This window comes from Hemibagrus wyckioides, linkage group LG23 (genome assembly GCF_019097595.1).
Source record: "Hemibagrus wyckioides isolate EC202008001 linkage group LG23, SWU_Hwy_1.0, whole genome shotgun sequence".
Taxonomy (NCBI): Eukaryota; Metazoa; Chordata; class Actinopteri; order Siluriformes; family Bagridae; genus Hemibagrus; species Hemibagrus wyckioides.
This window is the reverse complement of record NC_080732.1, coordinates 16,944,931-17,089,109: the sequence shown is the minus strand read 5'-3', so window position 1 is coordinate 17,089,109 and position 144,179 is coordinate 16,944,931. Positions and strand designations below refer to the sequence as shown.

At 39.8% G+C, this 144,179-nt stretch overlaps 3 protein-coding genes and 2 non-coding genes across 7 annotated transcripts in view; 2 read left to right on the top strand and 3 right to left on the bottom strand.

Annotated features, from left to right (window-relative positions):
• Positions 1–17,513, bottom strand: part of LOC131344287 (raftlin-like) — a 91,938-nt gene extending 74,425 nt beyond the window's left edge. Inside the window, exons 1-2 of one of the 3 annotated variants that reach the window (XM_058376443.1) lie at positions 16,865–17,513; positions 4,174–4,344 (exon numbers count right to left, since the gene is read on the bottom strand). In XM_058376443.1, coding sequence (XP_058232426.1) covers positions 4,174–4,318 — 145 coding nt within the window. In that variant the 5' untranslated portion in view covers positions 4,319–4,344; positions 16,865–17,513. Of the gene's footprint in view, positions 1–4,173; positions 4,345–16,864 lie in introns of those variants that run through there. The other 2 variants (XM_058376442.1, XM_058376444.1) reach the window with 2 other exon arrangements.
• On the bottom strand, positions 11,558–11,629 carry trnaq-uug (transfer RNA glutamine (anticodon UUG)). The gene has a single exon. It is a non-coding gene; the product is annotated as a tRNA-Gln (tRNA).
• Positions 17,514–34,985: 17,472 nt separating the features above from the next.
• LOC131344069 (cysteine-rich venom protein) lies at positions 34,986–39,988 on the top strand. Its single transcript, XM_058376021.1, has 7 exons — positions 34,986–35,655; positions 35,931–36,034; positions 36,207–36,297; positions 37,615–37,757; positions 39,433–39,518; positions 39,632–39,714; positions 39,849–39,988. Exons 2-7 carry the CDS (start codon positions 36,023–36,025, stop codon positions 39,980–39,982), a joined length of 549 nt encoding a protein of 182 aa, XP_058232004.1. The 5' UTR covers positions 34,986–35,655; positions 35,931–36,022; the 3' UTR covers positions 39,983–39,988.
• A 3,216-nt stretch (positions 39,989–43,204) lies between these two features.
• Positions 43,205–87,267, top strand: LOC131344307 (inactive phospholipase C-like protein 2). Its single transcript, XM_058376489.1, has 7 exons — positions 43,205–43,347; positions 43,995–44,536; positions 64,417–66,903; positions 68,096–68,299; positions 74,936–75,011; positions 84,322–84,431; positions 85,817–87,267. Exons 2-7 carry the CDS (start codon positions 44,339–44,341, stop codon positions 85,991–85,993), a joined length of 3,252 nt encoding a protein of 1,083 aa, XP_058232472.1. The 5' UTR covers positions 43,205–43,347; positions 43,995–44,338; the 3' UTR covers positions 85,994–87,267.
• A 26,715-nt stretch (positions 87,268–113,982) lies between these two features.
• LOC131344671 (U1 spliceosomal RNA) lies at positions 113,983–114,146 on the bottom strand. The gene has a single exon (XR_009203357.1). It is a non-coding gene; the product is annotated as a U1 spliceosomal RNA (small nuclear RNA).
• Between the last annotated feature and the right edge of the window lie 30,033 nt (positions 114,147–144,179).

Here is a 144,179-nt window from a genome sequence, read left to right as displayed (position 1 = left end):
AACTTCCTGCAAATGAAAGTCTAGACGATTACCGAAGGTTTTTATCCTCAGTTTTTTACTGACAGCAAGATATATAAGGAAATAATCTGTGATTCGAAATGGCCTGACTGTATGACTGGGTTTATGTAATCTAAATATATTTCCATGTAAGTGTTTCATTTCCTCATTCGTGTGAAATATAATCTAGAATTAATAGCAGCCATCAACAGAAATGGTCGAAAATGAACAGCACTCATTTATCAACGTTTTTCGAAAGTAGTCTGTGAATATACTCGTAGGTCAAACTGAAAACAAACTTCCTGATCTCCAGATTTACTTTGTGTGTAAATGCAATTGACCAAAAGTTCCCAAGCTCCATTCAAAGAAATGCTGATTTGCATTAAGCCACACCCACAAAACTCCATAAAAGGCTGAAAGAGTGAAACAGTGAAAGAGCTTCTCTTAAACACAGTGTGTGATCAATTTTCCAATAATGCAGCTCAGGCACTGCAGCTGTATCTTTAGGATATTTGATGGGATGCCATTACTTTTGTTCTAATTGAATGTTTCATGTCTTGATTTAGAGATTTTACTTCCAATGCTGTGTTGCAGCCATGTCGATTTAACTTCGCAAAACTGGAAGAAAACTCATGCTCAAGTAGCACAAAAAAAAAAAAAAAATCTTCCAAAAATGCAGCTCAGCCACTGCAGCTGTATCTTTGAGATCTTTTATTGCAAACTTTTCTCCGCAAACTTGGAAGGAAACTCATGCTCAAGTAGGATATCAATTGGAATTAATTTGCTTTCTGTTTTTTATTTATTATAATAATAATAATAATAATAATAATAATAATAATAATAATAATAATAATTATTCTTATTATTATTATTATTATTATTATTATTATTAGCAGCAGCAGCATCATTATTTATTTATTTTTTTTATTTAAAAAAAACTACTAATTACTAACTACTAGTTACTAACTACTAATTCTTCAGATTCAAGATGTCCATTTAAAAAATGTAAAAAATCTTCCAAAAACGCAGCTCAGCCACTGCAGCTCTATCTTTGGGATCTCTTATGGGATGCCATTACTTTTGTCCTAAATGAATGTTTAATGTTGTCTTCATTTAGACATTGGTTCTGTTAAATTTGTTTACTTCCGATGCCGTGTTGCAGCCATGTCGATTTGACGTCGCTTCACAAACCTGGAAGGAAACTTGTGGTCAAGTAGGAATTTCAAGCGGAATTAATTTGCTTTTTGTTTTGTTTTTTCTTTTATTATTTTCTGTTCTTTTATTTTATTTTATTAATTTTTAAAATAAAAATTCTCAAATTTCTAAGCACAATTATCAGTGAATTATCACGTGTATCATGTATCTTTTATAGGATGCCACTACTTTTGTCCTAATTGAATGTTTCGTGTTGTCTTGATTTAGTAATTAGTTTTAGCTTTGTTTACTTCCAATGCTGTGGTGCAGCCACGTCAATTCACCATCACTCTGCGAACCTAGAAGAAAACTTGAGCTCAAGTAGGAATTTTAAGTTTTCTTTGTCTTTTCCCAGCAGGAGGTTGGAAATTTGATTTGTGACCCAGTGTAACAATATAAAGAGTAACAATATAAGGAGTAGAGCCCAAATCCTGTTTAGGTGACTACAATCTTGTGAAATGTTATGGAAAAGATTCTAAAAGTTATTCAGGGTGTATTCCCAAGATAATCTCTGAATCTCTCTTGTCCTGTCAATAATTCTGGGATTGACAGCTACACATGAATGACTTTGAGGAACCCGGCTGCTTATCAGTGTATATACAAAAAAAAACCTTAATGTAGGTAGCTCATTTCTACTCATCAGAGAATATCTCATTGAGCCAAATAGTCATCTTCCTCTCATTTATTTTTGATTTGCATCAATCCGAACAATATTTATGAAAAAATGGAGCCCTTGAGAGTTTCGAGGATCCTCCTGATGGCAGGTGTACACACAGGTGGGAGTGTAAATAATGGCACTGGAGGTGAAGAGCAATAACGAGATGGAGGGAATGTGACAGATCACGGCATGACTGCAGTGTTAATTCAATCTTAACAGATATTCAAAGTGATCTGTGCTTCATCGTCTTGATGAGTGGCGGCCCCTTTACAAGCAAAACAGAGTCTGAAAGAGCTAATTAAGCCGAGTAAACGGGTGCTCTGTAATTAATCTCACTCTGATTTTATTGTTGTTCTGCTTAACTGGATCACACATTTCAACCAGACGTTTTATTCCCCCTACTGAAAACTCGCAAACCTTTCCAAAAAGAGTTGGCAGGTTTTTCGTCCAGCCGAGCAGGAGTCACACCTGATTCCTCCAGTCTGACCAGCTGGTCTTGGAATATTGGGAGTGGTGAAGAATTATGGACCCTGTATAGAACATTACTGGTTCCCAGTTCTGGTTCTGGATGCACATTTTAGTGCTGATTTATGCAATCAGATAATCACTAGTGGGTGTGTGATATATTGCCTTGACAATCAAGTGCAAGCATGGAAGTTGAGTTTTTCCAGAACATTGACTTCTCCGAGCTGTGCATTATGTAAAAATGGTAGGGCTTGTAGTGGAAAGTGTGACCAAAAAATACAATACAAAAATAAATAAATAAAAAAATCACTAAATTGTGGATGACGCTTTAAAAAAGGGGTTTTATTATTATTATTTTTTTATTATTATTTTTATTATTATTTATATTAATTATTTATTATTTATTTATATAAATTTGCTTTTATAATAATAATAATTATTATTATTATTATTATATTTGTTTAATTTAATTTTTTAAATAAAACTGCTAGTTCTTCAGATTTTTTTGGCACAATTATCGGTGAATTATCATGTCCATTTTTAAATTGAATTAAAACCAACATTTTATTTATTTATTTATTTATTTACTTATTTATGTAAACAATGATGGACAATGATCATTTTTGAGTATTTTCTTTCCACTCTAAGTACCGCTCAAGATTACAATTTGGGGAAATTTCCAAAATCCCAATTAATCATGAACGCAGCATAAAGAGAGAACGAACACGTCAATGCGCAGGACACCAGATTCTTTAATAAGTGTTATTTTATTTATCATAAACACTTCACTTATCATATAACTATCAGTGCCGGCTCATCGTCAGTGTTTTCGGTTTGAGTGTTCGTATCTGGAAAAAACAGTTGTCACGGAAATCCCTTCACATGGTGACATTTCGTTTTCTGAAAATATTTTGTATAACTAACACTACAACCTTTTCTGAACTTAAAATCTATTTTTGAAGCATTTCACTTCAAACATTTTATCTGATACCAAACCAACTCATCAGACTAAAGTCTGTTTCTCAGCTTGATCAAAATGAGCAAGGTTTCAGACGTCTTTAGACAGACTGTCTCTGGTTTTTTTTTTAACCATGGTGTATGTTAACATGTTAAACTGCCTTTTTTACACGGTATGATATTTGCAGACAGATTAAAAAGTAAATGCAACATTTCCACATCAGCGGTTCAGCCACAGCAGCATGTGATGGGGTTTCTAGAGCGACGCACAGGTGTTCGTGTAGATATCGATCATTGAGCATGACTCTATTTGCTTTCAGTTCAATTTAATTCTTTTTTTTTTTTGACATCTTGCATATTCCCACACTACTTTCGTAGCTTGTGCCTTGTCTACATAGTTTACATTTACATTTCTGGCTTTTGGCAGATGATCCTGCGTGACTTACATTTCATCTTATATTTTGTACAACTGAGCAATTGAGGGTTAAGGGCCATGCTCAGGGGCCCAGCAGGTGGATCAGGGATTTGAACTCACAACCTTCCGATCAGTAGCCCAACACCTTAACCACTAATGTTGCATTTACTTTTTAATCTGTTTCCAAATATAAAAAAAATTAAATAAAAATAAGCTAAATAAAAAATTATAATAAATAATACATTTTTTAAAAAAAGAAGAAGAAAAAGTGAGGGCAGTGGTAGCTCAAGTGGTTAAGACTCTGGTTTGTTGACCAGAAGATTGGGATTCAAGCCCCAGCACTAGCAAGTTGCTACCAACCCATCCTGCTCCAGGGCTGCATCATGGCTGACCCTGTGCTCTGACCCCAACCCCCCAAATGTGAAGATGTGTAGTAATGTATATGTGACAAATAGACAACACATCCCCTGCTAGAAGATAAACTTACCTTCTTTTCCAACCAGGAAATCCACATTACAGTAAGTATAAGCCACTCCTATCTTGGTCTCCACTTGCGGTCTCTTCAGGGTTGAGTAGATCTTCCCTGGACTGCTGTCGTCCGTCTGACGGATCTTCCTCAGCCCACAACCCATCTCTGCTGTCGGAGTGCACGATGAACCTGAAATGAGAAAAGAAGAGGAAAAAAGAGAGAAAAGCTTTATGGAGCATGTACACAGGTGTTAAGTCAGGTTTTGTGCTTTTTTTGTTTTGTGTTTCTATCTATTTTCAGACCTGCTGGTTAAGGGAAGTGAGACCTGAACCAACCATTCTTTAGAAATCTATAAATACTTGTAGATGTAGAGATAAACATCTCCATGGTAACGAATCAAACGTCATTTTCCTGCAGGTTCAGCCTCAAAGCAGATGTTTGTTTATTGGGGTTTTCTTAACAAATCTATGAATACTCAGAAAGCTTAAAACCTCCTATTATACCAGAACATCTATTTTTACACTTTACTGCTAAATAGCTTAAACGTTGTTAGCTTTGTGCTCGGCGTACATTGTCTTACATCGTCCTCTTGGCTTTGTTTTTGCACCTTAACCCTGCATTGTCTGGATATTGTCTTGGATGTTGTATTAAGGTTGTGGAGATTGGATACTTCCCTCTATTGTACATCTTGTATAGATGATAGCATACAATTTGCGTTACTTGACATGGAAAAAAAACCCTCTTCCCCACCCTTGGACTCGATCCAAATTACAGTGTAGAAATAGCTAGCCATCTATTGAGGCATCGTTTCTGTTTAATAGTGGCTTATTTTGTAGCTTAAACACAGCTTAGACAAGGTTTCTTGCAATGCTAGTCAGCTAGCTCTGTTTAGGGAAAGATAAGCAATTCAGCTAATAGCATGAACACAGCTAAGTATTTAGAAATCTGCGTCTAGCTGCTTCAATGACAACTGTTCATATTTATGACATGATAAGCTAGCTGGCTAATAGCTTGAACACTGCTAGGTATTTAGAAATCTATCTGCTTACTCCATTTACAATCTTTCAGTGTAATGCTAGTCAGCTAGCTCTGTTTACGGAAAGATTGGGAATCCAGCTAATATCTTAAACATGGCTAAGTGTTTAGAAACCTAGGTCCAGCTGCTTTAATGACAAACTTTCAGTACTATGCTAGTCAGCTAGTTCTATTTATCAAAAATGTGCTAGTCAAGCAATGGTTCACACAGCTAGTTATTTAGTAGAAATGTCTACTTCAGTCTCAAAATTTCAGTATAATGCTAGCCGGTTTGCTATGTGTATTTTAAAAAAAAAAAAAACTTAGCTAGCTGGCTAACAGAAATCTATTTAGAAATCTATATCTTGCTTGCAAATCTATATAGCTAGCAGGCTAATATCTTACACACAGCTTGATATGTAGGAATTTCCAAACACATGCTAGTCAGCTTGTTCTGTTCAGGAAAAGATTAGCAATCGAGCTAATAGCTCTAACTTGGCTAAAATTCAATGGCAAGCTTTCAGTGTAACGCTAATCAGCTAGCACTGTTAAAGAAAAAGATTAGCAATCAAGCTCATACCTCAAACACAGCTAAGTATGTAGCTACTACAACACAACAAGCTTATAGTGTAATGCTAATTAGCTAATTTAAAAAACAAACAAACCATTGCCTGCATAATACCTAATATTTATAAAAACATTAGCAAGCTGGCTAATAGCTTAAAAACTCCTGACAACATTTCAGTGCTTTAATGCGTTCATTTGCTAAAATGGAAAAATAAAAACTAGCCTCCTTTCATGTTTATCTAAAGTACTGCAATGACAGAAGCATGCAAGCTTTTTACTAGCAAGCCTTAGCAAATGGTTTCTGGAAGCTAATGAAACAAAGGACAGAATCATTCGATTTTATTTTGTTGCTACAGTAGCTAGCGACATTACTGATAAGCACTCTAGCTAAAGATTTAGCATCTGTGAAGAAAAAGTGCACTGGAGCGGCGACGGCGATTTTACGTATGCGTATTTGTGCTAAGAGAAATCCAGTAGAAGTTCAGCTAATGGTTTCTGACGGTCGTTAAATAAATAATGAAATGAAGTAAATAAGCTACGGGTTTCTGTAACAGGTGAGAAAGCTGGACCTTCACTTCCTCCTCGTCACACAAACCCGTCCTGACAGCAGCGTGACGGCTGATTAAACGGCGAGGGAGCGACGACGCCAAGTGCACTTTATTATATTCCCTTCTAATTACGTCGTGCGGTTTTACAGTGGCCGGCTAATCCGAGAGGCTGGCGAGGGAGGAGAAAAGCCGTGCAGAACCAGGTGAACGGCGCGAACGCAGAGGTGAGAATCAATCACGGCAAATCAGGGACCCGCGTCGTTCTTCAGGGGGTCGAGGGAACGCGAGACGAGGCCAGGCGCTGAGTTTAATTAGGGCCTCGGCGAGGAGCTTGGCTCGATCACCAGCTCCGCCATGAGAAATGATGCTTTCGGCGAAGCGCGGTCGAATAGATGCGTTTCATTAGGCGTGGGGATAATGATGTTTTGCGTTCAGCGATCATGTTTGAACTATGGGCCGCCACCCGAACGAACGAAATGAGGCGCGAATCTGCACGAGTAGGACGTTAAGGAAATTTCCAGTCGTGCATCTCCCGCGTGAATAATCAACCGTGTTTCACCCTGAAGTGTAATTTCTTTCTCTTTTTTTCCGTTCATTGTTTTATTTTTATTATTCTGTTTGCTCTGTCACATCCCTCTGAGGAAGATTTCAGTTTTTGGGTTTCAGGAGGCAAGAAGCAGATAGAGAGAGAGAGACAGAGAGAGACAGAGAGAGACAGAGAGAAAGAGAGAGAGAGAAAGATATATAGAGAGAGACATCGAGAAAGACAGAGAAAGCCAGAGAGGCGGAGAGAGAGAACCAGAGAGAGAGAGAGAGAGAGAGAGAGAGAGAGAGAGAGAGAGACTGATAAATAATGAGAGAAGGACAGTGATGGAGAGTGTGTGTGAGAGAGAGAAAGACAGAGAAAGAGAGACATATAGAGTCATAGAGAGACACAGAGAGAGAGACAGACAGACAGACTGACAGAGAGAGAGAGAGAGACAGAGTGAGAGAGAGAGATAGAGAGATAGAGAGAGACTGAGACAGTGAGAGAGAGAAAAATAAACAGATAGAGAGACAGAGAGAAAGAGAGACAGATAGAGTCACAGAGAGACACAGAGAGAAATAGAGAGCGAGAGAGAGAGAAAGATTGAGATAGTGAAGGGAGAAACATAAATATAGCAAGGGAGTCAGTGAGAGACAGAGATGGAGTGAGAGAGACAGATGGAGTGAGAGAGAGAGAGAGAGAGAGAGAGAGAAAGAGAGAATGAAATGAAATGAAATGAAAGAGACCTCCCTCTACAGTAATATCTCTTAAAGTGGCACAGAGGACCTGCAGCACTCAGAGCCTCCTCTGTGAGAGAAAACAGATGGAGGCATCACAGACAGATTAAGAGAAAAAGCCTGAGAAAAACTCAGGGTTCTGACGCGAGGAGAGATGATGTCCAGCGCGACTCTCTGAAGGACGCTCAGAGTCGACCGGACCCGAATGAAGCCAAGCGAGGGAAAGTGGAGTGAGGGGAAGGGGCGGAGCTGAGGGATGGATGGGGTATGAGTCGGAGGGTATTTTTAGAGATGAGGGTGGGATTGGGAGATGTTTATAATTTCAGAGTGACTGCTGGATCCCCTGGAATCCTCTGCAGCACCATGTTTTATCCTCCAGAGCGAAGCTCCTCATGCACGCCGGAGACTGACAGCGGAACTGAAGAGCGCGCTCTCAGTAAGCAGTCCACTCCCTCGACACCCGAGGAAGAAGAAGAGGAAGAAGGAGAAGAAGAAGAAAGAAGGAGAATGCCCTTCGGATTTTACCACTTTACTACATGCTCACTTCTGACAGAGAGAGAGCGAGAGAGAGACAGAGAGAGAGAGTGAGAGAGAGAGAGACATATAGAAAGATAGAGACAGAGAGAGAAACAGATAGAAAGAGAGAGAGAGAGAGACAGTGAGAGGCAGATAGAAAGAGAAAGAAAGAGTGAGAGAGAGACAGACAGACAGAGACAAAAACATATAGAAAGATATAGAGACAGGGAGAGAGACAGAGACAGGTAGAGAGATAGAGAAGGATAAATAGAGAGAGAGAGAGACAGAGAGAGATATAAAGAGAGAGAGAGAGAGAGATAGTTAGAGACAGAAAGAGAATGAGATAGAGAAAGAGGGAGAGACAGAGAGAGGGAGATAGATACAGGTAGAGAGACAGATAGAGAGAGGGAGATAGAGACAGGTAGAGAGACAGAGAGAGGGAGAAAGAGACAGAGAAAGAGGGAGAGAGAGAGAGCGAGAGGAAGAGAGAGACAGATAGAGAGATAGAAAGATAAATAGATAGATAGAGATAGTGAAAGAGAGAGAGAGAGAGTATGACATGCTGCTCTGGTGTGATGTATCTGAGCGCTTGATGTTTCTCCTCCTCTCAAAAAAAATTTCATCTAAAATAATCATTTGGATTCTCTCCCTCCCTCTCCCTCCCTCTTACTTGATCTCCTTCTCTCTCCTTCTCTCTATCTGTCTCTCTCTGACTCTCTCTCTATCTATTTCTCTCTCTCGCTCTCTCTCTCTCTTTATCCTTTTCTATCTCTCTATCTGTCTCTGTCTGTCTGTCTCTCTATCTTTCTATCTGTCTTTGTCTCTGTCTGTCTGTCTGTCTGTCTGTCTCTCTCTTTCTCTCATTCACTGTCTCTCTCTCTGTCTCACTATCTATCAAACCCAGGATGCTGAAAAGTCACAGTGTTAGGAGAAGATGTACTGAGTCAGTGATGGTGTAAAGGACAGCATTCAGACTGTCCACCCCTTTTATCTTTGTCTTTATCTTTCTTTTTCAAGTGCAAGGTAACTGATATATATAACAGAAATAAAAATAAAAAAACACTCAAAAATTCCATTATAAAAATAAACCCTGTCATGCGTTGGTTCTGTGGTGTGATACAGCAGTGAGGAAAACATTATGGTGAAATAACAGAGCGTTTATAAAGGTGTAGTGTAGCGTGATTAATGACACACTGCTGATTTCACTCAGTACACTATCACTGATCAGTCTGTTATTCTGGACTCTAATTACCACTATAATTGTCTATCATAGAAATAAATCAAATAAATAAATAAATGTTAAAAAAAGATGGTGTCTGAGAGCAATTCATTTTTATGCATGTATGAGCGTCCAAATTAATGTGTGTGTGTGTGTCTGTGTATGAGTGCGTGTGTATGAGAGTGTATGGGAGTGTGTGTGAGACAGGGAGAGCGCAAGAGAGAGAGTGTGTTTGTGTGTGTGTATGAGTGCGTGTGTGAGAGAGAGTGTGTGTGTGTGTGTGTGTGTGTGTTAGGTCTCGGTGCTGCCGTGTTTCACTGCTCCTAACAGTCTGAGGCGGTGAGAAAAATAAGAGGCTTTATGTTTAGAACAGGTGTTACAGCTGAGGATACAACTCTATGAACTCTATAATTCTATAAACTGTATAACTCTAAACTTTATAACCCTATAAACTCTGTAAAATATATAAACTCTAGAACTCTATAAGCTTTATTAACTGTATTAACTCTATAAGTCTATCAACTCTATAAACTCTATAAGCTTTATTAACTGTATAAACTCCATATCTCTATAAACTCCATAACTAGAAACTCTAAAACTCTAAATTGTAGACCTCTATAAATTCTATAACTATGACACTATAAACTCTAACTCTATAGCTATGTAACTCTGTAACTAACTCTATAGCTATGTAACTCTATAACTCTAAAAACTAAGAGATAAGCATACAGAAATATATATATATATATATATATATATATATATATATATATATATATATATATATATATATATATATATATATATATATATATGTATTATACAGCAGAGCAGCTAAAGGTCATGCTCAAAGGCCCGGTGGTGGTGGTAATGGTCCTGGGACTTAAACTCGCAACCTCCTGATCAGTAGCCCACCATCTTTACCACTATACTACAACTTCCCTGTGTGTTTTTTCTCATTGTTATAAGGATGTAATTGTTATAAGCGTGTATTTAGACAAAACAAGCAGAGTATAAATGCACAGATCACAGACTGCACCAGTAACATCTATTTCTACTCCGATTGAAGTCGCTTCCTCAGCCGCCTCTGATCGCTCGCTTCTCGCTGTTTATTCAGGCTTCCACGTTTCTGCTCAACAAGAGTGTGATGGTGTTTAATTACACAGAGCTCAATTAGCAGCTCGCAGATTAGACGTGATACACGGGAGAAGAGTCGGACGAACAATGACCTTTATTCTTTTTAAGTGACAAATAACTCCAAGGCGCAGCTTCCTGCTCTGTATTTTTGTCCGATCAGCAGGGAAGCCTCTCTCTCTGTCTCTCCGTGATGCCCTGTTTGGACTTCTTGCTTCCTTCCTGCACTTCCTGCATCACCCTCCTCACCTGGGTGGGAGCATTGTGTGTGTGTGTGTGTGATGAGAAAAACAGGACTCTCTGATACAATCTGAACTAAAGGAAAGCCCAGCCAGTCACTTATAAGCTAAAACGTTTGTGTCCTGAAATAAACATGTTTATATTGCTCTGTGTTTAAATGTCACTTCCTATTGTTTTGTTTCTAAAAAGTCATGTGATCGCTACAGACTGTGAGGTGATGAGCCAGTGGAGGTGATGAGACGCTTCGCAAGTCAATATAAGGTCGAAAGTCACATCCACATACTGAGAAGAGCGAATAAGGAGGTGAGAGAGTAACTAGGAGAGGAGAAGCTGCAGTGTAGATATCACTGGCTGATGGGGTTGAACTGGTGGAACTGGGAGGCTGATTGGTACAGCTCACATTTGACTGGTTACTTGAATTAAATGACCTCAAAAACATGACTTTTTTATCCCAGGGGCTAAAAAATGGAACCAGGTCCTGTTTTGGTTTCCTAGCTGTGATGTCATGTTACCAGTTCTTTAAACCACACTTATACTCCTCTATACTTTTATCTTTTACCATTCTCTTATTGTCATCAACTTTTTTTTTTTTTTTTACATTTCTGGCATTTAGCAGACGCCCTTATCTCATAATTTATCAAATTATTTTATACTACTGAGCATTAAGAGCCTTACTCAGGGGCCCAGCAAAGGCAGCTCAGCAGACCTGGAATTCAGACTAACAATCTTCTGAGCCATTGTCCAACACCTTAACCACTAAAATACCACATCCCCTGGAAGCTTAGCCTAGCAGAGGCACACTCATACACAAATCTTTGATTCTGTAGTGCAAGCTGTACCAAAACAGATCATAAACAAAACTGAACACACCAAGTCCACTTGACCTTGAGTAAGGTAGCACAGGTTCCACCGAGACTTGAACTCGGATCGCTGGATTCAAAGTCCAGAGTGCTAACCGTTACACCATGGAACCACACAAGTTTGTCAAGACAAAATGACATAACAGTATTTTGATATTTTGATAGCGAGAGTAAATAAAATCAAATAAAAATGAATACAATGAATCTGTTCAGTACCCTGTAGCTAGTCTCAGGCTTGATGAGCTGATTTTAGCTAACATCTGATTGTAGGGGATCTGCTACAGAAGCTGCAATGGTTCATGGTTAAAAAAAATGTTTATTTATTTTTTATTTTTTATTTTTTTTACATTTTCTTGTTTCTGCTCCAGTATACAGTTCAGGAAGGCACGTAGCCGGTGGTGTTATATACACGTCTCGTATCAGTGTATTTTTTTTTTCTTCTATCTATATAACACTTAGAATGCATGCAAATTTTCAACCCACACAGTGAAATACCACTGTGAGGATCCTGTAAAGAGTCATTAAAAAAAACACCACGATTTCTCCATCAGTGTGTCTGATGCTGCTCTTTCGCCAGAAACAAAATTGCCATTTTCTTTAGGAGAATGCAGACATTTCTATGTCTTTAACCAGCATTCAAAGGGACAAGAAACAAAAATCCATCTGCTCAGCATCTCCAGACCTGGCCATGACCACGCTGGGAGCCCGGCCCCGGCCGATGGGATTGCCATGGGAACCGGCCCCTTGACAACCATTTCATACAAGGCAGAATAAAAGACGACAATCTCTCTCTCTCTCGCCTTTCTGTCTTTATCCCTCCCTCACCCCCCCTATCTTTTTTCTCCCCTTTTCTAATTTAGATTTAGCCGGACAAATCATTTCCTTCGTTTTCTTGCTTCCTTCGCCTCCGCTGCCATGTTCTGGGGCACAGACGGGTTTTATAGGCACAAGAAGAAGTCTATAAAAGTGAGTAAATAACTCAATAAATAATAAAGACCACACAGAGACAGCCAGTCTTTTTTCCTAGGCAGGGTGTGAACGCTCCGATAATGTGGAATAATCGTGGCGTGATCTAAATTTGCTCCCAGTCAGTTCTTTATTAGGGCGCACGGAGGCCAAGTTCGTTTTCCAGCCTCGAACAGGATATTGACATCTCCTCCTTGAACGTTACCGGATCGATACGGCCGCAATTACCTTGACCACCCATTAACAAAGAGAGTCGTCTTTGAGAAATATCCGAGGTGCTTCTTTACCTTCTTCTTGTCAGTGGCCCGCTAAGCGACTGCAGGCCCACGGCTTCCTGACACCTTTTTGCTCAGATTGCCTTTTAATATTCTGTCTCATGACAAAGTGGCGAGGTTTGTGCCCAGGGCCTCCGTCAGCACGTCGGGAAAGAGAGGAAGCTAATCTTTGCTTGAACCAAGAGAGCGTAATTCATTCAAAGTGGCAGGGCGTAGCGGCAAGGGGCAGAAATTGCCATTCATCTTCCGTCAAAGCGCCCGGCTAAGCCGACTCGTTTTTCTTTCTTTCTTTTTTTTGTGAGCAAGGCATCTGATTTGAAGTCCGCCTCGTAAGAAGAGAGTCAACTTCATTTTTTGTTGGAGTGCGAGCCTCGAGTGAGGAGGAACGCTGCGGGAGAACCGCTGCCCTAATTACGCGGGCCGCGAGAGCTCCTTGCCGAGGCGGGGGTGGAGAAAGAATGAAATATGGTATGTACTTGAGGAAAAGGTGTCAGTCATTTCAAAGTCACTTCCGCGCGGTATGGCGTGATCCGTTTCGGATGCGCCAAGCCGTCCTAATTAGCTCAATTAGGCTTAATTGGGTGCAAGAGGATTCTCGGTTCTAATCGGGTTATCAAAATATTGAAGCTTTCGTGTGATCCATTAATCACGCACCTTCACAAGCAAGGACATCTGCCAGCTCGTAGGTACTGACGACTGGATTTAATTAGCGAAATGCTCAGACTTCTAATGAACGCAGGCGCTCGTGACTCATCAAAACGAAGCAGAAACCATGCTGTTAGCTAGAGACGGACGGACGGACAGACTGACAGACGGTTAATGGGTTTTTATTGCCTTTAGGAATGTCAGAAGAGTTGGTCTTACCCATTATGGCAAACAGTCAAACTGGTATTCAAGCTGATTCATCAAAACTAAATCTACTAGAACTTTAATCATGGGAAAATCGATGTACGGCTCGCACACGAGGCAGTGCGGGGAATCCGAGCTGCCGTCGCCAAACACCAACACCAACACATATATGAGAAACATTGGTTCTGGTTATAGATTATGTTTAAATTATTTTCTTTCTAATTTAACAGCAGCTCTGACAGGTTTATATTGTCACCTATAGGTTGATTTGTTCTGATCAAGCAAAAATCAAAAAAAGGTCATTAATTGATTTCTTTTCAATATCCAATGTAGACCATGGCCTTCTGATTTAAACTTTACTTAATTCAAATGTGTACAAGGATTCCCTGGGATTGAACGGAGTAACATTAAGACAATTAGTTTGTGTAAATCCGACATGATTTGATCAGGTCCAAATTCACACATGAGCTGAGACTTGAACCCATGATGCTAGTGTTTTGCAACCACCATGAAATTCTACACAAATACACCACGTTCATGATACATCAAAAATGCAGATACCTAATGTATTTATTAAATCTAAATATATACACCGATCAGCCATAACATTCTGAGCAGTGAGAGGTGAAGTGAATAACACTGATGATCTCCTCATCATGGCACCTGTTAGTGGGTGGGATATATTAGGCAGCAAGTGAAAATTTTGTTCTCAAAGTTGATGCGTTGGAAGCGGGAAAAATGGGCAAGCGTAAGGATTTGACAAGGGCCAAATTGTGATGGCTAGACCACTGGACCAGAGCATCTTCAAAACTGCAGCTCTTGTGGGGTGTTCCCAGTCTGCAGTGGTCAGTATCTATCAAAAGTGGTCCAACGAAGGGACAGTGCTCAAAAGTATCCTTTAAGTCCTGCAAGTTGCAAGGTGGGGCCTTAAGAACTTAAAGGCCCATGTAATTTTAGCTACAGTATAGCTAATTAACAAATTTGAACAGACTGTATGCAGCTCTAAACAATGAAACATTTCCAATATACACTAAAGGTACTGCAGATTAACCATAAAAGGAATGCAGTACTGTAGTTCTCTGCCCTCCACCACATCCCTTCACTCCCTCCAGCACTGCTCAACTGATCTCTCTGTCTCTCAGTGTACAAGGAAGGCATGTATCAAGCCTCTTCTCTGTTCTGGCAGCTGCGGGTGGAACCAACTTCCCCAAGATGTCCAAACTGATGAGTCACTGACCGTCTTCAAACCACATCCAGAGACCTACCTCTTCCTGAGGAACTTAAACTAGCACTTAAAATTGTATTTAAAAAAATATTTCCTCCTAACGGAGTTTTGTCAGACTAATTGTATTGTTAATCTGTGACCCAGTGAACCAGTTTCAGGATGTACATTAGGATGTTCATTGATAGAGACTTTAAAGCAGTTCTGGATAAGGATGTCTGCCAGAGGAATGTAGATAATGTAAATAAAGCTTCTTTGAGTAACTAAAGATATAGGTTGGCACTGGTGCTAGCCTTATTTTCTTGTATTGTGTAAAGCTGTAAAAACTAGGATTTGCCTCACAGCTCCAGGGTTCGAGCCTGTAAGTTTTCTGTAATGTATTTGTATTTGTTTTCTTTCTGGTTCACTGGTTTCCTTCCAACTCGCATCCCAATGCACTAATGTACCCCTAGGTGAGAAGGTGTGTGTACAGGATATCCTGTGATGGACTCAGGTTGTATTCAGTGTTTGCAGATCTACCAAGATAAATCCAGCTACTGAAGATGAATGAATGAATGAATGAATGAATGAATGAATGAATGAATGAATGAATGAATGAATGAATGAATGGGTGGGTGGGTGGGTTGGATGGATGGATGGATGGATGGGCTGGATGGATGGGTGAGTGGGTAGGTGGATGGGTGGATGGATGGATGAGTGGGTGGGTGCTTGGATGGATGGATATATTAATGAATGAAATGGTGGATTGATGGATATATGGATGTATAGATGAAATAATGGATGGATGGATGGATGGATGGATGGAAAAATTAACGGATGGATGGATGGATGGATGGATGGACGGGTAGATAAACAAAAGGATGAAAGAATGGATGGATGAAAGAATGAGTGGATGGATGGATAGATAGACAGATGAATAAATGAATAGATGGATGGATGTCTTGCCATATTGCCATAACTTTCATCTGTTAGAGGAAAAGTTTCTCAGCTATTTTTTATATAACTCTATTTTAGATCACCGATATTTCAATGTCTATGAAACAGATTTTAAAGCCTTCACGATGCAGCAACAAGAACAACGCTCTCTTAGCAACATCACAGAGACAGTAAAGATGTGACAGCAGCTCTCATGACGTTCCAGCCACAACGAGCTCCTCTGTGCGTGTGTTCCTGAGACCCAGCACGACCCAACACAGCCTCGCAGGCAGCCGCTGGAACTGATTAATGACAGTTTGCCCTCTTCTGCCCTTTTTTTCCTCATTCCTTCCACTTGCCCACGTTTCTCTCTCTCTCTCTCTCTCTTGCACCTCTCTTCTATTCTCTATCCCTCACTTCTTTTCTGAAATACCCTTGACCTCCATTCTCTTAGTAGTAACAAGGGCAAATTCGAGACGAAGGGCTTGTTAAAGGAGTGATAAAAAGAAGACGAGTCGAGCAGCCGAGTCTCAGAGCGAGCTGCTGTCCTGGATCACGCTTTCCTCATGTGACTCACAGAGCACCAAATCGCTGATCTGTGCGAGGGTTAAGGAGGGGTGTGAGTGTGTGTCTGTGTGTGTGTTGGTGAGCGTGTGAAGCAAGTTATGAGGCTTGTGGCTTGCCAAGGCTGATCATCACCACTGATATGCCCTTTATCAGCTGTCTTATTAATCGTCTTGAACAATTTAAAATAAAATTGGATTAAAATGATTTCAAATTTGCCCGTGCGCAGATTGGTACGTTTTTGAAAATGATATTAAAGACGTCCTTTACCCCGTGGAAGTTCTGTTATAAACACACTTGCACTTGTGCACACACCTGCCTTAAGCCTGAAAAGAATTTTTTGAGCCTAATCTCTATTTCTGTTATTTTTGCTCAGACCTCATACATGGTACTAACCATTTAATCTGAATCCCAATGGTTTTGCTGTATTAAATCTGTACAATGTTCTTTGTTAAGCAGTAAGCATGATGATTTAACACATATATGAAGCATCTAAACTTTAACTGAGTCTCTGCGAAGTCTGAGCAACATCTGGATTATGTATGTGGAGATCTTACCTGCTTGGCCGTCGTGGATCCACAGGTGCGTGAAGTCTCAGCGATCGCAGAACGTCTTCTCTGCCAAGTTCACCAACGGCATGAAGCGAGCGAAGGATGGGAAGTGTGCTTAAAAATATCCCCAAATTCCCGGGTGAAGTCCTTAAAGCTCCAGAGTCTGTGATGCGTTCTTCCCGTGAGCACTTTTGGCTCTGTTTTGTCTGAACCCTCACGGCTTATGGTCCTGCGGAGTGCTAAGCGGAGCACGGAGATCTCACTTTGCGTGCCTGCGTTGAGGTCATGCTCAAACTATGCCTGCGCTTGTGTTCTGCAAGCTCAGGAAAACCACATCCTCTGACATCTCTACCTCCTCGCTCCTGCTGCGCTCCCTCTCTCTCTCTCTGTCTCTCTCTCTCTCTCACACACACACACACTCACGCATGCACATGCATACAAACACACACTCTCTCTCTCTCTCTCTCCTACACACACACATACACACACGCTCTCATTCGCTTGCTCGCGCTTAGATTGTCTGAGATGACAGACCACGCTGACCCAGACGCTGCTCGGCCCCTCCACCCTCTCTCTTTCCACTCTCTCTCTCGCTCTCTCTTTCTCACTCTGGCCTCCTCCAGCAGCCGCTGCAGTTCCAGCCCACTGACTGAAGAATACATCTGAGGAGGAGGCACCGGGTGAGAGAGTGCGAGAGAGAGAGAGAGAGAGAGAAGGAGGGAGGAGATGGAGAAGAGGGGAGACAGGAGGGAAATGACTGAGAGAGGAGGGGAGAGAGAAAAGAGAGGTGGGGATTTTAATGAGGAATTTTGGGAATCGCTTGAAACAAGAGTCCGAACCGACAGAAAAAAAAATACACAAAAAAAGGAGACCCAGAACAGACAAACACGGGGCGCCTTCGTTAAGATACGTCCAGCCTTCGGTGATTGTTCACACTTCATGCTACAGGAAGTTCTTGAGGTGAAAGGCATGCATGTGAGCACATATACTTTAACAGTAGAAATCTGCACACATCACAGAGACAGGTTTGCAGAATGTCCGGGGCACTCTGTCGGGTGGGCGTGGGGTGGTTTAGAGTGGCGTTCTTTTCAAAAATGCATTTTTTATAAGCCCCACATGAGACCCTCTGTATCTATTATTCAGACTGATCGCTGACAGAAGGAGGTCGTTACCGATGGCTAAATGGTGTATTGGACTCGTGTTGGTGGTTTAGCCTTGAAATGACGAGTCTCTGAAAATCTCCATCCAGTTCATGCAGATTCAGATGGAACATCTACTCAACTAACATCTCCTCAGCTTTTGAGAATTTATAGAGAGTTTGAAAGCATTGTAAAGCAAGAAATCTGGATTCTGGATGTCTACTTTCAGACACAATTTGTCCAAAGTTGAATGAAGACTGTTATGGATGGAGAAATCAGCATGACTCCAGTGTTCCCAGTTCAATCCAGATCACACACTACTGGACTGGATTTTCTCTGAGTTCCCTGGTTTCTTCTCCGCTGTCCAAAAACATGCAGATGATCAGATATTTTACCCAAGTTCCTTCTAGCTATAAAGAAGCAGAAGACTTTATTTGTTACATATACATTACAGCACAGTAAAATTCATCCCAGCTTGATAAGAAGCTATGATATAGTGCCCCTGGAGTGAAGAAAGGGTTAAGGGCCTTGCTCAAGGGCCCAATATTGTCAGTTTGGTGGTTCTAAGGCTTGAACCAAGTCTTGACCCTTTGAGTCACCACTGCCCTGATAAATAAATGTACATGGTCTCTTTCAATGCATTCATCCAGTATATCCTTACCTGATGCCCAGTGATCCCAGGATATCTTGCATCTGGATCTGGAGCATGTGGAAAAGAGAGCTAATTCTGATCATATACGTAAATTTGTGATGTCATAGTCTTAAAATCTAGCAGAATTAATAAATCGTTTAAAAAATGCTGAAAAAGCTGGAGATCTGTAGTATTCACACATTCTTATATCTGTTTACATAGTGTACATAACAAAAGAGAAGAAATCCTATCATTTCTAAGGATAACTTAGATAATGTTCACTGTCAGTATTTATCCCGTGGTTGTTACAAACATCCTAAGATCATCAGCAAATGTAGCTCATGTAACATGTTTCAAAGCAGTAGCGTCTCAAGCAGACAAAGGGTTTTCAGTGTTTGTCCCTTCACCAAGAACCCGAGGTTGCTTTAATATGATTGTAGAGCCATTCCAGTGGGAGGGGATGGGGCAAAATTTTAGAGCAATCGCAGCTGGACACAAAAGGGATGAGAATCACCAGAGAAGGGAACTTGATTAGGTCCCAAAAAAAGACAGTAATTGAGTAATGGAAGGAAGTGCTAAATGAAAAAAACAAAACAAAAAAAAATCCAATGAAGCAACCATCAAGTGTTGAACAATAACTAATAATGAACTGTACCAACCCTAATTCACAGAATATCTCATTTCCTTCCTGGTAAATATACCGAGACACGGCAGAGTTTGAGATCCTAATAAGCAAACAATTTGATTGAAACACCTACAATCGCTACGGTTACCTTCCACCGTCAGTAAATGAGACAAAAATGATGCCGTGATGATTATCTGGCACTAGCACGTGTCCTTTACCGGAGCCTGAGGATAACGAGAGGATGATGATCTCCCAGAGAGTAATTAGAGCTAATCATGCCACAATCCATCACCTAGCAAAGAGCACGGCTTGTTTCGCTAATTAAGAGTGAAAGCATGCTAGCATGTTATGTTAGTGTGCACGAGTCTCTCTGTTATCTAGCCGTTTTGCTAATCACACGAAATGCTATTCACAGTGCTAACAGAGACGGGAGAACGTGTGTAACCAAAGGAAAATTTATAGAAAAATAACAAGCTACATTTACAATAAGTTGAGTGCATACAAGTACGCTGCTGAATTCTCGAATCTGATTGGTCAAAAGGTGAGTTAATTCAAATTATGTGCTCTAATATGTTATCGTTTCTATGGTAACTAACTCATAGACACTGGTATGGCAGATAATCCACATAATCTAATCCAATCTATGATAATTTTTTTCACCTGTATATTTGATATGATGAAACCTGGAGACATTTCTTGAAGATTTCTGGAAGGAGTCTCCAGTGTCAATGCTTCATTACCATTTCTCCATCACACCAGCCTGCGTTTATTTTTAGATTTTCCTCAGGGTAGCTTTCTTGGAGGTCCCTCAGAACTGCATTAAAAGAGAAACATAACACCAAACCTGGATGAGAAGATGTGATATGTTAGTGAAGATGACTGGATACCATTTTTGGCGGGGAATAAATGAATTATAAAGGGTTTCGATGGGAAAAAAAAAGATTTGGACTGATTCGTGAAAATAGCATGATTGTCCTTATAAGTACAGGTTTTTATGGTGTATGTGCAAGAAAGCCTGATGCCACACTGCCCCCTAGTGTTAGAAGATTCGAACAGCAGGTCATTGGAGTCTGCCGTCATAAAAGTGATTCAAGGCTGCAGGCTGATGAACTGCTTGAATAGGTATAAAACATCAAGGCTAACGTGCTTTCAAATAAAACTGGAGGATGTACAGCACTAAAAAGGATTCTTTCTTTTGCTTTTTATTTAAAAGAAAAATTTAATTGAAGGCTGCATTCTTTTATGAATTCACTTCAGGGAGCACTTTATAGTTTTGTCTGGTCAGGTTTACAGCAAATCTGAAGCCCAACCAAATCCCTTCATGAGACACCACCTTCAGACAAGTTTCTGGAAAGCTGGAGGAAACTGAAGAATCTACAGGAAAACCATACGGGTGTGGGGAGAACATGCAAAACTCCACCCAAGCTCATGATTGAACCAATGTACACTATATTGCCAAAAAATTTTGGGACATATGCCTTTACATGCACATGAATGTAATATGGAGTTGGCCCGCCCTTTGCCACTACAACAGCTTCAACTCTTCTGGGAAGTCTTTCCACAAGGTTTAGGAGAGTGTTTATAGAAAATTTTGACCATTCCTCTAGAAGCACATTTCTGAGGTCAGGCACTGATGTTGGACGAGAAGGCCTCGCAGTCTCTGCTCTAATTCATCCCAAAGGTGTGCTATCGGGTTGAGGTCAGGACTCTGTGCAGGCCAGTCCACACCAAACTCGCTCACCCATGTCTTTATGGACCTTGCTTTGTGCACTGGTGTGCAGTCATGTTGGAACAGGAAGGGACCATCCCCAAACTGCTCTCACAAAGTTGGGGGTATGAAATTGTCCAAAATGTCTTGATATGGTGAAGCATCATGAGTTCCTTTCACTGGAACTAAGGGGCCCAGCCCAAACCCTGAAAAATCTTCTGAATTCAATGATTTAGAGGGGTGTCCCAAAACGTTTGGCAATATAGTGTATATACCTGGAGCTACCAGCTTTACCGCCCTTCCTTCTATGTTGCAATGCTGAGACAACAAAAAAGTTTGACACTGATCAAGAATTTCAGTTAATTGGATTGAGTTAGTCCAGAATCCTTTTTGTCCAGTCTACTTCCAGTGCCTTGTACAGTATTCCAGTTCTAAGCTAACTGGAGTGGATTCTGATGAGAAAAAATCGCTTCTGCTCTGGTAGTCCATCCACTATCCTAAAAAATCCCCCCCAAGGTTTCCTCCAGGTACTCCAGTTTCCTCCCCCAGTCCATAGACATGCATTATAGGTTGTTTGGCATCTAAATTTTCTATAGTGTGTAAATATGTGTGTTCTGAGAGACTGTGCTGAGAGACTGGCATCCTGTCCAGGATTTCTTGGGAGAGGCTCCAGGTTAACCGTGAAGCAGTAGGATAAGCAGTGGGATGAATGGATGGATAGATGGATGGATGGATGGACTGATGGATAAATGGAGGAATGGATTAATTGATGGATGCATGGATGGATGGATGGGTGGATGGATAAATGGATGAATGGCTGGCTGTATGAATAGATAAACATATTGATAGATGGATGGATGGATGGATGGATGGATGGATGGATGAATGGCTGGCTAAATGGATGAAAAAATGGATTGATAAACAGATTGATAAATGGATGGATGGATTGATGGATGAATGGCTGGCTAAATGGATGGATAAACAGACTGATAGATGGATTGATGGATGGATAAATGAATGAATGGACATTCTCTCAACAATGCTTCCTGTAGGTCTGAATCAGTAAAACTGAGCTTTGATGCCAGTCACTAAGGTAACCATGACGATGCAATAAATGTATTTCATGGCATGTCGGGTGAAAATTCAGTAAAAAGGAAAAGCATGGTATGTCCTCGCTCTTGTACTTAGAAGTTTGATGTAAAAGGACACGGCTCAGGCGTTTAATCTATTGCTCATTTCTGTGCAAATGAACAATTGTGATTATCTTGTGAAGTGAAAGTTTTAAGCTTTACAATATTAAACGAGGTTAAAGCACGCTGCTGGGCTGAAAGGACGTATGCATCAAGGACGAGGACGTTTTCTATAAGATCACCTTATTCCAACAGAGGATTTAAAGCAAGGATTAACTGTTGACCTTGAAAAGCAAACATAAACCTTCACCAATACCAAAAAGACAGAACGTCCATTTATATGATAATGGAAGAAGAGAGGGAGCGGTTGCTGTCGGTGGTATTAGTTAATCTGCGTACAAGCAAATGCTCTTTCTTCTCGTTTGATTCCTGAATTGATTTCTTTTTGACACCAAAACTCAGTGACAGAACATGTAATCAACTGTAAAATTGCCACTGTGCCTTTTGTCAGATGATGCATGGAGTTTAAACACAGACTCAGAGGTTTTGGCAAATAGAAAATGAATAGCGTGTTATTACAAGATAAATCCTTCAAAAGACCAGAGGATTTTAAACCATTTGCTAAATATACAGCGGGAAATATAAGTATTGAATACATCACCATTCTCAGTAAATATATTTGATGCTACTGACGTAATTTTCACTAGATGTTGGTAACAACCCATGCAATCCACACATGCAAATAAATTAAACCATAGATGCCCAGAAATTGTGCAGTAATGTGAAATGACACAGGGAAAGGGAGGTGCAAAAAGGCATGGAAAGACAAGACACCAACTGAAATCAATCAGTAAGTAGCAAGTCAATGCCAATTAATATCAGCTGCTTCAGTCCCCATCTGATGGCCTAGAAAAAGGTCTCATTACCAAGGTGTCACACAAGAATCTCTCTCTTTTTTGTGTTTTTCTGAGCTCCGTCAAGCTGACCTACAATTTCGGCTAAGTTTCCTAGTTTGCTATCCTAGATCATAACTTTTTATAACATCTTCACTAGCTGATAGTGCCACATAACATTCTCATCCCAAACGCTTTTTATATCACTAGTTTTATTTGTTTTCGTGAACACCCGCTTACAGCTGGTTAGCCCAATAGCACGCTAACCTGTTAGCCCTGCTATTGGCATGCTAACCCACTAGCCCAGCTATCTCGAGTCTGTTTAGATTTGACATTTTCACCAATTATCTCTGTTATTCTACTTCATTTTAACACTATGTCGGTTGTGGGTTTGCCTTTGAGTGCAGGTGAGGATTCCTTCGAGCTGCACTCGGTGGATGTGGAGCTGGAGGCCGTGGAAAAGCAGATCCGGGACCTTCAGGTGAAGCTAGCCCATCTGCGACAGCGGAGAGCTGCACTGGAATCATCCCGGGCTGACGCTCACCTGTCCCAGGTAAATCCGCAGCGTGATACGGTTACTCCCACAACCTCAACACCACGTGTTTCTCTGCCCAGGCCCAGCACAGCTAGGAGGCAGCCCGCCCAGGTTTCGTTCCCTCCGGCGCCGGGGTACCACGGAGCCTGGATGCAGCAGCAGCGGAAGACACGCGCCTTGCCCCGGCCGAGGACCTCTCCCCCTCCGCCACCACCCATCTTCGAGATCTCGACCCGCAACCGCTTCACTCCCCTTCATGAGATGGCGTGCAATGTGGTGATCATCGGAGATCGTCCGGCACGTCTGTGCTACCGCGGCTAAAGGTAAGGTGCGCACTCGTTGTTTTCCTGCTGCTCGTGTTGTTGATGTTGCTGCACAGGTACCCGCAATCCTCACCAAAAACATTGGAGCTGTGGTCCTCCATGCTGGCACGAATGACATCAGGCTGAGGCAGACGGAGATCCTGAAGAAGGACTTCAAGAACCTGGTGGAGAAGGTTCACACCACATCGCCCCCGATGAGGATCATTGTGTCAGGACCACTTCCCACGTTCCAGCGAGGAATCGAACAGTTCAGTAGGCTTTTCACATTTAATGAATGGTTACAGTCTTGGTGTCAAGAACAGAATATACCATTTGTTGATAATTGGAATGTTTTCTGGGAGCGTCCTAGGCTCTACCGTTACGATGGCCTGCACCCAAGCAGAGCTGGAGCAGCAGTCCTCTCGGACAACATATCCAGGACACTGCACACCATCTGACTGGCAAGTCATTCCTCAGATTATATCTATAATAGCTACTGTTCAATTCACCAGACTAATACAAGTTCACACATAGCTCGTCCTATAGAAACTGTGTCTGTTCCCCGATTAGTGAGATTAAAAGATAAATTTGTTAATAACTCTCAAAATAATCTTATCACAATTAATCCTGAAAAAGACCAAATAGGTAAAGAAAAACAATTTCTTAAGTTTGGGCTTCTGAACATTTTATCCCTTGCACCAAAAGCACTTATTATTAATGAAATGATCTCAGATTATAGTTTCGACGCACTCTGTCTTACTGAAACCTGGCTTAGACCAAATGAATATATTGGCCTAAATTGGCCTACTCTGTCAGGATATTCCTATAAGCATGAGCCCTGTCAGACAGGTCGTGGTGGAGGTGTTGCAACGATCTATAATAATTCTCTTACCGTTACTCAGAAAACAGGATCCAGATTTAACTCATTTGAAGTGCTTGTCCTTAATGTTGCACTCTCAGACAGGCATAAAAAATCCCTACTATATCTTGCTCTGGCCACCGTGTATAGACCCCCGGGGCCCTACGGTGTTTTTCTTAATGAGTTTTCACATTTACTTTCAGATCTTTTGATCAGTTTTGACAAAGTGTTAATCGTAGGAGACTTTAACATTCATGTAGACGATGCTAACAATGGGTTAGGACTCGCATTTATAGATTTACAAAATTCCTTTGGGGTTAAACAAAACATTAATAGACCAACTCATCGTTTTAATCATACACTAGACTTAGTTATATCACATGGGACTGATGTTGTAACCGTTCTACCTCAAAGCAATGACATCACAGACCATCACCTCTTAATGTACACTCTACCTGTAGAACATATTAGACACGTCTCTCCACGTTATAAACTTGGTAGAACTATAACTCCGACCACTAAAGACAGATTTACAAACAATCTGCCAGATCTGTCTCAACTTCTTATTAGACCCCGAAATGCAGATGCACTAGATGAAGTAACCAACAGCATAGGCAATGTTTTTACCAGCACACTAGACACTGTTGCCCCCATCCGACTAAAAAAGGTCAGAGATAAAACACCTGCACCATGGTACAATAGTCATACTCACGCCCTCAAGAGAGCAACCCGTAACCTCGAGTGAAAGTGGAGAAAAAACAAATTAGAAGTTTTTAGAATTGTGTATAAAGACAGTCTGGCCAACTATAGACTATAGAAAACTATAGAAAAGCTGCTAGGGCTGAGCATCTGAGCAATCTGATTGAAATAAACCAGAACAATCCCAGATTCTTATTTAGTACAGTGGCTAGACTAACAAAACATCAGATTTCTGGAGAGAGTATTTCAGCACAGTTTAGTAGTGAGGACTTTATGAATTTCTTCACTAAAAAAAATTGATAGTATCAGGAACAAAATATTGGATATTCAACCACTGATGGCATCCGGTGATCCAGACCAGCCTATAGCTCCACACTTAAAGCTACAATGCTTTACCAGCATAGGGCAGGAAGAGCTAGTTAAACTTATCACCATGGCTAAATCAACAACGTGTTTGTTAGATCCAATTCCAACCAGATTGCTGAAAGAAGTGATACATGCAGCTGGAGAGCCTCTTCTTAATATTATTAACTCTTCGTTATTTCTAGGTCATGTCCCAAAATCTCTTAAGTTAGCAGTTATTAAGCCCCTTCTTAAGAAACCGAAACTAGACCCTGATGTAATATCAAATTACAGACCGATTTCAAACCTTCCGTTTATATCTAAAATATTAGAAAAGGTGGTGTCAGCTCAATTATGCTCCTTCCTACAGGAAAACAATATCCTTGAAGAATTTCAGTCAGGTTTTAGGCCCCATCATAGTACAGAAATTGCACTAGTTAAAATCACAAATGACCTGCTTTTAGCTTCGGACCAAGGCTGCATCTCCATTTTAGTCCTGCTTGATCTTAGTGCTGCATTCGACACTATAGATCATAACATTCTCATAGATCGCTTACAAAATCACATAGGTATGCAGGGACAGGCATTAAAATGGTTTAGATCCTACCTGTCTGATCGATACCACTTTGCAGATTTAAATGGAGAACTGTCCAGTATAGTGCCAGTGAAATACGGGGTCCCACAAGGGTCAGTTTTAGGACCTCTGCTTTTCTCAGTATACATGCTTCCATTGGGTGACATCATTAGAAGGCATGGGATTAGTTTCCATTGTTATGCCGAAGATACCCAGTTATGTATTTCATCAAAATCAGATGAAATATCTAATTTGTATAGACTGAGTGTGTCAAAGATATTAGAGATTGGATGATCGATAATTTCCTATTATTAATTTCTGACAAGACAGAGATATTACGTATTGGCCCAAAAACTAGTACACAGAAGCTCTCGCAATTCAGCTTGCATCTAGAAGGATGCACTGTTACCACTAGCTCAACAGTGAAAGACCTGGGCGTAATATTAGACAGTAACTTATCCTTTGAAAATCATATTCCCATATAACAAAAACAGCCTTCTTCCATCTTAGAAATATTGCCAAGCTTAGGAACATTTTATCTGATGCAGAAAAGCTAGTTCACACATTCATGACCTCCAGACTGGACTACTGTAATGCATTACTAGGTGGTTGTCCTGCATCTTCAATAAACAAGCTACAGTTAGTCCAGAATGCAGCCGCCAGAGTTCTTACCAGATCAAGAAAATTTGATCATATAACCCCAATATCATCATCCCTGCACTGGCTACCTGTGAAGTTTAGAATTGACTATAAATTAGCTCTACTCACATACAAGGCTCTAATTGGTTTAGCTCCCACCTATCTCTCCAGTCTTCTAACACGTTACAATCCACCACGCTCTTATCGCAAAATTCCGGACTGCTAGTAGTTCCCAGAATATCAAAGTCCACAAAAGGGGGTAGAGTGTTTTCGTATTTAGCTCCAAAACTTTGGAATAGTCTTCCTGACTGTGTTCGGGGCTCAGACACAGTCTCCCAGTTTAAATGTAGACTAAAGACTTATCTCTTCAGCCTGGCATACATCTAACACTTCCCATAACCTTGTACTCCAGTACATCTGATTAAATGCACATTCATCTAGTACTGCTAATATTATGAACAGCAGCTACGCTAATGCTGTTCCATTGTTTCCCTTCTTCTACCCATCCCGAGGCATACAGAGACTGTGTCGGCTCCACTGGCATCCGGAGATGGACCAGCTCCAGCCGAGTTCTGCTTGTGAGGATTGGGATATTCAAGCAGCGCCATGGACAACAACCTCCTTATTGATTTACAAATGAGGATGGGTTCCCTTTTGAGTCTGGTTCCTCTCAAGGTTTCTTCCTCATACCATCTAAGGGAGTTTTGCCTTGCCACGGTCGCCTCAGTCACCTCAGGCTTGCTCACTTGGGATAACACCTAGGACTGTCTGTCTGTCTGTCTGTTTATATGTTTGTTGTTTTCTTATGTCGTTTCTCATGTAAAGCTGCTTTGAGACAATTCTCTTTGTTAAAAGCGCTATACAAATAAAATTGAATTGAATTGAATAATTTCATAATGGGTAAAAGCAAAGAGCTCTCTCAAGACCTTCACAACCTTATTATTGCAGAACATACTAATGACATTGGTTACAGAAGGATTTCAAAACCTCTGAATGTTCCTCTGGACTTCCTCCAGTCCAAGTGGCAAGGACTATTTGGACAGCTTGAAAAACACCTGGAATTAGCAGGTACAATTGTTTCAAAGAAAACAATAAATAATGCATTCAATGCCATGGCCTGTATATATGCCCACCATGCAAGACTCCATTGCTGAGAATAAAGCATGTTGAAGCTGGTATAAAGTTTGGACAAGCCTGTGAAATACTGGGTGAATAGTCTGGTCAGATGAGACCAAAATTGAACTCTTTGGGTACCAGAATGCACACCATGTTTGGAGGACAAACGGCACTGCACATCACCCCTAAAATACTACACCAACAGTGAAGTTTGGAGGTGGGAACATCATGGTGTGGAGCTGTTTTTCAGCATACGGTACAACTCATATAATAAAATTAATCTACCAGGATGATGAAGATGAAACAAGGGTGGACATTTCAGCAAGACAATGATCCCAAACACACAGCCAAGGAAATCAGTTGGTTTCAGAGAAAGAAAATAAAGCTGCTAGAATGGCCTAGCCAATCACCTGACTTGAATCCAATTGAAAATCTATGGAAAGAACTAAAGATCAGAGTTTATAGAAGAAGCCCATGGGACCTTCAAGATTTGAAGAGTGTTTGTGTGGAACAATGGGCCAAAATCACACATGAGCAATGCATGCAACTAGTTTTTCCATACAGGATGTGTCTTGAAGCTGTCAATATCAACATTATTTACATTTCTAGCACTTATCCAGAGCAACTTATCTCATTTTTATATAACGGAGCAATTGAGGGTTAAGGGCCTTGCTCAGGGGCCCAGCAGTGGCAACTTGTTGGACTTAGGATTTGAACTCATGACCTTCCCTTTAGTAGGCCAACACCTTAACCACTAAGCCACCATATCCCTTCAACTAAGGCTTTTGTTAGAAGTATTAAATAAATTTCAGTAAGCCTGTTTAAAACTTTTTCCCTGTGTCATTTCATATTATTCTTTGATTTCTTTGCGTGTGTTGTTACCAACATCTGTTGAAAATTTCACGTCAATAGCACCTTCACTGAGGAAAACAGTGACGTGTTCAATAATAATTTTACCCCCTGTATATAATAAATATTTGCATGACAATCAGAATGTTGACTTTGGGACACGTCCAAAGGTCTAGAGGTAGGTTCACAAACAGGACAACAAAGGGAATGTTTAGACAAAATCCATTAACTGTACAAAAGACAAGACAGGGAGTAAATAAGAAATAAATCACAGGGTATGCATTATTTGTTTGATTAACATAGCCCAGAATTCTTCTTCTAAACTCCTGCCAGTGAATTCAAAGTCAATATTCAAATGTCTATATACATATGAAAGAGAGAGAGAGAGAGAGAGAGAGAGAGAATTTTTTCTTTTTTGTCCTTAGTCTTTGCATGAGAAACAAGCTCACATTATCTACAATTTCACTCTTTATCGTCGCCTGGACCATTATCTACGTTACATTATCCAATCTCCTTTTCCTTTGTCCAATCTATCTTACAACAAAAAGGTACAGTATCTGTACATAATAGATCTGCAATTTGTATGCCAAAAATGATTAGATATAATTAAGGTTATTTGCTTTAAAATAAGATCTTGGTGAGATCTTTAAACCAAGAACATGCTTTGTTTACCTGAAACCTTGTTCCAAATCCAGCCCTAGGACACTAGGCCATTAGAGGAAAATACTGAGGTGGGTTTTAAAATGCAGTCAAAATACAACAGAATAGACGTAACAACCAAACATAGACAGATTCCAAAAACAACATTACCAGAGATAAATTTAATGCAGGTGTAAACAATAATAAGATCAGGGAATGTAGCCAGAGATGAGGCAGGAGCCAGCGCAAGACAAAGACAAAGAAGGGTGTAACATCCCCACGATCTTCATATCATCATGTGAAGGCGTTCATATTAAAGCCTGTAAAATTACTAAACATATTTTCATTGGATTAGTTTTGGATCTCAGTCATGCTCAATTACATCTGCAAACATCTGTGCGCTCTAATGATCCTACACCAGTGTCAATATATCCTGACTGACATCTCAGACTGAGAACATACATTAAAAAAAAAAATTATATCTTGGATTATAGATTTTTTTTTTTAGTCTATTAAGTGCACTTTTAATGTTGTATCGCACTGAGATACAGATGTTTGCTTAGTGTGATTTAGCTGTATGGGTTTTACCTCATACTCTGAATATGAAAATGAAAACCCACATTCAGCCAAAACGCCAGCGCCGATCGCTTCCTTATCGTATTGTATAAATCTCCACTTGTACTTGCTTTTCTTCAGATAAAATTACAAACACATGGAGGGACCCTGATTACGTGCTAATCTTGATCGTGCCTAATTTATTTGCAAACATGCAATTACATTACAATAAAGGGAATGGATTACTTTTCACTAAAAAGGTGAAAGGGTAAAGAAATTTGTTTCTATGGTTTTGCACTAAAAAGAACCCTGTAAGGAGTCTTTGATTCTTTGGGTAGTTTAGGGATCGTGGCTTCTCAAAGTCTTCTACTGGACCGTTCTGTTAAAGAAATACAGTGGAACCTTGGCATAGGAGTTTAATTCGTTCTGGGGAGAGTTCTTAAAGTGAAAATATAATTTTTTTCATTTCATTGTCTGTACCGCTTATCCGATCTATACTCAGGTCACAGGGAGACTGTGCCTATCTCAGGCATCATTGGGCATCAAGGCAGGATACACCCTGGACAGAGTGCCATCCCATCGCAGGGCATCTCATTCACTCACTACAGGCAATTTAGAGACTCCAATCACCCTAGAAGCATATCTTTGAACTGTGGGAGGAAACTGGAGCACCCAAAGGAAACCCACCGAACACAGGGAGAACATGCAAACTCCACACACACAGTGAGCAGGAGTGTGACGCGAACCCAGGACGCTGGAGGTGTGAAGTGAACATGCTAACCACTAAGCCACCACGCAAGGTGAAAAACTGTATTGCAAAACAAATTTTCCCATAAGAAATAATGTCACCCAAAAACATGACCAATATGACCAATACGAAATGAATGTAAACTGTATGGCTGCTTACAAAGAACTGACCCAAGCCAAGCATTCCATGTCAAGGCTCCTCACAGGAAGTCATGCCACAAAGCTTGGACTAAAAATAGAACAGACCACCCACGCCACCAATCTGTCGACAAAAAAACGCTCAAAAAGTCACCTAGCTTTTGAACGCATTCCGAAGGCAATGTGGGTTGACTCTTTCAAAGCAGCTTTCACTGACTGTAAATAAATTATTAAAATTTGTAAACTCGCTTTAGTTGGCTTCACTTGGCTTCACTTGGCTTTCCACCGATGCTAACAAGTTTTGAACAGTACCTGGACGTACACGCAACTTAGCCGTCGTTTGGTTTAGTTCGGTTCGTTAATATGCTGAAAATGCTTCGTATGCTGATGCAAATTTCTTGTAAAATTTAATTTCTTAAGGTGAAAATTTGAAAGGGAGGGCCTTCCACTGTAGTAAAGTCCTAACTTTTTTCTAAACAGCTACAAATACAGACATAAACAAGAAGTGTACTATTTGTGTTTTTAGAAGGCTTGCCAGAAAGGTTTACAGAGCAATTACACTCTAAGTAACTGCCTGATCAGGTTCATAGTGGTGTTAATTAGTCCTGTGTTTTGGAAATCCCAGGGTTCTGTGAATATATACTGGATGGAGAGGGCAGTCTATCATGGGGCACCTCGCACACACTTACAGGCAGCTTATACACCAAGCTTTTAGGAGGAGGAAGAAAACTGGAGAACCCTGAGGAAAACCTATGCAAAGTGCACAGGAAGCACACACAGAGCTTAAGAACATACCTGACTAATAAATTCAGATGAATTTACATCTTATTCTAAGCAGTCTTGTAAAGCTGCTCAGTTATTTAGATTTTGTCAAAGTGGAAGCTATTGTAATTGTAATGTAAGCATTAATGCTTTTTTCTAAAATAGGGTCTAAAATTGAGCATAAAAAGTGCTTCTGGTTGTCCAAAACTTTATTTATGTTTTGATGTTACGGTACGTTTCGTTCTCTCCTAAATCATACAAAAGGTCTTCTTAAGAAACCTCTTAAGAACCCCTTTGTTCAAATGTTCCTTTAAAGCTGACTTAAAGACATGCATAACCATAAAAACGTCACCTCTCCTAACATTTAATAAGTTAGCTATCTACACTGTTTTAAGTAGTGTATATCTCATTATCTAAATGTAACTGCGATAGCGCTGAGTCACATGTGTTTGCTCAGTACATTAAACAGATATGAAAGGGCTAGCATTTTTCACACAGTTGTTTTCATGAAGGTGGAATTAACACCAAAGGATATCCGTATAGAGAAAAATGTATACATGGAAATGACGCAAGACGATGCATGAATGCCAAATCCATCCGAGTGTTGCTTGTGAGCGATGGTGGGATTAACACCAAAAGTTAAACACGCATTATATGGCAGGTAGGTTTACTGACCCGTGCAGAAATAGGTACAGTTTATGCAAAGCATGAACGTGTAGTTCATCATTAATCATCTTTGGGTGTAACTCGCCGCCATACAGTCTAGTGCATTTGTTACTTCTTTATCAACATAATCCACTGACTTTAAGTGGGTTAATACATAGGGTTGGTTTCATAAATTATTTGCTAGAATTCTTGCCCGTTGTTTGCAGACTAGAGCCACATCCCTTTGTGCTGCTCAGGGTGGGTCAACTGAATGTCATTTATGTATGTCAAGTAAGCATGTCTTGTGAATGACACTTTGCTTATAAAAAGCAGCACAGAGAGCAGAAACGACATCTAGCATTGTTCATCTAGCATCAGCAGGTATACATCTTACTTACACCTCCACTGACTATTAATATTAATGCAAGCTGTAATTTTAACATTATTAACAGTATCTATAGTGTTATTCTTTCAATATAGAGTTTATAGTGAGATATATTTTGCTGTTCTACTAGGATATAAGTATATTATCATAGGATAATGATTGATTTCCGGTAAACGTACAACATATTGAAAAGGAACTTTTGAATGTTTACTTATTTCCATAGGGTTTCATGTTAAGATATGGATTTTGAAGTTGTTACTGTGAGTCTAAGACTTTAAAAACATGTCGAAGATGTTAAATCATGCAATTTTACATTTTACAATTGTAAAGTGTACAATCTAAAACCATTACAGTTTTTTTTTTGCAGTTTCACATTTTAAAATTCACATTTGAAATTCTACATCGGAGCTGTTCACTTGTGTCTTTGGAAGTTCATACAACTTAAAATTTGATTCTAAATTATTTAAATTAAATTTTTTTTTTTTTTAAATTATACAACAAAATAAACTTTTTATTTTCACACACTTTACCACAGTAAAGTATTATTTTATTATGCAAAAGTATATACCATAATTTACTTTATTGCTTACATAAATATTACCTTATATACTTTGTAATTACCTAATATTTTTTTAACATGTAAAATACTTGCAGCCACAAAATACATACAGCCATACCTATTATTGTTTCACAATTTATACAATTTGTTCTGTATATTTACTTATAAAGATTTAGAAGATTTAGAAACCAAAACCGGTGACTTGTAATAATTTCCAGGTTGAATGTTTAAGTTAAGTTCAAAATGATGTAATAATCAATATAAAACTTTGTGTACGTAAATTATTAACAATAGTCATGAATTTGGACATTCAATCTGTATACCTGCAGTATTCAGATTAGTTATGATGTATTTGTAATTCTATTCGCATAAGCTAAGTCTATTCTATAAGCTAAGTACAAAATTTAGGAGTAAAAGTGATTTCTTAAGTATATAGTAAGTCGTGTTTTACACTTTTACCTATTAAATTTCGATTCAGAACATGTACAGCTGAACATTTTGAATGTAATTTGAATTTAGTAATGAATAGAGTTAAAGTTGTTTATTCTAGTTTATTCTAATATATTTATTTAGCAAGATGTTGAACTTACAAGTAACACTAGACATAATAACAATTTGCATGTTGAATGTATTAGTAAGTAACAACTAAAGTAAAATTTACTTCAGAGCTTAATATAAATCAGTAAGATTTTACAGTTAAGTTCTAACTTACTCGCCTGTAAGAACATAATTACCTCACCTACCTTTACAACATGTTCGAATAATGATCTTAGCATAAAGTCTGAAAGTATATCTGTTTTTTTCCAGTATAGTTATTGTACATATTCAGCCTACATGTCAATACAACGTATTATCTGTACACTACATTATTATCTATAAATGTAAAAAAAAACTATTTTAGTTTCTACAAAAGTTACTTGAATATCAATCATGTACAGTAGCTGTACTAGATATTATCAATAATTACTGATTTATTTAATATTAACACCAGGTAAACACCTGTACTACTATACTAAAGTGCTACTATAATAATATTATATTATACTGTATTGTATACGTAATGTAATGTAGTATGTAATACAGTAGATGAGGATGAAATTTCAGGACAATGTTGAGTATATTATACATCCAGCAAAAGTTATATATATATATATTTTTTTTAAATATATATATATATTGTTCTCAGCTATTTTTGGAAATAGAACTAAGACCTTTGGCACAATGCTTCTCTGGAGTGTGTTTGTGCTCGCTCTGCTTCATATGAGCTCCACCTGCAGTGTGGTAAGTGGCTATGAACACAATAACACCATGAATTCACTCATAAATCACTTGAAAATGACAGTTGAGCAAGACATTGTATAGCAAGGTCTCATAAACGGCATAATGCACTTGCCACGTTCAAGTCCTACTGGGAAGCGCGTATTTACGAGTCGCGAAGTGGTAATTACTCTTGTCGAAGTAAAAACAAACCTTCTCTTAATTCCCTACAAAAAATCCAGCAAGATGTTTTAAGTCGACTTTGTTGTTTTTAAACTGAAATCAGCTTCTGAGACGAGTAAACATCTGTTGTCAACAAATTTAGCTGCATATACAGACGTTGCTTCACCCTGTTGCTTCCACCATTATTTTTTATTTATTATTTTTATTATTTATTTTCTTACTGACACGCCCCAGCTCAGAAACTCGGAGATTCCTACTCGTAATTCTGACTTTTTGATGCCATTCATGTGCATTGAATGCGCATAAATATGATCTTTCTGTGCATTTAACTCATAAATACGATCTGTCTGACATGCCTTGAAAGCACTGTTATTGTAAATGCGGACTATTTCACACACTTAAATGCAGATATACAGCTGAATTTGTGATTTAGTCACAATGATGTTTTATCTACTGCAGTTACCATCCTATACTACTGTACTACATAAATCTTATGTAATTAGAGTATAGCAATACATTAACAATAGATTCCACATCAGAAATGAAAAGTTATAGACCAAAACACAATACGTACTTTGGGCATCTTAGAGATCAGAAATAGGTTTGATATCAGGGTTTAGATTGAAACAATAAAGGAAATAATAATACAGCATGTTATTAGAAGGAAGGAAGGAAGGAAGGAAGCAAGGAAGGAAGGATAGTCTGAGAACTAACATGAAATAACACAAATAATCTGCTCTAAATATCACAAAAATTCAATTTCACAGAAATAAAATTGAAGATGTTTTTTTATAATAATAACAATAATAATATGTTGAAAATAATAGTGTTTTTTTTTTCCTCAATCTTGTCCTGTAACTCATTGTCTTATGGCCTCAACAGTCAGGTAAGCCCTAATCCTATTACAATTAACCTCTTACAAAACATGACCTTGTATATCATTGACTGAATCAGTCATTTATTTATGTCATAATGTTCCCCAAATAATTAAATTTTCAATCATAAAATTGGCAGAATTTGTTGATTTTTCCATTTCTAGACATTAGCCTTGTATAGAAAGAACAATAAATAAAGTGGAACACATATGAAGTTTATAGATTTGTGTCATTTGAGAAGTTCTAGCAGCTGAACCCAGTCCTCTGATACCTTTGTGTCCGACAGATGAGATCTGTACCAACTTCACCGCAGTGCAGGAAGAAATCGTCAACATTCACAATACGTTTCGGAGAGAAGTCATTCCGACCGCTACCAACATGCTTAAGATGGTAAAGAGTCGGTTTTAACGCGCTAACTTTTTTTTTTTAAGTGAAGTGAATCTCTGGCCAATATATTAGGAACTACTAATCTGGGGTAGAACGTGTTTGCTTGTAGAACTGCTTTGATTTTTTATAGCTCCACATCAGGCCACTAAAACCATTGTCATTTTCTTTCCTGCAGAGCTGGAGCGACGAAGTGGCCGCTTCGGCTCAGCGGTGGGTGGATACCTGCGCGATGGCTCACGGCCCGCCCAGCAGCCGCATGCTCGGAGGTAGGCCGCAAGTCTTTAGTTCGTTTGTTTACAGATTCTAAATTTAAACCACTTAAACTGATTAAAATAATGTCCTTTTGATTGTGCAGGTCTGTGTAAACATTTTTCTTAGCTCAGATAAGGGTTACTTAGAGGTTAATCTCGAGCGTTTTGGTTTCAATGAGCTCACGTTACAGCTCGAGACGTGATGGATTGTGAATATATTTAAAGTTGACACTTTTTCCAGTGGTCCATTGGGACAAATTACTTTAAGTTGGCCATGGAGAAGGGATGTAATTGAAAGCTGATGGGAGGGAAAACTGGTTCCTGGCTAAGAATGAATAGACTGAGTCCACTTCACAAACAACTTAAAATCTACACTAAGCAGCGCTAACAAATTTGGGGAAAAATAGGAAATGAATTGTTTGAACCTGGTCATAATCACTGCTGGTTATATGAACACATCTTGCACTACTGACTTTTCTGGATTCTGAATTGATCCGAAGATGTTTTGTTTTCTATAACAGCTTTGATTAATACATTATCGTTTCTATAGCAACTAACTTACAAGGACTTGTATGACAGATGATTCGTATGATCTAATCCATGTTATTAAAAACTGCTCTAAGGTGAAGTTTTCTGTAAGAAGATAATTACACAACATCTTTTGGAAGGAGTCTCCAGTTTCATTACTTTGTCAGACAGTCAGAAGAAGAGTGGAACCTCGGAATATGAATTCCCTCCCTTACAAATTTACACCTTAATAATTTTGCATCGGCGCATGTACCATTTTTAGCATACAAACAAACCGAACCGAACCAAATGCCAGCTAAGTTGCAAATATGCCCAGGAGCCGTTCAAAACTTGTTAGCGTCAGTGGAAAGCCAAGCAATGCCAACCGAAGCGAGTTGACGATTTTTTTTTCAGTTAGCAAAAGCTGCTTCGAAAGAGTCAACCCACGATACCAACGTTGCCTTCGGAATGCGTTCAAAAGCTAGGTGATTTTTCGGCCGTTTTTCTTGTTGACAAATTGGTGGCATGGGCGGTCTGTTCTATTTTTAGCCCAAGCGTGGTGGCATGACATGACATGAAATGCATGTCACTTTTAAATTAATTACAAATATAATTAATTGCTATGAAAGGAAAATAAGAGGAATAAAACACTTTGAGACTGTTTGTTATAGGTCTGTTATACAAGAATATATTGAACTCTGGCACAGTTACGTGACTCACCACAGCACTGTTGACTATTTTCCCTATCCTTGAGTGTACATACTGATCGGTACAATCAATTTCTCTGAGTTAAGCACATTTGTTTCTTGTGTTTCGTCTGTGCAGACTATCAAATGGGGGAAAACCTGTTACAAAGCTCCAATATATTGTCGTGGACGGATGTCGTGACAGCATGGCATAACGAAGTGGCCAATTACAATTATCCCAAAGGGTCCACCAATGGGAAATCCATCGGCCACTACACACAGGTAAGTTAATTTAGCGTGAAAACGGGGGAGAAACAGCAATTTGCACTTTATAATAATTATATGTATATTTGACAGCACTTTCCTGAAGCAGAATTGAATTTGGTTGAAGGAATGAACTTAAATTTGAGTAGAAATAACTTCATAAATATAATGATTTTCTATAAATAAAATCAGTGAATCATAAATTATTACAGGATTCTTGATAAAAATTTCTTTTGGTTTAGAATTAAGATTTTGTATCTTTGACAAGAATCATAGGTATATCTATCCGATTTATTCGATCATGTAAATTCTTTACTAATTGGGAATTTAATATTCAGTACAATACTATGACTACTATTTCTTTGGGACCATTTTATTCTTAGTGCAAGCGAGCATTTTAAAATGAACTCACAGCTTTCCAGTCTTCTTCCTCCTTTTTTTCTTCAAGTGTGTGTGATCGAGTGTGTGGATTTTAACATGATGTTTTTGGGACTTCTGACTTAGAACCCAAGCAGGCCCAAAAAAGTACAGAATTCAAAAAAGACCTCTAAAGGGTCCAGACTTAAAAAACTCAAATAGCATCTTATTACTTTCACTGTTACAAGAATATCCTGGGTTCGAATCCTGGGTTTGAACAGGCAGGGGCCTTTCTGTGTGGAGTTTGCATGTTTTCCCCATCCCCATTACTCTGGGTACTCCGGTTTCCTCCCACAGTCCAAAAACATGTACATTAGGTTGATTGGTAATCCTAAATTGCCCACAGGAGTGAGTGTGAGTGGTTGTCTGTGTATATACTGTATGTGGCCCTCTGATTGACTGCTGACCTGTCCAAGGTGTATCCCTGCCTTTCGCCCAATGTGTGCTAGGATAGGCTCCAGCAGATCCCCTTGAACCTAATTAGGAATAAAGTGGGTATAGACAATGGATGGATAGATAGTTTCACTGTTACTAAATAAATCATAGCACACAATAACACTATGTAACAAATTTTTACTTTTTTCTTGTTCCTGAGAAATAAGTGTTATTTCCCCATTCTTTGTAACCCAAATAAAGAGAAAAAACCCATCTTAGCCATGAAAGTTTGTGTTAGTTTTGGGCAGTTTTTTTTTGTAAAAAGGGCTAATTTTGAGGTTTTCGGGCTTAATGGCTATTTTTTTATCATTTTCCATCAAGAGTAGTTGGAAAATGTCATTCACTACCCATGTAACAAAAATCGTGTTACATAGTGTAATCTACTTTGGTCATTCCCTACATGATTCGTGATTACTTGAAATTTTTCAAAATGACCGCAGATTTGGTTCGAGAGGCGTCATGTGACATCATCAGACAAATCCCTCCTCCTTCACGTGCATCAAAACATGAGTACACCTCTGATAGAAAGTCATATAGAAGACGTATGTGACTTCACTGGTCGGAGTTTAAAAGAAAATTCCTGTCTGTGATTTCGCCAAGTAGCTTTCAAAAAAAAAAAAAAAAGGAACAAATTTAGAAAAATACACAGCAAAATCAAGCATTTATGGCTGCAACGATGACAAAAAATTTCAGAGACTGACTCATAATAAAGGCTAACAATAGAAGAAAACCATTGTGTTTGATATTTAAACCACACACATAATGTTCGATGTTGGAAATCTTGTTTTATGCTCGATTATTAAACTTAAAATAACAGCTGTACTCGTCTTTCGGATTAAAGGTGATCTGGTTCGGCTCGTATGAGGTCGGCTGTGGTGTGGCTAAGTGCGGGGGCTTATATTTCTACGACTGTCAGTACTACCGAGCGTAAGTTCCTCTTTTCCTGAGAGGATTTACACACACAGATGGGTCTGATGGAGCGTTCTAGGCTTAGTTTAAACTTACAGAACATAATCAGCTCGTTTGTCTTTTGCAAACAGAGGGAACTACAAAAGAGTGCCTCCCTACACTCTGGGGGAACCCTGTGCTGCCTGTCCGGATAACTGTGAAGACAAACTGTGCAGTGAGTAACCTGTTGTCATCTGGCTGTAGCATTACGGAGATGATTACAGAGCACTTTAAACCTATGCTTTTTATGTATAGACGAATAAATTTGTTGAGATGACTTCAAACCTTTTCTTGATATTTTTTCCCTAGCCAATCCTTGCCCTTACGTCAACAAGTTCGCCAATTGCCCGCAGTTGATGTCGAATGTCCCATGCAACAACTACATGGAAGTTTGGTGCTCAGCTCAGTGCAACTGTCACACCAAGATCATTGCTACTAACTAGGAAAAGAAGACAGGGGCTGCAAGCGTCTAAGGCTGCACTGTTTTCACCTCCCAGACTCGTCATCCCTTTGTCATTTCCTCTCAAGCAATCAAGATATTTTTATACTTCATTCACTGTAGTGAATGAAGTGAATAGAACTGGACATTCAGTGGATTATCACTTCTCACCCTGGATGAAATGATCAGTAAACACTTGCACACCAAAGGAACAATCCACTTGCATGTTAGTCTTAAAATGTTTTCTCTTAGCAGTGTCCATGATTTGTTTTGAAATGATTTAGAAATTTTGAAATTTTAGTCTTTGCTCAAGGGTTTCTTATGTTACATCCTATGATACTTGTCGGAATGATGCAGCGGGGCTTTAGTCTTTTAGTCTGATTCTCTTTTGTCCTTTTTTCTACACTATCAGCTTCCAAAGCTTTGGCTTTCTTCTCAATCCTTTTCGTAGCAATGTCACTGCATTCGTCGTCCCAGGGGAGTTTTCCTCAAAGCAGTGGATTCCTAGGAAGTTGATGTAATCGATGTAATGCTTTAATAAAAATAAACAATCATACAATCGTTTCTTTCAGATATGTGGATTCTTGTGAGCAGTTAGATATGCAGGAACATTTTGTTCCCAGTGAGGTTTGTTATTACCTTGTAATTAGGGTATAGAAATAAATTGCAGTACACAAGCCAGCCAGCAGATGTCACTGTTGCACAATAATAGGATTCCGTAGCTGATTATCGCATACATACTACTTCTTTCATTTTTAATATTATATCGTGATTCTGTACTGACAAAATGCATGAAATATGACCGTTTCATTTTGACTGGACCTGGAATATAAGTGCACTCGCACTGGGACTTTGACGTATATTGATGTATATCGAATCAATATTTACCCCACAATTTAAAGGCCATCCTAAATATTCTTTAGGAGGTTCGCAAACTATCTGCAGCCCCTTTTGTCTAAACAAATGACCCAATCCACCTTCCTGAATAGTTTATAAATCTAATTAAACTATTAAAAAAATATGTACATTAGGCACATATGTAGTATCCTACTTATTTATAGCAAGCCAGTTACACCATGTTAGAAATGTGTGTAAACGTCACAAACATCATTCGAGTATTATTTATGCTTATTATAATTTTATTATAATCCATTTAACTAGGATTTAACCTCTAAAATACGAAATCTTACGTAACAGCGAATGGCGATCTGAAGGGTCCAGGCACTCTTCGTAAATAGCGTCTCAATTAGTCAGTTCTAGTCAAGTTACAAAAAAAAACATAAAGAGACAAACATATTGTTTATATTTTCTCTTTACAGCTAGTGGTTTTCAGGATATATGGCAAAATGCGTATGTTTTGTGCTATAGTGCCACCCTCAGACCAATCAGGAAGAAGAAGAACAACAACAACATCAAGAAAGATTTGGATAAAGCAGTTACTAAAGATGAATGAATGAAGTGGTAGCAGTAGCAGTAGTGGTAGAAGTAGTAGGACTAGTATTAGGAGTAGTAATAGGAATAATAGTAGTAGTAGTAGTAGTAGTAGTAGTAGTAGTAGTAGTAGGAGTGGTAGTAGGAGTTTTGGGAGTAGTAGTAGTGGTGGTGGTAGTAGTAGTATTAATATTAGTAGTAGTAGTAGGAATTGTAGTAGTAGTAGGAATTGTAGTAGTAGTGGTGGTAGTAGTAGTAGTAGTGTTAGTAGAAGTAGTGGTAGTGGTGGTAGTAGTAGTAGGAGGAGCAGGAGGAGGAGTGGCAGTAGTAGTAGTGGTAGAAGTAGTAGGACTAGTATTAGGAGTAGTAGTAGGAATAGTATTATTATTATTAGTAGTAGTAGGAGGAGTTTTAGGAGTAGTAGTAGTAGTAGTAGTGGTGGTGGTAGTATTAGTATTAGTAGTAGTGGTGGTAGTAGTAGTAGAAAGAATTGTAGTAGTAGTAGTGGTGGTAGTAGTAGTAGTAGTAGTGGTGGTAGTATTAGAAGTAGTGGTAGTGATGGTAGTATTAGTATTAGTAGTAGTGGTGGTAGTAGTAGTAGAAAGAATTGTAGTAGTAGTAGTGGTGGTAGTAGTAGTAGTAGTAGTAGTGGTGGTAGTATTAGTAGAAGTAGTGGTAGTGGTGGTATTAGTAGTAGTGGTGGTAGTAGTAGTAGAAAGAATTGTAGTAGTAGTAGTGGTGGTAGTATTAGTAGAAGTAGTGGTAGTGGTGGTAGTATTAGTATTAGTAGTAGTGGTGGTAGTATTAGTAGAAAGAATTGTAGTAGTAGTAGTGGTGGTAGTAGTAGTAGTAGTAGTGGTGGTAGTATTAGTAGAAAGAATTGTAGTAGTAGTAGTGGTGGTAGTAGTAGTAGTAGTAGTGGTGGTAGTATTAGTAGAAAGAATTGTAGTAGTAGTAGTGGTGGTAGTATTAGTAGAAGTAGTGGTGGTAGTATTAGTATTAGTAGTAGTGGTGGTAGTAGTAGTAGAAAGAATTGTAGTAGTAGTAGTAGTATTAGTAGAAGTAGTGGTGGTAGTATTAGTATTAGTAGTAGTGGTGGTAGTAGTAGTAGAAAGAATTGTAGTAGTAGTAGTAGTAGTGGTGGTAGTAGTAGTAGGAGGAGGAGTGGCAGTAGTAGTAGGAGGAGGAGGAGGAAGACTGGTAGTGAAAGTAGTAGTGGTAGTAGTAGTAGGAATAGTGGTAGTAGTAGAAGGAGTGGTAGTAGGAGTAGTAGTAGTAGTAGTAGTAGGAGTGGTAGTGATAGTAGTAGTAGTAGAAGACATATTAACAAAAACAAACATTTTCCCAGCAACAGCGCGTGCGCCCCTAATAAAAGACGACACTGACTGATTGTAACACTGATTAAATCTTTGAAAGCCGAAGTGCTATGCATGATCCGCATTGCATTGTGGGATATCATGTGTACGCACAGGAAATCAAAAATCTAAAATAGTCCACTGTCCACACTTTCTTCAGAACTAGGTTCACAAACCCGGATAGCGAACGACCCCCTTCTCAAATTCTGATTGGCTAACCCTGATTCGGGGAGCCTATCCGCGTGCTTCAAAGGCGGGCTCAAAGTCGCACACTTACATACTACACAGTACGTCTAAATAGAACGCTGCTAACTGGTGCGTTTACGCCAGTCGCCATGACAACGCCCGATCTCGCGTGCTAGCCTACTAAAGAGTATGGTATAAGCACAACGCTGCTACTCGTAGAACAGTTTTTGGTCATGGTTTTTTCAGTGAATGCGGTAGAATGACATGTCCAAACTTACCATGTTGACACACTGAATGCGTCGTGTGTGTGTGTGTGCGCGCGCGCGCGTGTGTGTGTGTGTTATAAGCAAAATGAAAAGGAAAGAAGAGAAATTCGGATCCTTCACACACTATCAAGGTGGGCAACGTTTCGAGTTAGGAAGTGCACGAGCTACAAGAATGTCAGAAATAACCCTGTAGGCTTGCGAGATTTTTTTTTAAGTCAAAGTATGTAGTAGTGTGCTAAAAAAACAGCTGGATTCAACTTTGATTTGGATGTAAAGTTGTTCTAGACGCTTAAACTTCACGAGCTTGTAACAGCGTGCGCACGAGACTTTTTTTTGAGGGGTTTATTTCCTGGTGAGATTTATTGTTTTTTTTTGCTAACCGGCTGGCGTGAACGAAAACTTCTCGGAGTGTTTAAAAAATATATAAAACCGAGTGTATTTTATACATTATTATGACTTAATTGAAGTGCTAGCTAGCTAACATGCTGGTCTAGGCGACTAAAGGCTAGCTGTCGTTGTCTGGTCTGTCAAAACGTCGTGTTGTTTAGGTTTTGCTAGCTAACTAGGCTAATTAACGGAATCACCTAAGGCTAACCCCCCCAGTTCCCTCCCCATATGAAGTGCAGAATGTTAATGTTGTTTAGATATTTAAATAAACAAATAGACAGTGTAACAAACGAAAACGTTAATCAAATTTTGATTCTGTTAAATAGTTAATTAGCGTTATTTGTTTTTCTCCAAACACTGTCTCCCCGTCCTCGTGCGCGTGGACTTGAAGCGGGATGTTTATGATGCACTAATTCAGCAGATGGCAGTAGCACGGAGGGCTGTCCTCACCCTGGATGTGATGCTGAAACAATAAGGCTCACAGCACCACCACTACCACCACCACCACCAGCAGCAGCAGCGCAAGCAGCGGTGTAGTAAAACAAAACGTCGTGTGCATGGAGTCCAGATGCGGCCGCACGCGCCCAGAGGTTGCTCCCGTTGTCGCCGATGTGAGTGAGCGCGAGCGCCTTGAACGCGCCTCGGTAGTAGTAGTGAACCTGGTTCTTGTGTAAACCAAGCAGCACGGACTCGGAGACTCATCCCGCACAGCCGTGTCAGCGTCAACCCGCGCTCATGGCGGAGTTCACGGAGAAACCAGGAAGCGGCGGCGGCGGCGCAGACGCGGACACACAGCGCGAGCTCACGGGCTCGGGCTCGGTTTCGGTATCGAACGGCGATTGTGGACTTGCACCAGAGCTGGCTGGATCAACTGGAGCGGATAACGTATCAGACGGCAAACCTGGAATACCCCGAAAGGCCAGCATCATCAAGGTGGGTACATAACGTGCCATTTTGCCTTTCCTCTTCTTGTAATAATGATAATAATTGTTATTATTATTATTTGCATTCATTCGTAATCTTCTAATAAAGGGCTTATGGAGCTACACAAGAGTGTGTGAATGATTTCTATAGCAGAATGTTCCTCCATGTTCTCCATGTCTACACTAAAAAAAAAAGAGCTGGAGTTAAGTAAAGCGTGCTGTTGGAGGAAAATAATCAACGACGTTGTGGCGCAAGGAGTTCATGTTCCACCAAGAAAAGTTTATTATACATCTATAAGCGCATTATAACCGCACTTCAGCTTGTCGGCAATTTTGCAATCTGTGCTCCTGAGCCGTTTATAGTTAGGCTTAATGTCCTAGAACAACTTCCTGTCATCACTTACGTTGCGGCGGCTGTTAAAAAAAGTCGTTTCCTCTCGTATTACTCACTCGAGGTTAATGCATAGAGTGCAACATCCTGAAGACGTTGTTGCCATGGCGGCAGAGAAAACGTACCGACCGCCGACACTGGAGACTCCTTCCCATGGACCAGCTGTTACTGTAGACATGCTGATGTATTCGAATGAAAGCAAGTGCATTGATATAAACATTAAATTATTATAAACAGCAGGGAGAATTCCAGCAATCATCGTGATCCGGGAGCATGAACATCTTTTAAGGATCCGTCCAGTTTTGTTTACACTTTGAAAAATCATCCCGTGATTGATTTCTTCTGCGTTCCTATTGGTCCTGAGGTCCTGAGTGTCGTAGCAGCCCTCTGATTTTTGAGATTGTAATAAAAAATTTCCAACATTGGCATCCTCGGCTTGTGGCTAAATTGGACATGTGACCTCATGTTCTAACGTTCATGAACCAATAACTACAAATGTGAGGTTTTGGTCATCTGTCTAGGATCATCATCATCGTCATTCTTTTAGAAAAATAGCACTCATTGCAGTACAGTGCTTTGTGTTTTTGTGTTTTTTCCTCCTCGTATTATCAGTATTCGTGTTTACTTAAGCGTCTTTGCAGAAAATTCAGGAATGGTTCACAGCACTAAATGTCACGAGCTGCACAGATGCATGCGTCTGACTGACCAGACCGGGAGAGTCCATACTGTGTGTGTTTAGATGATGATGATGATGATGATGATGTAGATGAAGAGGTGGCAATAATTGCATTACAGAAATGAACACACTGGATCATATGAACTGCATCTCTCATAGGCTTGTGCAGTTTAACCCTTTTCTGTACAACACACACACACAGAGACACACACACACACACACACACAGACACACACACACACACAAACACACACACTGAACTGTTTATTTAAGGCTGTAAATCTCCCCTGAACCACTCCAGTGTTATACAGACCATCTAGATTTTTTATTTTTTTATTTTATTAGCCCGTTAAGTCTTGCCCCCAGTCCAATATGGCTGACAGTGACGAATGTTTAGACACAAAAAGTAATCAAGTCTGCAAAGAAAGAAAATAAAATCTAAACCAATGAAGTAAGACGTCAAGCTGCATAATTACTGCAGGTCTAAATATACTTTTAAGCATGGAAATAAATTGTAATTTAACAGACTTTATTGATTTAAAATGATTTTAATCATTTTGTGATTGTAAACGTCGATTTTTAGTAACGAGATTTGTTCTGTGAGTGAATTGAGCAATAATACCAGATAAAATTAAAAAAATAATAATTTATGCATGAATGAGTTAAAGGTGATGGCTCATGTGAACGAGTTAATTATGCAGTATTTTATAAACCCTTCAGTCAGGACGTGATGGAGTGTTAAACGTCGGGGGAACGCCAGCGCCTCTTTAGAGAAATCTGGGAGAAGCTCTTCTTCTTGATCAGCTCCCGATTTCGAGTGACGTTCGGTATGTCCGCTATGCAGACAGGAACCATGAAGGTCAACGCAGGCCATGAGCAGAATGTCACAAGGAAGTGGTGAAACAATGAGGACAGGAAATACAGAAGCACCGGAAAACAACTGCAGTTTGTTTTGTTATTTCTTTTCTTGTTTAAACCATACGGGAAAGTACGCCTCCGAACATCACGGCATAGAAATTGTTTAGTTGTTACGTGAGACAGCGTGTATTAAAATGAGGGATTTTTTTTAGATTTTTTTTTTTCCCCTCACGCTTTTCGAGTCACAGCTCAGTTGCCAAAGATTGCGTGGCATGAACCGTCAGGTTTCTCACGTTTTTGCTCATCAGCTAAAAGTTTCCACCGAGGCAAAGCCCGATTCCTGCCACACCGTACGTCTCTGAGACACTTTCTCTGCAGTAATAGTTTAGACAGGAAACTCTGCTTCACTTCCTCATAATGACAAACACAGCAGTTCCACGTGTCGGCCTTGAAATGGCGAACTTCACTGCAAGGTGTATGTTATGCTCTGATCTGTGATAGGTCTGGATTTGGAGTAACAGGTTTATCGGTGTTGAATATACACAGATCGGGTATAACATAATGAGCAGTGAGAGGTGAAGTGAATAAGACTGATGATCTTCTCATCATGGCACCTGTTAGTGGGTGGGATATATTAGGCAGCAAGTGAACATTTTGTCCTCAAAGTTGATGTGTTAGAAGCAGGAAAAATGGACAAGAGTAAGGATTTGACGAAGAGCCAAATTGTGATGGCTAGACGACTGGATCAGAGCATCTCCAAAACTGCAGCTCTTGTGGGGTGTTCCCGGTCTGCAGTGGTCAGTATCTATCAAAAGTATCCTTTAAGTCCTGTAAGTCCTTTATGTCCTGCAAGTATTCTTGCCATGCCCCAAAGCAAAAATGGTTCAGGAATGGTTTGATGAGCACAACAACCAGTTCGAGGTGCTCCAAATTCCCCAGATCTCAATCCAATACAGCATCTGTCGGATGTGCTGGACAAACAAGTCCGATCTATGGGGGTCCCACCTCGCAATTTAGAGGACTTAAAGGATCTGCTGCTAACATGTACACTACTATTTTTACATTACTAACATGTACATTACTACATTAGTAGCCTGATACCACAGCACACCTTCAGGTGGAGTCCATGCCTCGATGGGTCAGGGCTGTTTTGGCAGCAAAAGAGGGACCGACACAATATTAGGCAGGTGGTCATAATTTTATGCCTGATCGGTGTAACCAATAATGTGGCTGAAATTCACAAACATCTATGTAGTGTATCATCATCATCACTGCACGCACCATAATAAAGCCTACGAGCTTGCAATACGGAGGTGCAAGACATCATTTTACCCAACAGCACAATCAGATATAAGATTCTTGCAGCAGAGCCAGGAGTGATGAAAAGGATGTTATGCCACAACAAGGTCACGCGTCCGATTGGTCAGATTGGTTTCGTATAACAGCACCATGTCGTTACACCTAGGAGAGGTTCATAACGTATTACTGCGCTCGGCCTGATACCTTGTTGTTTCCATAGTAACAGTTCATACACAGGGAATACACTTGAAGTGAAACACTGATGTGGCGCAGGAAGGAGTCTCCGCTTTAAGAGCAGCAGATTTCTGTTATAAGGAAGAGGAGTTTATGCTTTCTGCTTTGAGAGTCTGTATTATAAGGAAGTGATGTTTTCCAAAATGGGAATGAGGAGTTTTTTTAGAGACAGAGAAAAGATGATGAGATAATGCTTGATCATTTATAACTTAGATGAGAACTTGTGACTTTTACTAACATTAAATCCAACTGTGACGCATTCAATTGTTCCATTCATCGATAAATCGAACGAAATCACTGCGGTATAAGCAGAATTAAAATAACACACTCCATGCTGTGCTGTTATGCAAAAATAATGCATAAAGTCTGTCATGTGTTATTCCTTCCTTACAGAACACACACAGTCCTGGCCACGATGTTGCGTATTCCTGTCCCATCGTTTTTTCCTCTGGGAAAAGATTATTAATGTCATTTTGTTACATATAATAATAAAAAAGTGGAGTGGGTGCGTTTGTGAGGAAGACTATCATTTCCGACAGTTAAAAATGAAGGTGGTTGATTAACTGCAGAGTCTGACTCGCGTAAACCAGGAAGAGGAAATGCTTTCGTGGTGCCCGATACGTTGTAGTAACACTACTCTCGGTTCTTGGTAGAGATACACAGGGTTTCCTGTGGAAAGTGTTCATGTGAGCAACTGAAATGTCACACAAGTAGAGGGATCTGAACAGAAACACACATTTTTCTGTAATTAGGTTATTGATTAGGTTTACATAAGGCCACAGACTTGGTGTTCAACATATATCACACGTTATATACTCATTATTTATTTTACCTCTTCTTTCGTCTCAAAGACCTTTTCGAAATGTCATCTCTCATGGCCTAAAATATATTTACGCTTAAAATAACCGATGAGAAAAATCACCACATCGCTATTTCCCTTCACGGTTAATTGAATCAGCATGTATATTTCTAACCGAAGAATAAGGGAATAAAGGGGCTCCGCCCACTCTCAGCGGTAGAGCATTGTAACTTAATGATTTGCGAATGTGAAAGTAATGATGAGATCGAGTAAAGCCGCAGAGCCACGATGTCTTCTTGGCTGGTCTCGGCTGTTGCACGTTGAAACTCTGCCAGCGCTCAGACAGATGCGGAGTATCATTATCACCCATGTCATGTAAAGGGCTGGAAAGCTTGAACTGATCTTTCCCGTCAGTAGAAGGGGTTGTCTTGATGAAAGCTGTTTTGCTTTAAAGGCAAGTTTCAGTGGTTTTAACTCACTGAGTCGCGCATGGATTTACTGATTCATTTGAGTCACTTAACCTCTCACTCTCTCACCCTGTCTGTCACATTCTGACACCTTTACCCTCACAGTCACTCATCACTTCACTCACTGTGTTACTAAATCAGCAGTTCATTCATTTATTCTCTTATGTAACTTTTCACTCACTCACACAAAGATTCACTCACGCTCTCACACAAAGATTCACTTACTGACGTACTCATGCAAAGATTCAATGACTCACACAAAGATTCACTTACTCGCTCACACAAAGATGCACTTACTCGCTCACACAAAGATTTGTTCTCTTTCACTCAAAGATTCACTCACTCATTCACAGAAAGATTCACTCACTCGCTCACTCACACAAAGATTCACTGACTGACTCACACAAAGATTCACTCACTCTCTCACTCACACAAAGATTCACTCGCTAAGTCACTGATTCAATCACTGACTGACTCACTAACGGATTCACTCGCTCACTCACACACACATACACACACACACACACCATGACTCACTAATGGATTCACTCACTCACACACACACACACACACACACCCTGACTCACTTACTTCTGTGCATAAATGGGAAATGTATATTCAGCTCTTCTATCGTATTGGTAACGGAAGCACCGTTAAAAGCACTGAATAAAATTACTAAACTATATTTAAAGCTGTTGAGCGGTCATGTGGTCAGGAAACGTGTAACAAGTAAAGGAAATAAATGTAGCAAAACAAAATGCCATGCAGAGCTAAGAGCTCAAGGCAAAGTGTATTTATTTTAAAATCTGTTGTGAGTTTTCGACCCTTACAGCTCCCCATAGCTTACTGACGCAACAGATAATTAATTTAATTGGGATTTTTGTAAACGGTTGTTTACTAGTGGATATTCTGTTTCATGGGAACATTTGTTTGTTTGTAGTTTAAACAAAATATCGTATCTAGGCCTACGGCTTGTAGCACTCATCAATCATGTTTCAGACGAGTGTTTTACAGCTAAAAATAGTCTCAGGTTTAAATCAGGATGTCCTCCAAGTCAGCATTTTCAAATAAAAACAGGTCTCGGTAATCGGGACGTTCGGATCCCGCTGTAGCTCGAGGGTCTGGAGATCAGCGCGATTAAGCTTGACGTACGCCTCTCTGAACTTTCGACGCAGATCTGCCTTGAAGGGCAATTTCTGCAAATGGAGCAGATTGACGCTCTGGTGCCTTTCACCACATTTGGAGCAACAGCCGGTCACGTTAACCCAGCGCCACATCATGATTATGGATTTACTCAGTGACGTCTCCGAGTAAAAAACTAGGACACCGATTTGCATAAATTCTGGCGATCAGGGAGTTAATACAGAGCAGAGCGTGCACCTCGGCGGTCGATACGGATTAGCATCAAGTAGTGTTAGGCTCTGATAGTCAGACATTTGGCAGTGGAAAGACTTCTGAGAATCTACGGAAATGGTAGCCAAGCGATTTCTTTTCTTATTTGTATCAAGAAGGCTTTGTTTTCTTGATATTTTACTGTTTAAGAGAGGACCAGGTTTCCAGTAGGGGTGCACTGGTGTGAAAAAAGTGTGGCCTATGTGTGTGGATCACTATTTAGCATGATTATATAGTGATATCTGTGTGAGAGTGTTTTAAACAGCTAGGGTAATTGTTATTAAAAAGCTTGTTAGAAAGAAATGACTGATTACTACAACTCTGACTCCAGAGCAAAAACATCATTCTCTATATGTGTATATACACTGATCAGCCAGAACATTATGAGCACTGAGATGTAAAGTGAATAACACTGAGTACCTCCTCATCATGACACCTGTTAGTGGGTGGGATATATTAGGCAGCGAGTGAACATTTTGTCCTCAAAGTTGATGTGTTAGAAGCAGGAAAAATGGACAAGTGTAAGGATTTGAGCGAGTTTGACCAAGGGCCAAATTGTGATGGCTAGACCACTGGATCAGAGCATCTCCAAAACTGCAGCTCTTGTGGGGTGTTCCCGGTCTGCAGTGGTCAGTATCTATCAAAAGTGGTCCAAAGAAGGAACAGTGGTGAACCGGCGACAGGGTCATGGGCGGCCAAGGCTCATTGATGCACGTGGGGAGAGAAGGCTGACCCGTGTGATCCGATCCAACAGACGAGCTACTGTTGCTCAAACTGCTGAAGAAGTTAATGCTGGTTCTGATAGAAAGGTGTCAGAATACACAATGCATCACAGTTTGTTGCATATGGGGTTACATAGACCAGTCAGGGTGCCCAGGTGGTCATAATGTTATGCCTGGTCGGTGTATTTAAATATCATAGTTAACCACCATCTTGATACATCACCAAGTCGCTTGCATCAGGGATGATTTTCACACTTGTCTCTCTTCCTTCTTTTTGTTCAAGTCATTAAAGACAGAAAGAAATGGAAAGATAACACTACACCTGACCTTATTGCGAAGTCGGGGATCTGAGGCGCAGAGCGAGTTAGATTCCTAATTAGAATAGCAGACACCGCCATTTTTTTTTCTTTCTCCCGGCTCAGAGCACTCATCATCCTTATCAATTTTCGGTGAGAGGACGTGGTCAGAGCGCCTCGCAGTCTTCACGTCTTCTTACCAGACACCTTTTTCAGAATTGCAGCCTATTTTTAGATTAGCCTAGATGCAGGTTGAAGACACATTTAATTGGAAACTCAAGCCACAACACGTTTTACCTGACTTGCTCATTTTTTTCCACTCGATTTAGTTCCTCAAATGCCGATAAGATGGTATATCGATCTGAGGAGATCAGTGTGTGAGAAGGTTTAGAAGCTATATCGTAAGTTAAAATTCTTTCAACAGTGAATCATCTGAATTTCTTTTCTTCTGTGGAAATAGACTTCGGCTTGCATCAGCGCATTGCTTAACACAGCTCACCAGAGGGGTTTGTCTTCAGCCGTGACTATGCCGTAATCTCGCAATGCCATGTTTCTAACTGCTGGAAGCTGAATTGCAGGGTGTGTGTGTCTGTATGTGTGTGTGTTTAACAGTAACGCTGCACTGCAAAAACCCCAGCTTTACCCTTAAAAGTAGCCTTGCACTCAAGACCGTAATTACTAAACGGTTAACTCTGATTATATTGACTGGTATTTGGAACATATTTGTTTGCCCACAGGATTTTTTTTCCACTGAGAACCAGAAGAACTGGCAATTATTCTCCGTAAGGATGATATGTACTCGGTCTTGTCAATCATCTGTCAGTCAGCGTGTTGAAGGCGTCTCAGCAACAGCAGTTTAGTCTCCAGGTTTATTCGGAATCTTAGGCACTTCCTGCAAAGTCGCTCAGAGTTTTTGTTTTGGCCAGTGCAAATGGTTTTTAAGGCTTTTTGGAGCTCTTTTGTGATTTGTTTGGATCTGACTTTATTATATTTGCAGTGGTTATTATGGGGAAATCTGCCAATACGATGACTCACATGATCGGTACAGATTTATCAGTTACATGCAGGCAGCCATGTCGCCGATCTCCTGTTCTACCACATTCCATCAATCCATTTGATTCATATCTGATGACTGAGGAGGCTGCTGACGACATGCACTGAACTCATTGTCATGATCCATTAGATGACTTAAATAGGCTGGGGCATTCAAATGATGCTAAGGGGAATAATTATAGCACCCATTCTACCACCACTACCAGGCTGAATCATTGATGGTTAGGCTGGGTCCATAGATTCGTGCCACGGTCTAAAAAGATCTACGGAAACACCAAACACTTTTCAACCTCAGCCTGTTGCCTTAGATTCCTGTTCTAGGCTGAAAGGAGTGTAGCCCATTTAGTGTAAGGGTGGACCTGTTCTTCTTGAGATGCTTTTCTGTTTGTCATGGCTGTTGTTGCTATAAAGTTCTAGAGTGGAATCAACAAGGTGGAGTGGATAAGGTGTTGGACTGATCGGAAGGAATTAAAATCCGAGGTCCTCCAAGCTGCCACTTCTGGGCCCCTGACCAAGGCCCCTAACCCTCAATTGTATGAAATGAGATAAATTGTAAGTCACTCTGGATTGTAAGGACATCTGTCATGTTGATGTAATGTTCCAGTCCATAGCAATGCTGCTTGGTGTAGGTAGGTAGGTAGGTAGGTAGGTAGGTAGGTAGGTAGGTAGGTAGATAGATAGATAGATAGATAGATAGATATTTTATTCATCCCAATGGGAAATTTACAATTTATCAGCAATTTCTCAAATACTAAAACTAGACCCAACACATTGCCATGTTTAAAGCCACTAAGATCACTTGTTTGAGGCAGCCATTACTGTTTAAACATTTCATTAAGATCATTTATTTTATAAATATTTTACAAGACACTGAGCTTGAGTCTGGAAAGTGAAATATTTTTTCATGATGGAATTAATCAGGAATTAATGTCCAGTGAAGTCACTGTGCAAGGCCAGGCATCACTGGAGCTCTTAAAAGGAGAGCTTCGCGATGGCTGTGGATTAACAGGGACAAACCGTGGTCGAATTCTGCTTGGACACAGGCCAGGAATTGATCACTCCTGGTCGGGTCGCCAGTATGAGAGGGTCTGATGTTGAAAGACCTGAAACCCTTAATGACCCCTGGTATGATCACTGATGATGTGTCCAATCCAAGTGCATCAGTAGCTGTACCTTACAACCAATCTCTGTATGTGCAGTAAGGGTAAACATTTAATCCTTCCTTCTCTTCAGTGATCTAAATCTAACAGAAAGTGCTGTGTATACATCTCACAGATCAATCATTTGCTTGTCTTTTCCACACGATTTTATCCATTAAGCCTGAACGCCACATGTGCCACAGATGCCTCAGCCATATTTAGCCTGTTATTCCCTACAGCTCAGTAGCAGTACCAATTTCATCTAGATTTTGAATCGTGAGCACCCTCGTAATAACCTGGCCGTATTTGGAATCCTCATGAAGCATCATGATGGTAATTTAATTTCTTGCTGCCACTTAGCACATGAAACCCTGCGGTTAAACCACTTCAGTGGCTGTCACATAAAACCCAACCATAGTAGGAATGATCCTGGACTGAGCTTTTCTTTCCTTTTCTTAAAAAGAAAAATATCCAAAACACCATTTTCCATTCGCTGTTGTTTGTCAGACGGAAGGTATTTAAGATAGAAAACTAGAGTAATTTGGGGAAATTGTGTACCGTGGTTATGTTGACACAACGTCCCCTTGTGTTTCCTTCCTTTACCAAATAAATACGATGGTGAAATTTCAGTTGATTCGATGCAGGAAGGCAAACCGACATTAAAACACCATGCTCGTCTCATTTCGACTAAACTTTTCCTGTTTGCTTGTTGGTAATTGACCTAATCGTATTTTTTCCCCTGGGTACCACCCAGGAGTTTCAGCCTCCTTTCTATTTGGATGTAGAGTCTAGTTTGCATGGGGACGCAAGAACCTGATTAAATCCCTGGACCACACGTTATTTTATTTCATTATGATCTCATTGCCCCAGGACCCTGGGTTTAATGAAAACCTGCGATGTTCAGGTCTATCGGAGATTTAATTTTCAGCCTTGACTCACTCACCACTCATAATAAACTCAGCCATGCGGCGATTTTAGGTTAATGAAACATCGTGTTCTTTGTCTCTCCGGCAACAAAAAAGAGAGACTGTTGCTAAAACCCTGATAACTAGATGATGTTCTGAAACATCGAGCAGTTTTTATTTTCTGGTATTACAATGTCATATCAAAGCATTGTGATGTAACAGTTGGTCCATCCTAATAACACCAAACTAACCACGCATGTACATGAGGTGTTATATAGACCACACAAATGCACTAGCTTCACGTGTCTTAGAGGACGCTCGTGTCAGCTTTCGCCCTCTCCAGTTTGTAGCCCTCACTAGCTGGTGGGTGGGAATTGGCCGAGACGAAATTATGGAGAAAACAGTGGAAAAAAATAAACCCCACACTTTTATGTCCAACGAACGAAACACAAGTTCCCTGAACAACACCAGGTGTGTTTGCATTAATCATGAACGTCATGGAAATTCATTAAATCTGCACAGCACTCCGAAGGTGATGCATTTACAAAGATTCTGGAGTGCAGGAAAGCTTATGCAAGCTGTGCTGTTAAATTTCGAGCTACTCAGCGGGAGAGAGAGAGAAGCTGCCATGCTTACTGCCGGACCAGTCATAGTAACGGTCATGAGTGAACTGGCCGGCGCTGTCAGCTCTACACTTGCTCTCCATCCTGATTTAATGAGCTATTCCTGACCAGAGCAGTACCCAATTTCCAAGGGATACTAGTGGGCTTGAGGCGCTTTACAAGCCTCCAGAGAAACACCCTCCGGATCAGGCAGCTGGACATGTTCATCAGTAACCAGGTTAACGTTCCTCTTGGGAGCGAGCAAATTGTTTAGCAGCAATGTTCAGCACTACAGTCCATATGGGGTCTCAGTAGCCGCCGTTTGCACTCCTACAACCCAACGGGATTTTTACGAGACGCTGAAGACACCCGAATGCACTCGATCTCCCAAACATTTTCCCGTTCATGTCTTATGTATTTCCTTTAAAAATAAAGAAGCAGCTAATATATACGAGCGCACAATGTTGTGCTGCTTTAATTGACGGCTTTATTTTGTAAGCCTCGTGTTCCAGGCACACATTCGATGCACTTTAGTGTGATTACCGAAGCCCAGTGGACATTAGAGGTAGATTGACATGAGTCCCATGTGAATACCTCAATGGACTCGATGCAGCGAGCCAGAAAAAGCCTCTCGATCCATTAGGGGATTTAGAAATAGTCGCTCATCAGGGAAACACAGGGTTTTTTTTTGTCTCTCAGTGTTCGTCTGTTGATGAGTTTTGATGACACAACACTCCAGGCTGTGTGTGCTAAACTAAACAAAATCCTTTCAATATGGCTTCTTATATCGGTGGGAAATTCTGTGCTGCTTTTGTTTTCATTTCTAAGAGGAAGCCAGAACAACGCTATTGAAATGAAAATGTAAATGTATGTTCTTTTGTCCAGAACGAATCAGATCACCTTCATTGCCGTGTTACTGTATATATGTGCAGGCTTAAATGAATCAGTTAAGCGTAAAGATATAAAGTGCTGGGATTTAAACTCTCAACCCCAGCCATTAAGTCACCACTGCACTATTTTTGTTCAGCACGTCTCAGATCCCAGACTACATGCATCGTCAGCATGTGTTATCACTTCCCGATGTGCCATCCATGTGACACTTGTTGACAAGCTGTTCTTACTTTTTTCTCATCGTGTTTGTTATTCAGAGCTCAAATCGTTCCTTCTATCTCGAATCAAGCCCCAGCTCAATAGCATAATGCTGCCACTACCATGTTTCACTGTGGATATGGTGCGACTGTCATGTTTTGGATCAATCCCTGGGACTGATTAAGACATCAGATACAGATTGTTGCTGTAGGTCTCCTCATATGATTTCTTGCCGTCCAGTTTTTGGTAATGTGACCATGTTGGTGCATTTAATGCTTTGGAAATTCATTAACCTCACTCCATACCTTTTAATAATGTGATCCCATATTTGCTTTGCTGGAAGCTGTTTGGGATTTAAACTCCTCAACCTCAACCACTTAGCCACTACTGCTCATTTTATTTCAGTTAAACCTCGTGGTGTATATCTCACACCCAGGTCTTGCTTCATTGTCAGCATGTATCATCCCTTCCTGTTACATTATCCATGTGACCTTTATTTACGACACAGTGTTTGCCACTCTGATGTTTTATATAAGGAATAATCAGCACACTTATTGTTACCGTCCTGGAGTTACGCTGAAACTGGAGACTCCTTCCAAATGTGCCATATTCTTTGTTAAAATTGACTTATATGGAGAATTTAGTATTCATATACTCTTACACACCGACTTTAAATGAGCTCATAGTGTTTATCTGTATATATTGTTCATTTCATTATTTGTTTTCTCTGAGATATATTTAATTAGAAAAAAACAACCTTTTATCCAAACAACTGAAAAACACACATTTAGTAAAGAGCCTTGTGGCAACCTTTACGTTACGGTAAGAAGCTGTTTCACTCGAAATCCTCTGCGTAAGCCGTTCCCAAAAGCAGTGCTTGCATAAAAGGCACAAAAATAGACTTTTGAATAATAATGAAATTGCTGTGCGAGCCACAGGGTGGTTTCGCAGCATTGTTTCTCAAGCCCAAAGACGTGAGGGTTTTCCATTAGACGCCATTGGAGGAAATCCTATGGAGGATGTCTATTGAGGAAGTAACGCTGTTTCCAAATACACGACCACACCTGAAGGTCTCTAGAGAATCAGAAAAAACAGAGATATTATTAAAAAATATTCAAAACCTTTGGCATAATATTATTTTTTTGCTGAATTAAGGCTGATATTAAAGAAAGTCTGTAGGAATAACTGATAAAGCGTACACAGATCAGGCATAACATTATGATCACCTGCCTAATATTAGTTTTAGTTGACAAAACAGCCTTGACCCATTGTGCATTGTGTATTCTATCAGAACCAGCATTAACTTCTTCAGCAATTTGAGCAACGGTAGCTCGTCTCAGATCACACGGGCCAGCCTTCACTCCCCACGTGCATCAACGAGCCTTGACTGCCCATGACCCTGTCGCCAGATCACCACTGTTCCTTCCTTGGACCACTTTTGATAGATACTGACCACTGCAGACCAGGAACACCTCCACAAGAGCTGCAGTTTTGGAGATGCTCTGATCAAGTCGTTTAGCCATCATTTTTTTATTTAACATGAATGAAGAAGGAGTCTCCAGTGTTAGAGATTTCTAACAGTAAGTTCTCTGCCACGGAAAGCGTAAGGACAGAGGAGTTTGCGGTTTCTGGTTTCTTGTTTCCATGACTTTTTTGTTAAACTGTTGTGGTAGAAGATGTGGGAACACTGTGGGATGTGCATTCAGAGGAAAATAATCACACATTATCTCTACATAATGTCATTGATTGTTTTCTCACACCAGCAAACAAAAAGTATGTTGTAGAAATGTCTTGCGTTTAAAAGAAATCCTTTTTCGTTCATATCTCAGTATTCGGGCACATGTCCAGCCAGAGGTTTTGAGGTATTTCTGTAGTATTTCTGTCAGTATCTGTAACCTCTTGACTTTAAAGCCTTCGTATTTATTTTTTTTTTCCCCTCTGTCATTAGTTAGCTGCTTGTCTTGTGGTTTGTTTGACACACTCCACATCTAAATAGAGGATTTTAACACACTCTTTAACTTCAATCAAAAATCCTCTGAAGAAAACTAGGCCAGATGTTGGCCTTGTGCTATTTCCATGTGTTTTATGACAGACTGCAGAAGCCCAGGCCGCAGATGACAGTTCGGTTTTCGGTGATTGATTTTGATCGAGAGCCTTCTCTGCCTTCAGTGGCGCAGTCGCTGGAATTCTTTCCACACCTTCTGCCTGGATTGTTATCGCATTGATTTGTGAAGTGCAGGATGTGAAACGTGTATCACGCTGACCCTGACGTTATTTAAGACTCCAGTTAAAGAAGAAAAAATAAACACAAAAAGCAACAGTTCCTTCTAACTTGAGTTCTGGGTGTTATTGACAGAGGTTTGTTACCGAAACTCAGCTTATCTTCATAGATCTGTCGTGTCGCGGTCTCTCAGTGACGTGCAGAGGTTTGACACTTTTGCCAAGCTATGCACTTTTGTTTTATAAATCCCAGTATAAAAACAGATTCTTCTGTAAGCATTTGGATTCCAGCATTCAAATCGCATAAAAACGTGGGTCTCCTCGATCCCGAGTTCATCAGATGATGTCATCTTTCAAATTCAAATTCAAATTTTATTTGTCACATACATCTTTCAAACATCTGAGAAATTCTGCAAGCTACTATTCAAGAAATATGCAATTTTAAATATTGTAATATACAACGATCAGGCATAACGTTATGATCACCTGCCTAATATTGTGTTGGTCCTCCTTTTGCTGCCAAAACAGCCCTGACTCATCGAGACATGGACTCCACTAGATCCCTGAAGGTGTGCTGTGGTATCTGACACTAAGATGTTAGCAGCAGATCCTTTAAGTCCTCTAAGATGTGAGGTGAGGCCTCTATGGATCAGATTAGTTTGTCCAGAATGTGGATCTCCACAGATGCTTGATTGGATGGAATTTGGAGGCAACACTCTTTGTTGTGGTCATCAAACCATTCCTGAACCATTTTTGCTTTGTGGCCATCAGAGAATACTGTTACCTTGAAAGGGTGTACATTTGTCTGCAACAATGCTTAGGTAGGTGGGACGTGTCAAAGTAACCTCCACATGGATGGGAGGACCCACGGTTTGCCTAAAGCATGACACTGCCTCCGCCGGCCTGCCTTCTTTCCATAGTGCATCCTGGTGCCATGTGTTCCCAAAGTAAGCGACGCACATGCACCCATCCACGTGATGTAAAAGAAAACGTGATTCCTCAGACCAGGCCACCTTCTTCCATTGCACCGTGGTCCAGTTCTGATGCTTATGTTCTTATTGTTGGTGCTTTTGCCAGTGCACAGGGGTCTTTCACTTTTATCATGCAGAGATTAAAGTAAAAAAGATAGAAAAGCAACGATAAAAACACTTTAGATATTGACAGAGAGAAAACAGGTATAAATGCATTCTGTATCATCACCATCAGGCTTGAAGAAACTTCCAGAATAATTTGGTAGCACAAGAAACCTGAGGAAGAAAAATCCACTCTTGCAAGAGAAGAAGTTATAGTGGAATAATCTCTGGCTTCTTCTACTAAGTGGGATATGAATGGATTTATTCACAGGACGTTCAAGAAGATTGTGTCATTTCTGAAAGAAACGTTGCTCCTGAGTGTGTGTAATCGTATGGATAAGAAAACTAGTTAATGTAAACCTCTACTTTATGCACTTCAGATCGTACAATGTGCATGGATTACCGCACTTTTATATCGGGACTATACCGTCAAGTTGCTTCTTTTTTTATTATGTTCACAGCATTAACACCTCCATAAATCAAGCCAACACAAACCCATAAATCAAAACGAATCATTCAATTACGACAAAAGAAATGGCGGCGTGTAAACAGAGGATGGGCCGACCTGTCTGTGCAGGCCTCAGCCGAGGAAAGATTTTGTGCTTGCTTACTGTTATTATTAATATTATATATTATTAAACATTTTTATTGGCATAGAAGCGAGTCAAAATCATTTGATTTCTGATTATCTGTCATTGTTTATTTTGCACTCACAGTCGTCCTTGTTGTGTGGCTGAATCAGTGTTTACGAAATCTGGTGGAAAATCTTTAGTACGGTTTGCTTTGCGTAAACATTTACAACTTCTGCCTCATCTTATCTCATCTCCTTTTCAACCCCAATACTGCATCCCCAACTACCTATATGCCCCACCTCCTTCTTCATCCCTGCATCATACCCTATTCTCATGTGCACCCTCTCTTTAAATCCCATCAAAACAAAGCACACAACCAGAGAGACTAGAGATCTGTTATTAATATCCAGATGCATACCAACAAAAACAACTTTTTGTGCAGACTGCACATCCCGAGTCTGCTGCACACCTGTGCAAAAAGCTCTGGGGTCACGGGGCAACCTGAGTCAGCCGTATCCGTGACACAAAGCTCTAGACACCTGCGGATAAAGATACATTATGCTGCCAAGCTCCTTTTGCCGAGATGATGTCACTAGAGGTGGGCTGACCGTTAGTCTAAAAGCCAGTAATGGATGAGCTGATTCACTGGCTGCTGTCAGACTGTGACAATGATGAAACACACACATCATAGATAAGATATTCATCCACACAAATGAAAGAATCCGTGGTATTTTCTTCTCTATAAAGGACATCAGCTGCTTTCAGATTATGCTCCTAATCCCCCCAGAAACCGTGCGCTAATCACAGACCATCAGTGATTTCCAACAGGAAGTTAAGATTTCCTTTCGACCCAGCCGAGTGGGCTGGAACACACACTTCTTTGTTGTGGGCTATTATTCTCAAGCCTATCACATGGACAGCCCAAGGCTTGGATGGTGACTCGGTCCCACGGGGGGCTTTCGCTCACAAAGCCGAGCTTGTTTTTTTTTTTTTGCTCAAGGTCGATATACAGCTGCCGGGTTGATGAATGTTTACCTGAGTAAATGTGTAGAAACCCTGGACTTAGCAAATGCCACAGCTGGAGCTGCATGAATGCAGATGAAATTGGAATTTCATGGATTTAGACTGGAGCTCATGATTCAGTACAAGCAACAAAATGCATATTTATTCAGCTCGGCGCTACATTACTGCAGCCTGGCAGCTCATGCACATTTAGAAGGACTTGATTTGCTGCGTGTTTTCTGCAAATCCTGAGTTTTAGTAAAATGCGGTAATCATATTAGGATGCACTTGAATTTATGTTAACAGCTAGTTAAAGCATTTTTATATTACTTCAGTTTGTTAACAAATTACACCAGTGTCACACATGAGAGACGAACGATGCTGAGAGTTTATTATTGTTAAACGCAACACAAACACCCAATAAACTATGAATACAAAGCAAAAAAATACGCCACACAGCAATGAAAGCCTGACAACGAACCACACAGAGATTAAATGAGGAGCGCTAATGAGGAGTAACACGAAACAGGCATGAGAGATCAGTGATACGTGACGCAATCATGTGCCTCGCGGGTTCTGATGGGTAATGTAGTACTTGAGCATAACCATGACTAGTAGCGTCGCATTTTTTTAAAATGCTCAGAAAGCCTGAGTTTAAGCATACGTCTATGTTTATATGACAATTAATGGACCCTTTTTACCATTATTATGAAATAATTAATCTTCATCCAAATGTCATCTTTTTCATCTGCAGAGCCTCTGTGACGTAACCTTTGTACGAATAAACATAAACATCAGCACTCGGTTTTATGTAACGATAGCCGGAGCACAAATCCTGAATAATCAATGTTGTATCGAATCAAGAAATTAACCGAGATGCTGATTTAGTGGGGTTTTTTTATGTGAAGCCCTAACCACATAGCACTTTTGGCTTTGTCTGGATGAATGGGCTTTATGCTCTGGACGGAGACTCATCATGCTTTAGTCATAACTCACAGTGACAGGGACACTAAGTCAAGGCTAAGCTATTTCTCTTAGGAGAGCATCTCTTAACATGACTGCATGAGAGAGAGAGAGAGAGAGAGAGAGAGAGAGAGAAACAGAAGATTTTACAGTGGAAGGTTTAGGAACTTCCTTCCAGATTAGGAAAGCATCGTCATAGGACGATAGGACGATTAGGAAAGCATTCTCGTGTATATATGATATATATAGGACGTATTTATGCTAGCATCACCTAATGTAATTGTTTGAACAGAAGAAGGAAATTTTTCCCTGATTCCTTGATTTTACACTATCCTGTATTGAGTCCTGGCCTTAATGTTGGCTTTTCAAACATGTGTAGCTGTCCAATATGCTAAAATGTCACGCATCCTTGACTCTAGACCCTCGTCAGACCTTTTTCCACTTAAACAAGACTATTTGATTTAAAGCTAAATGTTAACCCAGTTCCGAGTCTCCTTATGTCCGTCTCCCGGGAGATATTCTTTTCGGTCACCGAGGATTAAGGTGCTTGCATCTCTGAAGCCATTTTGAATAGAGTAGTGCAGATCGTTATTAAAATATCCATACTTTGACCTTAGAACCTGCCTTTTTTATCTTCCTAGTATCCTAATAGTGATACCAGCTGAAATGTTAAAATTGTAGGCAGTACTGCCGTCTGTCTTCACTCAGCTTTTCTGCTGAACACACACAGAAACAAACTGAAGAGAAATATTAAATGCGTATTGATTTCTTGTCATGTCCCGGACACTTTAATGTATTCAGCTTTAATTTATTTTGCTCAGGATGGTTTATGATGTTTATTATATATTCCTTCATTAAGCAGGACAAGATTGACAGATTTATTGAGAACTGTATTTTAGGGATGGAATTAATTGCGCTCTCAGCCAAATATTTTTTTTTTTTAGTGATATTCTGGCCGAGTTCAAGAGGACTGTAACTCCTAACACTTGAATTTATTGCAGATAAATGTGACCCTTTTAGATGATGAAATTTTAAAGAGATTCATTTTAACTGATTAGTTATATACAAAAGTAATGTATTTGTTTTTATATATTTGTTTGAGTGTATTGCAGTGTTTCTGACTGGACTTATTTTGTATGCATTTGAATCTGTGGTACATGATTAGGATTGCAGAGACATTACTTGATTGGACAAATCACTCGGTCTTACTTTCTAGCCATGCACACAGTAGTGTGTATATACTATATTTGCATTTATAATGGTAATTCATTCATATACACCAATTGCTGCATCCTGGAAAGGGTCACGGTGGCTTAAATAGCTTATTTGTTCATATTTTTGGAAACAGAATCAACAAAGTTTCTTAGAAAACATTGCAGGCAAGTGGCAAAAGAAATAATAACTGTAGTAACAGAGGGGATTGGTCACACATTCTGCAAGAGTGGGTGGGATTGGTCAAACTTTGTGCAAGAGTGAGTGGGATTGGTCAAACTTTGTGCCAGAGTGGATAGGATTGGTCAAGCTTTGTGCAAGAGTGGGTGGGATTAGTCTAACTTTGTGTAGATTTGGGTGGCATTGGTCTAACTTTGTGCTGAAGTGGGTGTGATTGGTTAAATTTTGTGCAGGAGTGTGTGGGATTGGTCAAATTTTGTGCAGGAGTAGGTGTGAGTGGTCTAACTTCATGCTGAAGTGAGTGGGACTAGTCGAATTTTGTGCAGGAGTGGGTGGGATTGGTCAAACTTTGTGCTGGAATGGGCGGGATTGGTCAAACTGTAATGGGTGGGTGCAATTTATCAAAATTTATGCAGCATTGTACAGGTTTGGTCAAAGTTTCTGTGAGAGTTGGAAGGTTAGGTCAAAGACTGGAAACTGGGAAAGATTGGTCAGAATTCTACATATACAGGAACTACCCCTGTTTGGTTGGAATGAAAACTAAGCTAAACTGGATCTTTGTATATAAGAGTGAATATCCTGGTCTGATGATGCTGGTATTGTCAGTGTCACTGTACAGCTTGGAAAGAGTTTTTGCTGGTAAAGTTATACATCATGGTCTTTGCATAGATTATTGCCATGTGTATTAATATGAAGGAAAGGTCTTTTAAATAGGTTTATTGAATATTTATTCTCTCCTGTTACAGGATGGCTCAAGGCAGCGCAAGGAGAGAAAGAAGACCGTCTCCTTCAGCAGCATGCCCACGGAAAAGAAAATCAGCAGTGCTAGCGACTGCATTAATGCCATGGTGGACGGTTCAGAGTTGAGGAAAGTCCGGTCCAATTCCAGAGTTTACTATCGCTACTTTCTGCTCGATGCAGACATGCAGTCTCTCAGGTGGGAGCCATCGAAAAAGGAGTCAGATAAAGCCAAAATTGATGTGAAGTCCATTAAGGAAGTGCGGACCGGTAAGAATACGGACACTTTCAGGACCAACGGTGTTTATGATCAGATTTCAGAAGACTGTGCATTCTCAGTTATTTATGGAGAGAACTACGAGTCTCTGGATTTAGTTGCAAACACGGCCGATGTAGCTAACATTTGGGTGACGGGACTCAGGTACCTGATATCGTATGGAAAACATACCCTGAACATGATTGAAAGTAGTCAGAACAACCTGCGGTCTTCTTGGCTCGGAGATCTCTTTGATGAGGCAGATGTCAGCGGGACCAAAAGCATAAGTCTTTGTAACGCTGTACAGATGATCAAAAAATTGAATTCTGGACTGAAAAATGTTAAAATAGAACTCAAAATCAAAGAGCTGCATAAAGCAAAGGACAAAATAGGGTGTGATGTTACGAAGGAGGAATTTGTTGAGATCTATCATGATCTTTGCACGAGACCGGAAATATATTTCTTGCTTGTTCAGTTTTCTAGCAACAAAGAATTTCTGGATACCAAGGACTTGATGATCTTTTTAGAGGCCGAACAAGGTATGGCCCAGGTTAGTGAAGACACGAGCTTAGAGGTTATTCGGAGGTATGAACCATCCAAAGATGGGCAGCTCAAGGGTTGTCTGTCATTAGACGGATTTACAAACTACCTTATGTCCAACGACTGCCACATTTTTGATCCGGAACAAAAAACTGTATGCCAAGACATGAACCAGCCTTTGTCTCACTATTACATTAACGCGTCTCACAATACCTACCTAATTGAGGACCAGTTCAGGGGGCCCTCGGACATCACAGGGTACATCCGTGCTTTGAAAATGGGATGTCGAAGCGTAGAGCTTGACGTTTGGGATGGGCCTGACAATGAGCCAGTAATTTACACAGGTCATACCATGACATCTCAGATTGTCTTCCGCAGTGTTATTGACATTATAAACAAATACGCCTTTGTAGCATCAGAATTTCCTCTGATTCTGTGTTTGGAGAATCACTGTTCCATAAAGCAGCAGAAAGTAATGTTTCAACACCTTAAAAAAATTCTTGGGGACAAAATTCACACCGACCCACCCAAACCCGAAGACACCTACCTTCCCTCCCCCAATGACTTGAAAGGTAAGATCCTTTTGAAAGGAAAGAAGCTAGGGAGCACTTGCACAAGCTGTGAGGGGGAGGTGACTGATGAGGATGAAGGGGCAGAAATGTCTCAGCGAATGAACATCGAAGGAGGAGAACAGCAGACTGTTACTCAACCTAAAAAGTTTCAACTTTCTAAAGACCTCTCTGACCTAGTGACTTTGTGTAAATCTATTCAGTTTAAAGACTTTCAAACAGCATTCCAGAGCCAGAAGCATTGGGAGCTTTGCTCTTTCAATGAGGTGTTTGCTAGCAGGTGTGCTAGTGATTTTCCTGGTGAATTTGTAAATTACAATAAGAAGTTTCTTGCTCGGGTTTACCCTAGTCCAATGCGAATCGACTCAAGCAATATGAACCCTCAGGACTTTTGGAAGTGTGGTTGCCAAATAGTTGCGATGAACTACCAGACTCCAGGTCTGATGATGGACCTGAACATTGGCTGGTTCCGGCAAAACGGCAACTGTGGCTATGTGCTTCGTCCAGCCATAATGAGAGAGCAGGTGTCTTATTTCAGCGCAAATACTAAAGATTCAGTGCCAGGAGTATCTCCACAACTCCTTCACATAAAGATCATCAGTGGCCAAAATTTCCCCAAACCAAAAGGCTCAGGTGCCAAAGGTGATGTTGTGGACCCTTACATATATGTTGAGATCCATGGTATCCCTGCTGATTGTGCTGAACAAAGGACTAAAACCGTCCATCAGAATGGAGACAATCCCCTCTTTGACGAGAGCTTCGAGTTTCAGATTAACCTTCCTGAATTGGCGATGGTACGCTTTGTTGTTCTGGACGACGACTACATCGGAGATGAATTTATTGGTCAGTACACTATTCCTTTCGAGTGTCTACAGCCAGGCTTTCGTCACATTCCCCTTCAGTCCTTAACGGGGGAGGTACTTCCTCATGCCTGGTTGTTTGTCCACGTGGCCATGACCAACCGACGTGGCGGGGGTAAGCCACACAAGAGAGGGCTGTCCGTCCGCAAAGGTAAAAGGAGTCGGGAGTACGCCACCATGAGGATACTGCTTATCAAGGCAGTGGACGAGGTTTTTAAGAGTGCCATACAGCCACTTCGAGAAGGAACCGACCTCAGAGAGAACATGCAGGTAGGAAATGATTCCGTTTTTCCATTTACTTTTTTGATGTAGTGAGCAATTCTAGGCTCTAGGCTCATAAATGTTGGCTATAAAATGTTAAAGAATTATGAACTGTGAGTATGAGAAGTATGACTGTAGTCAGGATTTATGTGTGAGCCTGTTTCTCTTCACACCCTGAATGACTATCAATATTTATAATTAAAATGTCATATCCAATGCCATCCAAGTTGGATTAAACTTCTTTCAGAGATTTTTAAAAAAAACAAAAAAACTTTTGGTTAATTTAACCATGATGATCTTCGGCTACCTCCAGATAGTGCTTCAGTGGGATTTAACCCTTACTTCATCTCTCTCACATCCCCATTTTTGAACTTGCTCAAACAGATAGACTTCAAATGTATCAGTATCAGTTTTTCCCAATCGTAAGGGCTACGCTACCAGAACCTCAGTGCGACTACATTGTATAGCTGCATTGTATTCTGGGACTTTGAGTCCAATGTCTTTTGGAAATTTGCTTCAATGTTTCCGCTACTTCTGCTTTGGATTTCTCATTAATGATGTTGTTGAATGCCGCTGAAAAGTAGCGACTGAGCAAATAAGTTCTTGCTGTAATTGTTTTTAGGAGTTTCTTTTTTAAGTTAATTTCTTCAAAATAATATTATGAGCGAGGAAGAGCATCCAAGTTTCCAAGCCGAAGTCCGAGATTTAACCTAGATAACAACGTTTGTATTGTGTTACAGTTTTTTGTGACACTCATCCTGTGAAAACAATTGACTCGCCTTGAGACTGTGACAAATCTTAGGTGTCCTGTCAGCTGCTGCCGAGCTTCCTGTTCTTTATTGGGAAGGACTCGGCCCTGCTCGATCTGAATCGAGTTGTAGAAGTGTGTGTGTGTGCATGCAAGATTTTGTTCCTTTCACATTTAGCCACAGCTTTGCATTGACAAATCTTGCAGGTAACATACACTAACCACTTCCTGTTGCAACTCACACAATGTTCATTTACAGATCACAGACAGTTAGAGTTGATCAAGAGTTTACTCACCTGCTTTTTTTTCTTTTTTTTTTCTCAACTCAACGCAAGAATCAGGTCCCATTTGGACATTCGTGGTTGTAACCTAGCAACAAATAAATAAATAAATAAATGTACATTTTTGCATGCAGATCTTTTCAAATTGTGACATGACTGTGTGTTTCCCCAGAATTCTATAGCGTCATTTAAAGAGCTGTGTGGTTTGTCAGCGGTGGCCAATCTGAAACAGTGCATCCTGGCTTTGTCTACTCGTCTCATGGGTGCAGACAACAACCCTCTCGTGCTGTTCAACCTGAATGAGCTGTACCCCATCATGGAGGCCCAGGGGCTGCTGCCTGAGGTTCTCAAGAAGGTTTCCACTGCATACGAGTTGGTAAGAATCATGCACTTGAAGATCCAAAATCATACTTTTCTCATCACCCATTCTTATTATACTCAGTCCATACTAGACATATATACATACTCCTCATTAAGATTTAACACAGAGAATTTCACTCAGATCATTATAAAGCTGTCACCATTAATAATGCAGCAAGCCTGACACACATTAGTAATGACCGGTCCTTTTTAAGGTGTGAAGATTCCATTTAAAGATGACAAATCATACAGCAGAGCCTCAAAATGAGTTTTATTCAGCGAGGAAAGAAGCCGAGTGCAGCCCGAGACCCACACAGAAATGGGTAGCGTGGTCATTTAATCCGAATCACCTCATGGCCTATTCAGAGATACACTTCCTCATTCTTCTCTGTGTCATCTCAGGTGCCTTGACATTTCAGGCAGATTTGAAATTACCAATCAGTGCCGGACGAATTTCTTGCCCAAGGCGCCCGAGACAAGCAGATTACAAATCCAGGCTTTTTCATTCTCGGCTCAAGCAGATACAGTATGTTGTTATTAAAACACAGAACGGATTGTGACTATGGCTTTCCGTGCAGCAGGATGACGTTAATAAGATCGTCGCCTCGAACGAAACCAAGTCAAGAGTGCTATATAGTAGTATTTAGTGAATGTTCAGAGCAATGGGCAGTTCAGGGTCAAAAACATAAACAAGTGTACAGTATTACACGTAACTGTGTCTTTTTTTTTGGGCCTTTGCCCCAGTTTGCCTGCAGGTTACATTTTTGATGTGCAGTAATAACCATATAGAGCTAAATGGGCTATCTCAAAATTGGAACATTTTCATATATCTGTCAAAAACAACATTTATAAATGAGGACTTGATGACTGGTAACATTTGTTTTAGCTTTCAAGCAGTTAAATGGCTGAGTACGCTTGACTCTTGAGATGTCATGAAAGTCTTGCTAATGCGAATTCTAGTTAACATGCTAACTCTTGTTGAGCTCTGTCTGTTGAGTCTGAGTTAGATGTCAGTTCACAGTCAGGGAACGGTGGTGAGAGGAGTAAAAAAAAATGAAGATGTAAGCCAGACTAGCTAAAATTTCAGCCACGACTTTAAATGATGTTAGTGGCTCTTTTTAGCCTAGTTAATTGCTCCACTAAATCATAAAAGATTCTGAGATGAAAAAGAAAGCGACTCTTATGAAGAAATTCATTCACAAGTCATGGAGCAAATAGATCCGTTTTGCAGGCACACGCTATAAACAGAGGCTAACTACATTTTTCTTGCAATATGTCAGTATTTATTTAAATCCCGCTCTCTCCAGAGATCATACAACCCTAGCTTCTTCTATCTTCCCATCCTCCACCGTTTGGTTTGTTTGCTTGTTCTGTTTTTTCTGCACGTGAGCTTGTGAGACTCCATTAATGTGAACTGTGTGCTTTTTTTGTGCTAGTGTGAGTGAGAGTTTAGGGATTAGCTGCTCTTTGTCAGGAATCCCCGAACGTGAACGATCCTAAAGTTTGCAGGGCTTGCCTGTGCTCAACTACAAAGACGATATGACAAAGAAAGAAATGTAGTGAACAGAGACTTTAACAGTTAATGAAGTCAACTCAGCAGTTATGCAACCGATTGATTTTATATGCACTGTAACATTCGAGCCACTCTGCTATCGATCGCCTTTGTTCAGGAGGTCGGAAACGTTGTTGTCGTGTGGTGGCTGAATGCAGAAAGCATACACAAAAAACACATTTCCATCAAATGCAGCATTTGCTGATGGAAAGATTAAATATGCATTGTTTTATCCCTTTTCATTCAGCAGCTCTTTCAGCTTCATCTATTTTCGAAATAATGCACTGAGGAGATAAGGAGAAGGATGTGAAGCAGAACTACGAGAGTAGCCTCAGCATGACTTGTCAATTATGTATTGCGTTTATGACTCTTTAGACAGACGTGAGACTCTCGAAGCTTTCTCAGGCCTGTCAAAATGAACCATAGACACTGGCCTAAGTGTTTTCTTTTAAACAGCCCAAGCTGGATCCATTTAAATAAAGAAAAAAGCCTTGGGCATCAACCCACATGTATTAAGTCGAATTTTTGATGGAGAACAGAGCACGCTAAACTACAGATGAATTCCGAACTCACAGTTGGGACTAATATATGGAGGTGATTTCCATTTGAATAATGCATAATAACAAAGGCATAATAAAATCCAGCCTAAGTGCCTGATATTTTGCATAGTTCTCAGTCCCGACATTTGCTCCTGGATTAACTCTTCCAGACCACTTTTGCACATACACTATGTTGCCAAAAGTTTTGGGACACCCCTCCAAATCATTGAATTCAGATGCTTTTTTTTCAGGAGTTGGGTTCGGCCCTTAGTTCAAGTGAAAGGAACTCTTAATGCTTCAGGATACCAAGATTTTTTGGACAATTTCATGCTCCCAACTTTAAGGAAACAGTTTGGGGATGACCCCTTCCTGTTCCAACATGACTGCACACCAGTGCACAAAGCAAGATCCATAAGGACATGGATGAGCGAGTCCTGACCTCAACACCTTTGGGATGAAGTAGAGTGGAGACTGTGAGCCAGGCCAAAACTGGGACATCTGCCTTTACATGCACATGAATGTAATAGGGAGTTGTCCCACCCTTTGCAGCTATAACAGCTTCAACTCTTCTGGGAAGGCTTTCCAGAAGGTTTGGGAGTGTGTTTATGGGAAATTTTGACCATTCCTCTAGAAGCACATTTGTGAGGTCAGGTACTGATGTTAGATGAGAAGGTCGCAGTCTCCACTCTAATTCATCCCAAAGGTGTTCTATGGGGTTGAGGTCAGGACTCTGTGCAGGTCAGTCATGTTCCTCCACACCAAACTCACTCATCCATGTCTTTATGGACCTTGCTTTGTGCACTGGTGTGCAGTCATGTTGGAACAGGAAGGGGTCATCCCCAAACTGTTCCCAAAAGTTGGGAGCATGAAATTGTCCAAAATGTCAAAATGTTCTTTTCACCGGAACTAAGGGGCCAAGCCCAACCCCTGAAAAACAACACTGAACTCAATGATTTGGAAGGGTGTCCCAAAACCTTTGGCAATATAATATATTTATGTTTTGCATGAATGTGTTATTTTTCACAGCATCATCCAGTATTATATATTTGGAATTGTTATCAGAAATTTGTACATGAGAGAGCAGTGATGTACTAAATGTGATGAAAGGTTTCTAGTCGAAGTATAATTATCATAATTCATATTAAAGTGGACAGAGAGCAGTGATTGATATTCGGTTATGAGAGAATTGTGCACACACTTTTGTCTAAAGCTGACCTTGAACTTCTTAAATAGTATCAGCTGGAACAAAGACCAGGGTTAATTCTAGTGCTGCTGATTTACAGTATGATCCTAACCATAATATATCACGCAGACATTTATATTCAGGAGTGCTAATACGTTCACAAAAACAGTGTTAAATACATAAACATGACACTTTTGATGAATTGTATCGTCCTTTTTGTCTTGGATGGATGGATATCTTTCTAGTTTTTCAAATTGTCTCTTGCATTTTTTTTCTGGAGTTAAGTTAAGCACTCGAGGTTAAAACCCAGTCTCAGAAGCTAGTTCTCAAGAAAGATCAGGCATAACAGTCTTAATGGGCTGCAGTTGAACCCCTGTCTAAACCAGCGCAGAGTATGAGGAGCTTTCCTCATGTAGTAAATTAAATTAAGTCCCAAATTCTGAACAGTGCTATATTTTTCCCAGCTGTTGGGATGGCCAGTCTGGGAGAGTTAACCAGACACGAGGTCAGTGAAGACCTTGAAATTACGTTTTCCAGTCAAATGTAAAATCCATTGAGGATTTTTTTTTTCTTCTGAGGAAGACGTGGGCAGGACTTCCCATTCCCAATGGTACAGTTATATGATCCCACATCTCAAGAACAAAAAAGAAAAAAGAATACAAAATTGGTTTAAAAAAAGATTTCCAGTCAGTCACCGCACACAAATCCCTATTTGCAGTCCCTAAGTATAAAAAGCAACCCGTGTTTGATTTATACGTCCCTGTGGATGAGCTGCTCGCGTCGTGCTTTCATCCAAATTGTAGGTCAAAAGATAGTTGCAAACACAACCAAACACTTTTTTCAAAAAATTTTTTTGGATTTGCTTTGGCAGTGTCTTACATTCTAAGACATGCCTAGGCAGATCTAGTTTTACAGCATGCTTCCTACTTTAATTAGACGGAATGACGAGGTGCACTAAAAAGGAAGGCTCGGTCTATCACGGACTTCAGAACGAATTGAGCATCACTAGAGACCAGTGACATATTAATGTTCTGAGTCTTTACTTTCCATTGACACACACACACCAGTGAAGCCAGTCCTTTTTCAGTTTACCAACTACAGAGACATGCTTACATCCCCTCCTCCTCCTCCTTCTTCTTCTTCTTCTTCTTCTTCTTCTCCTCCTCCTCTTCCTCCTCCTCCTCCTATTCCTCCAAGTGTCTCGTGCTATAAATACCCCCTGCATACTGCTGGGCCTGCCACCAAGGCTGTAATTTCTGCAGTCATTAGGAACCTAATCACAGTAGACACGTCGGCCTTGAGACTGTCGCTGCAGCTGCGGAATGTGACTAAGAGCAGCTTCCACACCGCCCATCGCTTTCCTCGGCCTCCCAGTGAGACTGCGGGAACCACATCAGACACTGGAAATCTGGAGACTGTGGTCCCGTTTGAATTGGGATCAACTCAGAGTCGGAGCGTACAGTCGGGAGTCCTCGTTCATGTAAACCTCAGTAAACCATCGCGTTTGGATTATACAGTACGCATCTCTCTCGTTTTTGTTGGCTTTGGAGCCGATAGCGTGCCGATTTGTTTTCAGCAAATAAGAGCAATTGCTGCTGGTTAACTTGTGGATCAAGAGACAGACTGTTGTCTGCTGTTGCCTTGCCAAAGACTTGACAAAGTAGCATTGATTGATCCACGAGACACGTTGAGCACAGCCTCCTGCTTTTGATGGGCTGGCACACAGCATGCTGTAAAGCAGCTGCTCTCTCTCTCTCTCTCTCTCTCTCTCTCTCTGTCTCTCCTGAATCTGCTATTTAATAAGTCACCTTCTCATGCTTTTGGCCACTACGGGGATGTACAAGTCAATTAGTCTAACCTGAAGACCTGTTCCCTTGGTACTAAATGAAGCAAAGTTAGAAGAAGTGCATGAGGTTTGAAATGAATGTCTGCTCCAGTTTTACTTAACACACCGTTTCTTTTTTTGCTGACATTAATTGCCCAGGACAGTAGCTCCTAATGCCCCATAATTAATGAAATGCCACTACAAAGTGGTTTCTTTTCCCAGCTGTAAATTAACCGTTAAGATATTTTTTTTCCTTAGGAGATGCTTTTTTTTTTGAAGCATGCATGTTTCAGCATTTTGCATTTCTTTGTCAAAAAAAAAAGTGCTTAAAGGTGCACGGGGGGAAAAAAAAGATCCCCCGGGCACAGTTTCACCATTTAATAAATTTGTGATTCAATTTTTAAGTGATTCCCATGCCAGGATAAAGAGTATGCACTGTCAGCCCCAGTGGGAGAAAATCATGCTACCATCTGCGTCACCAGACACTGAGCTCCAAATAAAAGAGCTTAAGCATCTAAAAAAACATATTATACAATACATTATATAACGCAAGTCATGTATAATTTATCTGAGGAGCGAAGCACAACAGGACGTACAGTTATAGGAAGATGATCAGCGACGGGGAGGTCATGTGATGCAGAGTTAAGTGTTCACACCTCGAGGATGATTATTTTGCAATAGCAACAAGCATGCTGTACTTTTTACCCATTTTTAGTTGATGTTAAAGAGCCACAAAACAAGTTGGTTCCTGTTTTTACTTTCATTTATATCGTTCTTGCCTCACCAGCTGACCCCCCCCCACCATCTATCAGACAAATCATCAGACGTAACCTCCTCCGATTTTAAGACTTTCCCACGATAGAAGACTTATTGTGACAAAATGTAGACACTGGAGAAAAATATTAGACAATGATAAAGCTCCTTTATCCAAGTTTGATTTATTTATCCATTACAGTTTGTTGTGTTTTATACCTGGTGTGTATTTCTGTATACCAGCAGCCGTTCTCACAGATGCTAGACCTGGATAGCAGTATTGGTATCTCCCTTCCTCAGAATTTGAGGGCAACCCCCCCTCGTTGTGGGTTTTTTAACTAATAAACCACCACAGCTTCCAAGAACCACAATGTGACAGTTTTGGGTTTGCGAGAGCAAAAACATCTCACATCGCATCAGGATCAACACAGCCACTTCAACTACCAGGCGAGTTTTTTCAAGCACCAGTGTAAACAAGGGTCTTGGATCCAGTTGCATCTTAATAACGTGGGTCATTAACAAGGCGTGGCAGACTTTAAACAAAGCGTCTAACATTTTCAACCGCCCCACTTTCTCGTTTCATTTAGAAAAAAATCAAGCACGCCAGACTCGATTAGGTCTCTTAATAATGCAGTCAACGTTGGCATCGCACGGCTCTCCGCGTCCGAACCCATCCCCGTCACATCCAGAACAGGAAACCGCAGCTATCATCTCCGCACTATTAAACAGCTATTACACTCCTGTGTTTGATTGCAGCACACAGCCTGACATTGTGCTGAAGCCATTTTCTCTCCTTGCAGATGATCCAGACGAGCAGGACGCTGCTGGAGAACTCAGACGGCGTCTACGAGAGGATACTCCAAGTGCAGAAAGCAGGTGAGGGGCGGGGAATCGGAGCCAGAGAAACATTGTGTTCCGTGACACCAGTTTTTTTTTGTTTTCCCCGGAACACTTAATGATGGCCGTGCAGAAATTGACAAGTCCACACACACACACACACACACACAAGTTCAAAGAGGGCTCGAAGAGAGTAATCTAATTATGCCGCTACTTGGTATGTTATATAAGAGTTTTTCTCCCCCCTCCTTCATAACCTTTTCTCTTCACACGAGTGATGACCTGCTTTGAAAGGTTTCAGAAGGACTTTTTTATTCCTTTCCCCAAACGTTTTCTCTGTAGTCTAATTAGCAGGGTTGCAAAAGGGTAAACATCTCTTGCTTGAGCCAGCACAGCAGTATCAAAGCCATGCAGCCTGCAAGGAGGTAAACAGCTGCAAACCGCAATCGACAGAGACGAGCTTCACTCGCATTCACATGAAAGAGAACTGACGCAGAACAAAGGCTACAGTGCATTTTATTAAGCACTGCATGGTTTTAGAGTGCGTTTCGTGACCTCTTGTTTTTTGTTTTGTTTTGTTTTTTTTGTTCGAATTTCTGGTTCTTTCATGGGCTCCGCTTCTTGTTCTCATCGTCGTCGTTGTTGTCCTCTGTTCGAGCTTCAAATCACGGAACAAACAGAACGGGTAACGAAGTAGGAAGATGGCACGCCAGCACTGCAGCTTTCGGCTCCAGCCATGGTGCTCTCTAACGCCAATAATAACAATAGCCTGAAGAAAATTTCCGTTTGTGTCGCATTGGCTTGACAAGTCGGCCCTAAAGTGGAAACTGTGCTTATGGTTAGTGGAATTTTCCCCTCCGATGTTATGTACGGATTAAATACTGTACTGATTGAGTGCACCAGAGATCTTGATTAATGCTGTGCAGATTATGCTGGATTAAAGAAAGAAATTTCACCAAACATGGGTCGACATCCTGAAATCTGCATCAGACAGAAAAATGTTTAGGAGTCACGGTTCAAAGTAAAGTAAAGAATCTTTATTGTCTTTATTGTAGTGATACAACGAAATTTGGTTGATAGCTCTCAGAGTCCAGCAGCAAAGGGGAGTGTAAAATTTACATTATAACAATATAAAAAATAAAAATATAAAAAATATTATATATATATATATATAAAACATTAGAAGGTGCTAGTTGCAATTTATTTATTTATGTATTTATTTATTTAACTATTGCATATTGTTGTTATTTTATTAACAGCTAACACTGTCACTTCCATAGTGGATGGTTTTTTAAGATTTTTCTAATGAACAGTTTTGAGAGAGGAGACTGTTTCGGTGCTGTGTAGCAATTATAAGCAGTTAAAAGAGAAGAGATGATGTTGAGGGTGTGAGAGGTTATAGCAGCTCTCATGTAAGCGACATTGTGAATGTGTAGATATTCAACATTAACATTAAATCAACAAAAACCCTGTAAGCGTTAAGGAGCTGCATGTGATATAAGAGTAATACGCCATCATTGGAACTCGGGAGCGAAAACACCCCCCGACGTTGATTATTTTCTTATCATACTACGCCCCCATGTGTTTATTTCCTACACAGTTGTTGATTAATCTTTTTTTCCCCCCGAAATAAAGTTTTCAAGATTTTTTCCTCAAGATTAAGGTTAGAATTTTGGGTTTGATATCTGAATGATGTTTAGGAAGCTCCGCCCCCGGGATGCACAATGGCCTATAAATTAAATGAATGAATGATGGTAGACGTATCCAAATACAAACAAACATACCAGCACGGGAAGTCTCAGCCATTTAAGACACTTTAGCCAAAGCCACAACTTAATCCGTGGTTGTTTTCAATCAATGAATTCCACCTTTAACAGATAGCAAGGTTACTGATACAGTTGGAAATGATGCATCTTTAAACAACTACATAAAAATGAGCTTTCCTTACAGATTAGGAGTGTATAGTCTGGGGAAGAAGCACTGCTTTGAAATTCTGCCAAAAAGCAAGAAAAAGCCAGTTTTCTAAAACCTGAGCCTGTTAGAAGATGGAAATATCAATACACAGTTAGGAACATCGTAGTTCATCTAATAACGTCTTGACTTAACCTTGTCAGTGGAGAAGTGCCGGGCAAATGCCTTCTTCTTTTTTTTTTATCACCACCTTCTCTGCTGTTGCTAGGTTACAGTGACTGGCAGCCAATCGGTCCGGCGGGTCGGCCGAGGTTCCTATTGATCTCGGCTGATGGAATCTTAGAAACCGTCAGAACCTATTTAGCGTTCGCTCACCGAGCTCTTTTTCTTCCTCGAACCTGAAAAAAACCAGACATTTCTCACCTTAAGCCATTCGAGTTGACAGGTTTCACTATTGAAATGTGCACTTTTTAACTTTCGGTTTGTTAGAGTGAACTTCTTAGACAGAATTTGAATGAAAGCTACTCAAATGAATGCCCTTGCTCGGATAAACAGCGTTACTCGCTGTGGAATTAATGTTGACAGGGTTTTTACAAAAAAATCTTTCATCTTTTCTTCTTTACACACATTTTCATCAGTGACCTTGCCACTTCAGGCAAGAAGGCAGCAGGAAAATGCAAACCAACGTCTTTCCTTCCATTCAGATCACATCCCTTTGTGTCCATTTACTGAGTATAATGTCGCAAGATGACAAATCGACTCTCGCTCGTTTACGTCGCATGGGATCATGCGCCCTGTCAGTCCGAAGCGCTAGCATTCACTATGACATGAGGCTCTGGAAAAGAAAAAAAGAGGTCAGCTCTACCTCACAGAACACAATCCAATGAAAAGAAAGATATCATCGATCGACGAGGTAAAATCTCCTGCGTGAAAGGTTGAAAATAACATAAAGACGTTACGGACACACGGAGAAATCATCGCTGGATATTATCAGGAAACAAATAAGTGTCTGCTCGTGCCTCATTTGTGTCTGCACACTCCCTGTTCGTCATGTACACACCGCTTGTACAAAACAAAACGTTTTCTGACCTCAGGGCCAATCAGCTCCCTTTTGAGGTTGGGAAATACAAAGGATCTTTCAACAGCATCAAATCAAGCGCAAAGCTGTTTCACAGATTATAAAATGTAAAGGTAATTTTACCATTTATGGTAGAAGAAACAAATTTAAATGCTTAATAATAATAATAATAATAATATTATGATTGTTTTTTAAAATAATTTTTTTATTTTTTTTTTAATATATATTATTATTTGTATATAATTATATTTATTTGATAATATATATTATTTTTGGTAGTTGTAGTCTCCATAGTATTAACAGTATTGATAAGCTGCAGCAGCAGTATTAATAGCAATGTTTAGGAGTGGTAATAGTAAAGTTACAGTTAGTAGCAGAGGTTTTAGCAGCAGTAATATTACTACTAATAGTTTTAGTGGTGGTAGTAGTAGCAGTAGTATTATTTAAGGTAGTAGAAGTAGGATTAATGGTACAGTTAGTAGCAGAAGCTTTAACAGCAGCAGTATTACTAATAGTTGGTTTACTAGTAGTAAGCTGCAGTAGTAGCAGCAGCACCAGCAGTATTATTAGTAATGGTAGTAGTAATAGGAGTGGTAATAGTAATGGTGAAGTTAGTAGCAGAGATTTTAGCAGCAGTATTACTAATAGGTAGTAGTAGTAGTGGTAGTAGTAGTAGTAGTAGTAACAGTATTACTATTAATAGTTTTAGTGGTAGTAGTAGTAGAGGTGGTAGCAGTATTAATATTAACAGTTTTAGTGGTCGTAATAGTAGTGGTAGTATTGATAAGCTGCAGTAGTAGCAGCAGCACCAGCAGTATTATTAGTAATGGTAGTAGTAATAGGAGTGGTAATAGTAATGGTACAGTTAGTAGCAGAAGCTTTAACAGCAGCAGTATTACTAATAGTTGGTTTACTAGTAGTAAGCTGCAGTAGTAGCAGCAGCACCAGCAGTATTATTAGTAATGGTAGTAGTAATAGGAGTGGTAATAGTAATGGTGAAGTTAGTAGCAGAGATTTTAGCAGCAGTATTACTAATAGGTAGTAGTAGTAGTGGTAGTAGTAGTAGTAGTAACAGTATTACTATTAATAGTTTTAGTGGTAGTAGTAGTAGAGGTGGTAGCAGTATTAATATTAACAGTTTTAGTGGTTGTAATAGTAGTGGTAGTATTGATAAGCTGCAGTAGTAGCAGCAGCACCAGCAGTATTATTAGTAATGGTAGGAGTAATAGGAGTAGTAATATTAATGGTACAGCTAGTAGCAGAGGTTTAAGCAGCAGCAATATTACTACTAACAGTTTTAGTGGTAGTATTAGTAGCAGCAGCAGTATTATTTGAAGTAGTAGTAGGAGTAATGGTACAGTTAGTAGCAGGAGGTTTAACAGCAGTAGTATTACTAAAAGTGGGTTTACTAGTAGTAGTAACAGTAGTGGTAGTATTGATAAGCTGCAGTAGTAGCAGCAGCAATAGTAGTAATTGTAGTGGTAAAGGTAGTGTTGTGTGCAGTACTATTAGTAGTATTAGCAGCAGCAGTATTATTTGAAGTAGTAGTAGTAGGAGTAATGGTACAGTTAGTAATGTTTCATTTAGTAGCAGAAGCTTTAACAACAGGAGTATTACTAATAGTGGGTTTACTAGTAGTAGTAGCAGTGGTAGTATTCATAATCTGCAGTATTAGCAGCAGCAGTATTACTAGAAGCAGTAGTTGTGATTGTAGTGGTAGAGGTAGTGTCGATTGTAGTATTACTAGTAGTAGCAGCAGCAGTATTACTTGTAGTGGTAGTAATAATAATGGCAGTACTAGTATTGGTAGTAGTAGTAGTAATGACAGTATTAGTAATAGCATTACTAGTAGTGGTACTAGCAATAGTAGTGGTAGTAGTAGCAATGGTAGTGTTGGTAGCAGTATTAGTAATGGTAGTTGTGCTCGAACCTGGTGGAAGCTGGGCTCTTAGAAAAGGATGTAGAAACTTTTTAATTGATAGCAATAAGCATTATTTTGCTCAGTGCCATCTCAAGGGTGCAACAGTGGCAGTGTGAATAAGTATAAAATGAGCGTCTGTGTCATGCGCAAACGAACGAGATATTACGTAACCTTGGGAATTGAACTAACGCCACATCAGTAGTTCTCCAGAGGCTAACAAAGCGATGTCATTATTACACACTTGTACAGCCTCGCCTCTCTGAATGATTCAGAAGGCCCTCGGGGTAATGCGGAATGCCAACCGCAGATACGCTTGTTGCACCGTAATTTCATTTGGATGCCTGGTGTCTCTTAAAATAATGCTTTGGATCTGGAGCAGATTTCCATTTGTGAAGAAGATCACTAATTCAGCACCGAATAAAATCAATCTCTGCTCCACTCTCCACGAGACGTTTCCCGATGCTTCATCAATCGATGCACCGGAGTAATGAGCTAACAAATCTAGGGCTTGTTTTCACGCCAGCTCGAACTGCTCGCTTAATTACAGCACAGTCTGAGCAACATGACCAGAACATACTGTTCTCCGGACGGGAAATTCAGTTTCCACTTATTCTAAGTCTCGAATAGAAATAGAGATCAGATTCATGAAACACATGACGGTAGCATGATTACTCTACGATTACTCTGCTCCGTCAGCGCCGCAGTTCCCGCCCTACGTTCATCTCTTTTCTTCCGTTTTAAAAGGAGCTGAGTGAAGGGCAGGAAGTGCAGGTGTGTATGAGGTCAAATTTAATTGACTTTCTCAAAACTCCCTCGAAGAAAATGCTAATCATGGTGTTTTCATCAACTGTGCAACTATGCAAATCGTGTAGTGAGGGGTGAAAAGAAGATGCGATCATCCAGAGAGCTACGGTTTCTCAGATACGGTGAAGCTGACACGCAATAGATAGTCACGTGTTTATAAAATGGGAAGCGCTTCGTGTGTGGTGTGATGTTAGAAGAAAAGAAAATAATCCATAAACTGCATAATCTGATAAGTTTTATTCCTTTTCTTTGCCAATAATTATGATGCTTTTTTTATTTTGTCATAATTTTTTATCCATTTATAGTTATAGACAGTTAGGGGCAGCACGGTGGCTTAGTGTTTAGTAGTTACCTCACAGCAAGAAGGTCCTGGGTTCAAAGGCAGGGGCCTTTCTGTGTGGAGTTTGCATGCTCTCTGTGTGGGTTTACTCCGGGTACTCCGGTTTCCTCCCACAGCCCTGTACATTAGGTTGATTGCTAACTCTAAATTGCCCATAGGAGTGAGTGTAAGTGTGTGTGGTCATCTGTCTATATGTGTGGCCCTGTGATGGACTGGCGACCTTTCCATGGTGTACCCCTGCCTTTTGTCCAATGTGTGCTGGGATAGGCTCCAGCAGATCCCCGTGACCCTAATTAGGAATAGAGCGGGTATAGACAATGGATGGATATTTACATTTAATGTTGTGGAACATCTTCAAAACAAGTTTATTATTAGATGTAGATTATATGAAGAGTCCAGGATGTAACCCCGCCCCCAGTGGAAGCTGTTACTATAGAAACAATAACCAGTTAAAAATCCTATCCAACACAGTGAGGGATAAAAGAGCTCATAGTGACCACTGTATTAATAGAATAGTGACTAGCGGCTTGGAGTGTTAGTGATTTAGCCACTGTGTTATTTTTTCCACCCTAAGTGAACCTGGACACGCCTTTTTATTTAATTTTTTTTCTCACAACCATCTGTCCATCTTCACGTATGCCTCACCTGGATTTGAGGGGCCGATGTTTGCTCTACCTTCTCTGTTTTACTGCATGATGTGAGACAGGAAGGAAGGAAGTTTTCTGAATAGCATTTCAGAGCAGTTATTTTTGAAAAAAAAAAAAAAAAGACCACAGGTTTGGTTTTTGGCACTGTGAGGTATCCAATCCGCCGTGGCGAGACTGCAATACACACTCACTCAGTATATGATGACTTATTTTTAAAAAAAATGTAATGTCAGCTTTAATGTAAATTTATTCTGCAGTTTTTTTCTTTTTTCCAGTGTCATCATTCAATTATTATTATTATTCTTTTTTTTTTTTTTTTGCACAAAACTAGTAGAATTTTCTCCCTCGGCTCGCGGGAGGTTCTCAGGGCTCCTTCGAGGTGCACGGCTCTACACAGAGCATGCATTCATGCTGGAGTCGCGTTTGAATTATGCGTGGATTTTCCCACCCTCGTCCTACTGTATGTTGCTAGGCAACTCCTGCCCAGAGAGGCATGTGCTGCCAGCCCCAATCCTCAGCACAGTCATGCGCTATTAAATCCAGCAGCACCTCTTCTCACTCTTATACACATCAAAGAGGTTAACGGACATTAGACACGATCAGTAGTCATGAATTGCCACAATAACGGCTTCATCTTGAGATGATAATAAATCACAGACCCTCGGGGCAACCGCGATGGGTCTGTGTGTCTGCTCGGGGCCAGCGTGGAAATCATTTTATTGTGAGTGGTCAAGGGCTTTGAGTTTTCTTGTTGTTAGACGAACACACACACACACACACACACACAAATTCATTCAAGTTGACCCAGACAGATTTGACATATTAGAAAAGATTAGAAAGCATTCTCTCTCTCTCTCTCTCTCTCTCTCTCTCTCTCTCTGTCTCTCTTTCTCTCTCTCTCTCTCGCACTCTCTCTCTGCATCCGTCCTTCATCCAAGCAGAACCGCTGAGTAAGAAAGGATGAAAACAAAAAGGAAAATAGCTCTCCGGGCTGACAAACCCATTCTGTCTTTCCTGCTTCAACACTAACGCAGCCTGAAAGGGTTCCGTGTCTTTTCTGCTGCGCACACACTCTTAGTCTCTCAGTTTTCCGTCCGTCTCCGTTACCCGTTCCTTCTCCTTTGTGTCTCGTCCCCTCGTCGTGTTCATCAGCCACCGGTTTGTCACGTCGCTCACCGTTTATGGCTTTTCTTTGCGCCGACACTCCTGATTTCAGTTTCCATGCTGGACTTTTCACAGCGAATACAACATGGCCGAGTGCAGAGACGCATGACTGGCACTAATCCTAACCGATCTAATAACCTTCTTTCTGTAACACAATACGGAAAGAAGAGTGGAGCAAAGCCAGAGTGTCCATGTGGGTGAATATAGACAGTCGCTTCAGGCAACTGAGACTCTTCTGCCACCTGTTCATACCGTGTCAGAGTTCGACTGCAGACGTGCGCTCTAAAAACGCCAGAGGAATGTCAGTCACGTCACCTATAGCTCAGCAGCTTGATAGGCTGGGCTGCTTTTTTTTGTCAGTGGACATTATACAACGGCTAAGGGAAGTGAGGTGGGTGGAATGCAGCTGCGGTGAAAAAAAAGTCTTACAAAAGTTTTGAGCAATGTCTTGTCAAGCATTTGGGTTTCTACTTCTTGGTCAAACAAACAAACACGGAAGTCTCAGCGGATAATTCTGCTGCGTTCACACATACAGTGATTTTATGGCTGCAAGTCTATATTCTCTGAACTGTGAAGGTGTCAGTAGGTGTTCCTACTACTGGTTGCTATAGCAACAACGTTTATCAGTGGGTGGCACTAGCGTTTCTGGAGGGAGATTTGGCGTTATTTGTGTAGTAAATTCAGCAGTGTGTATCTGCATCATATCATATGAGATGTGCGCTCTTTGCCACAGATCACATGACCTCTAGTCTCTTCACTCCCATTGGCAGACGCTTCATCGAGTAATAGCAACTTTTTTTGCATCTCTGGACACGCTCACATCTAGTCGCAGAATATTAGATTTAGTGTGTGCTTTAACACATGGTACACTCCAACCCTGACTTACAGAGCACTGTAGCTCCTCAAAGCAGAACCATTGTCTATACCTGCTTTATTCCTAATTAGGGTCACGGGGGTCTGCTGGAGCCTATCCCAGCACACATTGGGCAAAAGGGTACACCCTGGAAAGGTCACCAGTCCATCACAGACAACCACACACACTCACACTCACTCCTATGAACAATTTAGAATTACCAGTCAACCTAATGTACATGTTTTTGGACTGTGGGAGGAAACCGGAGTACACCCACCCAAGCATGGGGAGAACATGCAAACTCCACACAGAAAGGCTTTGGAATTTTAACCAAGGACCTTCTTGCTGTGAGGCAACAGTACCAACCACTAAGCCACCTTGCTGACCCTCAAAGCAGAACCAAACACCATTTTTTGTAGCTTTGTGAATCATTGCACACAATGAAAGCAGCGATGGCCTTCAGCTTCAACTTCTGAGTTACACACATCTGAAATTGAATGTCAAGGTTGTAAAAGAAGTCATTAAATATTACACACTTACTACCCACAGCTCAACTTTGGAATAAAAATGAAATAATGTTATGATGTGTTTTTTTTCTCTCTCTCTTTATTTTCTCACATGTTTTATCCAGCTATGGAGTTCCATGAGAATCTTCATGACATGGCGGTGAAGGAGGGACTGAAAGGCAGGAAGCTCCACAAGGCAGTGGAGAGCTTCACTTGGAACATAACTATTCTGAAGGTGAGCACCGCGTCGGCATCGACCGTATCTCTTTCTTTCCTCCGCGTTTTACTCCCTCTCCTTCCCTTTCTCTTTCTTTCTTCCTTCGCCCCCTCGTTTTTCTCTCGCTCTCACTTTACACTCTGCTTTAAATGAACTGCCCAGGGCTACACATTCTGGAAGTTTCTGTACCTCCCCTGCAATACTGCACCTAAAAGCAGGAGCTATTTACAGGAGAGCGTTTTTAAGTAGCCAACACCAACACGGCTTTTTAGGCTGACCGATTTTTTGTGTTTTTATATCCCTCTAAAGTCAACATACTGTACATAGGTGGATAAAAGAGATTTTGAAGCAGATTTCATATCCAGGGTATTGCTTCTCAGCTTGGTCTCTTGTGTCATGTAAACCGTTTCACTGCAACTTACTTCTTACTTACTTTTCACACAGTTCTGATGTAAGAACGATTCAGAGATCCAGCTCGAGCCGGTTGAAACGATGAAGCAGCTCTCTGTTTCGATATCACGGCAAAATCCCCAATCCTCCAGAAAAAAAAAACAAAAAACTAAACAGCTGCTTTCTAGCGTGTTTAAGCATAACAGCTGTTTCACTGAAGCGTGTCATAATATAAAGTGGACAGTGAGTGACCCTGGAGATTTAGTTCACTCCGAATTAGAAGATTAAAAGGTTTGCCCTTCAATTACATCCACTTAATGGTGAATATGTCAGGCCTTTCCTCTGTAATAATCACTACTTAGCCCTTACCACAAATCACATTTGCATGTGCTAATTAAACATAACATTACGTGCAAAAAGCTGCCCATTGATTAAAGCACCGTCCCTCGGTCGTTTCCCGTAAGGTCATTCCCGTTGTTTATGCTGCTGAAGAACTTTGCCAGACTACATAATTAATTCGAGAGTGTAGCCAGAGCGACCGAGCGTGTGGAGGACTCGCAGGTCGATCGTCAGCATCATCTGTCCGGTCTAATAGCGTAAGCACATCGCAGTGTCTTGTTAGATTGGATGGATGTTAGAAAAATCCATTCCTCTGACAGTTCCAGAACTTAATGTGCCTAAAGTTTAGACCTGATGTTTTTTTTTTTTTGTCGTTGTTTCTTTCATATTGAATTACGCATATTTGTTTTTGCCTAGCCAGTTTGCAAACTGCGTTCTGTTGCCCGAGGGATACATAAAACGTCATTACAGCAGTCGACTGTTCTCGCTAGAATCATAATAGAACAATTAAAGAAAATCATTTTCAATCTATTTGTTTTTTATTACTTTTTTCTGTCAGCAGAAACGCTAATAATTCTACCAACTGACAACTCTTGTTTTACCCAACGCTGACGGTGACATTTTTTGTGTTTCCTCATATGATTGTGTCCTCGTGAACATTTCTCTCTCTCCAGGGTCAGGCGGACCTGCTGAAGCATGCGAGGGCCGAGGTGCTGGAGAACACGAAGCAGGTGCATTACGCCGCTCTCACTTGCAACCTAGCCAAGGAAGCCAGACCCCGCCGCAGCCTGGGAGCCATCCCGGAGAGGGTGTCGGGAGAGAAGGACGTCAGCGATGACGAGGAGAACTGAAGTCTCGTCAAGCTTCCTGAAGCCCTACTGAGATTGTAACGTTACAGAGGAAGAGTAGAATGATCTAGTGATAAAGAGGAAGCCAGGCTGTTTCACAATCTGTGTTTCTTCTACACTCTTTCCAGTATCATTCCACACATGGTTGGGCCAAAGTGCCTCAACTAACGTCGCCAAAATCCCGCACCCCTCCACCGCTCCCTCGCTCCCACCCCTCTCTACCTAACTCAGGGTAGTCTAAACAGGACTACTTTTATTTCCAGAGCCTGCTGATCGCCTCGCTAGCGTTACTGGCACAGTGTTGTGATTCACTGCAAGTATTAAACTCAGACGTGCACTTACGGAGCCAGCCTTGCTCCGGGACCGCCCAGAAGCACAAATTTTTCGAGGAGCTGAAACTGGAGCCGATTCTAATAGAGATAAAGCGAGGAAACGAAGAGTCGAGCTGTTTACAATGACTAACTAATTCATGTTCTGTCTGCCAAAACAGTATGTGTGTATATGTATATAAAATTATAAATATATATATATATATATATATATATATATGGAGATCTGTTACATTTTTTTTGCTATGTGCGCCATTTTAACGGAGGAGATTTATTTTGTTAAGATAAATAGCTGTTTTAAAGAGGATATTTTATTTGTCCGAACACGTGCGAAAGATGGGGTGACGTGTATGCCACTCGTTGGTCGTTCGACGAAACACACAACCGACTGAAAAAGTGTTTGTTACAGGTACACGGTTAACTCCTAGTCACCATTACAGTTACGGTTTCTGGTAAACTATTTGGTTTGCTAGAAGGAAAGATCCTTACCACGTGTTTTGCCTAAGCTAAGCCTGCCTAACAACAAGTCTATCGCCTTTTCCGGCTCGTCTCGTCGGTCTTTCAAGCTGCCGATCTACTGTTGGACCCAGTGAACCACTCCCTTGCCGATTTCCATCATCTTGCCAGAACACCAAGAAACGGAAACCAGTGTTGTTTGATACGTTTCAGTGCTGTAAACGTCGGTGTCTTTTTAATTGTAGTTCAACCATTTATACCACCCGGGTATTGGGGTGGGGGGAGGGAGGGGGGAGGAGCGGGTTAGTTTTGAAACTAAATAGCGGTTTTGTTTTTACCCCGTGAACTCCTGAAAGCTCTGAAATAAATCGTGTTGAATAAATAAACCTCTTCGCCTGTGTGTTACTATCTAACAGTAAAACTCCAAAGGTTTCAACTGAGGGCCGAAGTCATTGTTGATGTTGGCTTCGTATGTCTTGTCTATTTTTTGTGTGTGTGTGTTATTGGTGATGTAGCTAATAGATTTGCTTTGCGATTTTCACTTCACGTGAACTGATTACTTCTTTCTATTGAAAGAGTCTGAAGCTTGGTGCTTAAAAATGTTTGTCACGTTTAAAATAGGCTGCATGTCATTTCTTGTGCTTTCAGTGACGGCCTTTTCCTCAGTTTCTTATTCGGTTTGGTTTGATTTCACATTAAATATAATTAAAATTCTTCTTATTAAATTCCCTTGAGGTGTCTGTAGGAACTCATTGTTACAGCAACTGAGGAAAGAAGGATTCAAAACCCATCACTAAATCAATGATTCGTTTGAAAGTAAGAAATTAAATAATTAAGTATTTTGTGTCGTTTTTTGGTTAGTCCATACACCAACCAGGCATAACATTATGACCACCTTATATTGTGTTGGTCCCCCTTTTGCTGCCGAAACAGCCCAGATCCGTCATGCAATGTGTATTCAGACACCTTTCTATTAGAATCAGCATTAACTTCTTCAGCAGTTTGAGCAACAGTAGCTCGTCTGTTGGATCGGATCACACGGGCCAGCCTTCACTCCCCACATGCATCAATGAGCCTTGGCCGCCCATGACCCTGTCGCCGGGTTCACCACCTTGCACCACTTTTGATAGATACTGACCACTGCAGACCGGGAACACCCCAAAAGAGCTGCAGTTTTGGAGATGCTCTGATCCGGTCGTCTATCCATTACAATTTGGCCCTTCGTCAAACTCGCTCAAATCCTTACTCTTGTCCATTTTTCCTGCTTCTAACGCATCAACTTTGAGGACAAAATGTTCACTTGCTGCCTAATATATCCCACCCACTAACAGGTGCCATGATGAGGAGATCATCAGTGTTATTCTCTTCACCTCTCAGTGGTCATAATTTTATGCCTGATCAGTGTATATAAGTCCATATCTACAGCACTACAGCTCTGTCTCTGCTTTTGGCTCAAGCGTTGGCTCACTTTATCAATTGATTCACTTCCTGCGATCAGTTTGATTCAGAGTCTAATCACTTTCTCACTGCGTATAACATAAACTCTGCGTACGTGAAAGCACTTGCAGATACAGACCTCTCTGTTTGCAATCCAATCTGAAAACCTGTCTACTGGACCTGTGACTACATGCATCGTAAACTAGGAAGCGTGCAGCCTGCTTTTTATTTATGCGCCTCGGTGGAATAAGCCCCGGATACTCTAAGGTAGAGATCAGCCTCGAGCGTGAAAGGTGTAAATGCCTTTTTCAGTACCTGTCACGGACCAACAAATCAGACGAGGCGCCATTGTTAATGCAACTTTTAAATACAAACAAATATGGATTCTTAGGAAAAAAATTATCTGTGGAAAAATAGTAATAATACTGGCTTGAGAGATGAGCAAAAAAACAATCTTAAGGAGATCTTACACCAACTGTTATTTCATCTATCAGCATTTTAAGCACTCGGTTATGACACCTTTTCATAAACAATGTACACACACTCCACCTGGCTTAACCTCGAGGCAATTAGCTGAATAACGCTTGGCACGTACTTGCGAGCTTGCAAAACTGCCGTTATTAATAATAGACGCTTCGAACATGTCGGACAGATCTCGATCTGCCAGGTGAAGGCAAGACAGGCCTTTTCCTGAGAGATCTGAAAGATCTACAGCCATCACACAGGATCAGAGCAGATCTGGCAGGACAAACTGCTATCGACTGCATGTGATGTTCCCGACAGGCAGCGAGAGGGAAAAGGCCTGAGGATGTCTGGATATGGCTGCCTGTCACTCTGAATAGAATCACACTGCGCTGTCTCCTGTCCTCTGCCTTTATGTACCTTATTGCTCCACTTCCAGTGCCATGGAAAATCCGGCAGCCACGTTTCCAGGAACTGTCTCACCGATGACCAGTATTCACTGGCGTAAATGGACTGCAGTATAAAGATATGAATGATGTTCAGGCTGTGAGTCTGATATAAAATTGGCTAGGTGTGTTTTTCCCTCTGTTGGAGAACTTTACACAGAATTTTACTGGTTGAAGATGAAATTTGCGCTGCATTTTTCTGAAACTTTCTATTAATATATCGCCCCTAGTAGGCTAGGGAAAAACAGAAAATGCGTAAGTAAGTCCTGAGCGTCTACTTTCATATTAACCACCACTGTGGAGTGGAACATTCAATCATCAACATGGAAACAATAAAAATAGGCCTCTGGGGACAAGAGAAAAGAGAGTTAAGGCCAATAATTAGAGGGATCATTAATAGGATCAATAGACTGGCTAAATTAAATCATGTCAGTTTTATCAATCCTGCTTCTCTCTCACTCGCTCTCTCTCTCTCTCGCTCACTCTCTCCCTCTGTTTTTACATTTCTGAATAACCTTGAAGAGTTTGTTTGGGGTTTTTTTTTTTGTTTTTACATGACAGCTCCTAGACCAGTTTGATTGATGGGAAGGAAGCGAGAGGGCGGTGGTTGGGTGGTTGGTTGCATTATGGTGGTCACAGTATGAGGGAGTTATTCTGGTGCTAAAAAAACAAAAACAAAAGGGATGAGGCTGCTGCTGCAACAGACTCACGTTGCTCAATCTGATGCTGAAACATGTAATAAAGTCTTCTCCGTCTAGTAGCAGCTTCTTGGATTTGCTTGGATAGATTGGAACAAAACACAGTAGACATGCTGCTTCCTGCTCACTATATTTCCTCATGTATCCAGGGAAAGCTCTTGGTTGTAACTGCTGAGCGGCAGTACTGTGTACTGTATCTCTGAATTTGGATCCAATTTATAGATTAGATGCTGGACAGAAGACTGCTTTCTTTCATCACCTTCATCATCTTCACCGCTCAAATCCTTGATGTCCAGATCCCACCATCACCTCAAGGACACTCTTGGACATACACTATATTGCCAAAAGTTTTGGGACATCCCTCCAAATCATTGAATTCAGGTGTTATTTTTCAGGGATTGGGCTTGACCCGTTAGTTCCAGTGATAGGAACTCTTAATGCTTCAGCTTCAAGACAATTTCATGCTCCCAACTTTGTGGGAACAGTTTGGGGATGACCCCTTCCTGTTCCAACATGACTGCACACCAGTGACCAAAACAAGGTCCATAAAGACATGGATGAGTGAGTTTGGTGTGGAGGAACTTGACTGGCCTGCAAAGAATCCTGACCTCAACCTGATAGAACACCTTTGGGATGAATTAGAGTGGAGACCGTGAGTCAGGCCAAAACTGGGACATCTGCCTTTACATGCGCATGAATGTAATATGGAGTTGTCCCACCCTTCAACTCTTCTGGGAAGGCTTTCCATATGGTTTAGGAGTGTGTTTATGGGAGTTTTTGACCATTCCTCTAGAAGCACATTTGTGAGGTCAGGCACTGATGCTGGATGAGAAGGCGTGGCTCGCAGTCTAAAAAAATAACTGGGTAAATTTAATGGCAGCTCATTGGATTTTCCTTTAATTTCTCAAAATGCAAAAATGTTTTCAAAAATTATGATTTCATTTTCATGTATGAAATAATGTTCATGTTGGTCATCTAATTAAATATCGCATCAATATTTAACAATATTTATCGATCAAGCATGTAATTTAATTAAAAGCCTACAATTTACATCCAGAATATACAACTAGCATGCGAAAAAAATACATCAGCATTTTGTTTTTCCCCAAAACCAGGCACTCAAAGTGTTCCCTCTCTATCACACACTCTCTGTTTCCTTTAGCAAGAAGAAAAAGAGTCCAGATATTGAATTGGCCGATATTCTTTTAAAGCTTTGTTCCTTCTTTTGTGATAAATGGCTCTGTCCTGTGTAAATGTTATTACAAAGTAAGACTCTAAAGCTTATAAAGATGATTCTTGTAGCCGTGCAACTTGTCAGAGGACTACATTAGCGAGGCGGACGTTGTGCCGGATTCTGCTTTGGATCAACACGATGAACACGATTGAGCGAGTGGAACGTATGAACAGAACCGGCAGACGATGGATGGCAACGTGAAATCTTATCCAAACACAAACGAGTGCCAGGTTGTAGCTCAGCCAAACGCCTCAGTCTGAAATCTGAAATTTCACGTGTGTGTGCATGTGGCTGGAATTGTATAGCTCCTGGCATAAATGAATACATCAGTGTGTTTCATGTCTGATCCTGAATATTCTCACTGGTGTGTTAGGGATTATAAAACCATGTTTGTGTGTATGTGTGTGTGTGTGTACAGACTCGCACAAATCCACAGCAGCATCAGTCATGAAATCACAATCTGCCCCCCCTGTCTGATCCAAGCCGATGTTGATCTTCTCCTCACGGTACGTCCGTTTCATGCGTGCCAGACAGCCGCAGTTGACACGCTGCTCTTTCACACAGACACGTCCAAATCCACGACCTTTGGTTGTCCTGCTGATGATTTTGATTCCCTCGTAAAGCCAGGCTCGGTGCCAATCAGCCCTCCAATTCCACAAATCACAGTGTCCTTTTCGAACGTCCTGCCCCCTTTCTGAGCACTCGCCCGCTCGTGCATGCCCCCCCTGTAGTCTGTCCTCTCTGGCTCTCAATTATCACCATGGCATTCTCCATGCCTTTTTGTGAAAAGGAGCCGCTGTAACGTATCATTCAAATCTCCCTGTTTACAATTTGAAGCCCTAGAGTCAACCACGTTAGCTGTATTATATATATATATATATGAAGAAGTATTTCACACTCAGCTTTGCTGCTAAACTGACCTCTCTTAGTCACCCTATCTCTTTCTGACGGGCGGCTTTGAATACAAACAGCCACCAAATAGCCTCCGTAAAATGCCTAGGCATAGCTGCTCGCCAGCTAATGGGGTGGTTTTTATCCCTTTTCACTCCTCTACAAAAAAAGCCATTTGGGCAACAACTTCTTTGCCTCACAGTTCAGCCAAACGAAGGCAGAGAGGTGCTTTGAGAGTGTGTCTGGATTCCTTCAAACATAATAGAGCCTCTGCTTATGCTAGTCACTTCATAGAAGGTTTAATGTGGCACAAATCTCTTGACTCAAGTGTCTGCTTTTAGCCTATACAGCCGTCCGAAAGAAAAGAGTCATCGTCTTATCAGCTCTGTTTCAAACTTAAACTTGTGACCCCGGCAGCCGAGACACGTCTGCTCCAGGAGTCTTCTTTTCCAGTTCAAAAAAACCGAACCTGTGACCATAAACAAAGCGGTATCTCTGCGGCTCGGCAAGATGGGATTAATACAGGAAATTATTGCATCCCATTCCTGACATGTTGACGCAAATCCATATTCTCAGAGGAGTCAAGAAGTCATCTGAGCCCTGATGAGAAGGAAGGGCGTCAGATCGCATGCTGTGATTTATAACTTGATAAGTCAAGGCTCTTGATGCCAGTCTCTGTGTGTGATGCAAAGAATCAACACAAACCCAATAAGCAGCAGGAAAAAACAGCCAAAACTAACAAACTCTGACTTTGTGACTTCGGATTAACCCTCAGGGCCACTCTTTTTAGAAAAATGACAGTCCTGGGATTGTCGAATTGACGATGTTTTCCACTAGCAAAGTCACGGAAGAGCTAACAGTATTCCTTAGTCGATAGCACAATGGCCGCTTGTTTGGACGATGGTATGGCCTTCATTTTGGACGTTCTCCTGCTTCCCTGTCAGTACAACAGAGCTCTGTTCCCTTCCATCTGCTGCCATTTTGTTCAACCTCAAACAAAGCCGACCTCACGGGATACGCTTGTTAAAAGAAATTATAATAAAAACTGTATCTCTATCTTCAAGGGATTAAGCTTCAAATGGTTCTATCACTGAGTCAAACGGACATTAATTACATTTTAATGGATGAATGCAATCGAGCCGTTTGGCGCTTGCTCAAGCCGAGTCTTTGGCGAGCCGTTTGAATGAGGAAGGATGTTACGGAGGTTACACAAACAGGGATCGGGTATATTTTGGGCAACTCTCGAGCCTCGCTAAGCAGTTTTGTTTCCAAAGTCTGGTACAACAGCAGAGTTTATGTTACTGTTTTCCTGTTAGAATAGGATCCGTGTATGACGCTTTGGCCTTTTTTTGCACAAGTTTTTTTAAATTTTATTTCTACATGTCATCATATAGGAAGAAGCTGCAGGGAAGAAACCACTTTAAAAAAAAGTTTTGCAGAAAAGCACCTAATGACGTCAAGCTGACCAATCAGGTCACCAGTTAGAAGGCAAGCAAGAAAAACAAACACAGAGGATTGACTACCAGTGAAAAACGAGTCCTGGGTTATTTTTGGGGACTTTCACTGGTACTTACTCCTAACTGCGGCGGCATACAGTCCAGTCGTACAAACAGCTCGGAAAATTATTCCTCTGAAGATACAGCAGAAACAAACATCCTCGTCACCAACCTCATGTATTACTGATAATGATAATAAATTAATAACAATCCAGAGAGCGAGGGAGTTAGATAGATAGTAAGTTGATAAAGCTGGTATGGTACAGCACTTAATAAATAAATAAATAATAAATAAATAAATAAATAAATGATGGAATGCATGAATGAATAAATACATAAACAAATGAATGAATAAATAAATACATACATGAAAGGATGAATAAATAAATAAATAAATAAATAAATACATGAATTAATGAATGGATAAAAGAAAGAAAGAAAGAAAGAAAGAAAGAAAGAAAGAAAGAAAGAAAGAAAGAAAGAAAGAAAGAAAGAATGAATGAATGAATGAATGAATTAATGAATGATAAATGAAAGAAAGGAAGAATAAATGAATGAATAAATACATAAATGAATGGATGAATGTATGAATGAATGAATGAATGAATGAATGAATGAATAGATGGATGGATGGATGGATGGATAGATGAATGGATGGATGAAAAAATGAAAGAATTGATGAATAAATGACTGAATGAATGAATGAACAAAAGGCAACTGTGTCAAGATCTGAATCATCTTAGCTAATGTGTCGGAGTCGGTATTAAGTGGTAGCTTGCGGTTAGCAGTGTGTTAGAAGCGTACAGTGTTACTGTTCAAATTAAACATCTACGGCTAACAGAACATCAAGTGAATCCGTTTTTTGTTCCCCATTATATTTAATAAGTAACTGGTAGTGGACCAGACTGACTTCTCCAACACATTGTCAATCCACGCCTCCTTCATCCCGCCTCGTTAAACTCTAATTTGCACCTCGGTGGAAGAGTGAAAGCGAATGCTGTGGGGAATCGTGATGCGTGTGTTTGCCTACAGCTCCAAAACACTTCCCACGAGAGGGAGGCGAGAGCAAGTAAATGTTTACGCGCGGAGGTTCAACCCTCTGTTTCTCGAAAATCAGCTCTGACTCACCGCTGGCAGGCGTAAGCTTGCGTCCACCAGCGTCTGTCCCTCACTGACCGCAGGACATGTGGAGATGAAGCCTTATACACGTGGGTTAAAGAGAAGCAGCATTTGTTTTGTGTGTCAGAACAAAATAAAGTGGTTACTCTAGATAGGTTTGTTCTGTGAAGTACATCATTTATTTTTATTTATTTATTTATTTATTTATTTATTTATTTATTTATTTATTTATTTATTTATTTATTTTTTTACAAATGCTGCTTTCACATTTTAGGGTTTTTCTGAACTGACAGTTTTACCTTCAGGAAGCAGCTGCAAGGTGGGCGAATGGGGGCGCTTTCAGAAAGAGGTCTCGGCGGAGCCCTTAGAAATGTTTTCAGAAAGTGAAGGATTTATTTATTTATTTGTTTATTTTTCCTTCTGGCCAAGGTCACAAGTTTAGAGGACATAGTGACAGAGAAAACTTGAGCAAATCTAATAAACCTTGCATCATGCTGAATTGAAAACATTTCCAATTTTCCAGTGATGCAACGGAATGAAAACAAGAACATGTCTATTATTGGGATGTTCACCAGGTCATGGTGTTTGTGACCCACTTTAAGTGTTAGGAGACAAACTTTCTTGATTTTTTTTGGCCTCCGAAGCTACAATCCGGCCGAACAAAGCATTGATACAGAGCTAATTAGTTCACTTATTCTGATAGAAATAGAAAATTGTGTAGTTACAGGAAGTGTTTGTTTTCATACAGGAACTAACAGCTGTGCAAAAGAACTGTGCTTTTTTAAAACTATTTATTTATTTCTATTTATTTTTAATATATTATATTTTTATTTATTATTATTATTATTATTCTAGATCTATTTATTTATATTTATTATTTCAATTTCTATTTATTATATTATATATAATAAATATTATATATCTATTATATTATATTTATTATTATTTAAGATCTATTTATGTATATGTATTATTTGAATTTATTTATATTTATGTTTTATATATATTCTATTTATTATTATTATTTTAGATCTATTTATTTATATTTATTACTTAAATTTATATTTATTTGTTATATATTTATTATTATTTGAGATCTATTTATGTATATGTATTATTTGAAGTTATTTATATTTATGTTTAATATATATTATATTTATTTTTATTATTATTTTAGATCTATTTATTTATATTTATTATTTGTTGTGTTTTTATTTTTACATTTATTTATTTATTTATTTATTTATTTATTTTTTAATGTCTAGAATCTGTGGAATTCAAACGAAGCTTGGCAAAACGTTCTCATTTAGTTAAGATGTAGGATTTAAGATACTTTCTGTTTTTATTTGGTCTCAACCTCAGGCACCGGTTTTGCTAAATATGATCTTGGTGTTGATTATGAATCTGTAAGAATATTATTTGTTATCGTTTCTCTTTTTGCAAAAAGTTTAACAAGAAGCAATTCCTTCTTTTAGAAAACAGCCCGGTCGTTGGCGTCTTGCAGAAATGAAGCCAAATAATTGATTTAATATGAGTTTATCGGCCTTAAGATCTCGATCTTGACTCAGCTTGTCTTGAGCTTGCATTTGACCCCCTTAATACTCGGCCCTGACCGGATCTCAGCTAGTCCTAATCTTGGACTTGGTAATGTTTGTCTAGACATAAGCCTTATGGAATGCAGATGAGGGCAGTTCTTCTTCGTTCTCGAGAAGCTTAATGACAAAATCCGCATACGTTTACTCTGTTTATTTCCTGTGTGAGTGTGTGTGGTGTCCATCCCACACAATCTAATCCTCATCCCATTGCATGAACCTTATTGTAGTATACCGAATGTTTTTTTTCCAAATCTGACACTAATCCAGTATTTGCTCTATAATAAAGCCACACTGGTGTAAATAATATTCATCTTATAAAGTTTTAAAATTTCTAAAATCTGCATTATCACAGCACCAGGAAGCAGACGTTTCTCCTTAAGTACAGAGATGTTCTTCCGGATATTCTCCAGGCCGGACAGAGGGATTAAAGACAAAGACTGAGGAAAATGTTTCACCCACTAAGTCAACATCAACCGGACAAAACCACTCCGAAGTAAAATTTCTGTATTATGTGTACAACAATATTTAACACTTTTTTGATGTTTAAATCTGACAAAACATCCATGTAAATGTTCTGCTGTCCAAACTGAATGTTTTTATAATAATTATTAAATTAATTGACATTTCAAAATGTCCTCTATGGCGTATATACGTCATCATCCCTACTCTTTTCAGCCTATATGAACAAATCTTCACCTTTAGGGTCGTGTTATATAATAAAATCTAAACATTTGATCATTTAATATCCGATTTAAAATCTGAAACAACGTGACTGTTTTGGCAATGGTCTTACAGCGCACTCTGGTGGTGGTTGAAGTGAACTGCAGCCGTCCCTAAGGAGCGGTAAAGTTTTCAGTAACGCTTTTTCTAACACCTTTCTGACTCCTTTCTATCACATCCGCCTCAAGGTTTTGCAGTATTATGCGGTCTGAGATGCCTTTCTGCTCACCGTGGCTGTAACGAGTGGTTATCTGAGTCACCGTAGCCTTCCTGTCAGCTCACAGAACTGACACTGACTGGATCACAAGAACCAGAGGTGCCAAGAGCTAAGGATCTGGATTTTTATCAGAGGAAGTGTCATGAAGTGTTCTTGCATGTGGTCCGGCTTATCGACTGCTTCTGTCTCATCGTCTTCCTCGCGATCGTTCTCGAAGCTTTTTGTGGTACATCTTTCCAAGGATGAATTTTTTGTGGCAGTGTAAAATTTTCACCTGTTATTGAAGTAACAGTACTAACTGATCAGGCATAACATTATGACCACCTGCCTATTATTGTGTTAGCTACCAAAACAGCCTTGACAACTCATGCACTGTGTATTCTGACACCTTTCTATCAGAACCAGCATTAACTTCTTCAGCAATTTGAGCAAAAACCAGCCTTCACTCCCCACGTGCATCAATGAGCCTTGGCCACCCATGACCCTGTAGCCGGTTCACCACTGTTCCTTCCTTGGACCACTTTTGATAGATACTGACCACTACAGACCAGGAACACCCCACAAGAGCTGCAGTTTTGGAGATGCTCTGATCCAGTGGTCTAGCCATCACAATCTGGTCCTTCGTCAAACTCGCTCAAATCCTTACACTTGTCCATTTTTCCTGCTTCTAACATCAACTTTGAGGACAAAATGTTCACTTGCTGCCTAATATATCCCACCCACTAACAGGTGCCATGATGAGGAGATCATCAGTCTTATTCACTTCACCTCTTAGTGGTCATAATGGTATGCCTGATTGGTGTATGTTTTTGCTCTTTTCTATGACTCATATGTCATTTCATATATATAATGGGACCGTATACTGATCAGCCATAACATTAAAACCATCTGCCTAATATTGTGTAGGTCCTCCTTATTCCACAAAAACCAGTTATCCTGTTAAGGCATGGTAGGTGAAAAATGGTGAAAAAAGAGGTGAAAAACATTTTTTTTTGTCCAGCACATCCTTCCAGACTGAGATCTGTAGAATTTAGAGGTCAAGTCTACACCTTTCATGTTCTGGTGCCAGCCTTCTGATCAACATCCCAGAACTTTAACTGCTTGAGTCACCACTGCCCTGTAGGTGGTGTACAGGGGTCAGCATGGTCACTCTGACCAATACACAGCTCCACACACAGCTTTATGTGTTCCAACTCCTTTCTCTCAGATGGATCGGACCAGACGAGCTAGCCTTCACTCTCCACTCTCCTGTCGCTGGGTCACTGGTTGTCTTCCCTCTGAGCACTTTTAGTAAGTACTAATCACTTGCAGCAGAAGATAATGACATGTTTGGTGATCAGGCTCTTTTCTGCTCCACTAGATGGCAGGTGGAGCTCAGAGAAAGTGTGAGACTGCATGTGTGTGTGTGTGTGTGTGTGTGTTTCCACAGCGCCCCTCCTGAGTGTTTGTGTCTAATTATCTCTCTGGTCCACAGAGAGACGAGTCTGACACCTGTCTGTTCTCCCAGTACACTCACTCTCTATCTGTCTCTCATTCACTAACTCTATTCCTCTCTCTCGCCATCCCTCGATCATTATCTACACTCATCTCTTCAACAAGAACACACACACACTCCTATTTAATAAAAATAAAATCAATCTAGAGCCCTGAAGCGTTCTTGAGTTTCATCGGCTGAAGGAACAGGTTTAGATGTTGCTGTGTAGAACCCATTTAAGAGGCTAAGGATCCAAAAAAATCCCCGAAAAACAATTTTTATCCGAGATAAAACTGTGACTTTTAGGATCTTATTCGACTTCCTTTTCTCAGGAGTTGCAAATCCCTAAAGCTACACTCCAACATCTAGTGGAGAGCAGAAGAGTGAAGCTTATTATAACAGCAATAAATTAGCAAAGATGTTCAGGAAGCCCATATGAATATGAAGGTCAGGTGTCCACAAACTTTTGGCCACATAGGTGTTAAGTATTTTTTTCTTAATGTATCTTGGACTGCCTGAGCTAAACTGTATTGAGAAAAAAAAAATATATATATATAAAAATTAAAATAATCTCATGTGTCCCATTTATTTGTTCTATTGAAGGGTGCCAATAATTTTGGAGTTAACACTCTATGCCTCTCTCTCTGTATCACTCTATGCCCCCCCCGTCTGTCTGTATCTCTCTATCTTTCTCACTGTTTACATCACACTCTGTCTGTCTGTCTCTCTCTTTGCATCACCCTCTACCCCTGCTTGTCTGTCTGTCTGTCTGTGTCTCTCTCTTTCTCCTCTGTTTCTGTCTCTCTTTCTCTCTCTCTACATCACTGTCTGTCTGTATCTCTCTCTCTGTCTGTATCTTTCTTTCTCTCTCTCTCTACATCACTGTCTGTCTGTCTGTCTCTGTATCTCTCTCTCTCTTTCTGTCTGTATGTATCTCTCTTTGCATCACCCTCTACCCCTGCTTGTCTGTCTGTCTGTCTGTCTGTCTGTCTCTCTCTCTCCTCTGTTTCTGTCTCTCTTTCTCTCTCTCTACATCACTGTCTGTCTGTATCTCTCTCTCTGTCTGTATCTTTCTTTCTCTCTCTCTCTACATCACTGTCTGTCTGTCTGTCTGTCTGTCTCTGTATCTCTCTCTCTCTTTCTGTCTGTATGTATCTCTCTTTCCTTCTCTCTCTCTGCATCTGTCTGTCTGCCTTTCTCTCTCTGCATCTCTCTCTCTCTCTCCCCACAGACTCCGCATCCCTCCATCCTGATCCCCACTCCTCTCCTCTACATATGCCACGTTTGCAAAAGCACGCTTCACAGAGTAACCTTTCTGCGACTTCCCCAAGCTGCCACGCCTGCCCGTGTTTTTGCTTCCTAAGCATTTTAATTACCTTTGTCGCTGAGCAATGACCAGATGTTTATTTATTTATTTATCTTGTCGATTTCCATCCTTGATTTGACCCTTGACCTTACATTTCGGCCATCACGACAGCAAAGGCGTGAGCAAAGGTGGGAAACCGAGTCCTCGTCCGTCACGGTTGCGTCTCCGAACGTCGTTTATCCTGAGCCGCAACCGCTCTGCCGTTCACCTCGAGCCGGAGACCATCCCTGATAGTGTAAATAAATAAAGAAATAAATAAATAAACTCGCTCACAAAGTCCATTAAAATGGAAGGCAGCGCCGGGGTGACTTTAGCTCCTAATTAAAAACAGATGTGTCCATTTAATATTCTTAATACTTGGAGGGAGACAGACAATCACTGCAGAAATATCTATTTGCCTCATTAAATTGAGAGGCTTGATCATGATGAGGGAGAGAATAATGAATGAAGACGGGCATGTTTACCAGGTTGTCTAAATAGAGTTTGCCAGGAGAGAAGCGGCGCACGTCATAGCGAGAGAGAAAGATGTACATGCGGGCGGCCTCGCGACGAGAGGGAGAGTTAATGTTTATTATGACTGACATAATGAAAGCTGAGCATGCTGACGAAACAGAAAGGACGAGTTCGGCTAAATCACGTAGTTGACAAAGAACAAGCAAACTCCTGCTTTTTAATTTCCTCGTCAAGACACGGCGCATACTAACGACGCCGAGATACAAGCTGAAGTGGAAAGCCTTCTTCCTCTCGCCGTGTTATTGAGGACGAGTCGATCGGGAAAGAAGCTACGATGTGATCGAACCTCTCCCGAAATCTTTCAGTGATGTCGCACTACTGTGGTTTCATTGCACATTTAATAAAATTTCACAGTGTAGATGAATGTTGTTGAGTTGTCGTTGGCGGCGGCCATATTGGAATTCTGGAATTTTCTAGATTGACATAAGCTATTCTCATTCAGACCCCAGGCCTTGCCTCCTAAAGCGTCAAAGCTGAAACACAGAGATAGCAGGAAGCAACAGTTCAATCGTTCGTTCATTCATTCATTCATTCATTCGTTCATTCATTCATTCATTCATTCATTCATTCATTCATTCATTCATTCATTCGTTCATCCAGCTATCTATCTGTGTTTGTTTGTTTGTTCATTGATTCATTCATTTTCTCATTTATTCATTGCTTTTTGCTCTTATTCATTCATTCATTTGTTCATTTATCAATCCATCCATTTGTTCACCCATTCATTCATTCATTCATTCATTCATTCATTCATTCATTCATTCATCCATCTGTTTGTTCATTAATTCATTCGCTTATTTATTAATGTTTTTTATTTTATTCATTCATTCATTTGTTCACTTATCCACTCATTCATTCATTCATTCATTCATTCACCCATCCACTCATTCATTCATACATCCATTTCTTTGTTCTTTCATTCATTCATGTATTTATTTATTCACCTGTCCCTCATTCATTTATTCATTCTTTCATCCAGCCATCCACCTGTTTATTTGTTTGTTTTTGTTTGTTTGTTTGTTCGTTCATTCATTCACTCATTCATTCATTCATTTATTCATTCGTTCATCCAGCCATCCATCTGTTTGTTCATTCATTCATTCATTCATTCATTCATTCATTCATTTTCTCATTTATTCATTGCTTTTTGTTCTTATTCATTAATTTATTTGTTCACTTATCCATCCATCCATCCATCCATTTGTTCACCCATCCACTCATTCATACATCCGTTTGTTTATTCTTTTGTTTATTTATTTATTCACCTGTCTCACATTCATTCATTCATTCATTCATTAATTAATTCATTTGTTTGTTCTAATTATTCATTCATTCATTTATTTGTTTATCCATCCACCCACTCATTCATTTATTTGTTTGATCATACATACATTCATTCAATCATTCATTCATTCATTTGTTCATTCCTTTTTGTTCTCATTCATTCATTCATTCATCTACCCACTAATTCGTTCATTTATTCATACATTCATCCATTCGTTCATTCATTCATCTTCAGTAACTGCTTTATTCTGCTCAGGGTCTGGTGTTATTTTGGGATGTGAGGTGGGAATTGTCTCACACATTCACACACAAATCTACCCTGAAGCCAATCTAGTCTGACTGACTAGCATGTGTGTGGTAGGTAAGAGGATGCCAGAGAACCCTTGAGGAAACTCACACTCGTATAGGGAGAACCTGTACAAGCTTGGGATCGCTCTGGAACCCTGGAGCTGTGAGGCAGCTGTTACTCAGTACTAGGCATTATCAATCTCTTCACACTGTTGTGCCGAACCATCTCAGAATTAAGGTCAAGAGTATAGAATAATGTATGTATCAACATTCATCACATGTAGGATCACAGAAATTGTGATGAAATTTTAACAGCGCCACCTGCAGTACTGGAGCACTTAGTCTTAGCTCCTCCCCCAGGTGAAACTTCCAGGTTAAACTCAATATGGATGTGTTTAAAACGCTGAGTAACATACACGTTGTCCACAAAACAGTCGATATCGCTGCATCACAACGACAATTAACAGCAGCATAATAAACATCACATTAGTCTGGACAGCTGAGAAGTGCGTGAGAGGCCCAGAGCCGTCTCCCACCATCAGCTAATGTGTCATTCCATCTTCAAAACACCTCAGCGTGCGATCTGAGGATTAATAGGTCTAATTGCCCTTCCGATTATAACGGATAATTAGTCCGGTCGATGAAAGTGACACTCGTACGTTTACATGCACTGCCTTTGTGTACTGCTTAGATGGAGGAAAGCACATTACACACACAAAATAGCGTTTGAATGTTGTGATCTGGCACACACACACACACACACACATCCATGTTGATCCATGCTGAGGGATGTTTTTTCACATACGTCTTTCAAAGGATCAGCAAAATATCTGGAGATCTGGACCATGGTCATCAGCTCAGGCAGAACCTCTAACTCATACTTTAATATGCTGCTTTTGATATATTATGGTTTCTATAGTAACAAATTTCAGACTCCTACATAAACGTAATTGTAGATATGATGGTTTTCGGTTTGTAGGATGTGTTTTTTGAACATTTATGGAAGGAGTCTCCAGTGTCAGGGTTTTGGAGTTTACGCAGTCTGGAGTTTTCTTTTAAATTAATTTTAAAAGAAATAAAAAATGGAAAGAGGTGGAGCTGCTTATAGAGCAGCTATAATGTAAGCAGTTATACTCGATTCTCGATTTTTTATCTTAATCTAGTAATCTTAATGTCTAGTAACACTAGACATGGCGTGGTTAACAAAACAAAACCTAGACCTTAGCTTGGACATGGAACTTAACAAACAAAACCCCAACAGAAACCACGGTACAGATAACAATCATGGACAAGGACACAAACACAAGGATCCCTATTTATAGGGGTAGACATTAGGGCTAATGGGATACAGGTGACACAATCAGGATAGGAACAATAGGAAGGGCGTAACAAGAGACACACAAAGAAGCAGGCTTCCTAGGTTCACCTGCCAGCGCCCTCTCTGGGCCTGGCAGGGAACTGTCCAGCTGTTCCTGACAATTATAACTTTTTTCCTTTTTACAAAGGATGAACACATAGCTGATAGTATCCTATAATATAATCACTCGAAATGCTTTTTATATCGCTAGTTTTAATTGTTTTCCAGAACACCTGCTTCTAGCTGGTTAGCCCATTAGCATCGCTAGCCCTTTAGCCCGGCTACCACAAGTTTGTTTGCGTTTCTCACACCGATTATCTCTGTCGTTACTGCTCTTAAACACCATGTCGGTTGTGTGTCTGCCTTTGGGTGCAGGTGAGGATAGATTTGAGCTGTACTCGGTGGATTTGGAGCTGGAGGCCGTGGAGAAGCAGATTCAATTCTAATAACTACGGTTCAAGTCACCAGACTGATAGTGACATAGCTTGTCTTATAGAAACTGTGTCTGTTCCTCGATTAGTGAGATCAAAGAATAAACTCATTAAAAGTGCTCGAAATAACCTAATCACCATAAAACCAGAAAAAGGTCTAATAAGAAACCAAAAACTATTTCTAAAGTTTGGGCTTCTCAACATTACCCCTAAATGCACAACCCCTAAATGCAGATGATCTAGATGAAGTGACTAACAGCATAAGCACTATTTTTGCCAGCACACTAGACACTGTTGCCCCATCTGATGAAAAAATATCAGAAATAAAACACCTGCACCATGGTACAATAGTCATACTCACACCCTCAAGAGAGCAACCCGTAACCTCGAGCGAAAGTGGAGAAAAACTAAATTAGAAGTTTTTAGAATTGCGTATAAAGACAGTATGTCCAGCTATAGACAGGCTCTAAAAACTGCTAGGGCTGAGCATCTGAGCAATCTGATAGAAATAAACCAGAACAATCCCGGATTCTTATTTAGTACAGTGGCTAGACTAACAAAACCTCAGATATCCGGAGAGAGTGTTCCATCACAGTTAAGCAGTGAGGACTTTATGAACTTCTTCACTGAAAAAAATGATAGTATCAGGAACAAAATAATGGATGTTCAACCTCTGACAGCATCCTGTGATCCAGTCCTGCCTAAAGCTCCACATCTAGAGCTACAATGCTTCACAGGTATAGGAATGGAGAACTGTCCAATGTAATGCCAGTGAAGTCCCACAAGGGTCAGTTTTAGGACCTCTGTTCTCAATATACATGCTTCCCTTGGGTAACATCATTAGAAGAAATGGGATTAGTTTCCATTGTTATGCCGATGATACCCAGTTATATATCTCATCAAAACCAGATGAAATATCTACATTGTCTAGATTAACTGAGTGTGTCAAAGATATAAAGGATTGGATGACTGATAATTTTCTATTACTACATCCAGATAAGACATTACGTATTGGTCCAAAAACCAGTACAAAAAAGCTCTCAGAATTCAGATTTCATTTAGAAGGATGTACTGTTACTACTAGCTGGACAGTGACAGACCTGGCTGTAATATTAGACAGCAACTTCTCCTTTGAAAATCATATTTCCGATATTACAAAAACAGCCTTCTTCCATCTTAGAAATATTGCCAAGCTTAGGAACATTTTATCTGATGCAGAAAAGCTAGTTCACACATTCATGACCTCCAGACTGGACTATTGTAATGCATTACTAGGTGGTTGTCCTGCATCTTCAATAAACAAGCTACAGTTAGTCCAGAATGCAGCCGCCAGAGTTCTTACCAGATCAAGAAAATATGATCATATAACCCCAATATTATCATCCCTGCACTGGCTACCTGTGAAGTTTAGAATTGATTACAAACTAGCACTACTTATATACAAGGCTCTAAATGGTTTAGCTCCTACGTATCTAACCAGTCTTCTAACACGCTCCAATAGATCACGAAACTCTGGACTTCTGGTAGCTCCCAGAATACTAAAGTCTACAAAAGTGGGTAGAGGGTTTTTGTATTTAGCTCCTAAATTTTGGAATAGTCTTCCTGACAGTGTTCGGGGCTAAGACACAGTCTCCCAGTTCAAAAGTAGATTAAAGACATATCTCTTTAGCCTGGCATACACATAATTCCTCCCATAACCTCATACTCCAGTACATCTTATCAAATGCACAATATTATCTAGTGCTGCTAATATCATGAACGGCAGCTACACAAATTCCTTTCCACCTGTTCCTTTTTCTACCCATCCCGAGGCATCTGGAGATTGTGCCAGCTCCAGTAGACAGAGGCCAACCTTGCAAGGATCCTTAGGCATCCAGAGATGGACCAGCTTCAGCTGGATTCAGCTTTGTGAGGATTTGGGTATATCAAAGCAATGCTGGAAGCCTTATGTGGACTTCGAGGATGACAACAACTCTCCTAATTCCTAATTAATCACACACTAACATTATACATATGCTGTATCACACTGTACATAACTGCAGAAATGACATTGTTCATATCACACTCTTCTGTGTTTAGAATAATTTATAATCACACTCTCTGGTGTCACCCAAATGAGGATGAGGTTCCCTTCTGAGTCTGGTTCCTCTCAAGGTTTCTTCCTCATACCATCTAAGGGAGTTTTTCCTCGCCACAGTCGCCACAGGCTTGCTCACTAGGGATGATTTTGTCTAACTAGGACTTTTGGGACTATGTTTTTTGTTCCTATGTTCTGTAAAGCTGATTTGAGACAATGTTCAAATAACATTGAATTGAATTATACACCGATCAGGCATAACATTATGACAACCTGCCTAATACTGTGTCGGTCCCTCTTTTGGTGCCAAAACAGCCCTGACCCATCGAGGCATGAACTCCACTAGATCTCTGAAGGTGTGATGTGGTATCTGGTGCCAAGATGTTAGCAGCAGATCCTTAAAGGCCTGTAACTTACAGGATTCAAAGGATACTTTTGATAGATACTGACCACTGCAGACCCGGAACACCTCACAAGAGCTGCAGTTTTGGAGATGCTCTGTTGCATCACAATTTGGCCCTTCGTCAATCTCGCTCACATCCTTACACTTGTCCATTTTTCCTGCTTCTAACACATCAACTTTGAGGACAAAATGTTCACTTGCTGCCTAATATATCCCACCCACTAACAGGTGCCATGATGAGATAATCAGTGTTATTCACTTCACCTCTCAGTGGTCATAATGTTATGCCTGATTGGTGTATATGGAGCATCAATAAATGGATACAAAAATCATATCAGTATAAAAAAAGATTAGATTAAAAGTTTGCAGTGGTTTAATACAAGGAATAAAGCTCATAGGAATGAAATGGGCTTTAGGAAAATAATCAACTTGCTCAATCTGCTATTATTGTTTTGATTTTTTGATTTTTATTTATTTTTTATTGTCAAGATTTTATTTCACTGGATGGTTTTTGATTCAGGATATAAAAGAAAGCAGGGAAAGTATATTTTCAGGACTATATATTTCTTAATGAAATAATAATACTAGATGCAATGCTAGTTTGATATGAAGAGAATGTTTATGTTATGCTAGTTTCAGTTTAGGTGAGTCTGTGCCTGTGATAACCTCAGAGGCCTGTTTCCTGACAGGAAAGGAACCTGATGCTGTCTAATGCTGTTGTATCAACAGCCGTCTTCCCCGGCAAGGCATGAAGTTTTGCAGTGCAGCACAGCTGTAAAGAGTGATCATTATATAATAATAATAATATAATAATGGCAACCTGTCGCTCATTCAGTGTTTTCATAGGTTTTTGCAGCATTCTGTGTAAACAATATGGTTAGGGTATAGGGTATAGGGGTTAGGGTATAGGGGTTAGGGATTAGGGTTAGGGTATAGGGGTTAGGGTATAGGGGTTAGGGTATAGGGGTTAGGGTATAGGGCTAGGGTATAGGGGTTAGGGTATAGGGGTTAGGGTATAGGGCTAGGGTATAGGAGTTAGGGTTAGGGTACAGGGTTTCAGGTTTAGGGATTACGGTTAGGGTTAGGGTTAGGGTATAGGGGTTGGGGATTAGGGATAGGGTATAGGGGTTAGGGTATAGGGCTAGGGTATAGGAGTTAGGGTTAGGGTACAGGGTTTCAGGTTTAGGGATTAGGGTTAGGGTTAGGGTATAGGAGTTAGGGTTAGGGTATAGGGGTTGGGGTATAGGGTGTAGGGTTAGGGGTAGTATATAGAGGGTGGGGTAGGGTATAGGGGTAGGGTTTAGAGGTTAGGTTAAGAGAAGTTAGGTTGTGTAAAGATCCCAGTAGATTTTCCAAAATACTCAAACCAACCCATCTGGCTGACTTCTCGATTTTTTTCTTCATTCTGACGTTTGACGTGAGCATTAATCTCACCTGAAGTTCTCGTCCTGCATCTGTGCCTCAGGATTGGCCGATCAGCTCATGAAGGATCAGGTGTACAGGTGTCCCTGTACCTCTCCATAAATAGTGAATGTATATTAATATTCATTATTCAATCTTACTGGTCCTCTAAATGTTGGCCTTTGACTCACAAGGGGTGCTTATAAACAAACAAAGTGAGCGTGTCCAAGTTGTTTAATTGTCTATATTTCTCAGAATTACAAATCTCCCAGTGGGTTCGTCTGTGAACACTTTTACACTCCCATAAGAAAATCCGCTGCTGAGATTCACACACTCTGGAGACACCGGGTTCATTAGCCAGCCTGTGTCAAGAGGCGTTATTATTAGAAGCTGAACCCTTCCCCACACACACACACACACACACACACACACACACTCTTCCTCCCCTTGGTTGTACACAAAAACCCTGAGGCCCCAGTACACCATACAGATCCTCCAGACAGCAGCTGGGGTGGAAAACTAATACCTGCGTTAATACTGAGAGTCAGGATGAACTAATGTCCACAGAGAGACAGAAAGAGAGATCAGAGAGCGGTGCTGCAGGGCAGAAAGGCATCTGTAGTTGATGGCTGTAATTAGTAGCCTGTGACAACACTGCACACCAGAGAGGAGCATTCAGAGAGGCAACACAGGGACACGGCACGTCTGACACACAGCAATAATTATTAATAATACAAACAATCATCATGACAATTATTATTTCTGTTAATGCACAACATCCACGCAAAGGGATTCGGCAAAGGTCTCGCCGGGTGACGCTGAGCTTTTTGCAGCATTAAATTAACTCCTGTAACAGTACGTTTAACTTCAAACCAAAATAATGCAGAGAATATTTGCTTCAACTTTAATTGAACTCAAATGAAAAATCTTAATTTTTTCATTTTTTCATTTCTCTATTAATCAGAGCTACCTACTCTATGAGGATGAAGGCTTCGTCCTTTAAGCACGTCCTTCCTCTGAGACATGTGAATCCACATGTCCACTTTTTCTGAAATGTTGCTCACGTTTCGGCAAAACGTTCTGAGGAAAACGCATTCTGCCCTCTTTCTTGTGCAGGAAGTCACGGAATCCTATGATTGGCCAGTTTCATTGTGATTGACAGGAGACAGAGAGCAAGAGAGACGAGAGAGAGAGAGAGAGAGAGAGAGATGAAAATAAAGTCAGAGAAAGAGAGTGAGAGACATGGAAACATGGAGAGAGAGAGAGAGAGAGCGAGAGAGAGATGGAAAGAGAGAGATGGAAAGGAAGCCAGAGAATCTGAGAGAGAGAGAGAGAGAGAGCGAGAGAGAGATGGAAAGAGAGAGATGGAAAGGAAGCCAGAGAATCTGAGAGAGAGAGAGAGAGAATGCTCCTCCTACTCAGAGAGCTCTCTTGGATACCCAGCCAAAGATTTGAAACTTGATCTCCTGATCATGAGCCGAACAATTTCCCAAAAATCACTAATTATTCCTTCTATTAATCCAGTGGCACTCATCAGGAAGAAAACACACTATGTTGTGCTGTTATAAGAAAATAACCTACAGCAGGATGGTATGATGAAGCAGAGTGACAGTCACCACCTCATAGTTGATTGTTTTCCAATAACAGCCCAACACAGCATTTTCTTCCTCTTCTACAGCTGACAATGACAATTACTTAATAATTATATTTAATGTTGTGGAATCTTTTTATTTCTCCCAATGCTAATAAGTTAATAATTGTTGAGTTGAGACTAAAGCCTTAGAAGAAGAACCGTTAAGTAATTTGCAAAATGAAATATCTCGACTTGATACAGATTCATTATCATAATAATATTGGATTATATTTATTCTAGCAAATTTGAGAAGGTCTTTAGGAGCTCCATTCTGTGTTTTTTTATACACTAATAACTGAATGAATGAAGAATCAATAGAAAGTAAGCCATTAAAATACTAAAGTCTGTACTGAGGCCCATACAAAACATACAAGTTCAGGTAAAATGTAAATAATTTTGTTATAAAAAAAAAAATAGCTGTAAATTTCATAACACTGATTTCAGAAGAAAGAAAAATTTCTAACAAACAAACAAACAGGCAAATAATTTTTTTTATTAATGAATAAAAAATAGGCAAACATAATAATAATATAAATATTAATAATAATAATAATAATAAATAAATAAGCAAATAACCAACAAAAAAACCACCAAATAAACAGACAGACAGACAAATAAAAACAATTACTTATTATAATAAATAAATAATTGAAATAAATAAATAAAATAGGCAGACAGACAATAAATAAACAAATAACCAACAAACAGAAAACCAATAAAAGGGCAGACAAATAAAAAATAAAAAATAGACAAAGACAAATAATAAATAAACAGACAAATAAAAAAAATATTAATTAATTAAATAGGCAGATGATAAATAAATAAATAAATAAATAAATAAATAAATAAATAAATAAATAAATAAATAATCAACAAACAAAAATAAATAGACAGAGATAGATAGATAGATAGATAGATAGATAGATAGATAGATCGATCAATCAATCAATCAATCAATCAATCAATCAATCAAGTGAAAGCTTTATTATAGGAGTCTGGCACAAGTTTTGGAGGACTTTAATTAGGTTAGTAAAGATATACCCAAAACTTGATGCACTGAGAATCAACAGGATTCTAGAAAGAAATACAAATCATGATTTATATAATGATTCATTTAAATTATGATTTATTTAAATAATGATTTATGTAAATTACAGTCTGAAATAATACAGAGCTGATTTCCATCTGAAAACAGACTCTTCACTAGGAGTCACATTAAAGATGATGGAGGAAACCGGATCACACCTTGGTTCATCCGAGACGAATGACATTTCTCCAACGAATCTATTAGATGAGCTGAATCAGCACTCTGCATCTTTCCAGCTTAAAACAACAACAACAACAAACAGAAGCTGGAGAAAGCAGATCCCGTTCACAAGGGACTCGACTGCGACACAGTATCAAAAGTCGAACTCTCGTCGTGCCGCGCCATGGGGCTGATGGGATATCTCCCGGGAGCCATTAGCGTTTTCGATCGGGGAAGCGGCTCGAGGGAGCGAGTGCAAATCACGAGAGAGCGAGAGTGTGTGAAAGAGACAGAGACAGAGAGAGAGAGGAAAAAAAATCCCTCGCAACACACTAACAACACCTGTCACCCTCCGCACCTAATGAGGGACACAATTAGCAATTAACAGAGTGATCTGTCAGCAGTGATACCAGAGTCCCCGGTGTTTGGCCCGAGCCAACTGGGAGACACACAGCTCTTAATCAGCGCTAGCATACACACACACACACACACACACATACACACACGCTCAGTGAAAGTGTGGGAGAAACACTGTACATTAACCTGTTAATACAGAATGATTATCCTCAGGTTTGGGTCAGCTATGCTAGTTCTGCTAGCTAAGCTAATCCTTCTACCTTCTTCAGTCTGTTCAGATTTGACCCGGCTTCAGATCGCAAATCAGTGTATTTTGGACAGATGCCATTTCTCGACCTGTGTGATCTGGTTCCCATGTTTAAAGGAGGCGTGTTAACTGATTCCACCACATAATGAAGACCTGGATTGAATCAAATTCATCAGATATCCAAATTCTATGAAATATGAATACGATGCAAAGGATTGTTTTTGCTCTCTTGGCAGATTGATTGATTGATTTATTTATTTATTTTTATTTATTTATTTTTTTTTAAAAAATATGTATATTTACATATAATTGTCCAGTATCATTGTGATTGATAGGAAATAATTAAACGTAGATAAATTGTAAGCTTTTTTTTATTTTAATTGTAAGCTTTTTTATTATTATTATCTAGAAAGAAGCTAAATTAGCTTGGAATGAAAATTTTAAAAGCTTGAACTGAGCATCTAGTATGAAACTATAGGTAAAGTTTCACACACTATAGCATTTCACAAGCAGTAATGCAAAAAGTCTGAAGATCCTTATGTAGCAGTGTTTTTATTTTGTTTTAAGAAATTTTTTTTGCTAGTTTATTCCTGCAGCAGTGATCAGCACGGGAAGTGAAAATACAATGCAATAATTTGTGATTCTGAGAAACTGCAGTTGAGTTTTACATCCGTCTACATGCTTACAGTTGGTGTGGATTCAAATAATTAAAGTGGAAATAAAACAAGCAGCAGAAACACATCTGGATCGATTAGAATTAAAGGAAATAAGGGCCAGACAGCGCCAAAAAACTGTCTTAAAATTTGTGTCAAATACTCAAAGACGAAAACACGGAGCACTTATCTGCACTCTCTCTATCAATGTTATGGACAGTTTATGATTTAATGCTCTGAAATAATTGGATAGTTTGTGTTTTAAGGAATAAAATGCTTCCCAGTAACAGCATAAAGTTCTGTCTTTCCTGCATCATAAAAGTTACTGTTAAAAAAAAAGCCCTGCCGCTGGAGACTCCTTCCAAAAGGTGGCAGAGAAATGCAAAACAAAATAACAAATGCAAAACACAATGAAAACACAAGGACAATACCGAAAAAATGGAAAAGGTCGGAACAGTTTGAGAATGGAATTCTTTTCAGTGATTGGACGAGACATCTGTCACTCAGGATATATGGGAAGTCCAGCAGTAGCTGCAGCAGTAGAGAGTGGATTGGTGTGTGTATGAATGCAGCTCTGCTCTTATAGCGCTCCTTACATCCTTTAATCTGGAATAGATTAGTCTTCAAAACATTCTTCAGGTGTGTTTTTAGAGATCGCAAACTAATCTTTACACCATGATATGCTCTCAGAATATCCAAAATCACAGCATATGTCCCGACGTCCTTGCTCAAAGCAGTGTTGAATGAATTCTATCTTATCCATGCTTGCCAATGGAAGTTTTCATATCTCATATTTATGAGTCATATTTATGGTTATATAAGAATACAGAAATATAAAAATAATTTTAGACATACAATTTCCTACTGCTTGTATATGTTGAGTGACAGATGTCTCATCCAATCAGAGGTAAGAATTCCATTCGCAAACTATACCTACCTTTTCCCGGTTTGTTATTTTGTTTTTTAATTTTGTTTGTTGTTTTGTTTTGCACTTCTCAGCTACCATAAATTCCTCTTACCATAAACCATACAATTTCTTAATGAAAGTATACAAATATACATCCATTTGTTTTTAGCTTTAAATCGTGTTTGAACAGCTATTATATAAGTATGTCCAGTTTGTTGCTATAGAAACGCTGATATACATATTAGAACGAGTGCATCTGTGTAAGAGCTACCGCTTTTGGAAATGAATCCTGACCAATCAGAAGAGAGGACGAAACTTTCTAATCCGGCCTAAACTTCTCCTCGATTTCCTCGACAGATCCACAAACAACAATCACTGTCAAGAGTATCAGAAATCAGATAACAATCATTCTGACGCTGCAAAGCTGTTGGGGAAACAGAGCTCACCTAAAGGCAGGGCCTGACTCTGAGGCATGAGCACCTAGGAGTGATTGTATCAAACCCAAACCTGTGTGACACACACACACACACCTCCGGCATGGCAACCGTATCAGCATGGCGAGGTCAAGAGGGAATCGGATTGTTAAATCCAATTTTGAATTTGTCTTTCTCGTATGGGAGAAGCCGCCATATGCCGAGCTCCCCGATTCCAGCGGATGAATATGGATGAGCTCTGAATTCACGGCTCTCGCTTCTCCGACTTTAAAAGGGCTCCGCGTTCAGGAGTGGGAATAAACACTCACTCCTTTCTCGGTGTTTGGCGCAGGATTTGATGATCTTAGTCCCAAAAAGACGGTCCTGACTATACATCGGCGTATTACACTAATTAATTCGAATTAGGATTACGATGAGCCGTATGCAGGAGCGGATAAGATAAAAGGTAGCGTAGGTAAGAAATAAAACACTTGGGAATGTGCTGTTTTAGGAAAATAGTCAGTGATGGCCTTGATTATTTTCCAGTGACAGCATGCTGTGTAGTGGTTACATCAGCAGTGTCTCACAAAATTTTATTTATTAAGAAGAACTGAGGGCATGAAGCCTTTATTAACACCACACATACATTACAGCACAGTGGAATTCTTTTCTTCCCATATCCCAGCTGAGGAAGTTGGGGTCAGAGCACAGGGGCAACTATGATACCCCTGGAGAAGAGAGGGTTATGGGCCTTACTCAACAGTGGAGCTTGGTGTTACTGGGGCTTGAACCCCAATCAACAACCCAGAGCCTTAACTACTTGAGCCACCACCCCTATGTGTAAGGGGAGAGCGCAAATGCAGTCCCCCACTAACAGAAATTATGCAGTCGAGATTCCCACATTCGGGGAATTCACAAAGGTCAGCACAGCCCGAGTGCAATGGCTGAGCCTCGCTTTGGGCAAACCACCTCCTTGACCATGGTATTGCCCCTGCCAGGTAAGTTACATATTACATAACAACATGTACTTTTTATCCATTTCCGATTACCTTTAATGTCGCATCTGCAAGTTCTACAAGTTCCTGTTCCCATTTTCCATTAAGGTCAATCCATTTAAAACATAGCTCGTAACATCCCATAGAGGAAAAGCTCTGACACTGGAGACTTCTTCCTTTAATGCTCATTAAAGATTAAAGTAGGAGTTTGATTCTGGGATTTAATCCACACTTTTTACCCAATCAGAATGAAAGAATGCGATATTGCTTTGATGTCATAGGTAAGCTTTCTAAAGAAGTTTTTAAAGCAAATGTTAATGCAGAGGAAAGGTTTGAATTTGATTGTGGCTTTGTTCTCATTGGACGTGACAATCATCATCTGATGAGAAACCTATATGGCTCGTCAATGACATGCAGAAAGTCCAGACGTGTTTAAAGTAATTAGCTGAGCTAGTCAGAACCCAGAATAAAATGTTTTTGTTTTTTTTCGCCTCATTGTAAGAGCAATTGCTCTGTTAATCACTCCAACACAATAGCAGAGGTGTGGTTCTGTCCTTGATGTGCCCGAGAGTCGGGGTGTCAGCTGCTCCCTCCCCTGTAGTGTTCACTGCATTAGCAGGGCGTTGTGTGCACTCGAGAGGAGTATGAAGAGCAGCAAGCCTCTCTCTCTACAGAACAAGGAGAGCACTGTAGCCTGCAGGTGCACCGCAACATCTGGTGAAGACAAGGAAAAAAAATGAATATGCTTGACATTCGTCAAATGACAAGTTTTAATTGGGCTGCGTCTGTGTGTGTGTGTGTGTGTGCATATGTGCATGGCTGTATGAGCATGCTTTAAATTTGCTGATAATAACGAAGTGGGATTTTTAGATGCAAGCAGAAACCATTGCCTAGATATATTCAAATGCAATAAAACTTGCATTGTAAATTTTTTATACCTTTACTTTACAATCGAATTACTCTTCAAGAATAGTAAGGATCTCACCTTGCATCATGCAAAACAATTATACGAGGCATGTACTGTGAGTGTAGTGTGTAATCTCAGGCCTGGAGGTCATGTCTGTCATTCCTGTCTGAGTGCCACTTCTGTTGATGAATATTCAGATAGCCAGGACTAGCAGTGAAAAGCTGCCTGAAAGCAGCGATGATAAATTCCTCCCCAGCACTAATGAACTGCGTTTAACAATAAAATGCGTCAGGAAAAAAACAGAACGTTTCATTTATAAGAAGATCAATGGCAGTGACGCTACTCACTCACTCTCACCGAAGTGCCGACGGCCTTGGGTTCCGGCTGCCGTGCTATCAATCACGCGATGGAAGAACAAGCAGATCGATCAAACGAGCTGCTTGGGGGAAGGGGAGGGGAATAAAACTAGTCATTCGTGGAAAGAAGAGAAGAGAACGAGTGCAGGGTTCTCAGTGTGAGACTAGTGAGCTTGTGAAAGGCAGAGTGAGTGATCACGAACAGGGTCAGGAAGTGCTCCATCACCTCCGCCTCCATCTGAGAGGAGACGTTTCATAATCTCAGGCATCTGCCTTCATTTAGTGAGCATTCTTTCATTTCGAGATCACCCATGCCCTCTTAAGTCTAATCATTTTTTAATGGTGCAAAGGTTTAAAGTCTAAAACGCAACCAATGTGACAGGAGTCTAGAACTGTACCATGGTATCATTCACTTAATTACCTCCTCTCTTTACGCTCTGCACAAGCACTGTGAAGGACAATCCTTTCTCAAAAAACAATGCTCATGTCCATGTCCAGAGAGGATCACCATTTTAATGATAATTTAACCTACTGTACCTTTGTCCTAGCATGGATCAAACCAGCATCTCCTCACCAATTCCTACTGTATCTGATCCATTCTGGATTATACTACAGTCTACTCTTCCTAAAGCTTTGATGTGGATCAGCTCCCCATCTTGACTTTATAAAGTACCATGTGTCATCATACAAACCTCTAGCTCTCACTTGGGTCAATCCCCCCATCTTGTCTTCTACAACCCTCTAACCCTGAAATGGGTCAATCCCCAATCTCTTCTTCATACAAATCTCTAGCCCTGACATGCGTCAATCCCCCCACTTGTCTTCCTACAGACCTCTAGCCCTCACGTGGGTCAGTCCCCCATCTTGTCTTCATCCAACCTCTAGCCCTGACATGGGTCAATCCCCAAACTCTTCTTCATACAAATCTCTAGCCCTGACATGGGTCAATCCCCCCACTTGTCTTCCTACAGACCTCTAGCCCTCATGTGGGTCAATCCCCCATCTTGTCTTCATACAAACCTCTAGTCCTAACATGGGTCAATCCCCCATCTCGTCTTCATACAAACCTCCAGCCCTGACATGGGTCAATCCCCTATCTTGTCTTTATAAAATATCAATACCTTGACATGGCTCTGCCTCTCATCTCATAAGCTTTGACATAGATTAGACCCTTATATCTAAAGTCCTGACATCTCATCAACTGTTCCTGGGTATCATATCTAATTTTCTGTACCCAACCCCTACCATGGATCAATCTCTTCATCTCCTGCCCTTCTTCCAAGGCCTTTCTACTCTCCCCATGGCCCTCCACAGATCAATCCTCTCTTCCTTCCTTTGCTTCTGATACCCAAAACCCTGGTATGTATCAGTCTCAATTACACTTTCTTCAACACCACAGTCCCTGCAACGGTCAATTCCTTCATCTTGGCTTTTTATTGTCTCTAAGACCTGGTGAACTTTCTCCTCTTATTAGGTATTCATTCTGTACAAAAGTCTTGATGCAATGGACACAACAATCTCCTTTAATCTTTCTTAGCATCCAAACCCTGGCCTCTAGCTCTTTATTTAGTACCTGAACCCCATCATGGGTCAAGACCCTACTCTTCTCTCCTCTCTATAGTGTGGCTATACCTGAGCCATACCACAACTACTTGTATTTAAGCTCCAAATTGACAAGGTCAACTTCTTGTTGAAACACAGCTTATAGGTCATCCTTGATGGCTTCATCTTGACTACTATATTGACTGATTTTTGTGTACAAGTCCCATCTACACACCTGTATAAAAATTCCTTATTTTATTTAGAGGATTCAGACAACCTGTGACTTGAAGTTTCCTTGAGATGCTTCATCAGCTTCTTCGTAGCATTAACTGCCAGGCTGGCTTTGCTTCAAGAGCTTTCAGTGACAATTTCAACATGTGGAAACGGCCTGAAGAGCAATCACAGACATATGCTCCTGTTCAGTTTGCCTTCTGAAGCACCCTGTAGCATGGCCAGGGCCAGATGTTACAGCTTCTATGATTCACTGTATTCACAACATGGCTGCTGACAGAATCAACACACAACAAACAGTTGCAATGCATCCAGATACAGGTAGGTAACACAGCACTTGTTGAGAACCAAAAATGGACTGGTACAACAACAGTAGAACTATTATGTTAAAATGTCTATCATATTCTACATTATGTACATTTCACAGGTCTTCACAGCTTGATCCTTCTAGTGCTCAGAGCCATTGAATACTCAAATAAGTTCCTGAGGACTTGCTCCTGCAAATGAACCTGGTTCTTCTCGGCAGGTGATGAGTTACCCGTCATAAAGAGTTACCGGTCTCAGGGTAACAAGGTCAGGAGAGGACAGGCCATGCATGGTGCTACTGTCCCAGCCTTCCCACAGTAATGATAGCTCTCTAGATAATGGTTTTTATCTTATTATGGTGCAATAGTTCTTTTTTTATTTCTTTCTAGTACAAATAACATAAGAAAATGCAGGCTATGTATCAGTAATTGTTTAGCCTCAGCAAATGTGGCTGAGAAAACTCATTTGGAAAACTGCAGTCCAGGCTGGGATTGTTTGTGTGTGTTTACATGGGCCTCCTGTCAGTCTTTTTATAGACACAGCCCACCTACTTAACAGAGCAAAGGCGCTAGAGCTCAAGCCCTGACTAATATCGATGAACGCACCTTAATAACAAAATGGCAAAACTCGTACACAAACCTGAGTATGTACACAGCTTGTCCAGAATATTCACAAGTACACTATATATTCATATCAAAGGACAACACAACCCATCATCTTGATTTGTTCATGGTTAAAATGGTGTATTTCTTTAAGTCAACATTAGAGTTAGCATTAGGGGTTTAGTTTTTTTTTTTTTCCTGAGCATTGTATGGAAGTGCGGGTTATAACCAGTAGGTGGTATACTTCTCACATAGTACAGCATGCAGAAGTCTCCTTGGAAAAACACGCTCTCTCTGATCATAATGAAAATTTCAAAATCTTGTTCCGTCATTAAAAATAAAAACTAACATCTGTTGTGAAGATATTTGGATACATTTGTGTCACCTTTGGGATTTTTACCGGCTAGAAATCCTTAACGATTAACGACAGCGTGAGGCCGCTAAAGGACTGCGCTCGAGCCATTACGGAGATAATGGAGATCAGTCTCTGTTCTTAACAGCAATGTTAATATGCCTGCAAACCTGCTCTCTCTCTCTCTCTCTCTCTCTCGCTCTCTTATACAGAGAAAAATGCAGCACCAGGAGAGAGAGAAGCATTATTTTACTCCTAATATACCATACCAACACCCACAGGGACAGATGAGTGCAGAGAAAATGATAATACACTGCACATTTCTTCATTAAGATGCTATAAGAGACTGGCAGGCATTTTGATTATACCATGGATGTGTGTTACCGTGATCAGATTGCTCATTCCAATCATTTTTAACCCATATGTTCTGTACAAACCAAACTGACCCATTTTTATTAATGTGTAATTTTCTTCCAAAAGTGAAACAATATTAAAAACCTGGGCTCGCTTTCTCTAATGAACATTTACAAATTAGATTTATACGGGATGCCACATGGATATATATGAAATACCCTAAAGAATTCCCCAAAACAGCCCAGAATCTCGACTTTTTCTGGAAGACTTGCTGCTGTGATCCTAAAGACTTTTCCTGTGCTCATTTTATTTGTCACTTTAAAAATGTCACATTTGATTAGAATTGATTTATATTTCAAAAAAATGATGTTCAGCTCATTTTAATGTGAGACCGGCCTCAAGCAATGAAATTTTTTTTTGCACACCTTCCATAAATATTGGTTATATTGCCAGGAGGGAAGTAACTGTACAAATACATCATTGGGGGGGGGGGGTGTCAGATATAAATAAGAATAGTTAAGAATAAATAAGAATAATAACAGGCACACTGTTAATTTTTTTCAAGTTTACAGAGCATCCAGTTGCGATTAGCCAGTTGAGGTGTGCATTGGGATTGAATTCCTGTGGGACACAACTTCCTGATCCTCAGGAATTATTTATTTTCCTGTGCTCCAACATGAAGCATTTACAGCTTCCTTAGTAACTGCCTGGTCAGGGTCAACTTAGCTGACATATATTATATAGTTTGGGAAATAGAACCAGGTGAAATTTATAGAAAGTAATGAGCGGGTCCAAACAACATGAATAACTTGATTTGGATCCCATGCACATCTTTAGTTGAGACTAATTTTTAAATGTAGTCATAAAGTTGAGGTTGAGGAAGTCGTAGCATAGCTAACAAACCAGTGTTTCTGCAGTAGCGTTCATCTTCGGGGAAAACTAATGTGATTCAGGCCATGCCCACTTTAGGTAGATCTCCAAATACAGATACAGGTATAGATATGGATATTTGGGGCACTAAACAAATACAGATAGTGGCATTGTCCCATTACACCCCCAATGACCAGAAATATAGAGTTGATGAACATAAGATGCATTAGGGATCTAAATAGATAACATCCATTGTTAAATAATGGAAAGAACATACGGTTGATATCCATGGTAGTTTGATACAGTTAGATAATAAGGTTTGGTGAATAAATTGTTATTGGAGTTTATATAAGGAGCAGTTATTAAGGAAATGAGCACTTATGCTACCTACTGGGCATCGACCCTCCGCCCTCAACGCAAAAAACTACTCATCCTCGAACGAAGGGCTCATTTATTAGTGCTAAGCGTCTCAATGACAGTCTAAATGGCGAAGACGTCCATGTCACCCAGCTGGCTGTCTCCGCGGTAACAGGCCCCCAAGAGGAGCGCTCGGGTCACTCATGTCTTTGCCGTTATCATTAAGCACCATTGATTTAATGAATACATCATTTACGGGTGCTTGGACCTTCATGGCCCGCTGCCTCATTATGTGCAAAGCAAAACTAATATGGAGAGCAACCTCAAGCTCACCTCCAGAGACGCTCTTCTTTTTTTTTTCCCAGCCATCATTTCACCCTATCATGATGAGTTCAGTACAGGAGAGAGCACATTGTCTTTCTTGTTCTGGCTCAGGTCTAGGTGGGGGGAGTAGATGATCGAATTAGAAAGCACCCGTCCAATATCTCTCAGCTCTCAGGAGTGGGTGGCGGTGTGATGTACTGCAAATACAGCAGAGTCCAGAAGTTTGAGTCCAATACCACTAAGTAATGTAGTCATTTATTGATAATTCATATCATTTTATTCACTTTTCCGAAGAAAAAAAATCCTCAAGGCTTCTTGGAAGGAGAAGCCTCTCTAACATGGCTTGAACGCAAACTTTTTACAGCCAGGAATGTCTTTAACTGTAAAATTAATTCCATAGGCTCCCTCAGCATAGATGTTTTTACAAACATTTTCCACATAACGCTCATTATTTAAACATATACAATATTATTTTGTCTATTTAGTCGAGCTTTTTATTCTTGACCATTCTTTTAACTTCAAACTTCCACCATCAAAGCAAATCCAAGTTGACGTTATTTCTAGGTCAACCAGACAAAACGTTATGACTAGACATATTTAAGATGTAACAAAACATGAAAAAGTTATGTCTGGAGTTCTTTGGTCCCCATTTGAGAACGACAGGTCTAAGGGAAAATATACCGTTGCCCCAGAAGGACAAGCCGAAGAACCTAGATATATTTGAGTGAACTGATTGAATGTTAGAATGTTTCGAAAGCTGAAAGTATCAACTGTGCAAAAAAAAGTATTCCCTTTGAATCCACTATTGCTATTGCTCTTTGACTTTGATTGATACAAGCTATCGGCTCTATAGTGTCAGTTTATTCCCCTCCCCTCCCTCTTGCTTTCGCTGTCTTTGCCACTATTTATACTGAGAGTAAGCTGAGACTTCTGTGTGTGCATGTCTGTAGACATTGTGGAATGAAATCTCCATCCATGTCCCCTTGGTACCCCCCCTCCTCAATTTCTAATCTGGTTAGTGCCAGCGCTGCCCCCACTCTTGGCTCGGGCTCTGCCAAGGCTGCCCACCTTCCGTCTTCCCTCTCTCTCCCTGGAGGGGGGAGGATGCTCAGGCCCGTCCTAATTCCCCTCTCTGCGGGGAAACAATTAACGCCTCCGCTCTCAGCTTTATGGTCAGAGAAGCAGCTGCTTCGCTGTCTTCCCTGGGCACATTTACGGCTGGAGAAAGAGCGAGGGAGAACAAGATCAGGCCTATACTCGCCCTGCTTTTTGCTTATGCCACGCCGGTGCCCACTTACTCACCTCTAAACGCGGCCTGTCACCGCGCAACGGCCCTGCACGGACAGACGAAGCCCTCCGCCAGACCCCCATACCTTCATAAAGAAGATCTATGAACGTGTGAAGGTGTGAGTAATGCTACACGTGTAGGATGCAGAACCCGAAGATGCACCACAGAGCAGCAAAACAAGGAGTGCTTATAAAATAACTACAGATTGGCCTGGCTTGTTATTGTGAGTCTACAAGATTTATGCTGGTGATTTCACAATCATGAATTGGAAATGCATGCAGGCCTTGTAATACCGGTGTTGGCTGGGAACGCTGTTAGGAGGAAATGATGCAAAAAAAAGCAACGCACTATGCGTGCAAATCGGAAATCTGATCTAATTGTAGCCAGTAACGAGCATCTTAGCCATATTATAGTTGATTTATGATTCCATAAGAAGACAAAGAGTCTGACCTCAAGCACAAACTCAGTAAAGACTACAGGATCCAGGTTGTTCTTGTGTGTCTGTTAAGTGTGTAATGCAATGCCATTTGTGTACTGTTCCAATTATCCATATCTGTTTTTGGATTTCAACGCAAATTGGGTGTGGCCTAAACCAGAAGAGGTTTTTCGTTTGTTTGTATTTATATTTGTTCTCTATCTCTATGCACCTGAGGCAAAACCCCAGATGTCAAAATCCCACGAGTTTTAGCATAGCATGTGAATTTTGACTCTTGGCTTGACAGCTATATCTTAACTGTTCTCATCTAGAAATGCGCATATTCAGAAATCCCACTCACACACACGTTATTTTTGTTTGTATCTGCCAACAATATTTTCAAGTTTAATGTTCAAATTTAAGTTTAAATTTTCACCTTATTCAAACCACCATGACCCTGACCAGACAGTTACTAAGAATTGCATGTTGCAGATCTTCGTATATACATAACCACTCGGATATGTACACATGGACCCTCCCACTTACGTAAAATCTGCATCACATCCTACAGGATCACAGTTACAAGACACATTAAAATGAAGAAACAGACAAATCGCATAGTGAACCTCCTATTAGTATCTGTTTAACACATTATCTCTAGAGTCTGCAAATCCTCAACGTAATTAACAAGAAGCAGCTATGAGTTAAGGTTAAAAGGCGACTACACAGAGACAGAGGTTCGGCTTTAAAAGGCCTTTTGATAAAGAGGTGTTATGCCAAGCCTGCTATTGCACGCGCTCCGTGACCGAGGAGGCATTAATTATGGCCGCTATTTCACAGGACAAACTGTAAACAACACCATGTAGTGAGGATGCCATTAGCAAGGAAGAGTAGGTGCTTAGGAGAGTACAGTAAGAGACAAAATTAGGGTAACATGTTTAAAGTGAGCGATAGAGAGATAGTATGATTTAGGAGGGTGCTTTTTCTTGTCCTCCTTGGATGGTGGGAGTGAAAGAGAGAGCGTGAGCTAGAAAGGAGGGGCGTTCTCCTTCTAATTATTCTAATTATCATGGCACACTATGAAAACGTGATTAATAACACTGAAGATATTGTTGTGGCAATTAGCCATATGGTGGTGGGACCCTGCTCTGTCACGATTTTGCCATTAGCATCTCCTTATGTTTGTCAGGAGCGTGCACCCATGACGAGCTCGACTCTGGCTCACCTTCCTCCATCCACCTGGGAGAAACGCACAGGCCTCCGAGCTTCTTGCTTCACTGAATTTTTTATGCAGAATCCACTCAGACTGGGGACACACGTCACACCGAGCCTAGGAGCAAGAGCCGTCGGAGTGAGCAGATCTGCTCCGAGACTGAGCGCACTCCATTCTGGCAGATTTGGTGCTTTTGTGTAAAGCTACCGGAGAGATTTTTTATAGAACAGATTGCAAGGTGCTTTTTGGCCTGTTGAGATCCTGAAGATAGCCATGAAAATGCAGTGTGTGGTTCAGACAAGGCTGTAAAAATATCTTGTCAGAGGTCAGGATTCAGAAGATAAATGATGAGGGGAAGAATAAAGAATTAAGAATGAAACCAGTATCTGAAGTGAAAAAACGAAAACAAAAAAGTTTGGAATTTCCTCTCTAGGCCACATGCAAATGTGAGAATGAGACTGCAACTTTATGAATCTTTTATCAGAATTGTAATCATGGACTTTTTTGAGTGGTAGGTGGGTGGATCGACAGAGCCCAGGGGGTGGGGCTAAGTGGATGGTTCTTAAGAGATCAGGCGGTGTGGCTCAGTGAATGTATCCACAAAATTTACGGATGGATCCGGAGAGATGAAGAAACAGAGCTATGTGGCTGGTTCTAGAGAGCCGAGTTTGTGAGACCACTTGGAGGGCCCTAGAGTAAAAAAAGAAAAGGGATGGTTCTTAAGAGATGAGGGGGTGTGACTCAGTGAATGTTCTAGAGAGCTGAGTCGGTGAGACAAGGTGGATGACCCTAGAGAAAAAAGGGGTGGGGCTAAGTGGATGATTCCAAAGAGATGGAGAGGTGTGGCTTAGTAAAAGGCTCCGCAAAATCTCTGCTTGTTTGGAATAATAACCTGCACCCACACTGGCACTTTGTGGATAAGATTGGACACCCCTGCCCTAGAGTAAAAAAGGGGGTAGGGCCAAATGGATGATGCCAAAGAGATGAGGGGGTGTGGCTAAGTGAACGGCTCCAAGGAGCTTAGGGATTGATCCAGAATGCTGAGGGATCGGGGGTTTCCCAAACAGGTGGTCAGTTGATTAACAGCTGAGGTTATGAAAGACCCTCACAAGCTTCTTTTTAGCTTTATTTAATTGTTGTACAGATTTATGTTATGAATATTGCTCCAACTATGAAAATGCATGGTGTGTGCTAACTAATATGCTAACTCATTTTGCATAAGAGTTAATAAAAGTGGACAAATTTCTCCATCCACCAAAGAACTTCTGCTTGTGCTTCAACACCACCGAGTGACTTCTACCCAGAGGAACAACAGAATCCAAGAAACCGACCATAACACTGTCAAAACGTTTAATGACTTTTAACTTACAAATGTTACAGGAAATAACCAGCTGAAACCAACATGCCTCATATGTGGCAGAGTTTTGGTTTATTGCAAAAAAAGTGTACCATGATATTTCTTTTTTGTGTGGCAGTGAAAATGATGGCTCCCTTTACAAGCTCCCATCTGTGTGGAGCTGGAATCAGTGCTCTCGTCTGCATTAAAAAGGGAATAACACACAACAGGTCTAGCTGTTAGAGGTAAATAATACACTGTGGGGTGGTAACAGTAACTTGTGGAATATTTTCCTATAACAACACGCACTGTCGTGTTTTATTTCTTCAAGGAGTAATTCCTCTGCTGTGGCATCACACCAGTCTATATGCTTCAGACAAATACACACAATACAGCCACACGTATTTGGACACCTTCGACATCTATGTTGTTCTTTTCTAAACTGTTTCCACAAAGATGGACTCACACAACTGTCTTTCATGTTCCAGCATGACAATGCTCCATGAAGACAAGATTGGAGAAAAAGAACTCCTGAACGGAGCCCTGAGTCTGACTCCACCCCACTGAACACCTTTTCTGGAACTGGAGCCTTCTCACCAACATCAGTGACTGATCTCATTAATGCTCTTGTAGCTCTTGGAAAGCCTCCTTAGAGGAGTGGAGCTTATTATAACAGCAAATAGGGAATGAATCTGGATTGTGATGTTCAACATGCACATATTGCATGTGTATGGGTGAGATGGTCAGGTATCTGCTGCCAGGTAGACAGTTGAGATGGATGGAAGTGCAGCCTGAGGTTTATTTAAATGACAAACATGTGATCAGCAAACATGCAAAACCAAACAGATCCAAGAAACCAGGGTCAAAACAAGCCAGAAAGGACATCCAGCACAAACCAGTGGGACCCCACATAGACCTCTGTTAGTGAGATAAGGGTGCACCTTTGGGCTGATTGAATGAACTGTGGATTATTTATAGTGTGAACGTGATTGAAAACAGGTGAATACAATCTGAACGGATCATGTGACTGGGTTCCGGCCATGTTTTGATGCAGCACTGAATCCTGGGAAATGTAGTTGAAACAGTTCATTTGTTCAGATTCGAAACCTGCAAAGGTTTTTTGATTTGTGATTTTGTGACTAACAAACGATTAGATTTATCGTTTGTTCGACTTTCAAGTTGGAAGTTTGTTCAGATTTGTTTGTTGTACTATAAACAAGTTTTCAAACCTTCAGACCGATCTTGTTATTTGGTTTTAACCCAACCGCAAGTCCGGTTTCTGTGAAGTGATATAAAACACTACACATCTCTATGCAAAGTGGGCATTTTGTTTATTGTTAAACCTAATTGTCAAAATAAAATGGTTAAAGATGTCGGAGGATCAAGTGGATTACTGGTGCATTAACCAAAAATACGCCATTTATTGAACAGTGCAACACCACAACAACTGCGATCTCCATTTCTACAATTTGTACCTTTGAAAACCTCCAAAACCTCAAACCGCTCTTTCACCTTCGAAATCGTTTCATTCGAGCTTCACCCAAGGCAGAGACAAAGCATTTCCTCCAAACCCCTTAACGACCCCGACTTGCCAACATAAACAATACACACGGAGCACTGGGAGGGAAGGGAAGGAGATGGGAATGGCAGATTGAAATAGTTCCAGACCATACCGGGGACTTAATATAGGCTTCAAAAGAGGACTGGGAGATGGGCTTTTCATCGGATAATTAAAACAGCAAGATGGATTCTGTAATTGAGTGAAAAAACAGGATCTGAACAACATCTGTGCAATCCACACAAATCATTTCAATGAGAAGCAGAGACTACAATAAAAACGCTCAGCCTTGAAGTCGGAGAAGCTGTCAGCTACGTTTCGGGTGCACAAATAGGTGCACGATAACAAGCCAACTTATAAACCTCCTCGTTCACCTTCGCGTTCGGAGCAGAGGCCGCAATTTACAGCATTTCACTTATCACTTTGCAAAAAAAAAAAAAAACCCATGTAGTCAGCGCTTAATTATTCATCAAGATGGAATTCATTAAAACAGACACAAATATGTTTTCAGTTTACTTTTTTTCTTCATCTAACAAACACTTTTATGAAATTGTTTCTGTTTGCTTAGTTTTTTTTCCCCCCTCACCTTGTTATGACACGTATATCTCATTTTAATGCTACCATATGTAGCCTCATAGCACAGTGCTAATTGCTGTCATCTCTTCTAGACTTAATTAGCACTACAGCATTAGGTCCATTATGCTTTCAGCGATATTATACCACGCTCTCGGATCAGATTGGTCAGCCGCAATAGGTGTTGATTGATTTTCTAAAACAGCGGTTATGTCAGTAGTTTAAGTGCAAGAAAAATCACATTGCACGTTTGATATTAACGCGCTTGTTTTATTAACTTATTGTTTCTATAGTAACAAGTGACACAGTATGCTGACACAAGAACAGATAAACAAATGCCATTGTTTGATGACCGTGGCTCAATTTAGCCTCACGGGATACGGTATCGCCTCTAGCGTTGTTGTCTCACAGATCCAGCCTCCTCAGATCGATCAAGAGCTCGTGATGTACAGCACCTACAATACACACTTGCACTGTGCACTATGTAGTCTACTGTATAGCGTATGAAGTTTAGAAGGCGTCTCTAATGGAACATGAAGCCCCACCCCTCTTCCTCTACATTAGCAAAGCTGTGAGTGTTAAGTGCATGAAGTGTCCAACATTTTTGGTTTCATTTAGTTGAATAATGTGCACTTCTTCTTCTTCTTCTTCTTCTTCTTCTTCTTCTTCTTTTGTTATGTGAACACAGGACTCACATATATTAATAGAAAATTATAGTACACAATGGTAGAATAGTGTATATTCAATTATGCAGTTTAGGCTGCAGCTAAATAGTGGTTTATTCTTAACATGTGCTTGTGACTTGTGAGTGTTTAAATAAATATTTTTGATGGATAGTTTGTGCTTTGTATCTTCACAGGTCTTTACTCTCGCCTTTTTTCTTCAGCTGTGGTGGTTGCAGGTTCCATTATGTATGCATGTGTGTGTGTGTGTATGCATATGTGTGGTCTGAAATGTATCACAGTCTGTGATTGAGACACCGTCGTTAATGCAGTGAGTAAATTTCAGCGTCTCACAATAACACCGAGCCAAAGTCACACCTTCCACTTAACACTTAAACCCTGTTGTTTGTCCCCATGACGTCTTTCGTCCCCGTGAGGTAGACATGTGAACATGGTGATGTTTCCATACAGCGACGAATGCAACCCCCGCAGTCCGCTCCCCACACATTTTCACACGTACACACTACTGTATGTTGTACTGTACTGATTTACGGAAAAGTTTCCATTTAGCTGTGTATTACGGTCTGAAACATGTTATGATGTCCAGGGTTTATTCTAGCAGATAGCAGGTGACACATACAGTGCAACAAATATCACAGATAGTGAATTACTTCATTAACCACAATTTCAGCCTCATGTTTAAACGTGCTATGAGATGCTTTTCTGCACACCGTGGTTGTAAAGACTGGTGATTATTTTAAGTTACGGTCAAAACAAGCCGTTTCTGTCCTTAGCTGTGTGTGGTTGTTTTTGTTCTGTAGCTATATGTTGTTTTATAACTGTAGCACCAGGGTCCTGGAGAAATATTGTCCCATTTCTCGACAATAAAAGCTCCATTTTGTTTTTACAGAACGTTAACTAAAATATGGAAAGTTTCAGGAGATGTTCTGAAATAATCGCTCGAGTTCATCAGGCTCAAGTCACAATATGTGAGATCATATTTTTTCTCTGCAATATCATTGGCTTCTTAACCCAGACAAGCATGAAGAATACTTAAATACAAGTTTGAATGTAAATTTACACTTCTGCTAATCTTTTCTCTACAATATAACACAAAATGTTTGGTTTATTACGGTACACAGAATTAAAAACTTGTAAGGAGCCACAAACAGAATATAAATATACTACAGTTCATTAAAAAAAAAAAATGGCTGTTTTCTGAAACAGTGTGTGTGTGTTCAATATTGTAAGGAGGTTAGTGAGATTGTAGTAACACACCCGCTGGTGTTTAAGGTCACTGTGTGGCCTGCTACCATCCCCATCTACAGCTTTGCAAACAACCATGCTTTTGATGTTCAAAGGGCGTAAACGCATTGATTTCCTGAGAACCGCCGAGACTGATCTCTTACTGGCGTTTCAAAATGCTAACCACAAACTGTCAGATTAGAGAGTGTCACGTCTATAGAGCTCAACGCGTGTTTAACAAAGTGCTCGTTAGGACCCCAGGCTTGTTGTCTCTCTGAAACACGCCGCTCTTGCTGTAAGCCATTGTGAGACCGTTGAAAAGCCGTGATGGAGGGTTTTCGGTTAAGCGGCCGTCAGGTGATGCATTCCCCGCTGTCACAACACACAAGCCACCAATCAGTGCTGCACATTATGCAGGAAGTGCATAAATACAGTAGAGATGACAGATGAAGAGTATCTGGATAATTATTACTCAGCATCCTGACGGTTAGTCGTTGGCGTGATGAAGCATCTTGGCTCGGGAAGTGAGGAGAAGTGTATTAATAAAACACCCGGCAAACCAGGACAGAGCTGTTACATCAGATTTAGACTCGCAGGATCCTGCTAAGATGAAAAAGTAAAAAAAAAAAAAAAAAAAAAAAAAAAAAAAATTAAATAAAGAAAAAAAGATATTGTACTGTATGAGAGAATGAGATTTTCTAACTCTCTCTCTCTCTCTCTTTATATATATATATAATATATAAATATATATATGTGTGTGTGTCTGTGTGTGTGTGAGCTCTAACACACCTTCAATACAAGGTATAGAGAAGCAGGCAGAGAACTAGGGATGCTGATGCACACACTTTTATTCCACAATTTTATTCCAATTCGATTTCATTTACATTTCCAATATATTTTCATATTCAACTACTAATGCCTTATAATCTATGAAGTAGACCTGTGTACACTGTGTGTGTGTGTATATATATATATGTATGTATATATATATATATATATACTGTATATATAAATTTTATACTTTGATAATATAGGAATGAATTGTTACCATAGAAACCGTAACCTATTACAATGAGCATGTTCATACAAACCTGTGGTTTACAAACCTTCTGATCAATCAGATTTGAGATTTTACAGAGAACAGTACAGAGATACAGCATATTGTGAATGACCGCCATATATATATATATATATATATATATATATATATATATATATATATATATATATACATATATACATATATATGGCGGTCATTCACAATATGCTGTATCTCTGTACTGTTCTCTGTAAAATCTCAAATCTGATTGATTGGTAACAATTCATTCCTATATTATCAAAGTATAAAATTTTGGTAGTCTGGTAGCATGAAGTTTGGTAGTCAGCTAAAAAGCTAGTTTAGTTTAGTGTCTAGTTGTGAAAGGAGTCTCCAGTGTCCAGAGCTTTGTATTGTAACAGATAGAGGTAAAAAGCCAAAAATAAATCAAATTTAAAAAAAATCAAGAAAGTCTTCAGGATCTTAGAGGGAGTTTTTACGCCTTCAGAATGTTCACGGTGACACAACCCACTGTGTTTTGTTTTTATTTTATTAACTTCATGAAAGAGGGAGGAAAAGGAAACATGTACATTCAACTGGTTATAGCAGCTAGAAAGTATACCGCAGCTAGCATGTTTCGTATACAGTCCATGACATTATTCATAGCTCTTATAAAAGCATGAGTAAAACATTAAAATTGCAATTCCTTGCAGTATAAATGTAATAAAACACTCTATTATGGAAAACTCATCAACCTGTGGCCTGTTTTTATATAAAAGTCATGTTATTTTTTTGCTCACTGCCTTGCCTGCTAGGAAAGAGCACTGAAAATTGTTTTTGAAAGTAAATGTTTGTGCACCTTGCAAGTCTTCATGACATTTCAAAGATAAAAACCCCAGAGTGTGACTTATGTAGTGTTGTGTAGTGTTGTGTTGTGTCTTTAGGTTTGTAAAGGGCAATAGGAAAAATGCAGACAGTGTAATTCTCAGTAGAGAGGACACGCACTCTCACACCTCACACACTCACATCGACATACACTTACATAACCATAAATAAAGCTATAGAAATAGATAGATATGTACATATTTATATAGAGAGAGATACTTTTACAGGCTTCATGATGGACACCTTAATTCACACTTGTGTAAAGAAACCACAGAGGTTTGTAACTTTCCGCTGAACGCGCAGTAGCTGACTTCACCTTTCACAGCTCTCCAGAAGAACAGGAAGTTAGACCAGTTACTCTTTTGTCTAGCGGTCATGCTTTTGTCTCTTTGTGTAGCTTCTCATATTCCACTCGACACTTTAAATTAAAACATGACTAGATGGTCGAATTTTTTTGTTCGCACCTTTTGTGGTCAAATAGACAAGAAAAATTTCTAACACTGACATTTTGACACATATTTCAGTTTCGTTCTAAGAGCTGGAATATAGGTTTTTCTTTTGTAACTGTTGTTTTTTTTTTAGCAGAATTTTACAGATCGGCTTACTACTAGAAATATTTCACATTTCGTATATAATAAGCATGCTCTTAAACAGTTAAGCGTAGCTATTAAGCTTACATACTGGAAAATATCCTGAGGAATGCTTCTTAATGCGTTTGCTGGATGAGAAACTAAGCAGCCAATTACAGTCTTTGTCATTATGTTTGCTACTCATGCTAAGTAGTTTGCTAAAGAATGAATGTTGTTGTTGTTGCTGTTGTTGTTTCGGCTGCTTCCTGTTCAGGGTCACCACAGCGGATCATTTGGTCCGCATGTTTTGATTTGGCACAGGTTTTACTCCAGATGCCCTTCCTGACGCAACCCTCCCATTGTATCTGGGCTTGGGACTGGCACTGAGTTAGCAGGATCCTAGCTAGAGTTTGACTTGCTGTCCAAGCTAGCTAATGAAACCGATGCTTAACACACACTTATTTGTGAAGAAAATAAGCTTGCTTAGTTCAATATAGCCGTTAGAAAATTAGCAAAACTTTTTCTTAACGCTTTATTCGAATTCCATCCCTTAGTCCTGGAGTTTATTCATGTTGCTTTGAATCACTTTCACATTGCTAGCTACATGAGAGGGTCAGCGCAGATGACAAATTTGAACTAATGTACTTATTTAGATGCTAAGACTTTCCATTTCATATTTAGTGTACAGTCAGTGGCTGGATAGGAAAGTAAAAGATCCTTCGAAGTTTGTAATGATTATTTCGAACGTTTATATTAAAATAAGCAGTTTTTTGTTGCTAACAAAGTACACCTGTTTAAGGTTTTTATACATCCATGTTTGCTGGTGAGCAAAAGACTAAAGTCACGTGTTAAACAATCGACTGGGGAAATTGATCAACATTTTCGAGCAGGAAGTCAAGCAAAATATGCAGACGATAAGAGGGAACTAAAACACTGTTTTTAAGAACAAATCCTCTTAACAGTCAAGTTCGCAAACTTTAGCCAATAAGAAAATGAAAACACACACTCCGAGATAATGAATGGCTTAATCATAAATTACAGTTTGGAATTGAAGATCTTTTCCGGTGTCTAACGATAGTTCATTAACGAGTGAGTGACAACTCCTGGTGTCAGCTTAACAAATACTATTAATGCTACAGTCGTTTTATATATTTTCCTGACATATGAATATTAAAATGAGGTCAAACGTCTAACTTAAGCTAGATATCTGTGTGTTTCCTGACTGACAGGCTTATAGACTTTATTCCTTTTAACGCAATATAGATGCAACATACTGCTTTTAAGCGCTGCATACAGAAGAATTCAGAAACGTTTTTAGTAGTTTTGAGAAATTAATACCACTTTTTCTGGAGGAACTTGACTGGCCTGCACAGAGTCCTGACCTCAACACGAAAGAACACCTTTGGGATGAATTAGAGCGGAGACTGAGAGCCAGGCCAAAACTGGGATGTCTGCCTTTACATGCACATGAATTTAATATGAAGTTGGCCTGCCCTTTGCAGCTGTAACAATTTTAACTCCTTTGGGAAGGCTTTCCACAAGGTTTAAGAATGTGTTTATGGGAATTTTTGACCATTCCTCTAGAAGTGCATTTGTGAGGTCAGGCACTGATGCTGGATGAGAAGGTCTGGCTCACAGTCTCCGATCTAATTCATCCCGAAGGTGTTCTATCAGGTTGAGGTCAGGACTCTGTGAAGTTCCTCCACACCAAACTCACTCATCCATGTCTTTATGGACCTTGATTTGTGCACTAATGTGCAGTCACGTTGGAACAGGAAGGGGTCATCCCCAAACTGTTCCCACAAAATTGGGAGCATGAAATTGTCCAAAATGTCTTGGTATGCTGAAGCATTAAGAGATCCTTTCACTGGAATTAAGAGGCCAAGCCTAGCTTTTGGTGATATAGTGTATATTCATTAGTGCAATGAATAAAAATCACACAGATACAGGCCAAGAGAGAACAGAACGAGAAAAAATTGCAATCTGAGTGACTTTTTTTGGTGGTTAGTGCCTGAATGTGTTTCAGAAAATCTCTTAACTTTAAGCAGAAACATCATGTGAGGAAAAACTGGGTGGTCAGAAAAGAATAGCCAGACCGGTTCGAGCTGACAGTAAGGTAAATTTACATATTTTATGTATTATATATTTTATAAGTCAAATAATCACTCTTGACGGCTGTGATGAACAGAAAAGCATCTCAAATAAATAAATAAATAAATAAAAATATTAAATAAATAAATAAAAATAACCCATGAGCTGGATGAGCTACAAGAGAACAAGACCACATCAGGTTCTGATGTGTCTCTGAGGTTACCATGGTAACAGGTTCACCGAAACCGGGTAGATGAAGACTGTATCATGTCCATATGCAATGTCTATATTTATCCGAACCTACAATTCCAATTGTTTAAAAAATTCCTCTCTGAAGTTGACCTTAGTGAACCAGACTCCAGATTTCTTCACTATAAAAACCATAACCATAAGGTCGCTGTGCAAAAAGTTTCAAAAGTAGACTGTCCACAGTATCTCTGTGCCTATAACTCAAATGTAATGAATTGCTTACTATGTATAGAGCTTTTGTAATTTTCCCCAATGATTCATTACATCTTACTTTTAAATGAGCTCTTACAAGGCAGATGAGACTTTATGACTGTTCTCGAGACTCCTAATATTGTTGACTCTAGAACAGAAGTTTTGTTTGTTTATATTGGCTTTTTCTCCCTCAATTTTATTTATGATTTATGGTGGCATTGTAATTAGCCTGGAGGATGCACTAGTGGTTTATGGGAGGAATCGTTTTTATATCCTTATATAAATCAGCCGCACTTATAAAGCGCCTCCAATTAATGACAGGCCTCCATATGACTGAAAATCTCATTTTAATGTGCCCAAGTGGGCGTCGATGCTTACCGAGAGCCTGCGGTGCGATTAATAATTGTAATTATAATCGTTTAAAAAGGGAACAGTTTCTCAATCAGAAATTCGTCAATAACCCATGTAACCCCGAGCAAAGCATAAGCCTATCATGGGAAGCAGGAATATATAGCGTATGTTTATCTCGGGATAATTTCTGCACAGCGATCGGCTCTTTTTTTGCCTTGCGTGCTAAGGCGCAAAGCATTCGAGCCGCCATCAATACACTCGGAGCATATGTGCTTTGATTCGGCTCTTTTGTTCGCGTGCGCTTTGTCTCCTCATTGAAGTCTTGCCAACTAAATCATCAGGGGAGCAAAATATCGCATTCTTTCCTTTTAAAGTAATTGTCCTTTTGAATTTATCGGCTGACAACATGTGGCAAGGTAAAGAGTCGTGTAGTCGTAGGCCTGCATCTACACGCAACGCAACGTAACACAACACACGAGTGGTTCTGTTCTTCTAAAGCGTTGTGTTAGTGAGGCCCGTGTGCTAATTAATTAATAGTACTGTCCCTTTAAAGTCTATCAAAAGGAGACAGCATCTTAATCTGAAACGCTGCTCGTGTTAAAGACGGAACAACTGATGAATAAAATGATAAACAACACGTAAAGTGAGCTGTGAGTGTAGCAGATAAGCGCTGGGTCTGATTATCCTTTAAACAATGGGCAGAATTATTTACAGTGGATTAACAAAATGAGCAGAATTATGTAAAAGTGTGATAAAATACTCTACATCTGTACTTCTATTTTATAAAAGGAAACTGGAAGCCACATTGTAATTATTACAACTAGTACTGTTCCTCCACAATATATTGGCAGTATGTTAGTGGTTCATTTATTTTGATACTTGACATTTTCTCATTCATATATATATATATATATATATATATATATATATATATATAATATATATTTTTTTTTCCAGTTTTAAAATCATATATTCATTCTTATTTTACATCATATTACATTTGAAGGAGGAAAGTGTTACTTCCCTGTGATCAGTCTGTATTTTCTATCAAATATTTTATTGGGCTTCAGTTCAAGTTCAGGTTTTATGAAGGTGGAGGTCTAGAGATTACTTAAAAACTCCTACTCAGGTAAATCTAGCAACCTTGCTGGCAAGAACTAAACACTGGTAAATGTTTTACTCTAAATGTCAACTTAAGGACTTGTGTAAACCAATTCTAAAGTTTTTTTAAGTTACTCCACAGAAAACGTTTCTCCTCATACAGTCCCAAAACAGTCCAAATACAGTCCCAAATACTGCCCCAAAACACCTTAAATACAGTCCCAAATACAGCCCCAATACATTCCAAATAAAGTCCCAAATACAGCCCCAGTACAGTCCCAAAACAACCCCAAGTACAGCCCCAAATCAGTCCAGATACAGCGCCAAATACAACCCAAATACAGCTCCAAAACAGTCCCCAAAACAGCCCAAATACATTCCTAAATAATTCCCCAAAACAGCCCAAATACAGCTTAAATACAGTCCCAAATCAGCCCCAGATCAGTCGCAAATACAGTCCCAAATACAGCCCCCGAACAGCCCAAATACAGCCCCAAAACAGTCCCATAAAAGCCCAAACACAGCCCAAATTCAGTCCCACAGACAGCCCAAGTACAGTCCCAAGTACAGCCCCAATTCAGTCCCCAGAACAGCCCAAATCAGTCCCAAAAACAGTCCCAAATATAGCCCCAAACCAGTCCCAAATCCTTTCCAAAAACAACCCAAATACAGCCCCAAATCCATCCCAGTTCTAAATACAGCCCAAATACAGCCCTAAATCAGGCCCCAAAGCAGCCCAAATAAAGTCTTAAAAACAGCCGAATACTGCCCCAAATCAGTCCCAAATACAGCCTGAACCTAAGGCAGTACATTACTTGTTAGCTACATTTATCAAAAGATGAACACTAACAAAGCAAACTGATTAACTGCTTTTGTTTGTTAGATTTTCTCCAAATAACAGCCCTGAATAAAAATTATTTTTTAAAATTTGTTTAAGCTCAATATTCATTTGTCTTCTATTATTATTATTATTATTATTATTATTATTATTATTATTATTATTTGAGAACATGCATAATCAATCATTTAGTATTCCACTGACCAAAGGCTACAGATTCCATTAAAAACCTACAATATAATGTTATTATTTGATTACTTATAAATATTAATTAAAATTTTTTTTCCATAATTTCCATGCACTTCCTGTTCTGTACTTTAACTAGAGTCATATAACAAGTTACATCACTTCATGTACTTTTAATTAAAAAAAGGTGTAAATTGTTGTTTGTATATATTTAATGCGATCTTTTTAAAAGTTAGTTAACCCCAAACAGGGCGACGAGTGGGAAAGTAAATGACTTCCATAAAAGAGAGATGAACAAATGAGGAACAGGGAGAGAGACGGAGACAAGACGTCGTAAAAGATCAGAAATGTGCTGTTTCCTCGTTTTTTTTTTCCCTCCATCATCGTCCTTTCCAGCAAGCGCTTTGGAAGCTGATGCTCTGCATTCGACCATTAATCCCCGCCTGCCGGATCCTGGCCAGGTAATTACTGTTTAAAAATATTTCATCCCATTCTCTGGCTTGGAAACAAAAGGCGAGGACAAAGGCGACGCAGTTACAAACAACGACAAAGGCCCGCGTTAAATGCTCTGCCGGAACCGGGCACTATTGTTTGCACAATGTACAAGGTGTCTGAAACGGCAATCGTTCACTGTTTCATATTCAAATGGTGCAGTCACGCTCCGGTTTCCTGCGCTCACTAGTTAGGCCTGTTTCATTGTGATGGGAAAACATGCACTTTCTGCTCTCTCTTTATAAAAAAAAACAACAATTCTCTGCTGACTAAAAAAGTTCATCTTTTGGGTGATTCCACGATTGGGCCGCTATTTGTTTTCCACTGGAAACCTGTCCACTATGTCCACTAGGTACACTTTACCTTGAAATATCATCATAAAAGTTATTGTTATTATTAGTTCATTAATGTCTGAATCTATTTAACTCATGCTTGAAACACAGTGAGATAAGATAAGATAAGATAAGATAAGATAAGATAAGATAAGATAAGACAGAACTTTATTAAATCCGAAGGAAATTTTTATTTTGTCAGAGACTGTTTCACGTTACAAGAGAAATAAATATAAATGAAATATTCTATCTGTATACAAAAGTACAAAAAAAGGTGCTTAAAACCATTGTGCATAATATGATATTGCTCATGATGTGATATTGCACATGGTTTGATGGTATTATATTAACATATATGTAACTATTGTGAAATTGGGATAGTATATAGTTAGTATAAAGATTATAGATCAACCATTATAGATAATATGTATAATAAATGTGCAATTTTTTAAAAATTATTTTTACATAACCCTGGTCTTGTGATATTCAACATCACTTTGAAAGGACAAAGCAGTTCATTAATAAAAAATAATAATTAGTAAGTAAACTATTAGAATGTTGTTAATGTCCTCATGCCATTAGCATAACTGCTAGTTAACTGCACCTAGTGTAGTCACTAATTCAGAGGTAAAAACTCTGATTAAAAAAAAAAAAAAGCTGATTTAAAAGCAAAATGGTCAGGAAATAAAACTCGTAAATAAAAAATATTATAGATAAATAAATAAAAAAATAAACTTCACACTCACAATGGCACAGAAAATAAATAAATTAATTAATACATAAATAAATAAATACATAAAATGCTTTAAATGACACCCCACTCACTATTGTATAATACATGAATGAATGAATCAATGAATAAATAAATAAATAAATAAATAAATAATATGCTTTAAATGGCACCCACTCACTATTGTATAATACATGAATGAATGAATGAATGAATGAATGAATGAATGAATAAAAATCCTCAGTGAGTACTAACACTGAAGGAATATATATATACATTTTTGTATGAGGATTCATATGAGGACTGTTATTTATTTATTTATTTATTTATTTATTTATTTATTTATTATTTCGGTGTCACTCCATATATTTTGTTTAAACATAACACATTAGCATTCGGTAGTAATTGTTGTCTCTTAATGTCTAACACCTGATATTGACGCAATTAGCCTGGTCCCTTTCTGCATAGCATTATCATTCCGTTCGCTTTCAGCCAACAACAGCGACACACATTTCTGCTCTCCTATTAGTAAATAATAATGGATTCACATTATGTAGGTCTCTAGATTACATTAAATAAACACAGCTCTTCTTGCTGGACTTCTGAGTGATCTACAGTCTATCCAGCAACGGCTATCAAAGTTCAAAATGCTAATGCTGTTATTAAATCAATGGGATGTACCATGGGTTAGCAGGACGCTAATTACCTGAGCCGTTTCTGTGACTGAAGGATCTCTGAGTGCTTCGAGATGAATGCAGCTGAAGCGAAGGGAGTGTGTGAGAGTTAGAGAGGCAGTCAGATGAGGATTTTGAGAGAGATGCTACGATTTGTTCCTGAAATGAAACACACTGTCAGGTGAATGCAAGAAATCGGGCACACAAAACCTAGTTAGTTAGCAAACTTTGTTTTCTCCTTTTTTTTAAAAAAGAAAAATACAATATTTAGCTTAATGTTATATAGCTGGCTAGCAAATGTGTCTTCTCTTTTAAAAACAGAGCACAGTGATTAGCCTAATGAGAGATACCTAGTTAGCAAACATACCTTTTTTTCATGAAACAAAATACATAAGTTAGCTTATTGCTGGATTGCTGGCTAGCAAGTGTGCCTTCTCTTTGCACAGCACAGCACAATCATTAGCCTAATACTAGTTATCAAACAAACCTTTTCCTTCTAAAACAAACTACATGAGCAAACATGCCTTCTCTTTTTAAATCACAGTACAATGATTAGCCTAATCTTAGCTGGCTAGCAGACATGCCTTCTATGTTTACATGACAACGATTAGCCTGATGTTAGATAGCTGGCTAGTAAACAAGCCTTTCCTGTTAAAAAAAACAAAATAGTCTAATATTAGACAGCTGATTAGCAAGTGTACTTCTCTTTTTAAAGTGCAATACATTGATTAGCTTAGTGTTCGAAAGCTGACTAGCAATCTTATCTTAAAAAGAGGTAACTAGTTAACTAAAGCTAGCACAGTGCTGCATTTAAATAGCTAGTTAGTGTGGTAAGAACTAGACTAGACTTTTTTCAGGTCTCTAGTAGAACATTTAACCTCTGTCCATGTTTTTCGACTTTATTTAGTAAAGAATAAAAGCTCTAATGAAACCGAGTTACTGATTATTTACAAATCTCAGCACACCCTGAAATGATTTATTCCCGCCACAGCAAAGTGTTGCACTTTTTATCCATTTCAGGTAACACTTAATGTTACATGTTCTGGAACATCCAGGAATCAGGAGAGTTACAGTTATCACTGATATTATAGCAGATAGAAACAAGCGTCACCTCAACAATCTGATTTTCTTTATTTTATTTTATTTTATTTTTTTGAAGTTAATAAGACATAGGAAATAGCATTTAGAGAGAAAATGATTTTTTTAATTACCATGTAATTGAATTATTATGAATTTGATTGCTTTTAAGGAAAAAGATTCTATTTTTAGAAATAAATATATTGAATATATATATATATATATATATGTCTTATTTAAAAAAAATAATTTAAAAAACAGTCTGTTCTGTTCATTAAATGAAATATTATCCTGTAATTAATTATATTCAATTCATCAAGGGTTCTATTGTTATTATTATTATTATTATTATTATTATTAGTTCTGTGTTTTGTGATGAAAAGAAGGTGCATGTGCAGTCTTGAATCCTCCCTCTAGACTCAGGACCTCAGTGATATTAGTCCCAGTCACTCAAGTCACTCAGTGTAAGTGATGGAGAGGAGAGCAGCACACATTACCCACTAATGCTCTGCCTGTCATTAATAAACCCCGCTGAGGGAAGTCCTCCTAAGGGCCCTCGGCTCGTCGTTGCCTACGCTCGGTGAACTTTCCGCCAATTTGCTCGTGGCCGCCTGTGTCAGCGCTCCTGATGGCCTAATGCCGCCGAGCCCAGGTGTGCTGACGGGTAACGGGGGAAATCACTGCGCGCTTGGGCTCTGCACACGCCAAACGACTCCGTGTTTACTGCATGAGGGCGAATAAACAAACAGGAGGAGGGTGATGATGATGATGCTGATGATGAGGATGATGTTCATGTTCATGATGATGCATAGTGGACAAAACACTGATCAGCATGGTTGAAGAGAAAGTACAAATTTTTATTCATTTATAACAATTCTCCATTCATAACCATATCATCAGTCATTCAAATGCTGTATATTTTATACATTTCTCTGATATTTCAAGCTAATTGAATTTTTTTTTTCATTTTTATAAATTACATTTTTAGCTATTTTTATTTTATTGAATTTGTATTTTTTATTGGATGGAAATAAAAGGAAGTTCTTTTAACACAGGTGTCCATTTTTAACAGTAAACTTTATATTACAAGTAAAATAAATATACTGTAAAGCTTTAGTTTTGTAAATCTATATATTAAAATATCTCTAAATATTAAAAAAAATATGATGAAGTAATAATCATAAATAAGAAAGTGAATAATAAATAAATCATAAATCCACAACTAGATGAATTTTTATTCCTTATTTGCAAATAAAAAATGAAAGCAAAGTAAAATATATTTAAATATATGTTAAAAAAGTTCGATGTGCCTCCTGTCAGTCATTTTATTATAGAATTCTCTGCTCTACAGGCTGCCATAGATCCTGGGGGGCGGAGCTTCGTCAACATTTTGTTCCAGTTTTTATTTTTTAACTAGAGTTGTCATAATTGTAGATTCTAGAGAGCTTTGATGATATTTTTTTTTCCTCTAAAAGGGATCGATTATTTATTATTATTGGTCATTTTTGTTGAAGAAATGCTTTTTAGAGACACAAAAACCTCCCCTCCCTGCTTCCTCCTGAACCTTTTCAAATCTTCTAATCTTTTCAAACTGCTGCTCTTGCTGCACCACAGGGCAGAGTAATACACATCACTATCCACTCTTTACTTCATATGTGAGCTCACTGATGACCAGGAGAGAGAGAGAGAGAGAGAGAGAGAGAGAGAGGGAGAGAGATAAAACCCTTCCCACCTTGAGAGCACAACCAATGGCAGAGTAAGAGAACCAATTTTGGTTACATGTGGAAAATATTTTATCTAATACTAATCCTCTAACACGTTGCTATTTTCTGACTCCAACTCCACATTAGATTAGATTAGATTCAACTTTATTGTCATTGACCTGATTAGCTCAGTTGAGCAAGACTCAAACTAAAAGAAGGCAAATCATGCAGACTGGATATACAGACTTACAGATACAAGGTTTATTACAAACAGCACTGAATTGAGCTGCTCTAATGAACATCCCAACAACCTCTGAAATAAACTCTCCAATACATTGTCCTTTTATTCTTTTCTTTTATCATTACATGATGTCCCAAAACAACAGCCCTCCACTGACATACCCCACCTGTTTTTTCCTCTTTTTTTTTTTTTTTTTTCCAGACACCATTATATTTGACTTCTTGACACTTCCATTATAATCAAACTTTGATGTCAACCATATATAAATAAATAGGCGTCTCTAGTCCCTATCCGTGGGGTGTTTTCAGCTTACTTTTGTCAAACAGGCTCATTAAGAGCACGGAAGACAACATGGGTAAGTTATTCAGAGCCACCGCTCTTCCTTCTGTTAATTATTTTAAAATTTACGGCTATTTTATTCAATTTTAAATTTGTGACTATTTCAAATATCCCTCTCGTTTTCCTTTCCCAGCCCTTATCCATACTCAGCTGAATTACATCCAATCCTCCCTTGATGTGCTTTAACACAGCATAAATTTTCCTAAAGCTCAGTTCCAGTCTTCACAAGGTACCGGCACTCTTACAAGCGGACAGGATGGCCTTGACCACAGTCCCAACTCCAGCCACACGAAAATTGATGCAGCAGTTCATTTTCCATCTACTTCTGAAAAGGCCTGTCGGACTAAGGGCCCTAAAACTACACAGGTCACTCAAAGCTTATACAAGGTTAATAAACGTAACCAAACTTCACGTCTTGTCGTGTTAAACCCTTACATTGATAAACCATTAAACAGAGATGGTCAATAAACGAAGGTGGTGTCCGATACTACTCACGTTGTCTTCTCGTTTTTTTTTTTTTTTTTAAAATCTGTTCATACAAACACAAACAAAAATACATTCTAGACATGCTAGGTTTCAGAAACACTCCCACATTGGTCATCAGGATTTCAGGATAGTCGCTTTTCTCTTACACCGCTCTGGACACCTTCTGACCAATCAAATTTAAGGAATCAACAGAATTGTTTACGTTGAATTGTCAGAGTGATTTCATGACCCCGGCCTCGCCTCCTCTTCCAGATGTCTATGAACTCTGTTACACGGTCACGTCCATTCTTCCTCTTCACTGCTGACCACTTTTCTTTTTTTCACACTTTATACTTTACTTTATACGACAGAGAGTCTGGGCTGATGTGCAGCAGATGTTGGCAGAGTGTGTGAGTGTGATGAAGGGCTGCGACTGTTGTTCCGTCCGGATTACGGAGGATCCAGAAGACGTGAGCCAGCGAGGGTGTATGGTTTAAACCCTATGTGCTGAGTTAATACCAATCACCACACACACACACACACACACACACACACACAGTAGAATCCTTAGGCTTTACCGCCCAAAATGAAATTATCAGGGGGAAACAGCAGGGTTTTGCACCAAAAAGATGTTTTGCACAACACACACACACACACACACACCCATCACAGCTACTTTTGTCTCAGCAGTTTCATCTGCTTTTTTATTCCGTTTTCCGGTAAAACGATTGTCAAAGGGGAAAAAAATGGAACAAACATAAGCAAAAAAGAAACCTGGATATTTTCCCACACCACCGCGTCTACGTCTTTTCGTTCCTTTTACCAGCAACGAAAGATCAGCATGTCTCACTTTTATCCGTTTGTAGTTATGTGTTGGAACTTCAGAGTTAATTCCTATTATGTTAGCATATTCCACTTATGTTTTAGCTATAAACGATCATTCCCGTCGCTCTTGCTGATAAGACAAACAAATACAGGATATTTCATGTATCAACAAAACCGCAAAGCTTTGATAAACTCCTCTGTTTTGAAGACTTTAACAGGGCGGAAAACCTCCAGGTACAGCTTGACCTCTGACACTGGAGACTGTTTATTTATTTATTTATTATAAATGTGAAATAACCCAAATCTTTTTACAGAAACGTAAATTTTTTTTTTTGTAAAATATCATTTCTTTCATTATTAGTTTTAGATGACGTGATTATTCTAGAAACGTATAATAGTAATGTATTAGATTTATATATATTCTTATATAAATATGAATCCACTCTTTCTGACCAATCAGACTGGAGAATTTGAGAAAGCAGTATGGTGTCGTTTCTTCATTAGAATTTCTGTAGCTAATAATTACATCAATTATTTTTTTTAACGTTAATAATTATGTAATTATTATTTTTTTTTATTTAGGTTTTGTTTTTTTATGTTACAATTTCACCCTGCTGACTTTTTAATAATTTTATAAGATTTAAAATATTACTTTAAAAGACCTCTGTAGCTGAGGTAAATCTTCCAGGTGAGAAAAAACACAGCATCATTTTATCATATACTAAAAAAATTCCCAAACAATACAACGCTGACTTTTACTCCAACTCCCAATATCGTGTTTATTTGTTTTATTGACTGGTGCTGTAATTTGATGCCTCCATTTCTTACACGCTTTTTCTTTTGCTTCTTTATCGCCGTTTTCTTCGCTTGTTGTAGCAACTGATCTAATGTCAGCTTTAAAACGTCAGAAACCTTGAAAACAAAACAAAAAAAAACAGAAACTTGAAAGTCCCAGAATGACTTATTGCCACTCGAGGCCAAATGGCTGTGTTTGTGTACAGCACTTTCAACGTAGACAGATTACTCACGTCTTTCCACTTCCTTTTTTATTGCACAAGTTTTTGTTGTTGTTGTTGCTGATATTTATCCCTCGTATATCTTACAGTTCGATTACAGTCTGATATCACAGAAGCAGAAACGTCTCTCTGTCCTTTGTGCCTTTAGAGTGTGAGATATT

Excerpts from the sequence above, each read along its gene's own strand:
- LOC131344069 (XM_058376021.1), top strand. Across the intron at positions 37,758-39,432 it reads CCATCGGCCACTACACACAG|GTGATCTGGTTCGGCTCGTA; the intron begins GTAAGTTAATTT and ends TTCGGATTAAAG. Across the intron at positions 39,519-39,631 it reads GACTGTCAGTACTACCGAGC|AGGGAACTACAAAAGAGTGC; the intron begins GTAAGTTCCTCT and ends TTTTGCAAACAG.
- LOC131344307 (XM_058376489.1), top strand. The coding sequence starts at position 44,339 with ATGGCGGAGTTCACGGAGAAACCAGGAAGCGGCGGCGGCGGCGCAGAC. Across the intron at positions 68,300-74,935 it reads TTTCCACTGCATACGAGTTG|ATGATCCAGACGAGCAGGAC; the intron begins GTAAGAATCATG and ends CTCTCCTTGCAG. Across the intron at positions 75,012-84,321 it reads ACTCCAAGTGCAGAAAGCAG|CTATGGAGTTCCATGAGAAT; the intron begins GTGAGGGGCGGG and ends TGTTTTATCCAG.